The sequence below is a fragment of the Dermacentor andersoni genome, chromosome 8, assembly GCF_023375885.2.
Source record: "Dermacentor andersoni chromosome 8, qqDerAnde1_hic_scaffold, whole genome shotgun sequence".
NCBI lineage: Eukaryota > Metazoa > Arthropoda > Arachnida > Ixodida > Ixodidae > Dermacentor > Dermacentor andersoni.
Genome location: NC_092821.1, coordinates 50,388,679 through 50,532,857, shown reverse-complemented (window position 1 = coordinate 50,532,857; position 144,179 = coordinate 50,388,679). Strand labels below are relative to the sequence as shown.

Below are 144,179 nucleotides of genomic sequence, written 5' to 3'. Positions count from 1 at the left end.
CAGTGTATGCACGACCGTTTACCACCACCACACAGATGCCCAGCTGGAATGATGAACTCTACGCATGCAGCCCTAATGCCTGCTGTCGATGCCACAATGCCTAAGCGCTCCGGCAGCGGCAATTGAACGGAGGCTCGTGGGAATCCATCTTGATGCACAGCGTGGACGAAAACGAAGTGGAACACACGCAGGCTCGGCCTCACATTGTGCCTGAGTACGACATTACGTGTTTCGCTTCGACGCTGTTGTACCTAATCTCCTCAGCCTCTCAATACACTCCTTGCCACCCTACACACACGAGCGCTCAAACGCGTGGATATTGTTACAGCATTGCCGTGTCTGTACTAACGCTCCTCTAGTGTTTCTATTGCTATCGCAACAATGTAAACATTTAAAATGTACTTGCAGCAAGAAAAGCCTTTAAATTACACTAGGTGCCAAAGCACTTGGAAGTTCTAACGCGAATATCATACCATCGGAGCAGAGAAAATCTAAGCGGGATTTTGGTTGCTGCAGCACGGAATGCAACGAAAGCAAACCTGTGGAGATTTGCAAAAATAGAGTAAGAAAGAATTCAGGTGGGCCAGTGTCTGTAATTTCGAAAAAGCAGTGATTTGCAATTCGAAGCATGAGCTGGCTGCCTGAGATGAAATACACCCCGGAGAAAATATACGCTACAGGGTCAGGCATGTGTTTGCTGCAACAAAAGCCTGAGGACGGCTCAGTACAATGTAATCGAATGCTAAGATATTGTCACGTGGTAGTGAGGGTTAAGAAGGCAATGAAACTGTGATTAACGAAATGACCATTTTTTGGGCCAGCTTGTACCCTCAAAAACAAGCTACATTCAAAGAACAACGGCAGCGGCGAACACGTGCGCGTTTTATAAGAGACAGCCTTATTTTTGGCCAACAAGTAATCACGAAGCTAAGTTTTAAAGCATACCCGTGGAAATGAGTTCTACGCACCTAGCCGCACATCTCATTTAAGTTGTACGAATAGTTACGGCTGAAAAACAGCTACATATTGCGGGCCAAGCTTGAAATATGGGAGTCCATGGAAATTGTGAATATTTTGGACGCCTTTTTGGCCAGTAAAGAGCGATTTCCGATGGCACAATTGCCTCGATTGTTATAATCCCGGGAACTTAGCAAATACAGACTCAGCTTGCAGCTGTTGTAGGAGCAGCTCCTGACATCACAAAAATGTCGTTCTAATATCATGGTTTTCATAACAACGTCATGGAAAAGGATGCAAATAATATGGAAGCCTTGATTTTCGCTCCAGCAGAGCGTCAAAGCGATCGCCGAGGAGTCTGAACAATAACCGAACATCACTCACACCGCGAGGGCGAGTGAGAACGTTCGAGGCGGGTTGCGTCTTGCTTATTTTGTCACTCTTATGCTGCTGACTATGGCAATGTTCCGCCAGATGGTGTACTAAGAAATCCAAGGCTTTCAGATAACGTGTTTTGAGAGTTCCGTTGTTTTCGAAACGAAAGTTTATGGAGACATTGCTAAGAAATGTTTTCGCCTCTGCAGCTGTGTTCTCGGAAAGGCGCGTATGTGCGACTCTTCTGGTGCTTGAAACGTATAAAACATTCGGGCCAGTTTACGCAAATGAAACACACAAAAGCAACAAGATTGCCAACCGTAGCGGACCTAGTATTCGCAGAAAGGAATGCAGTTCAAGCATTTGACGGAGTACATGTGCATTATATGAAAGCAGGGGCCCTATGACGTAAAACTATTTGCATATGCTTTTATTCGAGTCTGCTGACGTCAAATTCGGCTAACCGCGGACGCAAGCATCGGGCGGGGACACGAAGGGCTGTGTAAAGAGACCGATCAAGCGCTCTCCTCATTTATAGGAAGTCACTTTGCATTAAAAACGAATGAGATTCCCTAGAATTAGGAGCCCCTCTTATCTAACTGGCTGACAAGAAGGGAGGAGCACGCTCAAGTGGAGAGCGTTTCAATGTGGCCGGGCCAGTGCACTTAAAACCGATAATGAATTGCGGAGGGTAGTGCCGCCGTCTGCAACTGGTCCGCTTGCATTTACATAGCTTGCGGTGGGTGGTCGAAACTCGTGGTGGCATGCAGCAGAAGGTTAACAATGTCGCTAAAACGCGCCCTCAGGAAAGATGAGTTGGCCGAGTGAGGTCGTACACCTGACGAAGGTGCTCGAGAGCGCTACGCGGCAACGCAAAACGTTGTATTGTACGGAAATAAACCCATGCTCTCTGGCAGGTGCGAGTAGGCATTGCCTGAGCGTTTGGTGGCAGCCATATTATATTCCTTTCGAAACGGGGCAGGCGATGGCTATTCAGAAAAAAATTCAATTTGTTCGGCCTAATGATGCACCTTTAACGCGTACACGTCCCATTGACGTGGGGAGTTTTCGTGATTTTTGGACGTCACGTGAGAGGCAGGTGAATTCGGTACAGTCCCAAAACATTTCAGCAAAAGCCAAGGGGTAATGGAGAAAAGCCGTCGAATCATAAATATCTATTCTTCTTTCGTTCGGTAGAATCATGCATAATAAGTGCTACACGTGACGTCAGATGGGGAGCGATCGTGGTTTTCGTGACGTCGCGTGACAGGCAGGCCAAGTGCGGCTGGCCCAAAAAAGTTTTCGAACAATCGCGTAGGATATTATAGCGAAGTGATACGTGAACACTCCCGTACACGCCGCCAGTCATTTCATCCCTTTTGAATGTCGCATAATTATTTGGATGAACAGTGATAGAACTCATGTCAATAAATATGGTGCGAATGCAAATATATATACGCCGGTCTATTGAATATCACGAGTATCACATGTGCGACAACAAGAAGCTTTCTTCATTGAAAAGAAAATGGTGATCCGCAAGGCTAACGTTTTTGTGCACCATCTTTTCACTTATACCATGCCATTTTAATGCTTTATTCAGCGTCTTTATATTAGTGCCAGTTTTAGTCAATAATTTCGCATCCTTATTTCGAAATGTAGGCAGATTTCTACTCTGTCTAGCTTTGTTTCAGCGCAGCGCAAGTATAACGTAGGCACCGTAGTTTAATGCCCGTAAAATTAGAATATCATCTGCTCGTTTGATCACGGAAATTTCCAGCGAGCCACCTAGCGCAGGAAAAAGATCCAATGCAGCGACCACGAGGGAAGAGCCATATAACTTGGAAAAATAGCACTAAAATGAAAAAGTCACTGACACAATAAAAATTTCTGCGTTCTGTTTTCTTTTTCGCGTCTCCCTCACCCATCTTGAGAAAATATGCAGTTTCGCGTAAGATTACATGTCCAAAAACATTGAATATATGAGTTTAAATTTTATTAGTAGGACTAATTGAGCGAGAAACTATAAAAAGAATATTCAAGTCGCTTGAAAAAAAATTATCAAGAAAAATAAATGAAGCTAGTAGTGAGTTTCCGTATGTCTTATCTAGAATAAAAGTTGTAAATAAATTTTACAGTGTGTATTTGCTTCAAAATTATTTAGGTTGTCTAACAACTGCTGGGATATTTATTTAATTTTTGATTTTTATTAAAATCATCACGCACAAGCAGTGCACCGCTGTCGAAAACCTACGTATTTTTGTGCACTAGCCAAATATTGGAGATGTCACTGCCTCTAGGCACGTTACCTGCTTTTGAAAAATGCAGCCAGATGCATTGAAAATCATCTCGCTGATTCAATTTTAATTTGTAATCCGAACGATAGCTTGGTTCCCTGAAGACAGTCTAGTGAATTCTGTAGCCGGGAGTCTCGCACCAATTAGGTAGGTCCTAATCTCTTAAACTCGACTGCAATCCAAGTATCTTTCTAACCGTTCGTCATTTTGCTTGAACTCTGTGATGTCCAGCAACTCTTGAAGTTTGCCTTTCGCCACTCCCTATCACCCCAGTATGCTTCCCGTCTTGTTAATAGACGGGCTGCTGTCAAAATCACTCCGCAACCTACATCGAACGTCGGCTTCTCTGTCTCCCGCCTGAGCGCGATAACCTCTGGGGATTCGAGGTCTTAATAACCTAGGAAGAATGTTCACCAGAGTTTTTTTTTAGTGTCGGGAACCGGCATATAAATTCCGGATGAACCCATCTTCAGATTACTATCGAAGTTATTGTGATTAGCATTCCCGCATTGTAGCGACCACGTAGTGACATGCCGTATTGACTAGGACACCTTTATTTAGAATCGGTAGTGGTATTCCTGAGATTTTCAATTGATTCGGCTAGATGCGACATACACTGTCTCCGCAGTCGGTCTGCTTTGTTATGACCATTGCTCCCCAAGGTTATCTGTCGACAAGAGTAAGAGGGCCGCACGCCGATGGCGCATGCAGTGACGACAATGCAATTGCGAAGAAAGAATGATGTTGATAGAACAACGAAGGCGTTATGAGCTCGAGTCATCAAGATATGACGATTCTGAAGCGATGGCAATAAATAAGCACGAAAAAATTACAATTCCATGATGATGGTGGCATAACAACGATTGAGTGAGGATTGCACACTTGTAACGGAATATAGGAGAATTCAAGTTGGTGGGAGATCAAGCCAGTATGACGACAATGACATGTCAGCATACTGGGTCATCATCATCATCATCACCATCATCATCATCATGCTTAGGCCCACTGCAGGGCAAAGGCCTCTCCCATACTTCTCCAACTACTCCGGTCGTGTACTGATTGTGACCATGTTGTCCCTGCAACTTCCTAATATCATCCGCCCACCTCACTTACTGCCGTACCCTGCTACGCTTCCCTTCCCTTAGAATCCAGTTCGTAACCATTAATGACCATTGGTTATCTTCCTTCCTCATTAGATGTCCTGCCCATACCCATCTCTTTTTCTAGATTTCAACTAGGATGTCATTACCTCGCGTTTGTTCCCTCACCCACTCTGCTCTTTTCTTATCCCTTAACGTTACACCTATCATTCTTCTTTCCATAGCTCGTTGCGTCGTCCTCAGTTTAAGTAGAACCCTTTTCGTAAGCCTCCAGGTTTCTGCTCCATACGTGAGTACAGCATACTGGATGGCACATCTCTAATGATGGCGATAATCTTAAAACAGTGTGGTGACGGTGGCCAGGTAACAGTGAAATGAGCAAATGTGTACGCCGATGATGGTGTGACAAGCATGTATGACGAAAATGACGGGTCGCTTGCAGTATGACGAGGATCATAGGACGAATGTGGAAGGACGATGATGGAACGACGACGATGATATCAAGCACGTGGTATGAGAACAAATGCATCAAGATGACCATATGTTAACGATGCAATAACAATGATTACATGACAACTGCGACATAATCAGGATTTTATGATGACAGTATGATTACGACTGAATGACTTCGACGAAACTGCAAAGGCGGTATGATGACGAGCATACGATGAAAATTAGGTGACGTTTCTGAAAAGATGAAGCTGGCATGACAGCATTAGGAGAAAGACATAACTAGCACTCGAGGACCATTATTGTAGGATACGGAACTGTAGGAACTACCATGACTCTGTGGACACACGTATTGGGTCAAGTGAGTCGACAATTATTCGGTCACATTGCGTAAGACACTGACAGATAGATAGATAGATAGATAGATAGATTGATAGATAGATAGATAGATAGATAGATAAATAGATAGATAGATAGACAGATAGATAGATAGATAGATAGATAGATAGATAGATAGATAGATAGATAGATAGATAGATAGATAGATAGATAGATAGATAGATAGATAGATAGATAGATAGATAGATAGATAGATAGATGAAAGTACCTCAAATTCAAAGAATGCTGGTCGCATTAAAACGGCAGGCGTACAGCAGGCACGCTTTATAAGAAGCACCGTTTTTTCCATTGCCGATAAGCGTCTCTAATATTCACTAATCTGTGCACCGTAAAGCTGCTGTGCTGTGAACCGCCTGTATCAACTTTTGCGTAAACCGACAGGTCCCAGGGACATAAAATTTGAGTAGGGCTCCTGTTTTTATAGTGTTCAGTTTTCCGAAGTTACGAATTGCATGTCCGGGACCAACTGATGCCCGGGCCCAACTGGCGCTCAGAGCGCCCAAGTGCGAGCCCGGCCTTCGGGCAGCACCGGGCCCCCGCAGTGGTCTAAATTCCGAAACGCCGCATGTGTGTTCTGGGATAAAGAACATCCACCTAAACATAGGAGGTACCTATGCAGTACTGATCTTTTAATGCGATTAGCATTCTTTGCCTACTTCTGGCGTTTTGAGCCTATCTATCGTATCTCTACACAATCTTTGGCAAATGCAATGACCGCAGTTATCTACCTGCTTGGGCGACTAGGTGTATGATCATGGTTGTGATGCCGTCATCGTCGTTCAATCACGGCAATTCGAGCTTCGTTATCTGAAACTCGTCATGACGCCATCGTCACGCCTATGACGCCAACCCAGTGGACGATGTTGTCTAATAGCCTCACTGCGTATGTGTCCGTGGAGGTGATGCCATCGTGGTCATTTCAACATCATCACGCTATTGTTCTCATGCAGGTTTCGTAATACTGTCACCGTTACGCCATTCTCGTCATACCCCGCAGGGGCGTCTGCGTCAGCAGGCGTTTGGTGTGTTGCGACACCACGTACCCGAGCACACGAGGGTTGGAACCTCCCACGTGTAGCCGTGCGCGGCTTAGCCGTGTTGGGGAAAGGGTATTCTGGGGGTTCAGCCAATGCCGGGCGTTCGGACCAGCTTTCTTAGCGTCTCGCCACTGTTGCAATGTTATCGCTTAGCTCAAGACGCGCATACATCTATTTTCAAATATCCAGAAGTGTTTTGGATACAGTGCTGCCCTTTCTAGCTCCGGTTTGTTTCTGTAGAAATCTAAGCTCATCTGCTGGTCCTCGTGATGGAAGTGAACGACCATGCACGTCTGCCGGCGACTGTGGTGTCAGGGGCGGCCGCCTACAGGAAGCGGATCGGTCTATGGAGTGACAGAGAGGACACTCATGTTTATTCTCTCCGCAGTGAGGACCATTCCGATGATGACTTCTAGCTTGCGCAGAGCCGCAGAGCGAAGAGAAGGAACACCAGGACCTCTTCATCGTCAAGCACGCAAACAGTCTGACACACGCAGGAGGAGGACACCAATACTATCATATTTGAGCCCCGACTACCCACCATATACATGAAGCTACTTAACAGGCAATCTTTGTCGATGTCACTGGAAGCCCTGGTGCCAAATGAACTATCGGACATTCGAGTGAATATCCTAGAAAATCCTTTGGTGGTTGATGACCAGCATGCAGCTACTATGACCACTCTATGCAGCGCAACGTACCTCGATGGCATTGACGTGAGCTCTCAGATCCCTCTAGGATCTGACGTAGTCACCGACTTTATCTCTGACGTATACGTCGCCATCCTTAATCATTTCTTAGAGATTCTTTTCAAGCAAGCACATGATGAGGTCATTTTTGATGTTAAGCCGCTAGGCAGTTTACGATGCCTGAAGATTGAATTCAAAGGTAAATATGTACTCTCGCATGTTAAGGTGGGACACTTCAGACATGTAGTGCAGCGTTTCATTACGAAACCTCTTCAGTGCCGTAAATGCATGGAATTGGGACACATGAGCAGCGTCTGTGAAAATCAGGCACCATGCCCCCACTGTGCCGAACCCCACGCTGGAGGTAAATGTGGCGCGACAGTAATCAAGTGTTCGAACTGCGGAGGGTCTCATGAAGCTTCACCGAACAATTGTCCACCTAATAAGAAGGAAATAGCCATCTTGAAAGAGATGGCGAGAGATCATTCATCTCATCGCGAAGCTGCCGATACAATCAGGAAGCGACGTTCCCGTCGCCGACGCTTCTCAAAGAAGGCTGTTGCCTCTGCGACGCGCATGCCACTTCCTACAACACCACCTCCTCCGCTACCGCCAAGGCCACGCACTGTGGAAAGGACCACGAAGAACAAGGCCACTGAGAAGACCACATCTGCCGAATCTTGGCCGGCATTCACCAGCACCATAACGGCAAACATTTGCTGGACAACACCCTACGTGTACTGTCAGTTATTTGTGCGATCAAGACAGGCAGTTGGCTGTAATGCTGCAATCGCTAATTAATCCTATGCGCATTATACTCAACAAGCTGCGAACACCAGCAGCTCGTAGTGCTCTGTGAATACTGGATGCACCAGATCCAATGCTTGCTAGCATTGTTTAAGCATCATGGCTCGACCAATCTTTTTCAATGGCATGCCAGAAGTCTAAGGACCAATATTGCCGACTTTCGCCAATTCATTTTTAAAAATAGCTTTCCCATACTGGCCATTTGCGGATCAAATACGTCAACTCTACTCAGACTGTCCGGTTACGAATCTTTCGTCTCGTCCACATGCGGCGCGAGCGCGAAAGTAATCATCAGCATCCGCGCGGACTTCACATATGTCGCTAACGCGGTAGAGCCTCATGACGACAACCAATATCTCTGCCTGAATCTCAAAAAGAGGGCTGTGCTATTTACACTAATTGGAGCCTACATATCCCCAGCGGGTCACTTTGACGACAAACGACTTAAGAGCTATTAGTTATGAACAATGGCCCCTTGGTTATCACTGGGAATCATAACGCGTATCACTAGTTATGGGTAAGCACTAAAATTGACTCCAGAGGCGGGAGTCTTGCCTCGTTTGCTGCCGACCATGATTTGGGCTGTGTGAATGACGGCAACCCTACAACTCAGTAGGCACGACCTATCTTAGCTGCTTGGACTTTACTTTGGTGTCACAGCGCGCTGCTTCGAGCGTCCAATGGTTTACAGGCATAGAAACACATGGAAGCGAGCATATTTCAACATACATAGAGATTAGGGGAGTTAAGCAACGTTCCTACACAGTCTTGCGCACAGTTGATTGGTCAAGGTTTAACAAGGAAAAGGATGACGCATGTCGGGAAGGCTTTTCCCACACTATCGAAGAGGCACTCACAGAGGCATTGAAAACATCCATCTGCTCGCTTACAAGGCCAGCAAGGCGAATAGTCTTGGACATTCAGCTGGAGGGGCTGCGTGCGGCACGCCTACAGGCGAAGAGAAGGTATCGGCGCGCGAAGTCCGCCTTGTATCTGACGGCTTCACGACGCATACAGAAGAAAGCCCAGCGTCGTATGGGTCAATTGGAAAACTGCGATGGAAAACTTTCTATCAGTCGCTTGATCCATGAAAATCGCTCTCACACATATGAGAACGCTTTAGAGTCTTCGCTCATTTCCGCAGCAAAGGAAGCCCTTTGCTGCTCTGGCCCTCTACCAACTCCGCTCGTAACTTGAAGTGGCTGAAGAGTTCTGTGCACGGGTTGCTGGGTCCGTGGTCATCATTACTGACGCAGCACTGAATGACATCGCTGAATGAACGTGCTAGTTCACTCGAAGAGATTGACGCCGCGTTGTCGACCTGCAGGCGTCCTTCGTCACCAGGACATGATGGCATCACGTGCCACCTTGGACATGATGCACGTGATGAGACGCTCAACTACTACAATGTGTCTTGGCAGAATGGCGCCGCTCATGAACAATGGAAATCGAGCCGCTTGATGCCATTTTGAAGCCTAGAAAGTCTCCGCTTGATCTATCATCATATCATCCGATTGCGCTTTCGAGCTGCGTCGGCAAAATGATGGAAAGAATGATTCGTGCTCGCCTCGAATGGTACCTAGTGCGATTCAACATCTATCCGGGCGCCATGACGAGCTTTCGTCGAGGTCGCTCGTCCATCGACAAAGTCACTGATATCGCTACCTGCGTTCATAATCAAAAAAGGTTCAAGCGCCTCTCAGAGGCGCTTTTTCTAGTTATAAAAGGAGCACACGACAACGTCGCCCATGAGGCCATACTGAACTTACTTGAGGCTGTGGGAGTTGGCGGCCGTGTGTATCAATGGATTCGGGACTGTTTGACTGAGAGGTGCTTTTCTTACAGACCGACGACGGCCCGACTTGGGAACACTACATCTGCCGTGGTGGGCCGCAGGGTGGAGTGTTGAGCCCTATTTTGTTCAACCTCGTCCTCGCAGGACTAGCGTAGTAATTACCGCGGACAGTTCATGTCTCAATATACGCCGGCGACATTTTGCATCTGGGCCTTTGTGGTAGCTCGCGTTCAGGTAGGAGCCAGGCTTCAGCGGGCGGCAACCATAAGGGCGCCTTATCTCCGAGAACAAGGCCTCAGTGCTTCTACTGAAAAATGCGCATTAGTTTGCTTTACGCGCAAACGAATGTCATTGTATCCTGTTTCAATCATTGGTCAAGCTATATCCTATGTTAAGACGCATCGCTTTCTGGGTGTCGTCATTTACCGCAACATCTTGTGCAGCCCTCACTGCGTCTACCTAAAGAAGTTAGTTGACATTGCTCAGGTCTTCAAATTTCTCTGCAGCAAAAACTGGGGTACACCAGTCTATTCTATATGCAACTGTACAGGGGGCTGTTTCTCAGACACCTACGTTAGAGTCTGCCTTTGTTGCCAAATACATGCAAGACGAACTTTCGCACTTTGGAGAGCATACAAGGTAGGCCTTGCCCTAGGCACGTGTTTAGGGCTGCCTTTGTGCGCCTCAACAGCAGCAACAACTGCCATCGCGGCAGAACATATTGTTACGCATGAAGAAAACGAAGACCAGTGAACGTGCTTGCGGTCCCGAGTGGAAGAAGAAAGAAGAGGACGACGCTCAGTTGATAAACCAGCTGACCGCTCTTGCGCTCACCTTCGCGACTTAAAGTAAACGGTCCCCTTCATCCGTAAGGGTTACAAACGGTCTCCTTCGCGCGCAACAAAGTGGTGGAGGTGCGGGGTACCGCTCACAACAACGGAACCATCACTGCCGCAGCTTCGTCGAAGCCGTCGACTTGCCGGCCTCCCGCCATCAGTCGTGACCATCTTCGACATGCCAGAAGAAGGAGCCACTCCGAGGGCAGCGCCTAGCAGTCCACTGCCATACTACCGAGTTCCATCCACCTTCGGAGGCAAAGCGGGGGAAGATGCCGACGAGTGGCTCGTCCACTACAAACGAGTGAGCAAATCCAACGGGTGGGATGCAACCGCTCAGCTCACCAATGTGGTGTTCTCCCTAACCGATACCGCCCTCGTGTGGTATGAGAACCACGAGGACGCGCTTACGACGTGGGAACATTTTCTTGACGAGTTAAAGGCGTGTTTTGGGGACTCAGTCGCCAAAAAGAAGCGTGCGGAGCAGACACTGTCGCAACGGGCGCAGCTACCAGGTGAGACATGCACAACATACATCGAAGAAGTGTTAAAGCTGCGCAAGGTGGTCAATGCTCGCATGTCGGAAGAAGATAAAGTTGGACATTTGCTGAAAGGAGTGGCTGAGGATGTCTACAATTTTCTAATTGGAAAGGAGAGCTTCAGTTCTGTGTCCGACGTCATTCGGCGCTGCAGAACTTTTGAAACGCTCAAGATGCGTCGGATTGCGCCAAAGTTTGGTCAGTTGGCAAACGTTACGACGGTTGCCAGTGTGGACACGAGTCCTTGCCTCGACTTTCCTTCGACCATCCGATAGATTGTCCGCGAGGAACTTTCCCGCCGCGAAGGGTTGTTGCATTCAACTGTTGACCACCATGGCGTGTACACGTCACGAGAGGCTATGACGGCGCCACATTCGGCCCCTTGGCAACCGATGGTTACCGCAGCGGCCGTGGAGTACAGCGCAGCCCCAGAGTCGAGGATGACAACACGCCCGCCGACTCCGCGCTATGACCAACGCACTCAGCGCACGCCTTCTCGACGCCCGATGTATCGTCGTGACACACGCCACGAACCAACCCACTACACGCGGGAAAATGATAATATCCGCTTCATCGACGAACGACCAAGGTTTCGACCTCTCCCGGTGTGTTATTCCTGTGGTGTCCCGGGTCATATATCGCGGTTTTGCAACCAGCGTATGACCACGTGGTATGGCCAGCCGTCAGAGTTTTCTCGGCCCTCCGAACGGCCACACGATGCCCCGTGGCCAGCACACGTATCGTCTGGCGACGAGTATTGGCCGAGCAGCTCCCGGAATCGCTCCCCAACATCTGACAGAAGTTTGACACCCCCACCGCAACGTCGTGCTCCCCGTTCTCCCTCACCGCTGCGTCGTACCGCGTCCCCTTCGTCACCGGAAAACTAGCTAGCGCGGCCGATGGAGGTGAGGTCGCTGGAGACGTGCTACTGACAGAAATACCTCCTGTGTTGATGCTGAAAAACAAAGTGCGCGTGCTTGTAGATAATGTCCCTGTGATGGCTCTGGTGGACACAGGCGCAACAATTTCGGTCATGAGTGTCTCTTTTAAACACGTGTTAGGGCGAAAGGTTTTGTTTAAATGGGACGAAGATTCAAGGTTCTGTGGAGTGAGTGGTGAGCCGTTGCGACCTATTGGTGTGTGTAGTGCTGACGTATTTTTGGGAGGCCATGTTATTACGACAGAGTTTGTAATTATTCCTCGGTCGACCCATGATGTTATTCTCGGCATGGACTTCTTGCGGGAGTGTGGTGCTACTGTCGACTGCCGCACAGGAAAAGTATTCTTAAGTGGTAGGATTCCATCAGGACTCCTGGAGAACCCTGTAGATCGCGAAACTACACTGTGTGTTTGTGGTGATACGGTCATACCTGCATCATCTACCGTTTGCGTTCCCGTTGTCTGTTGCGGCGCCGATTCCGACTGCTTTGAAGCTACCGTAGAACCGATGCACTTTAACTGTATGAAGAAGAATGTGTTGGTGCCACATTGTGTGGTGTCGATCAAAGGCGGACGCACTGGCTTATGGACCGTAAACTGTTCTAAGGAGCCCGTTATACTATCAGATGGCATGAAATTAGCATTCGCTAGGGAACACGCGTCCTTATCAGTGGCTGAACTTACAGATGTGCCGGAAGAACCTGATGGCCACAGTTCGGAAACGGCCCTTTTGTCGATGGTAAATAAATCGCTCAGCACGAGTGAACGCCGAACGTTAGTGGGTGTGCTTTCGAAGCACGTTTCGGTATTCGACTTTGCGCAGAAGGACAATATACCTGCAATCCCTGCGTCTCGAACGCGCCATACCATCAACACGGGTTCGGCAAATCCGATTAGACAAAAGCCATATCGTGTTTCACCATCAGAGCGCCAGATTATCAACGAACAAGTGCACGAAATGATGAAAAAGGGAGTCGTACAAGAGTCAGCAAGTCCGTGGGCAGCTCCAGTGATTCTTGTTAAAAAAAAAGATGGATCTTGGAGATTTTGCGTCGACTATCGCCGTTTGAATGCTGTAACAAAAAAAGGACGTGTACCCACTCCCACGTATTGATGACGCAATAGACTGCCTTCATTCCGCCTCTTACGTTTCCTCAGTAGATTTACGATCCGGCTATTGGCAAATTCCGATGCATCCTGACGACAAGGAGAAGACTGCCTTTGTAACCCCTGACGGGCTCTTCGAATTTAATGTGATGCCATTTGGATTGTGCAACGCTCCGGCAACTTTCGAGAGATTTATGGACACTGTATTGCGTGGCTTGAAGTGGAACATCTGCATGTGCTACCTCGACGACGTCGTCATCTTTGGCCGCACCTTCAGCGAACACAACTCGCGTCTGGATATTGTCCTGAACTGCATCAGAAACGCTGGTCTAGTTTTAAACTCTAAGAAATGCCACTTCGGAGACCGCCAAACCCTTGTGCTTGGGCACCTCGTCGACAAGGATGGCATCCGCCCTGATCCCCAAAAAACAGCAGCCGTTGAAGCGTTCAGTGCACCGCGCTGTGTCAAGGAGCTCCGTAGTTTTCTGGGGCTTTGTTCCTATTTCCGCCGATTTATTCCTAAATTCGCCGACGTTGCGTATCCGCTGACATGCCTGCTACGAAAGGACACCCCCTTTGAGTGGACTCCGGAGTGCGACTCTTCTTTTCGTCAGTTGAAGTTCCTGCTGACGTCATGACCGGTTCTTCAACACTTCAGTCCTTCAGCTCCGACAGAACTCCATACGGATGCCAGTGGCATAGGTATTGGTGCCGTCCTAGTTCAACGCTACGGTGACCGCGAACACGTAATCGCATATGCAAGCCGCTCATTAAGTAGGCCCGAGCAGAATTACACTGTGACGGAACAAGAATGCCTCGCGGTTATATTTGCGGTTCAGCGGTTTCGTTCTTACCTGTATGGACGCCCCTTTACAGTGGTCACCGACCACCACTCATTGTGTTGGCTTGTGAATCTTCGTGACCCTTGTGGCCGCCTTGCGCGCTGGGCGCTCCGACTGCAAGAATACAGCTTCACCGTCTCTTATAAGAGTGGTCGACGACACGCTGATGCGGACTGTCTCTCGCGTATGCCACTTAGTACTACGGACTGTGACGCCGACGACTTCGATCACCTCGTGGCTTCTGTGTCGCCGCGTTTTCCAGACGTCGACTGCTTCAAAACCGAACAGCGAAAAGACGATAAATTAACACCGCTCTTCACCGCTACGACCGCCTCGACGACAGCAAACCATTTCTTTGTACGTGATGGACTCCTCTATAAGAAGAACTTTTCCAGCACTGGCGCCCGTTTTCTCCTAGTGGTGCCGGAGAGCCTTCGCACAGCGATTCTGAGTGCTATGCACGACGACGCTACGTCTGGCCATCTAGGTTCGGCGAGGACGCTCTACCGGATTCAGGAACGCTTTTATTGGCCTGGAATGCGACAAGCTGTTGAGACGTATGTGGCCAGCTGCATGCAGTGTCAGCGCCACAAACGGCCATCTACTGCTCCAGCAGGTCTTCTGCAGCCGATCCCGCCTCCAAGCACGCTTTTCCAACAAGTGGGCATTGACTTCGTAGGCCCATTTCCAAAATCAGCCAAGGGAAACCGTTGGATAGTTGTTTGCGTCGACTACCTCACACGCTACTGCGAGACGGCGGCCGTGCCCTCCGCAACTGCCACTAACGTTTCAACATTCCTGCTGCAATATGTGATCCTGCGACATGGTCCGCCTCGCGTGATCATCAGCGACCGTGGACGACAATTCACAGCAGACGTCGTAGAGGACCTGCTTCGTTTGTGTGATTCCGACTTGCGTCACTCGACACCATACCATCCACAAACGAATGGGCTTACGGAGCGCACCAACCGAACAATTGTAAACATGCTATCTATGTACGTTTCATCCGACCACAAGAACTGGGATGACGTACTGCCTTTTATCGCGTACGCGTTCAACACCGCCAAGCACGAGACTACCGGCTATAGCCCTCTCTTCCTGCTGTACGCACGGCCACCCCGGTACACAATCGACACTGTTTTCCCCTTCTGCAGTCACGAAAATCCCACTGTCGCCGAGGCTCTCTGCCTCGCCGAAGAAGCTCGTCGTATTGCTCGTTTGCGCACTTTGGCATCGCAGGACAGATCAAAAGCACGCTACGACATTCGCCACCGTCCGGTAACCTATCGCCCTGGTGATTTAGTTTGGCTGTGGACTCCAGTACGGAAACGCGGGTTATGCCAAAAGCTTTTGGCCACCTACGATGGACCGTTTGTGATTATTAACAGACTCACGGAAGTCACGTATAACATAGCTCGCCTCACGGCGAGTGGTAGAAGAGCTGCCAAGAAACAAGTGGTCCATGTCGCCCGCTTGAAATTGTTCACGTCAAGACACATGGATTGACTCGCCCGGCGGGCTTCGTCTGCGACGAGAGGAATGTTACGCATGAAGAAAACGAAGACCAGTGAACGTGCTTGCGGTCCCGAGTGGAAGAAGAAAGAAGAGGACGACGCTCAGTTGATAAACCAGCTGACCGCTCTTGCGCTCACCTTCGCGACTTAAAGTAAACGGTCCCCTTCATCCGTAAGGGTTACAAACGGTCTCCTTCGCGCGCAACAATATGATCCAGACACATGTGTCTGTCGACTCTCTCAGAGCGCACATTCCCCATCTATCAAGGATTCCCGACCATCATTTAGCCTCCCTACAAGCCGAGAGACCCCAAGCGACCTTTTCAAAAGTTATTAGCGCTCATCAAGAGCGCATGCCGGCCCTTTTTTTTACACCGTCGGCGAAGCCTTCATCTCCCCTATGGTTCCTGCGACAGCCTCAATGAATGTTGCTATTCCCGGAATGACAAGGACCAATCAGCCATCGCCGCCCATGAAGCAACTTACGCTCCTGTTACTGCACCAGACGTATCACGACCACACACAAACACACACACACAAACACACACACACACACACACACACACACACACACACACACACATATATATATATATATATATATATATATATATATATATATATATATATATATATATATATATATATATATATATATATATATATGTATCCCAGCTCGGCAGGTTACAGATTGATTCAAATTGTCACACTTGACTGCATCTACGTCGTCAGAACTTGCAGCTTTCCACGCCGCTATGACGTACGTCACCGACGAGTCAACAGAGAAATTGGTTTTATTGTGCGATTCTAAGGCAGCTCTTCACAGTATCAAATCTGCATTACATCACAGAACTTATGAGCGGATGATATCTGACATAAGGGAAGTGCGCCACCATGCTCTGGAAAGAGGGCACAACAGTATCTTTCAATGGATTCCTGCTCGCTGTGGCATCGTCGGCAGCAACTTTGCTCACAAGGCTGCCCGGTCTACCAACGAAGATGCCCAGACGCGTCCAACCCCTTTGGCGAGGTCGGACGTTGCCAGGAAACTGCGCCTACTTGCACGCAAAAAGTCACAAGATCTCTGGAGTTATAGTGCTTTCATTTGCCGATTACACAAACTGGTCCTAACGCTACGGCTACAACTGCCATCTAGCCTTTCCCACGGCGAAACGTGCACCTTGCGGCTGGTAGTGGCGCCCACGAATGCCTACTCCTATCGTTTGGGAATGGCCGAGAGCCCGATGAGCGACTACTGTGGGTGCGAGGAAACCATCGAGCACCTATTGTGTACCTGCCCTCAATACTATGTGCCACGCCTCCCTCTGCGGGCAACTTTACGCAGACTATACACAAGACCGTTCACCGAGTCAGATACATGGATCGTGACCACGCCTGTCAATGGCCCGAAAAGCGATTCCTGCACTACTACCATACTTGAAGTGCAGCGCCTTAAGAGACCCTTTAAATTGTCCCTCCCACACGCACTGAGTACTTACTCTCTGCCTTTTTTCCTCTTTCTACTCCCCTATTCCCCACCTCCGGTGTAGGGTAGCAAACCGGGTACTCGTCTGGTGGACCTTCATGCCTTTCCTGTCCTTGCTCTCTCCCTCTCTCTCTCTATCCAGAATAATGTCACGGGCTGAACAGCAAAATATAGCTATCGAATCAGATTGCGCGTGCGAAGAATTTACTGGCGAATAGATTATCCATAACATCTTAACTCCCGGAACTAATGAACTGATCTCTTAACTCCCGAATCTGATGAACCGATCTCTTGATCCGTAGATCAGATTCCGACCAAGGACGACCTTTACGCAGCAATGGTTGTGCTTTATGCGCTAATATTTTCCAAAGAAAGTTTTCCTTACATTGAGTAAGATTGGCGGTTTACTCTTTCGGAGCTACATTTTCATTGAATGAATACCGGAAAATACTGACTTGGAAGTGGCTCGTATCGGGGGCCCTTGAAGTATGTGGAAACGTCGAAGAAAAAGCTATTCCGAATTCTTCTATTTGGTGAACGCGTGTCACCCTCCTGCCTTTCCCTCTGGCTCACAACCAGAAACAGGGCGTAATTTTTGTATGATGAGCGTCGTTAGTCCAAGCCCACGAGCTACCGTAGCTCACCAATCCTGTATCGCTCACAAAATGCTTGGATACGAAATGTCGATTATAAATCTACGCCTCATGAATGCGAAAAGTGCTGCCCTCCACCAGTGCACCTAGCTTTCTTTCATTTCGTTCTTCGTTATACACATGAGGCAAGCCACCTACAAAAGAAAGCGCAACATCATAAAGAAAAGGACAGAGAATACAAGCGAAAGAGGAAAGGAGGTTAATCATGGACGCGTCCCATTGACTATCGCACACGGCCACCGAAATAATTTAATCGTAATTTTGTGGTAAGTGCGAGACAAATGCAGCAGGCATTACGTCGCACTTCAGTGAGGTCTCGTACCAAATTACAAAGCGTTATTTAGGAGATCAATCAAGAAACCTCCTGTCTCTTCGAAGATCAAAGTGCACCCGACGTTGCGGACAGACACACACACACACACACACATGCACACAAACGCACGCACTCGCACACACATACATCATCAGGCACTGGAAGTGGTAAGGGAATACGTCTACTTAGGGCAGGTAGTCACCGCAGATCCGGATCATGAGACTGAAATAATCAGAAGAATAAGAATGTGCTGTGGTGCTTTTGGCAGGCATTCTCGGATCATTAACAGCAGTTTGCCATTATCACTCAAGAGAAAAGTGTATAACAGCTTTCTCTTACCAGTACTCACGTGCGGGGCAGAAACCTGAAGGCTTACGAAAAAGGTTCTACTTAACTTGAGGACGACGCAAAGAGCTATGGAAAGAAGAATGATGGGTGTAACGTTAAGGGATTAGAAAAGAGTAGATTGGGTGGGGGAACAAACGTGAGGGAATGACATCAAGAAAAAGTAATGGACATGGACAGGACATGTAATGAGGAGGGATGACAACCGACAGTCATTAAAAGTTAAGGACTTGAATCCAAGGGAAGGGAAGCGTAGCAGGTTGCGGCGAAAAGGTAGGTAGGGGAATAAGATTAAGAAGTTTGCAGGGACAACATGGCCAGAATTAGTACATGACCGGGGTAGTTGGAGAAGTATGGAAAAGGCCTTTGCCCTGGAGTGGGCGTACCCAGGGTGATGATATATATATATATATATATATATATATATATATATAATCATATCATAAGAAGCCAACAAACACTGACACCAAGGACAATATAGGGGAAATTATTTCTGCTTAATAAACGAAATAAAGAAACGATACATTACTGGAAATAAAAGTAGATGAAAAAACAAATTTCCGCAGGTGGGAACCGAGCCGCGAAGGTCGTGGGTTCGGTTCCCACCTGCGGCAAGTTGTTTTTTCATCCACTTTTCATCCAAGGGTCACTTCCAGTAAGTAGGTAAGAATGGGTGCCGAATGTACGACCACTTATTAATCTAAAACGAGCACTTCCTTTTATCGTATTGTTTTCCACGACATCCAAAGCTATCATCATCATCATCATCATCATCATCATCATCATCATCATCATCATCATCATCATCATCATCATCATCATCAGCCTAGTTACGCCCACTGCAGGGCAAAGGCCTCTCCCATACTTCTCCAACTACCCCGGTCATGTACTAATTGTGGCCATGTTGTCCCTGCAAACGTCTTAATGTCATCCGCCCACCTAACTTTCTGCCGCCCCCTGCTACGCTTCCCTTCCCATGGAATCCAGTCCGTAACTCTTAGTGACCATCGGTTATCTTCCCTCCTCATTACATGTCCGGCCCATGCCCATTTCTTTTTCTTGATTTCAACTAAGATGTCGTTTACCCGCGTTTGTTGCCTCACCCAATCTGCTCTTTTCTTATCCCTTAACGTTACACCCATCATTCTTCTTTCCATAGCTCGTTGCGTCGTCCTCAATTTCACCAGAACCCTTTTCGTAAGCCTCCAGGTTTCTGCCCCATATGTGAGTACTGGTAACACACAGCTGTTGTACACTTTCCTTTTGAGGGATAGTGGCAACCTGCTGTTCATGATTTGAGAATGCCTGCCAAACGCACCCCAACCCATTCTTATTCTTCTTGTTATTTCAGTCTCATGATCCGAATCCGTGGTCACTACCTGCCCTAAGTAGATGTATTCCCTTACCACTTCCTGTGCTTCGCTACCTATCGTAAACTGCTGTTCTCTTCCGAGACTGTTAAACAATACTTTAGTTTTCTGCAGATTAATTTTCAGACCCACCGTTCTGCTTTGCCTCTCCAGGTCAGTGAGCATGCATTGCAATTGGTCTCCTGAGTTACAAAGCAAGGCAATATCATCAGCGAATCGCAAGTTGCTGAGGTATTCTCCATCAACTTTTATCCCTAATTCTTTCCACTCCAGGCCTCTGAATACCTCCTGTAAACATGCTGTGAATAGCATTGGAAATATCGTATCTCCCTGTCTGACGCCTTTCTTTATAGGGATTTTGTTACTTTCTTTGTGGAGGACTACGGTGGCTGTGGAGCCGCTATAGATATCTTCCAGTATTTTTACATATGGCTCATCTACACCCTGATTCCGTAATGCCTCCATAACTGCTGAGGTTTCGACTGAATCAAACGCTTTCTCGTAATCAATGAAAGCTATATATAAGGGTTGGTTATATTCTGCACATTTCTCTATCACTTGATTGATAGTGTGAATATGGTCTATTGTTGAGTAGCCTTTACGGAATCCTGCCTGGTCCTTTGGTTGACAGAAGTCTAAGGTGTTCCTGATTCTATTTGCGATTACCTTAGTAAATACTTTGTAGGCAACGGACAGTAAGCTGATCGGTCTATAATTTTTCAAGTCTTTGGCGTCCCCTTTCTTATGGATTAGGATTATGTTAGCGTTCTTCCAAGATTCCGGTACGCTCGAGGTTATGAGGCATTGCGTATACAGGGTGGCCAGTTTCTCTAGAACAATCTGGCCACCATCCTTCAACAAATCTGCTGTTACCTGATCCTCCCCAGCTGCCTTCCCCCTTTGCATAGCTCCTAAGGCTTTCTTTACTTCTTCTGGCGTTACCTGTGGGATTTCGAATTCGTCTTGGCTATTCTCTCTTCTACTATCGTCGTGGGTGCCACTGGTACTGTATAAATCTCTATAGAACTCCTCAGCCACTTGAACTATCTCATCCATATTAGTAACGATATTGCCGGCTTTGTCTCTTAACGCACACATCTGATTCTTGCCTATTCCTAGTTTCTTCTTCACTGTTTTTAGGCTTCCTCCGTTCCTGAGAGCCTGTTCAAGTCTATCCATATTATAGTTCCTGATGTCCGCTGTCTTACGCTTGTTAATTAACTTAGAAAGTTCTGCCAGTTCTATTCTAGCTGTAGGATTAGAGGCTTTCATACATTGGCGTTTCTTGATCAGATCTTTCGTTTCCTGCGATAGCTTACTGGTTTCCTGTCTAACAGCGTTACCACCGACTTCTATTGCGCACTCCTTAATGATGCCCATGAGATTGTCGTTCATTGCTTCAACACTAAGGTCCTCTTCCTGAGTTAAAGCCGAATACCTGTTCTGTAGTTTGATCCGGAATTCCTCTAGTTTCCCTCTTACCGCTAACTCATTAATTGGCTTCTTGTGTACCAGTTTCTTTCGTTCCCTCCTCAAGTCTAGGCTAATTCGAGTTCTTACCATCCTGTGGTCACTGCAGCGTACCTTGCCGAGCACGTCTACATCTTGAATGATGCCAGGGTTCGCGCAGAGTATGAAGTCAATTTCATTTCTAGTCTCACCATTCGGGCTCCTCCACGTCCACTTTCGACTAACCCGCTTGCGGAAAAGGTATTCATTATCCGCATATCATTCTGTTCTGCAAAATCTACTAATAATTCTCCTCTGCTATTCCTAGAGCCTATGCCATATTCCCCCACTGACTTCTCTCCAGCCTGCTTCTTGCCTACCCTGGTATTGAAGTCGCCCATCAGTATAGTGTATTTTTTTTTTACTTTACCCATCGCCGATTCTACGTCTTCATAAAAGCTTTCGACTTCCTGGTCATCATGACTAGATGTAGGAGCGTAGACCTGTACAACCTTCAATTTGTACCTCTTATTAAGTTTCACAACAAGACATGCCACCCTCTCGTTAATGCTATAGAATTCCTGTATGTTACCAGCTATATTCTTATTAATCAGGAATCCGACTCCTAGTTCTCGTCTCTCCGCTAAGCCCCGGTAGCACAGGACGTGCCCGCTTCTGAGCACTGTATATGCTTCTTTTGGCCTCCTAACTTCACTGAGCCCTATTATATCCCATTTACTGCCCTCTAATTCCTCCAATAACACTGCTAGACTCGCCTCACTAGATAGCGTTCTAACGTTAAACGTTGCCAGGTTCAGATTCCAATGGCGGCCTGTCCGGAGCCAGGTATTCTTAGCACCCTCTGCAGCGTCACAGATCTGACCGCCGCCGTGGTCAGTTGCTTCGCGGCTGCTGGGGACTGAGGGCCGGGGTTCGATTGTTGTATTCATATAGGAGGTTGTGGCCAAGTACTGCACCAGGGTGGCCAATCCTGCTCTGGCGAGAGAGTGCGTTACCGGTTCTGGTCACCGGGATCAGGCCGCACTCCAGGCCTGTTTGTGCAATTTTCTCAACACACGGTTTTTTTTTTGTATTTTCCCGTGGAGAATTGCGCGGCACCGGGATTTGGATCACGGTCCTCTTGCACTGGAGACGGATACTCTACCGTCCCCGTAGGAGTTAAATTAAAAATTAATTTATAGGGTTTTACGTGACAAAACCACTTTCTGATTATGCACGCCGTAGTGGAGGACTCCGAAACTTTCGACCACCTGGGGTTCTTTAACGTGCACCTAATTCTAAGTACATGGGTGTTTTCGCAATTCGCCCCCATCGAAATGCGGCCGCCGTGGTCGGGGTCCGATCCCGCGACCTCGTGCTCAGCAGTCTAACACCATAACCACTGAGCAACCACGGCGGGTCCCGCAGGAGTTGTACGCCTCATTTAACCTACAGTGGTGCCCTATTTCATCAGTCAAGGTGGACCAATCTGAGCTCGGTTATACCGCATGGACGGCACTCGGCTAGAGAACCTGGTATTTATGACCTGCACATGTGAGGCCATACATATTTGAAGATACATATCTTTCTTTTTTTTTTAGGAGGGTTCCCGTACAGTGATAAAATAAAGAAAAAGACATTAAAAGAAAGAAAAAAAAAAGAAAGAAGAAGGGGCGAAAAAAAAGGAACATAACAGGTGATTTGAACTCGTGACCCTTCGATGTTGCCCGGAAAGATAGCTCAGTGGGTTGGTTCGTCAGGCCCCAGGCTACTTTCAAGCGCCACAGCTCCTGCTCCGAGCCTCACACTTACGTGGAAAGAGACTCATGTTGTCCGCGATAGTGGTTGGAAGGCATACTTTCTAGGAAAAATGGGCGCTCGAGGAGAAGAGCGAACTCGAGCGGCTTTAGAGGCTAGGAAAGCTGCCTTAAAATATTTAGACTTGAGGGAAAGCTTCGTTAACAAACTATAACACCCTATCAGCACTCGAATACGACGAGAGAAATTACTGAGACGTGGAAAATTCCCTTGAAAAAAAATCTGGTTTGCGAGACAAATGCTTGTATGTATTGAACCTCTTAAAAGATGAGGGGGGAAATATGCGCTCACCGAGAGGGCATCGTCAGCACGAGACCACCACAAGGCACCTTACAGAGATGTGGAGAGCTTCGCGGCCGGAACGAAGCCTCCCCTCTCCGCCGGCCAAGAGGGGAAAACGCGCTTTCCGATCGCTCAAGGTTGCGCGGACAAAGCATAACTCTAGCGTCTAGGAAAAGCTTAACCAGGTGCGATGGCGGCACGCATAGCATGGGAAGCTAGCCGCTGACGAGGGCGAAATACCTTCGTGTAATTATAATAACCCTAACAGGACTACTTTCGAAAGAAAAAAAAGGAAACGGCCAAGAGGGCTATACTACGAGAGCTATGACCGATAGTTTTCTATATATATATATATATATATATATATATATATATATATATATATATATATATATATATATATATATATATATTCATCTCATCTATGGGATCGCATGCGCGCGCTGTTGCTTTGTCTCTGCGTGTAGTAGTTAAGAGAGCCAGTTTAAGGGCGGAGAAGAAGAAAGGAAAGAAAAGCAAAAACTGCAGCGCCGTGGTTTTAAAGCGCACCCGTGGTAGAGAAACGGAATGCGATATAAGCGTGCGTAGCCATGATACGCACACGACAAACTGCCTTAAAATATTTAGACTTGAGGGAAAGCTTCGGTAACAAGCGATAGCACAGCAATCAGCACTCGAATATAATTATAACCCTAATACTAATTGTAAATATTCATCTCATCTATGGGATATCCAATGCTATAATTTGGGGTAAAAGGTCACCTGTGAATAATAACTTATTTCGGTAAAAGCGTAAACGCATGCGCTAGCGAAATTCCTACTCCCCCCTCCCCCCCGTTTCACAGTAATCACTCAATGCATATGTAGAAACTTGATGTGGGCGAGTTGGTTTTGCATACTTGAAGAAAGGCGCGCTGCGAAGACGCGGACTGCAAGAGGAACATGTAGCGCCTCGTCCATCGTACATGTTCCTCTTTTAGTACAAGTCGTCGTAGCGCTCTTTTCTTCAACAATGCATATGTAGCAGTTGTATACTGTCTTACTGTACTGATGCGAAAAACAAGGCACTCTCAAAAGAGTCAATCACGAATCCAACTCAATATTAGGTTTACTTGAGCTGCGCAAGAAATAACCCTATATATACACGTGACCCAGACAAATGTTTCTAAAACAGTAATTTCATCTAACGTGCTTTTTACGCTCAGTTTCTATTTCGCTGAGCTGGACGAGGGCATGCGTGGCACGTCCGCAGTCGGAATCTGATCTACGAAAGAGGCTCCGGTGCATCACATTTGAATGCGCCACGTTGAAGCGCTCTCGCTGGCGCTCGCGCGTGATTGAGAGTGTACGTCAGTGTTCGAGTCACGAGGGCAATCCGATAGCACAACGCTCTTTTCCTGCGGAATCAGTGGCAATGTTCTGGATATTTGAAGGACATTCAGGCGGGTCTTGAGCCTTGCGATAAATTCGGAACTGTGGTTAGGCGTTATATAAACAGAAACAAGGAAAGAAAGAAAAGGTATTGTCGTGCTGTTGCTTTCAGCATCAGCTGAAACATGGTGTGCCTGGAAGAAGGGGTCCCCAAAAAGACACAACAGCACCGAGATATCGAAAGCTCAAAAGCTGAACACTTTTCGATTACTGGCATTTCATGAACCAACGTTTCAACGAGTATTTTGCAATCCGTCCTCGAGATTATCTGGCGGAACGAATAAACGTTTATTGAACATGCTCCGGTAATAGCTATTTTCTCAACACACGGTTGTTTCTATTTTTTTCTGGCTTAGGTGTTAAATAAATATAAACAAGGAAAGAAAGAAAAGGAACTCTCGTGCTGTTGCTTTAAGCATCAGCTGAAACATGGTGCGCCTGGCAGAAGGGGTAACCCAAACGACACAACTGCACCGAAATATCGAAAGCTGAAAAGCTGGACACTTTTCGACTACTGGCATTCGCTAAAGCAACGTTTCAACGAGTATTTTGCAATCCGTCCTCTATATTACCTTGCGGAACGAATAAACATTTATTGATCAGGCTCCGGTAAGAGCTATGTGAACAAATGTTTGCCAATTATATGCTCTCTGAAAACATAACTAACGGTAAAATATTGTCGGTAAACCTACTGTGCCGTGCTTTTTGTGATGTCATCAATGTGAAGCCTACATGAGCGTGATCCTTCATTGCAGTCCTTATTCGATTTTTGTTGATGTTCTTTTTGGAAAGCAAGTAGTTTAAAATTTAATATCAACGTGGCTGCAAACGTGTGCCGCCGAAAGCACGCATCCACGCAGAAGCGATTCACAACAGAACGGTGGCAAAGATTTAGCGCTTTCATGGCTTTAAGACATTGAGCTGGCGTCGAGGCAAGGAAGACGGCGAAGCGGAACTGCTTAACAGCGTCTCATAGGGCCGTGCCGACAGTGATGGTGTCATCGTGACCAAATATGGGGCTGGTATGGAGGTCAAAGGCGATCATTTTTTAGTCGGCTTCGGTTTCAGAAACAGATAATGCTATAAACGCCATTTCATTACATTTTGTCTCGTGGATTTAAACCCGAGTTTAAATGACATTCATATCCCATTTTCTTTTCCAGTACGTTTCAGTAAGAAAATATTTTGCTCACAAGGACACCAGACATGTTTGCGCACATACGCATTGCCACGCACCCACGCCTTCACACATGCACATATTGTACGCACGTACGCACACGCAAACACACGCGTGCACAAACAAGCGCGCACGCGTAAATGGAAGTACAAACGCACCCACTCTCAACATGTGCACACGAATATATGCTTTATCTCTCTCTTTGCTGCCTCTCTATATCCTGCAGGAAAACAGACTGAATTCCACTCGCTCTGCCACTACCTTTCCAACGCGCGCTTTAATAAATCACTTTATGGTTTAAGTTTCGCGCATCTTCGAGTCAATGCGCGCTCTGCCGCGACGGTGCAATGCTATTGCTCCTGTCATGTGACTTCACCACCCATCCTTGAAGAAGACACGGCTTTTACGCAGCACAAAGTTTCCGACTAAGCGTCGTAAATTCACAGGCTTTTAAAATGGACTATCATATGCGCGCCACTTAGTTGAAACTTGTCGACATTCAGTCGATGTGTTGAAATATAAGTTTGTAAAGATTTTGCCCATTCCGTTAAGCTGTGAAATTTTTGAAAATCATTGCCGTGAAATTACACAGAGAGGCCAAAAGGCAAGAGCCATAATGTCTGTGGATGTTTAACGCTGCTGCCGACTTAGGCTCTCGCAAAGTTTATGTTCCATGACCTTTGTAGCGCAGTCAAAGCATTTTGAAATGACTACGTGTCGACAGGCTGAGAAATCAGCAGAAGGAAGTGAGCAGAAAATCCATTCCTTTAATCCTGACGCATCCAACACGGCATCTGTAGTTCGCTGAAGTGGCCTTTGTTGCTGAGTGCGATGATGAAGGTTAAGCTAAAGATATTTTCTACACTTCATGCGTGAATAAGATAAATCAAGTGAAAACATGTGAAGTATGCTTCGTAGAACGTGGAACACAAATTCTGTTTACGATGTTTTAGTCATGAGCCTAATGTTTTTACCTCTGGTATTAGATTGTTTCAGGCATGCCCAGATGTACACCATGGCTAGTAAAGATTCTCCGAAATGTTATTTCTGCCATGAGTCTGCTATTGCTGCTTGAATATTTCCCATAGCATTCTTATTGAAGGTTGAAAAGGCTTAACTAAACAACTACGACAAGGATACCAGCACCAAGTCTTTAGCTCATCACTTATTCGCCAATCAGATGAACTTCCCCAGTCGGCAAGCTGTAGTCAGGTATGTCCTATGGAAAACGGACTCACAACGATACTGAAATATACACAGTAGCAAAATATTTATTGGGACGCCTCCATCCCAACACTCATAATTTGGCGACGTGGCCGCTCATAGTTCAAAACACAGTAGATAATGTCTTTGATGGAGCAGCACCAAGGAGCAAGGCGTCGAAGACCAAGACCTCAAGTGCGCTTAGGATCATTCTTTCATGAATGCATTCTTGACGCATTCCTTACACGGACAATGGGGAAATATCCTTCAGTGGATTCGGAGTTACCGGTTCCAAGGAGCTTTTTTGGTATTTTTACTGAAAATATCCCAGCTCACAAGCGCTCGAGGTGTCTTCATATATAAAAAAGGATGCGTTATAAGTGCTGTTTCGTAAGGTATTTAAACGTATAGGCACAAAGAGAATGACATAGCTGAGTATATCCGTACACAAAGGTATTAAAACATAATATCTTGATTGGTAAACTTGATAGAAGGGTAAACATTATCTATAAAGGCGAAAGTATGGATAATACGAGCTCGAAAGAGTCATTTACTGTAATACTGGTGATATATGGAAGGACCATACATGTCAAAGAATTTGAGCTTTCCGAGTCGCTGATTAAAATGGCCTATTGCGGGAACTACAGAATGGGTACAGACAAGACAGTCATTTAGATTTTAAAGGTTCTTTTTCTAACGCAGTGAACAGATATTTCAATAGCTCAGCAGGGACATTGATGGTAAAAATTTCTATTTTGTGAGGGAGCTTGCCAATATGTACGCCGGGAATTACTATGCGATATTCGCAACCACGAAGTCATTGACGAGACTATTGTGGAACTGCTTAGAGAGATATGCTGACACAACCGAATACAAATTGTATTTCTTTGAAGGAAATGCAATGAACTGGTGGAAAGGTTTTCAACGGCTGGGGCAGGACGGCCTCCATCGCCATTGCTGGTTGTTCGTGCATTATGTTTGGGCATTGAAAGACGACTGAAAATCGGAGAATTAGGCGTCAACTTAGCTTCCATTCATATAAACCAAACGGCGCAGCAGCACAACCCTGGGATTCGCACTTCAATCGCACTTACAATTCGCACTTATAATCAAGCAATATAAGTTACTGGGTGCACATATAATTATAGGAGAAGCCAACACGAGCATCCACTCATATAGACGGCTGCAGGGGCGGAAGCTCTTGTTCGGATCCAGCACAGGTTCACCGTTTCATGACCTTGTACCGCCTGTACCTGCATTCTCAGGCTAGGCCCCGGCCTGCCAGTTAAAAATATGATTGTTTGCCTGGCCTACCCCAAGGAATTACAAATAAAACAAGGCGCAAAAAGCGTTTTCCGGAGGTAGCAAAGGTATGGCTAAAAATTTCCAGCAATATATTTTATTTAAATGTGCTGTATCCGCTTTTTGTCATAAACGCCAAGCAATCTGCACACTCCTTTCATAAAGTGGCAGTTTCGACTACATTTCATGTAATTAGAGCCATAGCAAAGTCATGCGTTGGACTCAATCCCTGAGGAAGTTGCACATTCTAACAATATGCGTAGGCGACATGGCGCCACCAACAGGCGAGTCAACTCCACTGACGCAGAAGGAACGGCGCTCTGCAAAATAGAAGGCACATCATAACGCTTGCCCGATGCGGAGCTTTGTGAACAGTTTACCGGTGCCGCGCTTCGGTCGTGCACGAAATGATTCAAAGGGGTTCAAAATCTTCTTTGGCATGGAAAAGTGGTAAAATTCCAGGTGTTCGTGAACTCTAGAATTATATATACGTTTGCCTGGTTTCCGCTCAGATCAGTGTATGCACGACCGTTTACCACCACCATACACCACCGCACAGATTCCCAGCTCGAATGATGAAGACTACGCATGCAGCCTTAATGCCAGCCGTCGATGCCAGAATGCCTTAGCGCGCCGGCAGCGGCAATTGAACGGAGGGTCGTGGGAATCCATCTTGATGCACAGCGTGGAAGAAAACGAAGTGGAACACCCGCTAGCTCGGCCTCACATTGTGCCTGAGTACGACATTACGTGTTTCGCTTCGACGCTGTTGTACCTAATCTCCTCAGCCTCTCAATACACTCCTTGCCACCCTACACACACGAGCGCTCAAACGCGTGGATATTGTTACAGCATTGCCGTGTCTGTACTAACGCTCCTCTAGTGTTTCTATTGCTATCGCAACAATGTAAACCTTGTAAAATGTGCTTGCAGCAAGAAAATCCTTTAAATTACACTAGGCGAGAAAGCACCTGGAAGTTCTAACGCGAATATCATACCTCCGGCGGAGAGAAAATGTGAGCGGTATTTTCGCTCCTGCAGCACGGAATGAAACGAAAGAAAACCTGCGGAGATATAAAAGAACATTAAGAAAGACTTCAGGAGGCCCAATGTCTGTGATTTCCAAAATGAAGTGATTTCCAAATCAAAGCATCAGCTGGCTGCCTGAGATGAAATGCACCCCAGAGAAAATACACGCTACAGGGTCAGGCATGTGTTTGTTGCAACAAAAGCCCGAGGACGGCTCAGTACATTGTAATAGAATGCTGAGATATTGTCACGTGGTAGTGACGGTTAAGAAGGCAACAAAACTGTGATTAACGAAATGAGCGTTTTATTGGCCGAATTTGTGCCCTCAAAAATAAGCTACACTCAAAGAACAACGGTAGCGGCGAACACGATCGGCGGTCGTCGAAATCTGATGAGCGGGTCAAGCGCGTCGGCTTTTATACATCAGTCGTCGAATGTTCCAGAGTCTTCGATAGGAGGGGCGTGTCTTCCACAAAGTTCTACATTATTGGCGTCGCGCACACATGCAATCAGATTACACAAGGATCGGTCACAAACAGCGGATGGAACCATCGATAACCTTCCAGAAACTTCCGATACATGCAAGCGGGTCCTGCGCTGTGCGATAACATTTGTTAGGCGGTGAAACATGTCGCCCGATAAAGACAAGTACACTTGTGGATATTCTCACTTGAGGCTAGCAAGGAGCGTGTGCCATTACGAAGCATTATCAGTGAAACAAGATGATATAATTAAATTTTCAGCTTGACCAGGAATGGGGATGAATATGAGCTATGAAACGAAGCAGGGACGACAAATGGTCAGCCAGCCTGGTCGAGCTACCCAGGCATGCTATCAATGCATTTCTCTCCAGCGTTCCTGTATACATCTTGTAGGAACTCTCCGTCACATCCTTGTCCTTACCGTGGGTGTCATTACCCTTTGCTCCTAAAATCCAGATTGAATCGTCGTGGGGGTTATTGCCGGCTGCTCTTTTTAGGAACCGATGCTTCTGCCCGACTGGGGCGTCACCAATGTCACTCTGCAAGCCTGATTATACTTTTGAATGAACCGGCGAACTCTTGGTTCTCAGTTTGTAAAAGCCTGTATTCCTTGCCTCCGCCAAACACAGCTCCCAACAACCTCGTTAACCATCGCTATCTACCACGTACCATTGCGTATGCCCTGTAATAAGTCCAGTCGTATCAGTCCCTTTCCAACTTCTTTTTTCACCAATAATCCAAACGACCTTTGTTTATCTCGACTGCTGACCGCTTGACACTTCCGGCTACTTTAAATATGAACCCTTGTGGAAGTTATATGTTACGTAATCATCTCTGGTGAACTCTTTCGCATTGCAATACGACTTACTGAGTGGTCTCCAGAATTTCGCTGCACCTTGCACATGCCTGTTCTAATTGCGAATATTTACTCTCCTCTGTTTCTGTCCTTAGACAGCCAGCTCGAGCCTCAAATAGCAAGGCACTTCCCCTCGCGTTATCCTTGAGATTTTTCATCCTAATTTCTTTTTTCTCATTCATATACCTCTCCATGGTATTTCCGTTCGCATTCTTGCAGCTACTTTGCTGCCTCTGTTTCTCTCACTTTCCTTCTGAGTACTCCTGGCTACCTACATTATCAATAACCCTGTACTTGGCTGCCAACATTCTTGTCGTCTTTCTATTTCAGGGTGCACAATTTTAGGTACAGATATTTGCGCAATTTAGCCACTGATTTATTTTCATCCATGTTCCTGGTTGTTTCTTCAAAGCTAATCTTGGTGTGCACTTCTCTGACTTTAAACGAGGCCGAACACATTTCCCTTTGCTTTACCTTGTTTGCGGTTTTGCCGTCAGTTCCCAAGGCCAACCAGCCCAAGCTTATTTGTTTAACTTCGACATTTCGAACGCTGATAATAATGACACGTGCACTTGCCTATCTTTATCGGGCGACCGCGTTTCGCCGCCTAACAAATGTAATCGCATAGCGCGGGACGCGCCTGCATGTCTCGGAAGTTTCTGGAATGTTATCTATGCTTCTATCCGCTGTCTGTTGTCGCTGAACCTTGTGTTATCTGATTTCATCGTGTGACGCGAATGGTGCAGAACTTTGTGGAGGACGCGCGGGTCCCAGCGATTAGTCTGGAACATTCGACGACTGCTGTATAAAAGCCGACGCGCTTGACCCTCTGATAAGATTTTTGACGATCGCCGAGTGTGTTCGCCGCTATCGTTGTTCTTTGAGTGTAGCCTGCGTTTGAGGGCACAAGTTCGCCCAATAAAACGCTAGTTTCTAGAATCACAGTTTTTCTTTTTTCTTCACCGTCACTACTATGTGACTATATATCCAATTTTAGGCACAGAATGGCATTTTCGTACGAGAGCGGTGACTTTATGCCTCCTTTTCATATTCTACGCACCACCGCATATTTAGTGTCCCCAAAGTCCCTTATTTTCATTATGGCTGCATTAAATTCCCTTTTATATTCAGGTTATCTTGGTGTGTGCTTGAGTCTTTCCTTTGTTTATATACACGCCGAGGGAGTTATATTGGTTGACTTGGTGTTAAATCAACACAAGCTATTTCTTCGTCCATTTATTAAAGATCATATTACCCGATTTCTCATAGTTAGGGACATCGCAAAACAGCTACTAGTGGCAGCTCCTGTATATGTGCGCGTTTTCTAAAAGACAGCCTTATTTTGGCCAAAAAGTAATCACGGAAGCTTACCCGTGGAAGCAGTTTCTACGCACCTAGCCGGACATCTCGTTAAAGTAGTACCAATAGATACGGCTGAAAAACAGCTACAAATTGCGGGCCAAGCTTGAAATGTGGGAGTCCATAGAAATATTGAATATTTTGGACGCCTTTTTGGCCAGTAAAGAGCGATATCCGATGGCAATATTGCCTCGATTGTTATATTCTCGGGAACTTAGCAAATACATACTGAGCTTGCAGCTGTTGTAGGAGCAGCTTCTGACATCCCAAAAAGTCGTTCTAATATCAGGGTTTTCATAACAACTTCATGGAAATTGATGCAAATAATACGGAAGCCTTTATTTTGGCTCCAGCAGAGCGTCAAAGCGATCACCGAGGAGTCTGAACAATAACAGAACATCGCTCACACAGCGAGGGCGAGATAGAACGTTCGAGGCGGGTTGCGCATTGCTTATTTTCTCACTTTTATGCTTCTGACTCTGGCAATGTTCCGCCAGATGGTATACTAAGAAATCCAAGGCTTTCAGATAACGTGTTTCGAAAGTTCATTTCCTTTCGAAACAAAGATTTGTGGAGACACTGCTAAGAAATGTTTTCACTGCTGCAGCTGTGTTCTCGGAAAGGCGCGTATATGCGACTCTTCTGGTGGTTGAAACGCAGAAAACATTCGTGCCAGTTTATGCAAATGACACACACAAAAGTAACAGATTTTCCAACCGTAGCGGACGTAGTATTCGCACAAAGGAATGCAGTTTAAACATTTGACGGAGTACATGTGCATTATATCAAAGCAGGGGCCCTATGACGTAAAACTAACTCCATATGTTTTTATTCGAGTCTCCTGACGTCAAATAATGTCTCTAAAGCGGGCCCTCAGGAAAGATGAGTTGACCGAGTGAGGTCGTAGACCTGCGGAAGGTGCTCGAGAGCGCTACACGACAACGCAAAATGTTTTATTGTATGGAAATAAACCCATGCTCTCCGGCAGCTGCAAGTAGGCATTGCCTGAGCGATCGGTGGCAGCCATCTCATATTCCTTTCGAAACGGGGCAGCCTGTGGCTATTCAGAAAAAAATTCAGTTTTGTTCCGCATAATGATGCATCCGTAACGCGTACACGTCGCTTTGACGCGGGGAGTTTTAGTGATTTTTTGACGCCGCGTGAGAGGCAGGTGAATTGGGTGCAGTCCCAAAACATTTCACCAATAGCCAAGGGGTAATGGAGAAAAGGCGTCGAATCATAAATAACTATTCCTCTTTCGTTCGGCACAATCATGGATAATAAGTGCTACACGTCACGTCAGATGAGGAGCGATCGTGGTTTTCGTGACTTCGCGTGACAGGCAGGCCAAGTGGGGGTGGCCCAAAAAAGTTTTCGAACAATCGCGGAGGACACTCTAGCGAAGTGATACGTGAACACTCCCGTACGCACCGCCAGCCATTTCACCTCTTTTGAATGTCGCATAATAATTTGGATGAACAGTGATAAAACTCATGTCAATAAATATGACGCGAATGCAAATATATATACGCTGGTCTATTGACTATCACGAGCACCATATATACGAACACAAGAAGCTTTCATCATTGAAAAGAAAATGGTGATCCGCAAGGCTAACGTTTTTGTGCACCATCTTTTCACTTATGCCGTGCTATTTTATTGCTTTATTCAGCGTGTTATATTAGTGCCAGTTTTTGTCAATAATTTGGCATCCTTATTCCGAAATATATGCAGATTTCTACTCTTTCTAGCTTTGTTTCAGCGCAACGCAAGTATAACGTAGGCATCATCTGCTTGTTTGATCACAGAATGTTGCAGCGAGCCACCTAGAGCAGGAAAAACGCATCTTCAGATTACTATCGAAGTTATTGCGATTAGCGTTCCCGCATTGTAGCGACCACGTAGTGACATGCCATATTGGCTAGGACACCTTTATTTAGAATCTGTAGGGGTCTTCCTGAGATTTTCAAGTGATTCAGCTAGATGCCACATACACTGTCTCCGTAGTCGGTCTGTTTTGTTATGACCATCGCTCCCCAAGGTTATCTGTCGACTATAGTAAGAGCGCCGCACGCCGAAGGCGCATGCAGTGACGACAGTGCAATTACAAAGAAAGAATGATGTTGATAGAACAAGGAAGGCGTTATGAGCTCGAGGCATGAAGATACGACGATTCTGATGTGATGGCAATAAATAAGCACGAAGAACTTACAATGCCATGATGATGTTGGCATAATAACGATTGATTGAGGATGGCACACTTGCAACGGAATATAGGAGAACACATGTTGGTGGAAGAGCAAGCCAGTATGACGACGAAGACAGGTTAGCATACTGGATCATCATCACCATCATCATAGTTAGGCCCACTGCAGGGCAAAAGCCTCTCCCATACTTCACCAACTACCCCGGTCGTGTACTAATTGCGGCCATGTTGTCCCTGCAAGCTTCTTAATCTCATCCGCCCACCTCACTTACTGCCGTCCCCTGCTCCGCTTCCCTTCCCTTGGAATACAGTTCGTAACCCTTAATGACCATTGGTTATCTTCGCTCCTCCTTACATGTCCTGCCCATACCCATCTCTTTTTCTAGATTTTAACTCGGATGTCATTAACTCGCGTTTGTTCCCTCACCCACTCCGCTCTTTTCTTATCCCTTAACGTTACACCTATCATTCTTCTTTCCATAGCTCGTTGCGTCGTCCTCAGTTTAAGTAGAACCCTTTACGTAAGCCTCCAGGTTTCTGCTCCATACGTGAGTACAGCATACTGGATGGCACTTCTCTAATGATGGCGGTCGTCTTAAAACAGTGTGGCGACGGTGGCCAGGCAACCGTGAAATGAGCAAATGTGTACGCCGATGATGGAGTGACAAGCTTGTATGACAAAAATGACGGGTCGCCTGCAGTATGACAAGAATCAAAGGACGAATGTGGAAGGACGATGATGGAACGACGACGACGGTATCAAGCACGCGGTATGAGAACAAATGGATCAAGATGACCGTATGTTCTCGATGCAATGACAATGATTGGATGACAACTGCGACATAATCACGATTTTATGACGACAGTATGTATATGACGGAACGACTTCGACGAAACCGCAAAGGCGGTATGATGACGAGCATACGATGAAAATTAGGTGACGTTTCTGAAAAGATGAAGCTGGCATGACCGCAATAGGAGAATGACATGACTAGCACTCGATGACTATAATTGTAGGATACGGAACTGTAGGAACTACCATGACCCTGTGGACACACGTTGTGACACAAGTGAGCAGACAATTATTCGGCCACATTGCGTAAGACGCAGATAGATAGATAGACAGATAGATAGAAGATAGATAGATAGATAGATAGATAGATAGATAGATAGATAGATAGATAGATAGATAGATAGATAGATAGATAGATAGATAGATAGATAGATAGATAGATAGATAGATGAAATTACCTGAAATGCAAAGAATGTTGATCGCATTAAAATGGAGGCCTACAGCAGGCAGGCTTTATAAGAAGCACCGTTTTCTCCATGGTGGATAAAGCTGCTGTGCTGTGAACCGCCTGTCCCAACTTTTTCGTCAACCGACAGGTCCCAGGGATCTAAAATTTCAGCAGGGCACCTGTTTTTAGAGTGTTCAGTTTTCTGAAGTTAGAAATTGCACGTCCGGGACCGACAGATGTACGGGCCCAACTGGCGTTCAGAGCGCCCAAGTCCGAGCCCGGCCTTCGGGCAGCACAGGGCCCCCGCAGTGGTATAAATTCCGAAACCCCGCATTTGTTTTCTGGCGTAAAGAACATCAACCTAAACTTAGGAGGTACCTATGCAGTACTGATCATTTAATGCGATTAGCGTTCTTTGCCTACTTCTGGTGTTATGACCCTATCTATCATATCTCTCCACAATCTTTGGCAAATGCAATGGCCGCAGTTGTCTACTTGCTTGGGCGACTAGGTGTATGATCATGGTCGTGATGCCGTCATGGTGGTTCAATCACCGGAATGCGAGCTTCGTTTTCTGAAACTCGTGGTGACGCCATCGTCACGCCTATGACGCCAACCCAGTGGGCGAAGTTGTCTATTAGTCTCACTACGTATGTGTCCGTGGAGGTGATGCCATCGTGGTCATTTCAACATCGTCACCCCATTGTTCTCATGCAGGTTTCGTAATACAGTCACCATTACGCCATTCTCGTCACACCCCGCAGGGGCGTCTGCGTCAGCAGGCGTTTGGTGTGTTGCGACACCACGTACCCGGCCACACGAGGGTTGGAACCTCCCACGTGTAGCCGTGCGTGGCTTAGCCCTGTTGGGGAAAGGGTATTCTGGGGGTTGAGCCAATGCCGGGCGTTCGGACCGGCTTTCTTAGCGTCTCGCCACTGTTGCAAAGTTATCGCTTAGCTCAAGACGCGCCTGCATCTATTTTCAAATATCCAGAAGTGTTTTGGATACAGCGCTGTCCTTTCTAGCTCCGGTTTGTTTCTGTGCAAATCTAAGTTCATCTGCTGGTCCTCGCTCCCTGCTCAGTCGGGATGGAAGAGAACCACCGTGCACGTCTGCCGGCGACTGTGTTGTCAGGGGCGGCCGCCCACACGAAGCGGATCGGTCAACGGAGCGACAGCGACAGCTAGGACACTCATGTTTATTCTCTCCGCAGTGAGGACCATTCCGATGATGACTTCTAGCTTGCGCAGAGCCGCAGAGCGAAGAGAAGGAACACCATGACCTCTTCATCGTCAAGCACGCAAACAGTGTGACACACGCAGAAGCAGGACACCAATACCATCGTATTTGAGCCCGGACTTCCCACCATCAACATGAAGCTACTTAATAGGCAATCTTTGTGGACATCACTGGAAGCCCTGGTGCCAAATGAAATATCGGACATTCGAGTGAATATCCTAGAAAATCTTTTGCTGGTTGATTACCAGCATGCAGCTACTATGACCCCTATACGCAGCGTAACGGACCTCGATGGCATTCAGGTGCCCTCTCACATCCCTCTAGGACCTGACGTAGTCACCGGCGTTATCTGCAACGTACACGTAGCCATCCTTAATCATATCTTAGCGATTCTTTTGAAGCGACCAAATGATGAGGTCATTGTTGATGTTAAGCCACTAGGCAGTTCACGATGCCTGAAGATTGCATTCAAAGGTAAATATGTACTCTCGCATGTTTAGGTGGGACACTTCAGACATGCAGTGCGGCCTTTCACTACGAAACCTCTTCAGCGCCGTAAATGCATGGAACTGGGACACGTGAGCAGCGTCTGTGAAAATCAGGCACCATGCCCCCACTGCGCCGAGCCCTACGCTGCAGGTAAATGTGGCGCGACAGTAACCATGTGCTCGAACTGCGGAGGGTCTCATGAAGCTTCATCGAAGAATTGTCCACCTATTAAGAAGGAAATAGCCATCTTGAAAGAGATGGCGAGAAATCATTCATCTCATCGCGAAGCTGCCGATACAGTCAGGAAGCGACGTTCCCGTCGCAAACGCTTCTATAAGAAGCCTGTTGCCTCTGCGACGCGCATGCCACTTCCTACAACACCACCTCCACCTCTACCGCCAAGGCCACCGCGAAGCGAACCGAACCGCGAAGGTTGTGGATTCGGTTCCCACCTGCGGCAAGTTTTTTTTCATCCACTTTAATTTCCATTATTTATCGTTTCTTTATTTCATTCATTAAGCAAAAATAATTTCCCCTATGTAGACCTTGCTGTCAGTCTATGTTGGCTTCTTATGACATGACTAACAAAAATCGGGCCTCTCGGTTAGCCCCCTTTCAACTCGTTTATATATATATATATATATATATATATATATATATATATATATATATATAAAGTGTGTGTTTGTGTGTGTGTGTGTGTGTGTGTGTGTGCGTGTGTGTGTGTGGGGGGGGGGGGGTGTGCTTTCCTAAGCCCCCTCTTTCTCTACCTTTCCATCATGACCAGCTTCCGAAAGAAACAGATTTGGTGGTAGCGAGGGTGAACACACTCGGTAGAGGAATGACCGCTAACCTTCCGAAGCATTCGTACACACAGTGAAGCCGCCTTCAAGCAGCACAGTTGGTATTTTGTGGTCTTAGCATACAATAGTGCTTAGGAAAACTAACGATATTTTACTCCGAGAGGGGAATTCCGTCACAGAGGCAAATAGTTGCTCACGGAGCAGAGCCTTGAGTGTGGAAGGTGGCACAGAACGTGGTATAGTTTCATCACCCGCAGAAATTGCATGCCGCGATGTTGGCATTCCTAGAAAATTGTATATGCGACGCTCGACCATATGCACGAGAGCAACATTGTTTTCCGATCGAAGAGTCCAGCTTAGGGACAGCGTGATTATGGAGATGTAGGCACGCTATTTCGCGCGGCAATTTCGGTTTGATTGGATAAATGCCTTAAGAAAAACGAGAACCAAGTGTCGGTGGAAGCTCGTGTACGCATATCCGTAAAAGAGCGAGGGACAACAAGAGTATCTATAGAGTCCGAATGGCAGGTAAATTAGCAGTTAAGGGTCAAGAGAATATAATGTGAAACTGGTTGAATTTCAGAGCAGATGTTCGATGTAGCGAGCAAATGATTGAAGTCGCCGCGTGGCATCCGTCCTTTTCGGTGTTGTAAGCAGCCGCCGTCCTTGATAATAAACATTTACTGAATACGAATCTTTAAATATTACTCATTCATCTGTTATAACTCGCGGCGTACTACTTAATGGCGGGCTCTGTGGATTACAATTGTGCTGTCGCCACCAGTTATGACCATACCGTGACTCTTGCGGTTACGGTTGCCATATTCGTGTCTTTTGTGAGTGCGGGAATACTAAAGATAAACATTTACTGATTAAGTTAGAGAACAGACAGTTAGAGCAGCGTTTCTCGTCATACATACACTCAACGCAAGCACCTCTGCAGCATGTTAGGGTGCGCATCCCTTGGCGACAGAGTTTAATGTCATCGTCATCATCATCATCATCAGCCTGGTTACGCCCACTGCAGGGCACAGGCCTCTTTTTTAACAGGGATAGGCGGATTAGTTGGTGGTAGATATTGGAATGCATCATGTAACCGCGCAAACAACAAGGGACAACGAATTAAACACACAAGACAGGCGCGGAAAGGACCGGAAGGGACTTTTGAAAGAAAAGGACCGACGAAAGGAAAGGACCGGAAGGAACCTTTGTCCCTCGCTCTTTTACCGCACCTTTCTTGTGTGTTTCCTTCTCTGTCCATTGTTGTTTGCGCAGTTACATGATGCATTCCAACAAAGGTCTCTCCCATACTTCTCCAACTACCCCGGTCATGTAGTAATTGTGGCCATGACGTCCCTGCAAACTTCTTAATCTTATCCACCCACCTAACTTTCTGCCGTCCCCTGCTACGCTTCCCTTCCCTTGGAATCCATTCCATAACTCTTAGCGACCATCGGTTATCTTCCCTCCTCATTGCGTGTCCTGCCCATGCCCATTTCTTTTTCTTGATTTCAACTAAGATATCATTAACTCGCGTTTGTCCCCTCACCCAATCTGCTCTTTTTTTACCCCTTAACGTTATACCTATCATTCTTCATTCCATAGCTCGCTGCGTCATCCTCAATATAAGTAGAACCCTTTTCGGAAGCCTCCAGGTTTCTGCCGCGTAGGATAGTACTGGTATGACCAAGCTATTATATGCCGTTTAATGTACCCGAGCGCAACATAGTAACGCGTCGGAAGACGGGGTGCCGTCTTGAGCCTCGTGCCAAACATATCAAAGCCAACACAATCTATTGGAAACCATGTTTTCGTTTCTATGCACGGAGCTTAGACACTTAAAATTCAGGAGTTTCAGTCCCCGCCTACTTCTATGGGAGCGCGTGAAACCGCAGGTGGCGGTATTGGTCAAGGTTGAGTGCGGCTCCAGCATTACGCGGCCACGTTATAAGTGCCACACTTCTTGAGATTGCGCATCCTCGATCAAAAATAAAATAAATCCCTTTAAGAAGCGTATCAGTGCGGCGTTGTATTTCGCTGTTATCGAAAAGATGTGTCTTGTTGGCGGATCCCTTGCCTTCTTTATATGAAGGAACTGGAAACCAGTCACACTTTCTACTTTACTCATTCAGTATCCTGCCGCATGCATTGGCTGTACGATGCCCTTTGGTCGATACGAATTGGCGGCGACACGAGCTCGAAATATAGTGTATTTATTCCATTTCCTAAAAAATTAAAATTTGCGTATATGAATGTCCAAGTCTGATGATGAATCTGTTGCTGTTTTACAGTTAGCACTGAGCCTTCACAGTTTAAGCCTAGAAAACAAGACATAACTACAACGGCATGTCTAATTTTTATCCGCCGTTTGAAACTTAACCGAAAAGAGTCAGTGAAAGTACATTTAAAATAAAGCTAATGTCACGATATGCACGCAGCCGCTAACCCACACACGCTCTGATGTGAGGTGCCTGCCAAAGTTAATATGTTATGTCAGCTAGCACCTGAAGCAATCTTTACTTCTATCGTTTTTGCGTTCGTTCTGCCTGTGCCTGCAGCGAAAGCAAAAAGCGAGAAGCCGGATGAATGGAAAATGGCGAGGAGTGGCGGCAGCGCCAGTAGTTGGCGCTCCCATCTACCAAATGCAGAATGCTGCAGATACATGGACTCAAATCCCAATGGTGGCGGTTGTGAGAAAAGCCTTCTGAATTCTCTGGTGATGACGAAGATGAGACTAAGGCGGCGGCCTGACGACAGCGGTTGGCGTCAGTGTAGCAGAATAGGTGTGCATGCCAGGTCACATTTTAAGCAGAAAATATATTCAGAGTACAACACTCGCATGTCAACACGACGACTGGCGACTATACGCCAACATATAAAGAAATTATTTGAGACTGCGAATTTATATACTTTAGAATGGCGAGCATTATTGGAATAGTTTCTTTCGGAGAGTGTAAACGCGGCTGTCGCGTCCACGGTAAAGTTCAATTAATCGACTTCAATCCCGTGGCCGTTGCATCGTTGCGGACTTTTGAGGGATCGTAGTTGACAAAATTGGGCACAATAAATACTGAATTCCGGCGGCCGATGAACGGCAAGAAGGCATAAGCTTTCAGAAGGCCTCAGGGAAATAAAATGAATTTTTGAGCTGAACGTTTAGGTGGCGTGCTATGGTTAAGACATCTATCAATTATCTCCCAAAATACTAACAGATGTGCACTAACTCCCTTAGAGGGGTCTGAATATGCGGATAAATAACACAGTAAGCGTAACGGGTGGACATTCCCTGAGGCCTCTGCTACTGGCTTTGGCTCTTGCCGCACCGGGCGGCATCGGCGAAACGCACCAGCCTCAAAGATGGCCACGGCATGCGGGCGTGCGTGCGTGCGTGCGTGTGTGTGAGCAGTAACGTGTCATGCATTTCGTGCAGCCGCTTGCGCCACTGTTTACATGTGCCGAAGACAGGCGCACAACGCTGTTGTTTCACTTTGTTAGCTTTATTTAAATTGATATTCGTTATGTTTCAAACTACAACATAGCGCGACCATCATGCCAACTGGTACTGAGGCAGTAAAACTATTTTTTGTGATATTGTACTCAAAAATTCGCACCAAGATAGCCTGTAAACAAACGTGTCATGTTGCTTCAATATCAGTCAGCCTTGCACGACAGCCAAGTAAACGAAAATAACGGACAAGAATTCGTTTTGTGACTTTTAATGACGCAAAGGCCAGCTATGGCCAAAGAACGCCATGACACATGATGAGGATCTGTGTAAGTAAAATATTTGATGTAATCAACTTAAGTTGCCGATGTAGATCTGTTGCGGCTTTAAGGAGGCTAAAAGAGGGTCACTGTGCACTGCGCAAAATATTGTCACGTGGTCGTGACGTCAAAGAACACAGTAGCAAAACTGTGAAAGGCAAAAACTAGTTTTTATTGGGCGAACCTGTGCCCACAAAACAGGCTACACTTAAAGCACAACGAGAGCGGCGAACACAGTCGGCGATCGTCGTAAACCTGATCAGCGGGTCAAGAGCGTCGGCTTTTATAGAGCAGTCATCGAATGTTCCAGACTAATCGTTCGGGCCCGCGTGCCTTCCACAAAGTTCTACACCATTCGCGTCAGGCGATGAAATCAGATAACACAACGTTCGGCGACAACAGATAGCCGGGTAGAAGTATCGATAACTTTCCAGAAACTTCGGATACATGCAGGCGCGTCCCGCGCTGTGCGATTACATTTGTTAGGTGGCGAAACGTGGTCGCCCGATAAAGATAAGTACACGTGTCAATACCCCCCTCTTAAAAAAAGCATCGACCCGATGCTGCATACAAACGAAATAAAGAAAAGCACTCGTAGCAAAGAAAAGAACAAAAATGACGAAGTTCGTCAGCGTCCGTAAAAGGGTTTAGGGCGCACCACGTGGACCACTTCAGATCGTGCGCGGCGCCGCTGTGAATGCGAAATGCCGTCTGGCACGACCTCATAGTCCAGAGCGCCAATACGTCGGATGACCTTGTAGGGTCCGAAATAGCGTCGGAGTAGTTTCTCACTCAGTCCTCGTCGGCGTATCGGGGTCCAGACCCAAACACGGTCGCCAGGCTGGTACTCGACGAAGCGTCGTCGGAGGTTGTAGTGTCGGCTGTCGGCCCTCTGCTGGCTCTTGATTCGCAGGCGGGCGAGCTGTCGGGCTTTTTCGGCGCGCTGGAGATAGCTAGCGACGTCAACATTCTCTTCGTCAGTTACGTGCGGCAGCATGGCGTCAAGCGTCGTCGTCGGGTTCCTGCCGTAAACCAGCTTAAACGGCGTGATCTGTGTTGTTTCTTGCACCGCCGTGTTGTACGCAAAGGTTACGTACGGCAGGACCGCGTCCCACGTCTTGTGTTCGACGTCGACGTACATTGCTAGCATGTCGGCGAGGGTCTTGCTCAGGCGCTCCGTGAGACCATTCGTCGGCGGATGGTAGGCAGTTGTCCTCCTGTGGCTTGTCTGGCTGTACTGCAGAATGGATTGGGTGAGCTCTGCTGTAAAAGCCGTTCCTCTGTCGGTGATGAGGACTTCTGGGGCACCATGTCGCAGCAGGATGTTCTCGACGAAAAACTTCGCCACTTTGGCTGCGCTGCCTTTTGGTAGGGCTTTAGTTTCAGCAAAACGGGTGAGATAGTCCATCGCCACGACGATCCACTTATTCCCGGATGTTGATATCGGAAACGGCCCCAACAAATCCATCCCAATCTGCTGGAATGGTCGGCGAGGAGGTTCGATCGGCTGTAGTAATCCTGCTGGCCTTGTCGGTGGTGTCTTGCGTCGTTGACAGTCTCGGCATGTCTTGACGTAACGGGCGACGTCGGCGGTCAGACGCGGCCAATAATACCTTTCCTGTATTCTCGACAGCGTCCGGGAGAATCCGAGGTGCCCAGCGGTTGGATCGTCGTGTAGGGCGTGCAGTATTTCTGGACGCAGCGCTGACGGTACAACAAGAAGGTAGCTGGCGCGGACTGGTGAGAAGTTCTTCTTCACAAGCAGGTTGTGTTGTAGCGTGAACGTAGACAACCCGCGCTTAAATGCCCTAGGGACAACGTGGGTGTTCCCTTCCAAATACTCGACGAGACCTTTTAGCTCCGGGTCGGCTCGTTGCTGTTTAGTGAAGTCTTCCGCGCTTATTATCCCAAGGAAGGCGTCGTCGTCCTCGTCGTCTTGCGGCGGGGAATCAATGGGGGCGCGCGATAAGCAGTCGGCGTCGGGGTGTTTTCTTCCGGACTTGTATATTACCGTGACGTCATAATCTTGTAGTCTGAGGCTTCACCGCGCCAGCCGTCCTGAAGGGTCCTTTAAGTTAGCTAGCCAACACAATGCGTGATGGTCGCTGACGACTTTGAATGGCCTGCCATAGAGGTAAGGACGGAATTTAGCTGTAGCCCAAATGATGGCGAGGCATTCCTTTTCAGTCGTAGAATAGTTGCTTTCCGCTTTTGACAGCGACCGGCTAGCATACGATATCACCCTTTCAAGTCCTTCTTTCCTCTGGACTAGGACGGCACCGAGGCTTAGGCTACTGGCGTCAGTGTGGATTTCGGTATCGGCGTCCTCGTCGAAGTGTGCAAGTACCGGCGGCGACTGCATGCGTCGTTTGAGTTCTTGAAATGCCTTGGCCTGCGGCGTTTCCCACTTGAACGCGACATCACATTTGGTTAGATGTGTTAGCGGCTCCGCGATGCGTGAAAAGTCCTTGATAAAGCGCCTATAGTAGGCACACATGCCAAGGAATCTGCGCACTGCCTTCTTGTCGGTTGGCTGCGGGAACTTTGCGATGGCAGCTGTCTTCTGTGGGTCGGGGCGTACTCCTGATTTGCTGATCACGTGGCCTAGGAACAAAAGCTCATCGTAAGCGTAACGGCACTTTTCCGGCTTCAGAGTGAGCCCTGATGACTTGATGGCTTCTAACACTGTCGCAAGCCGCCTAAGGTAATCGTCGAAATTTCCGGCGAAGACAACGACGTCATCCAGGTAAACAAGGCACGTCTGCCACTTCAGTCCGGCTAACACCGTGTCCTTGACGCGCTGAAACGTTGCAGGCGCCGAGCACAGTCCGAATGGCATGACCTTGAACTCGTAGAGGCCGTCTGGCGTGATGAAGGCAGTCTTTTCGCGATCTCTCTCGTCGACTTCTATTTGCCAGTAGCCAGACTTGAGGTCCATCGACGAGAAGTATGTAGCGTTGCAGAGCCGATCCAATGCGTCGTCTATCCGTGGAAGGGGGTACACATCCTTCTTCGTGATCTTGTTCAGTCGACGATAATCGACGCCGGAGCGTAGGGTTCCGTCCTTTTTCTTTACCAGGACTACAGGAGAGGCCCACGGGCTTTTCGACGGCTGGATGATGTCGTCGCGCAGCATTTCGTCGACTTGTTGCCTAATAGCTTCACGTTCTCGCGTCGAAACTCGGTAAGGGCTCTGGCGGAGTGGTCGAGCGCTCTCTTCGGTTATTATGCGATGCTTTGCGACTGGCGTTTGTCGAATCCTCGATGACGTCGAAAAGCAGTCTGTATTGCCGGAGAAGTCTTCTGATCTGTTGCTGCTTACTCATAGGAAGACTTGGATTCACGTCGAAGTCTGGTTCGGGGACAATGCTCATCGGGGTAGATGCGGCTGAATCCGAGAGGACAAAGGCATTGCTTGTTTCCACAATTTCCTCGATGTATGCGATTGTGGTGCCCTTGTTGATGTGCTTGAACTCTTGGCTGAAGTTGGTTAGCATAACTTCCACTTGCCCTCCGTGGAGTCGAGCGATCCCTCTTGCGACGCAAATTTCACGGTCGAGCAGTAGATGTTGGTCGCCCTCGATGACGCCTTCTACGTCAGCGAGTGTTTCTGTGCCGACGGAAATAATAATGCTGGAGCGCGGCGGGATGCTCACTTGATCTTCGAGCACACTCAAGGCGTGGTGACGCCGACAGCTCTCCGGCGGTATCGCTTGATCTTGTGACAGCGTTATCGATTTCGACTTCAGGTCGATTACTGCGCCATGTTGATTCAGGAAGTCCATGCCGAGAATTACGTCTCGTGAACACTGTTGGAGGACAACGAAGGTGGCAGGGTAAGTCCGGTCATGAACGGTAATTCTTGCCGTGCAGATTCCAGTCGGCGTAATCAGGTGTCCTCCAGCGGTCCGAATTTGAGGGCCTTCCCATGCAGTCTTAACTTTCCTCAACTGGGCGGCGATGGGTCCACTCATGACGGAGTAATCGGCTCCTGTGTCTACTAAGGCGGTGACTGCGTGGCCGTCGAGAAGAACGTCGAGGTCGGTGGTTCTCTGTCTGGCGTTACAGTTAGGTCTTGGCGTCGGATCCCGGCTGCGTCGTGTTGAACTGAAGTTGGAACGTCGCGTCGTCAAGTCGTCTTTCATCGGTGTAGTCTTGGCTTCCTGATTTCGTCGGGACGGCGGCGTGTCGTTATGTCGTCGAGGTAGTTTCGTCGGTGTCTTCGTCGGCGGCGGAGGATCTTCGTCAGTTCGACGAACAGCAACCGCACCTCCATCGGTTGCTGCTTTCATTTTTCCGGATATGGGCTCGCTGACCGGCCCCGGGCTGGGCCAGTGTATGGTCGGCGCTGCGGCGACAGGTAGCGCCCTGGTGATGGCGAACGCGACGGTCGTCGAGAGCTCCACTGAGTAGCGGCGAGGTAGTCGGCGATATCGCGAGGTCTTTCGCCAATCTGTGGTCGCGGCGCGTTAACGGCGAACCCTCGGAGTCCATTCTCCCTGTATGGGCATCGGCGGTAGATGTGCCCTGCTTCACCGCAGTGGTAGCAGAGCGGGCGGTGGTCAGGAGCGCGCCAAATGTCCGTCTTCCTCGCGTAGGTGCGCTGGGCGACGGGTGGTCGTGCTGGCGCTGGCGGCGGCGGACGACGGAACTGCGGCGTGACAGGGCCCTGGCGCGGTCGCGTAGGGGGACCTTGACGGCGTGCGACGGCGGCGTAGGTCATCGCTTGCGGCTCAGGCCTGGGCGATACAGGGGCTACTCATAGTTGTTGCTGGAGCTCCTCACGGACGGCGTCGGCAATCGAAGCCACTTGAGGCTGTGATGGTGGGAACAGCTTTTGTAGCTCCTCCCGAACGACCCCTCGGATAGTCTCGCGCTGGTCGTCGGTGGCCAGTGATTGAACTCCGGCGTAGTTTGTCGAGTTTGTGCGGCGGTCGAATTGCCGGTTTCGCATCTCGAGTGTCTTCTCGATGCTGATGGCCTCGCGAAGAAACTCGTCGACGGTCTTCGGTGGGCTTCGTACCATTCCGGCAAAAAGTTCCTCCTTCACACCACGCATCAGCAGGCGGACTTTCTTCTCCTCGGGCATGTCAGGGTCGGCTTGGCGGAAGAGACGGCTAATTTCTTCCGTGTAGATTGCGGTCGTCTCATTAGGTAGCTGCACCCGGGTCTCTAATAGCGCTTGGGCTCGTTCTCGGCGTACGACGCTTGCGAATGTCTGCAGGAAGCCGCTTCGGAAAGTTCCCAGGTCGTTAAGGTGGCTTCTCGGTTCTCGAACCACGTCCTGGCCGCGTCTTCCAAAGCGAAGAAGACATATCGCAGTTTGTCGTCGCTGTTCCAGTTGTTAAAGGTAGCGACTCTCTCGTACGTCTCAAGCCAACTTTCCGGGTCCTCGAAAGTTGAACCGCGGAACGTCGGAGGCTCCCTGGGCTGCTGCAGCACGGCGGGTAACGCTGGGGCTGCTATTGGGGTGGACGTGGTGGCCATCTTCCTAGTCGTCTCAGGCAAAAGTCCGTGCTCCGGGGGCACTCCTTGCAGCCTGCGGCTACCTCGCTGGTTCTTGGCGACGTTGGTGTCTTCCGAGTGAGGGCTTGGGTCACGGCTTTGTGGGGGCGTCCGGTACATGAACACAAAGCACCTCCACCAGATGTCACGTGGTCGTGACGTCAAAGAACACAGTAGCAAAACAGTGAAAGGCAAAAACTAGCTTTTATTGGGCGAACCTGTGCCCACAAAACAGGCTACACTTAAAGCACAACGAGAGCGGCGAACACAGTCGGCGATCGTCGTAAATCTGATCAGTGGGTCAAGAGCGTCGGCTTTTATAGAGCAGTCATCGAATGTTCCAGACTAATCGTTCGGACCCGCGTGCCTTCCACAAAGTTCTACACCATTCGCGTCAGGCGATGAAATCAGATAACATAAAGTTCGGCGACAACAGAGAGCGGATAGAAGCATCGATAACTTTTCAGAAACTTCGGATACATGCAGGCGCGTCCCCCGCTGTGCGATAACATTTGTTTAGGCGGCGAAACGTGCTCGCCCGATAAATATAAGTACACGTGTCAATATAAAAGCATCAAAATAATGAAAATAACGCAAGATAGCAAAGGCCCTAATGTTTCGCTATGAAGAAGTTATGTATTAAAGGATGCACAAGGCAGGGCTGCCTCCATAGGGCTCTTGATGTAATGCAAGAACTGAGAGGCGCGCGTTGTAAAAACTTATGCCAGTACAGGTGAATCCTCAAAGGCGAGGCTGCACTACGAATGACCCAGGCAAGTGACTCTAAAATAATAATTTCATCTAAAGTACTTTTTACGCTCAGTTTCCATTTGCCTGTACTGCACGAAGACATGGAGAAGTGCACGGATGTTGCCACCCCTTAGAAGTTAGGGAGGGTCACTTCCAGTAAGTAGGTAAGAATGGGTGCCGAATGTATGACCAGCTATTAATCGAAAACCAGCACTTCCTTTTATCGTATTGTTTTCTACGACATCCAATGCTATAATTTGGGGTAAAAGGTCACCTGTGAATAATGAAGTTTTTCGGTAAAAGCGTAAACGCGCACGCTAGCAAAATTCCTACTCCATTTCACCGTAATCACTCAATGTATATGTAGGAGCTTCATGTGGGCGAGTTGGTTTTGCGTACTTGAAGAAAAGAGCGCTACGAAGACGCGGACTGCAAGAGGAACATGTAGCGCCTCGTCCATCGTACATGTTCCTCTTTTAGTACGAGTCTTCGTAGCGCTCTTTTCTCCAACAATGCATATGTAGCAATTGTATACTGTCTTACTGTACTGATGCGAAAAACAAGGCACTCTCAAAAGAGTCAATCACGAATCCAACTCAATATTAGGTTTACTTGAGCTGCGCAAGAAATAACACTAAAAGGACAACGATGGCTGTATATACACGTGAACCAAACAAATGATTCTAAGATAGTAACTTCATCTAAAGTACTTTTTACACTCAGCTTCTATTTCGCTGAGCTGGACGAGGACATGTGTAGCACGACCGTAGTCGGAATGTCATCTACGGAAAGAGGCACCGGTGCATCACGTTTTACTGCTGCCACGTTGAAGCGCACTCGCTGGGGCTCGCGCGTGATTGAGAGTGTATGCTAGTGTACGCGTCACGAGGGCAATCCGATAACACAACGCTCTTTTCCTGCGCAATCAGTGGCAATGTTCTGGATATTTGAAGGACATTCAAGCGGGTCTTGAGGCTCGCGATAAATTCGGAACAGTGCTTAGGTGTTCATCATCATCATCATCAGCCTAGTTACGCCCACTGCAGGGCAAAGGCTTCTCCCATACTTCTCCAACTACCCCGGTCATGTACTAATTGTGGCCATGTTGTCCCTGCAAACGTCTTAATGTCATCCGCCCACCGAACTTTCTGCCGCCCCCTACTACGCTTTCCTTCCCTTGGAATCCAGTCCGTAACCCTTAATGACCATCGGTTATCTTCCCTCCTCATTACATGTCCGGCCCATGCCCATTTCTTTTTCTTGATTTCAATAAGATGTCATTTACCCGCGTTTGTTCGCTCACCCAATCTGCTCTTTTCTTATCCCTTAACGATACACCTATCATTCTTCTTTCCATGGCTCGTTGCGTCGTCCTCAATTTCAGCAGAACTCTTTTCGTAAGCCTCCAGGTTTCTGCCCCGTTGGTGAGTACTGCTAAGACACAGCTGTTATACACTTTCCTCTTGAGGGATAGTGGCAACCTGCTGTTCATGATTTGAGAATGCCTGCCAAACGCACCCCAGCCCATTCTTATTCTATAGGTTATTTCGGTCTCATGATCCGGATCCGTGGTCACTACCTGCCCTTACCTTACCACTTCCAGTGCCTCGCTACCTATCGTAAACTGCTGTTCTCTTCCGAGACTGTTAAACATTACTTTAGTTTTCTGTAGATTAATTTTCAGACCCACCTTTCTGCTTTGCCTCTCCAGGTCAGTGAGCATGCATTGCAATTGGTCTCCTGAGTTACTAAGCAAGGCAATATCATCAGCGAATCGCAAGTTGCTAAGGTATTCTCCATCAACTTTTATCCCCAATTCTTAGCACTCCAGGTTTCTGAATACCTCCTGTAAACACGCTGTGAATAGCATTGGAGATATCGTATCTCCCTGTCTGACGCCTTTCTTTATAGGGATTTTGTTGCTTTCTTTGTGGAGGATTACGGTGGCTGTGGAACCGCTATAGATAACTTCCAGTATCTTTACATATGGCTCATCTACACCCTGATTCCGTAGTGCCTCCATGACTGCTGAGGTTTCGACTGAATCAAATGCTTTTTCGTAATCAATGAAGCCTATATGTAAGGGCTGGTTATATTCCGCACATTTCTCTATCACCTGATTGATAGTGTGAATATGGTCTATTGTTGAGTAGCTTTTACGGAATCCTGCCTGGTCCTTTGGTTGACAGAAGTCTAAGGTATTCCTGATTCTATTTGCGATTACCTTAGTAAATACTTTGTAGGCAACGGACAGTAAGCTGATCGGTCTATAATTTTTCAAGTCTTTGGCGTCCCCTTTCTTATGGATTAGGATTATGTTAGCGTTCTTCCAAGATTCCGGTACGTTCGAGGACATGAGGCATTGTGTATATAGGGCGGCCAACCTTTCTAGGACAGTGTTCCCACCATCCTTCAACAAATCTGCTGTTACCTGATCCTCCCCACCTGCCTTCCCCCTTTGCATAGCTCCCAAGGCGTTCTTTACCTCTTCCGGTGTTACTTGTGGGATTTCAAGTTCCTCTAGACTATTCTCTCTCACCTTATCGTCGTGGGTGTTACTGGTGCTGTATAAATCTCTATAAAACTCTTCAGCCACTTGAACTATCTCATCCATATTAGTAACGATATTGCCGGCTTTGTCTCTTAACGCACACATCTGATTCTTGCCTATTCCTAGTTTCTTCTTTACTGCTTTTAGGCTTCCTCCGTTCCTGAGAGCTTGTTCAATTCTATCCATATTAAAGTTCCTTATGTCCGCTGTCTTACGCTTGTTGATTAACTTAGAAAGTTCTGCCAGTTCTATTCTAGCTGTAGGGTTAGAGGCTTTCATACATTGGCGTTTCTTGATCAGATCTTTCGTCTCCTGCGATAGCTTACTGGTTTCCTGTTTACCGGCGTTACCACCGACTTCTATTGCGCACTCCTTAATGATGCCCATAAGATTGTCGTTCATTGCTTCAATACTATGGTCCTCTTCCTGGGTTAAAGCCGAATACCTGTTCTGTAGCTTGATCCGGAATTCCTCTAGTTTCCCTCTTACCGCTAACTCATTGATTGGTTTCTTATGTACCTGTTGCTTCCGTTCCCTCCTCAAGTCAAGGCTAATTCGAGTTCTTACCATCCTATGGTCACTGCAGCGCACCTTGCCGAGCACGTCTACATCTTGTATGATGCCAGGGTTCGCGCAGAGTATAAAGTCGATTTCATTTCTAGTCTCACCATTCGGGCTCCTCCATGTCCACTTTCGGCTAACCCGCTTGCGGAAAAAGGTATTCATTATCCGCATATTATTCTTTTCTGCAAACTCTACTAATAATTCTCCTCTGCTATTCCTAGAGCCTATGCCATATTGCCCCACTGACTTGTCTCCGGCCTGCTTCTTGCCTACCCTGGCATTGAAATCGCCCATCAGTATACTGTATTTTGTTTTGACTTTACCCATCGCCGATTCCACGTCTTCATAGAAGCTTTCGACTTCCTGGTCATCATGACTAGATGTAGGAGCGTAGACCTGTATAACCTTCATTTTGTACCTCTTATTAAGTTTCACAACAAGACATGCCACCCTCTGGTTAATGCTATAGAATTCCTGTATGTTACCAGCTATGTTCTTATTAATCAGGAATCCAACTCCTAGTTCTCGTCTCTCTGCTAAGCCCCGGTAGCACAAGACGTGCCCGCTTTTTAGCACTGTATGTGCTTCTTTTGGCCTCCTAACTTCACTGAGCCCTATTGTATCCCATTTACTGCCCTCTAATTCCTCCAATAGCACTGCTAGACTCGCCTCACTAGATAACGTTCTAGCGTTAAACGTTGCCAGGTTCATATTCCAATGGCGGCCTGTCCGGAGCCAGGCATTCTTAGCACCCTCTGCAGCGTCGCAGGTCTGACCGCCGCCGTGGTCAGTTGCTTCGCAGCTGCTGGGGACTGAGGGCCGGGGTTTGATTGTTGTGTTCATATAGGAGGTTGTGGCCAAGTACTGCACCAGGGTGGCCAATCCTGGTCTGGTGAGAGAGTGCGTTACCGGTTCTGGTCACCGGGATCAGGCCGCACTCCAGGCCTGTTTGTGCGATTTTCTCAACACACGGTTGTTTCTATTTTTTTCTGGCTTAGGTGTTAAATAAATATAAACAAGGAAAGAAAGAAAAGGAACTCTCGTGCTGTTGCTTCAAGCATCAGCTGAAACATGGTGCGCCTGGCAGAAGGGGTAACCCAAACGACACAACTGCACCGAAATATCGAAAGCTGAAAAGCTGGACACTTTTCGACTACTGGCATTCGCTAAAGCAACGTTTCAACGAGTATTTTGCAATCCGTCCTCTATATTACCTTGCGGAACGAATAAACATTTATTGATCAGGCTCCGGTAAGAGCTATGTGAACAAATGTTTGCCAAATATATGCTCTCGGAAAACATAGCTAACGGTAAAATATTGTCGGTAAACCTAGTGTGCCGTGCTTTTTGTGATGTCATCAATGTTAAGTCTACATGAGCATGATCCTTAAATGCAGTGCTCATTCGATTTTTTTCACATTCTTTTTGGAAAGCAAGTAGTTTAAGATGTAATATCAACGTGGCAGCAAACGCCGAAAGCACGCATCCACGCAGAAGCGATTCACAATAGAACGGTGGCAAAGATTTAGCGCTTTCATGGCTTTAAGACATTGAGCTGGCGTCGAGGCAAGGAAGACGGCGAAGCGGAACTGCTTAACAGCGTCTCATAGGGCCGTGCCGACAGTGATGGTGTCATCGTGACCAAATATGGGGCTGGTACGGAGGTCAAAGGCGATCATTTTTTTAGTCGGTTTGGGTTTCAGGAACAGATAATGCTACAAATGCCCTTTCATTCGATTTTGTATCGTGGATTTAAACACGCGTTTAAATAATATTCATATCCCATTTTCTTCGCCATTACATTTCAGCCAGAAAATATTTTGCTCACAAACACACCAGACATGTTTGCGCGCATACGCATTGCCAAGCACCCACGCATTCACACATGCACATATTGCACGCACGTACGCACACGGAAACACACGCGCGCACAAACACGCGCGCACGAGTAAATGGAAGTACAAATGCACCCACTCTAAAGATGTGCACACGAATATATGCTTTATCTTTCTCGCGCTGCCTCTCTAAATCCTATGCAGGAAAAGAGACTGAATTACACTCGCTCTGCCACTACCTTTCCAACGCGCGCTCTAATAAATCACTTTGTGGTTTAAGTTTCGCGCATCTTCGAGTCAATGCGCCCTCTGCCGCGACGGTGCAATGCTATTTGCTCCTGTCATGTGACTTCACCACCCATCCATGAAGAAAACACGGCTTTTACGCAGCACAAATTTTCCGACTAAGCGTCGTAAATGCACATGCTTTCAAAATAGACTATCACATGCGCGCCACTTAGTTGAAACTTGTCGATATTCAGTCGATATGTTGAAATATAGGTTTGTAAAGATTTTGCCCATTCAGTTAAGCTGTAGCATTGCCGTTAAATTACACAGAAAGGCCATGAGGCAATGGCTATAATGTCTGTGGATGTTTAACGCTGCAGCCGACTTCGGCTCTCGCGATGTTTATTCGCAATGACCTTTGTAGCGCAGTCAAAGCGTTGTACATTGACAACGGGTAGACAGGCTGAGAAATCAGCAGAAGGAAGCGAGCACAAAATATATTCCTTTAATGGTGACGCATCCAACACGGCATCTGTAGTTCGCTGAAGTGACGTTTGTTGCTGAGTGTGATGATGAAGGTTAAGCTAAAGATATTTTCTGCACTTCATGCGTGAATAAGGTAAATGAACTGAAACACACGGGAAGTCTGCTTCGTGGCACGTGGAACGCAAATTGCGTTTGCGATGTTTTAGTCATGAACCTAATGTTTTTACAACTGGTATTAAATTGTTTCAGACATGCTCAGACGTACACCATGGTTAGTAAAGATTCTCCGAAAGTTATAGCATTCTTTTTGAAGGTTGAAAATGCTTAACTAAACAACTATGACAATGATACCAGCACCAAGTCTTTGTCTCATCACTTATTCCCCAATCAGGTGAACTTCCTCAGTCGGCAAGTGGTAGTGAGGTATGTCGTCTGGCAAAACTGACTCACAACGATACTGAAATATACGGAGTAAAAATATTTATTGGGACGCCTCCATCCCAACGCTCAAAATTTTGCCACGTGGCCGCTCATAGTTCAAAACACAGTAGATAATGTCTTTGATGAAGCAGCACCAAGGAGCAAGGCGTCGAAGACCAAGACCTCAAGTGCGCGTAGGTTGATTCTTTCATGAATGCATTCTTGACACATTCCTTACACGGACAATGGGGAAAATATCCTTCAGTGGATTCAGAGTTGCCGGTTCCAAGCAACATTTTTGTTATCTTCACTGAAAATATTCCAGCTTCCAAGAGCTCCACATGTTTTCATATATAAAAAAGGATGCGTTATAAGTGCTGTTTCGTAATGTATTCCAACGTAGAGGCCCAAATAGAGAGGCATAGCTGAGTAATTCCGTAGACAAACGTATTAAAATAAAAATCTTGATTGGTAAACGTGATAGAAGGGTAAACATTATCTATAGAAGCGAAGGTGGTAAGTTTATTACGAGCTCGTACGAGTCATTTTCTGTAACACTGGTGATATATGGAAGGACCATACATGTAAATAAATTGGAGCTGTCCGAGTCGCTGATGAAAATGGCCTACTGCGGGAACTGCAGAATTGCTACAGACAAGACAGTCTTTTAGATTTTAAGGGCTTTTTTTCTAACGCAGTGAACAGATATTTCAATAGCTCAGCACAGACATTGATGGCAAAAGATTTCTAGTTAGTGAGGGAGCTTGCCAATATGCACGCCGGGAATTACTATGCGATATTCACAACCACGAAGTCATTGACGAGGCTATTGTGGAAATGCTGAGGGAGTTATGTTGATACAACCGAATACAAATTGTATTTCTTGGCAGGAAATGCAATGAACTGGTGGAAATGTTTTCAATTGCTGGGGCAGGACTGTCTCCATCGCCATTGCTGGTTGTTCGCGCAGTATGTTTGGGCATTGAAAGACGACTGAAAATCAGCCAATTAGGCTCCAACTTAGCTTACATTCATATAAACCAAACGGCGCAGCAGCACATCCCTGGGTGGATGCATGCTGACGACATAGTGATACTAGCGGACAAAGAAAGAAATTTACAAAGTCAGCGAAATATAAGCGTTAATGCACTGACGAATATAGGCTGTGAGCTTACCACAGGAAAGATTGCTGCGCAAATTTTTGATAATTATACGATAAGCGACATGGTATCCGTTCAACAGGAATTCACGCTTACAGTCAAGCAATATAATTTACTGGGTGCACATATATTCAGAGGAAAAGCCAACTCGAGCATCCACCCATATAGACGGCTGCAGGGGCCGAAGTTCTTGTCCCGGACCCCGCACAGGTCCACCGTTCCATGACCGTGTCCCACCTGTACCTACATTCTCAGGCGAGGTTCCGTCCATCCAGTTAAATATATTATTACGATATGCTCAAGCGATGCTCAAGAAATGAGCCGCCGCGAGAACGACGACGAAGTTGGTCGGTGCGCTTGGCGCGAGCGAGTGTCAGCCTGGCTGCCTGGCTCCAGTGTAAATAGGCTGTAAATAGCCTCTTCTGTCTGTGTCTTTCCACACAGACAACCAACACAGACCCAACACTGCTGCTACGTCGACATGTGAGGGTCGACCACGTCAGACCACCACCTCTGACGACGTCACCAGTATTGTTCGCCGCGAACTCGAGGCCACCTGTTCGCCAGCTTTCTCCTCGATGCCTCCCGATCCGCCAGCAACCACCATTGCGATGATCCAGGCTGTCGTCCGACAGGAATTTCAGAACATGGGTCTGAACTCTGTGTGTTCCACGTCTCAACCCAACGTTTCCCGGTTCTCTAGCGGCCCTCTTCGTCCTCGGCAGTCTTTTTCCGCCACATCTCGCCGCAACCCGTCCGATTGGCGTACCCCTGATGACCGGCCGATCTGCTTCCACTGCTGTCGCATCGGCCACGTCGCTCGTCACTGCCGCAACCGATGGCCACCAACTCCTCGGACATACACCACCGCTTACTCCCGCACCGTTGGACCTTCCGTTCCCTATACCAGCCGCCATGAATCCACTGCCGCTGATGCTCCTGCTCCGAACCTTCGGTACAGCCGCTCGCCCTCACCTCGATGCCATCAGTCTCGTTCGCCCCAACCCCGTCGCTTCTCTTCGCCGCCTATCGCCTCCCGGATCCAGCCGGAAAACTAGGCACTGCAGCTTCTGGAGGTGATGCTGCATTATCGACCCTGCCCTCAAATCCTCTGCTCACGTTACCCACGAACCGAAACCTTCTTGACGTTGACGTTGACGGCTATCCTGTCACGGCACTCATCGATACAGGAGCACATCTTTCAATTATGAGTGCTGCCTTCCGACGACGACTCAAAAAGCTCCTCACCCCAGCGTCGGCCCGCGTCGTACGCGTTGCGGATGGCGGTACTGTGCCTATCATCGGCATATGTACAGCACGCGTAAGCATCGCCGGCCGCCACACTCCTGTCCTCTTCCCCGTAATTGCTCATTGCCCCCACGACCTCATTCTCAGCCTCGATTTTCTCTCCGCACATTCTGCTCTTATTGACTGCTCTTCCGGTACCCTTCGCCTTGAGTTGCCGATGCTCGCAGAACCTTCTGACGCACCCCACTGCCGCTTACGTCCCACCGGTTTTCTTCGCCTGCAGCCAAAGTCAATAGCCTACATTGAACTGTTGTCTTTCCCACCAGTTCCTGATGGCGAGTACCTCGTCACTCTTCTGCCCGACATTCCAATAAGGTATGACGTTACAGTGCCTCACAGTATACTTAATATTACTGGGAACCGCACTCGAATGCCTGTCTGTAACTTTGGATTGGCAAAGCAAATTCTACCGCAAGGTATTTGCCTTGCCACCGTTGATTGTCTCGACGACCAATACGTGGCAGCGTTATCGGCCGATGATTCTCGCGAGCTTAGCAGGCCCCTCGCGCCAGCCTCGGGTGCCGATCCCAATATACAGAAAATGGTTGCAACGGACCTGTCCTCGGCGCAGGCTAAAGAGCTTTACCAAGTATTATCGTCCTACCGAAATATTTTCGACATCGACGATCGCCCTTTAGGCCAGACGCTCGCGGTTAAGCATCGTATTCTTACTGGTGATGCTACGCCAATTCAGCGACGACCGTATCGAGTTTCTGCGTCGGAACGCCGAGTAATTCAAGATGAAGTCAACAAAATGCTCGATAACAACATCATTGAGCCTTCTTCGAGTCCCTGGGCGTCACCTGTGGTGTTGGTTAAGAAGAAGGACGGCACGTGGCGCTTCTGTGTATATTACCGTCACCTGAACAGCATTACAAAAAAGGACGTCTCCCCGCTCCCACGTATAGACGACGCCCTTGACTGCCTGCACGGTTCCAGCTATTTCTCGTCTATTGATCTTCGTTCGGGATACTGGCAGATTGCTGTTGACGATATGGACCGCGAAAAAACCGCGTTCATCACACCTGACGGCCTATACCAATTTAAAGTAATGCCGTTTGGATTATGCAACGCCCCTGCCACCTTCGAGCGTATGATGGACTCCTTGCTCCAAGGTTTCAAATAGTCCACATGCCTCTGCTACCTCGACCACGTCATCGTCTTCTCGCCAACGTTCGACACTCACCTTGAACGTCTCACAACTATACTTGATGTATTTCGAAAGGCGAAGCTGCAACTTAACTCGTCCAAATGTCGTTTTGGCCACTGGCAAATTACTCTTCTGGGCCATCTCGTTGATGCTTCCGGAGTACAGCCTGATCCCGACAAAACTCGCGCTGTCAGAGAGTTTCCGGTTCCGAAGACAGCCGCAGACGTTCGAAGTTTTGTAGTGCTATGCTCGTACTTTCGTCGTTTTATTCGAGATTTTGCGGCAATTGCTAGACCCCTCACTAATCTTTTGAAGAAAGGCGTACAATTCTCGTGGGGTACTGCAGAAGCCGCCGCCTTCTCTCGTCTCGTTACTCTTCTCTCCTCACCACCCATTCTCGCCCACTTCGACCCTGATGCCCCTACAGAATTGCGTACAGATGCCAGCGGTCATGGCGTAGGTGTTGTCTTAGCCCAGCGTAAGTGTGGCCAGGATCGCGTAATTGCTTATGCGAGCCGCCTCCTCACACCATCAGAGCGCAACTATTCCATTACGGAACGAGAATGCCTTGCTGTAGCCTGGGCGGTTGCGAAGTTCCGTCCTTACCTTTACGGTCGCCCTTTTTCCGTAGTAACTGAGCATCATGCTCTCTGCTGGCTCTCTTCGCTAAAAGATCCTACAGGTCGGCTTGGTCGCTGGGCTTTGAGGCTACAAAAATTTTCATATTCCGTGGTGTACAAGAGTGGCCGCCTGCAGCAAGACGCTGACAGTTTGTCGCGTTACCCTGTTGACGACTGTGACTCCTCTAATATTGCCAGTGCTTCTTGCGTATTCTCTGTATCACAGCTGCTTCATTTCGCCGACGAGCAGCGCCGTGACACCTACATCAGAGCACTCATCGACAGTTTTGAGCACTCTCCGGCCGATGCTACTCAACGCCTCTTCGTCCTCCGCGACGGTACTCTGTACCGTCGTAACCTTCATCCGGACGGCTCTGAGTTCCTACTTGTAATACCTAAACTCCTCCGCTCCATCGTTATAGAAGAGCTCCACGACGCACCAACGGCAGGACAACTCGGCGTATCTCGAACCTATGACCGTGTACGTCGCCGTTTTTTCTGGCCTGGTCTTGCCCGTTCCGTACGACGTTACGTCGCCGCTTGTGAAGTTAGCCAACGACGCAAGAAGCCTTCCGAGCTCCCCGCTGGTTACCAGCAGCCGCTCGACATTCCTGCCGAGCCCTTTCATCGTGTCGGCTTAGACCTTCTCGGCCCATTTCCGGAATCTACATCAGGAAACAAGTGGGTTGCAGTCGCGGTGGACGACGCGACCCGCTACGCCGTAACCCGTGCTCTTCCGACCAGTTGCGAACTGATGTTGCGGACTTCCTCCTACATTATATTATTTTGATGCATGGTGCTCCGCGTCAATTGCTAACAGACCGTGGCCGTACGTTTTTGGCGAAAGTCATTGACGACATCATGGGGGCCTGCTCTAATCAGCATAAATTTACTACCTCCTACCACCCTCAAACGAACGGCCTCACTGACCGTTTGAACCGCACCCTTACAGATATGCTATCCAAATACGTTTCAGACGACCACCGTGACTGGGACCTGGCTCTACCTTACATTACCTTTGCATATAACTCTTCCCGTCTCGAAACTGCTGGCTTTTCCCCGTTTTACCTCTTGTATGGCCGCGAACCAACGCTACCACTGGCCACTGTGCTTCCGTCCGCCACAGCTTCAACTAGCGCTTATGCCCGTGATGCAATCGCCCATGCTGACCACGCTCGCCAACTTGCGCGCAGTCGTCTACAAGTGTCTCAAGACAAGCAGAAGCAACGCTACGACCTCCGTCACCGTGATGTCCATTTTGTGCCCGGCAGCCTCGTGTTGCTTTGGTCACCTTCGCGTAAAGTTGACCTATGTGAAAAACTCCTTTCTTGTTACACAGGCCCATATCGCGTGCTCCGCAAAGTGACCGATGTCACCTATGAAATCGTTTTAGCCACGCCCACTACGTCCTCCGCTGTGACAACCAGGGACATCGTCCACGTCGCCCGACTCAAGCCCTACAACTCTCCACGTGCCTTGGATATTTAACAGCATCGTGACGGTGCTTTTGCCGCCGGGGATAGTATTATGATATGCTCAAGCGATGCTCAAGAAATGAGCCGCCGCGAGAACGACGACGAAGTTGGTCGGTGCGCTTGGCGCGAGCGAGTGTCAGCCTGGCTGCCTGGCTCCAGTGTAAATAGCCTGTAAATAGCCTCTTCTGTCTGTGTCTTTCCACACGCAAGAATATGACTGTGTGCCTGGCCTACCCCAAGGAATTACAAATAAAACAAGGCGAAAAAAGCCTTTTCCGGAGGTAGCAAAGGTTTGGCTAAAAATTTCCAGCCATATACTTTATGTAAATGTGCAGTATCCGCTTTTTGTCGCAAATGTCAAGCAATCTGCACACTTCTTTAATAAAGCGGCAGTTTCGACGACACTTCATGTAATTAGAGCCATAGCAAGGTCATGCGATGGACTCAATCCCTAAGGAAGTTGCACATTCTAACAATATGCGTAGACGACAAGGCGCCACCAACAGGCTAATCAACTGCACTGGCGCAGAAGGAACTGCGCGCTACAAAATAGAAGGCACATCATAACGCTTGCTCGATGCGGAGCTTTGTGAATGGGTTTACCGGTGCCGCTCTTCGGTCGTGCACAAAATGACTCAAACGGGTTCAAAATCTCCTTGGTGATGGAAAAGTGGTAAAACTCCAGGTGTTCGTGAACTCTAGAATTATATATACGTTTGCGTGGTTTCCACTCAGACCAGTCTATGCACGACCGTTTACCACCACTACACACCACCACACAGATGCCTACCTGGAATGATAAACTCTACGCATGCAGCCCTAATGCCAGCCGTCGATGCGAGAATGCCTAAGCGCTCCGGCAGCGGCAATTGAACGGAGGGTCGTGGGAATCCATCTTTATGCACAGCGTGGAAGAAAACGAAGTGGAACACCCGCTAGCTCGGCCTCAGATTGTGCCTGAGTACGAAATTACGTGATTCGCTTCGACGCTGTTGTAGCTAATCCCCTCCGCATCTCAATACACTCCTTGCCACCCTACACGCGCGAGTCGCTCAAACGCGTGGATATTGTTACAGCATGGCCGTGTCTGTACTAACGCTCCTCTTGTGTTTTTATATTGCTATCGCAACAATGTAAACCTTGTAAAATATACTTGCAGCAAGAAAAGCTTTTAAATTACACTAGGCGCCAAAGCATCTGGAAGTTCTAACGCGAGTATAATACCTCCGGCGGAGAGAAAATCTAAGCGGAATTTTGGCTGCTGCAGCACAGAATGAAAAGAAAGAAAACCTGCGGAGATTAAAAAAAACAGTAAGGAAGAATTGAGGAGGGCCAATGTCTGTGATTCCCAAAAAGCAGTGATTTGCAATTGGAAGGATAAGCTGGCTGCCTAAGATGAAATACACGCCGGAGAAAATATACGCTACAGGGTCAGGCATGTGTTTGTTGCAACAAAAGCCTGAGGACGGCTCAGTACATTGTAATAGAATGCTAAGATCACGTGGTATTGACGGTTAAGAAGGCAGCAAAGCTGTGATTAACGAAATGAGCGTTTCATTTGGTGAACTTGTGCCCTCAAAAACAAGCTACACTCAAAGAACAACGGTAGCGGCGAACACGATTGGCGGACGCCGAATTCTGATGAGCGGGTCAAGCACGTCAGTTTTTATACATCAGTCGTCGAATGTTCCAGAGTCTTCGCTGGGACCCGCGTGTCTTCCACAAAGTTCTACATTATTCGCGTCGCGCACACATGCAATCAGATTACACAATGATCGGTCACAAACGGCGGATGGATAACCATCGATAATCTTCCAGAAACCACCTTTACATGCAGGCGGGTCCTGCGCTGTGCGATAACATTTGTTAGGCGGTGAAACGTGTCGCCCGATAAAGACAAGTACACGTGTCAATATTCTCATTTGAGGCTAGCAAGGAACGTGTGCCATTACGAAGCCTTATCATTGAAGCAAGATGAAATAATTAAGTGGTCAGCTTGACCAAGAATGTGAATGAATATGAGCTATGAAACAAAGCAGGGACAAATCGTCAGCCAGCCTGGTCGAGCTACCCAGGCATGCGATCAATGCATTTCTCTCCAGCGTTCTTGTAGACATCTTGTAGGAACTCTCCGTCACATCCTTGTCCTTACCGTGTGTGTCATTACCCTTTGCTCCTAAAATCCAGATTGAATCGCCGTGGGGGTTATTGCCGACTGCTCTTTCTAGGAACCGATGCTTTTGCCCGACTGGGGCGTCACCACTGCCGCTTTGCAAACCTGCTTCTACTTTTGAATAAAGCCGGCGGACTCTTGGTTCTCAGTTTGTAAAAGCCTGTATTCCTTGCCTCCACCAAACACAGCTCCCAACAACCTCGTTAACCATCGCTATCTACCACGTACCATTGCGTATGCCCTGTAATAAGTCCAGTCGTATCAGTCCCTTTCCAACTTCTTTTTTCACCAATACCCCAAACGACCTTTGTTTAGCTCGATTGCTGACCGCTTGATACTTCCGGCTACTTTAAATCTGAGCCTTTGTGGAAGTTGTATGTTACATAATTGTCTCTCTGGTGAACTCTTTCGCATTGCAATACGACTTACTCAGTGGTCTCCAGAACTTCGCTTCACCTCACACATGCCTGTTCTAATTGCGAATATTCACTCTCCTCTGTTTCTGTCCTTAGACAGCCAGCTCGAGCTTCAAATAGCAAGGCACTTCCCCTCGCGTTATGCTTGAGATTTTTCATCCTAATTTCTTTTTTTTCTCATTCAACTAACTCTCCATGGTATTTCCGTTTGCATTCTTGCAGCTAGTTCGCTGCCTCTGTTTTTCTCACCTTCTGAATCCTCCTTCCTACCTACTGTATCAATAACCCTGTACTTGGCTGCCAACATTCTTGTCCTCTTTCTATTTCAGCGTGCACAATTTTAGGTACAGATATTTGCGCAATTTAGCCACTGATTTATTTTCATCCAAGTTCCTGATTGTTTCTTCAAAAGTAATCTTGCTCTGGACTTCCCTGACTTTCAATGAGGCCAAACACATTTCCCTTTGCTCTTAATCATTTGTGGTTTTGCCGTCATTTCCCAAGGCCAACCAGCCCAGGCATATTCGGTTAACTTCGATATTCCGAACACTGATAACACTGACACATGCACTTGCCTATCTTTCGCGGGCGACCGCGTTTCGCCGCCTAACAAATGTTATCGCACAGCGCGGGACGCGCCTGCATGTATCGGAAGTTTCTGGAATGTTATCGATGCTTCTATCCGCTGTCTGTTGTCGCCGAACCTTGTGTTATCTGATTTCCTCGCGTGAGGCGAATGGTGTACAACTTTGTGGAGGACACGCGGGTCCCAGCGATTAGTCTGGAACATTCGACGACTGCTGTATAAAAGCTGACGCGCTTGACCCTCTGATAAGATTTTTGACGATCGCCGAGTGTGTTCGTCTCTATCGTTGTTCTTTGAGTGTAGCCTGCGTTTGAGGGCCCAAGTTCGCCCAATAAAACGCTAGTTTCTAGAATCAGAGTTTTGCTTTTTTCTTCACCGTCACTACTATGTGAAAAAATATATCCAATTTTAGGCACAGAATGACATTCTCGAACGAGAGCGCTGACTTTATCACTCCTTTCCATATTCCACGCACAACCGCAAATTTAGTGTGGCCCCAAAGTCCCTTATGTTTCATTATGGCTGCATTAAATTCCCTTTTATTTTCAGGTTATCTTTGTGGGTGCTTGAGTGTTTCCTTTGTTTATATACATGCCGAGCGAGTTATATTGGTTGACATGGTGTTGAATCAACGCACGCTATTTTCGTCCATTTATTAAAGATCATATTCCCCGATTTCTCATACTTAGGGACATCGCAAAACAACTACTAGCGGCAGCTCCTGTATATGTGCGCGTTTTCTAAGAGACAGCCAACTGCCCTCTACTTCATTGTCCAGCTCACGCTGTGCATCGGCACACAGCCCGTCGGCGTCAATCGCTGTCTCACTCGCACAGTCCGAATGATTCTTAACTAAATCACCCCTCTCTTGGCTACCTAGACTGGCGTAGAGCTGCACCGATCCCTGAACAATGCAGTTGTTTTCCCTTGAGCTACGCAGCTCGCAATCCTGCGACCTGCCCTCAACTGCATCGTCCAGCTGGCACTTCTTTTCGGCACGCAGATCTGACTCGACCTGGGTTCTCGTGTGCGTCGGGTCCACAGTATGCTGTACCTCGCTAACGACCTCATTAACATTAGATGCGACGCACACTCGCGGTGACTGTGCCTATTCATTCACATCTGGCCTAGCTGTCTCTACAGTGCTCTGTTCCTCGTCGCTTTCACTACGGCCTTTAGCGGCCTCTGTTGCAACTAAGGCTTCGTTAGTTGCTAGCACTTTGAGTTCACCTATGAACGTGCTGCTAATCCCACAGGTACTACTACTTCTCTCGGCTTTCGACCGCAATCTGCTATCGACTTCCTCCCACTTTCGCTGCGTCCAGCCTACAGATTTCGCAAGCCGCTGTTGACTTCGCTCGGTTTCCTCCTCCAAACCTTGAATCTCATTGTTCAGTGCATCAATGTACTGCCTCGTAACTTTTGTTAGGCCGTCTTCCTGCGAAATACTTTTTAGTTCCTGCCTAGATTTTTCCTGTATTTGTTTAAATTCGTCCTGTTCTTGCCGAATTGCTTCCAGTTCCCATTTTTTACCTAGAATTTGTTTGCCCATTTGTTCTATGAATTTCAAATCACTGCCACTCTTCAAAATGGGCTTACGGATCTCTGATTCCGTCAAGTCCTCCTCTATGTTTACCTCGACCTCTTCATACAGCCACAACAGGTCAGCTCTCGTCAAACACAATAGGACCATGGTCGGTACGTTAAGCTCTCGCTCTGCTGTCACACAATACTTGCAGCGATATCCTCGCAAATCAGAATGTAAGTAAATGATCCCAGCGAATCAAATGCACAAACAGAGAAATTGAAGCCTGGCAAATTTTACAGCCAAAACCAAACGCTTATACAGTATACAGTCAGTTGCAAGAGGTGGTCGATCTCAAGTCACCTCCAACCTGATCGGGATACCGGTCGGTCTCCATGTCCCAAAGTGCGTGAGCTGCCGTTGCTGTCTACGAGTCGTAGGCCGATCTAGGAGCCGTAGGCCTATCTCACCGCTGCCATTAAGTTATTAGAGTTGGTGGACGATCTCGCCGCTGCCGCCAGTTGAAGGGGTTGTAGGTCGTAGAGAGGAACTTGGGAGGAACTAGGCGTACAGGCTTCATTTACAGTATTTACATTTTAAACAAGAGAGACATTCGCCAGTCGAGCGTGACTCCCAAATGGCGCCCGCAAGACGAAGCATACAGCAAACGAGCACACAGCTCACGAGCACGATCACAGAGCACACGACGAGCACATCCTAGCAGCCGATAACAGCCGCTTATAAACACTCCGTGCTCCCTAGATCCCTAGGTGAGAAAACGTTCGACCAGTCATTGTAAACGAGTCGCCTCTCTGCACGAGGGATTACACACACACACTTTTTGCGCGAGGTTCACGGTCCCCAACCGGCGTCAGACGGCCTTCGCAGAACTCGTAGCTGACCCCCGCACACGGCCGCCTGTTGCTCATTGTCTTGCGCCTCTAAATTTCAGAGCTGCCTTTCTCCTGTAGTCGCCACGAGTGTCAGCAGACTGTGACGAATCCTGGAGCCCCCGTACCGCAACGGCCCCATTTGTTAGGGAAAGCTCTTCTTGCTGCAGAGAGAGACCATGACGACCCGGCAAATCAACCAACAATACATGGGGCGCCAAACAACGTCGCCCGCCCTGCTGCCGTCACCGATTCTCCGAACGAGGCACATGGTCGGTTAGCGCTGTCGTCCTCGCTGGTTCTTCGAAGGGCGCCAGCACCGCGGGTCGATCGAAGCAGGTGCAGCGTGCTGACATAGCTTTGCAGAGCAGTACCCCTGCAGGCCGATCCTAACAGCACCTAAATCTAAGTACACGGATGTTTTCGCATTTAGCCCCCATCGAAATGCGGCCACCGTGGCCGGGATTCGATCCCGCGACCTCATGCTCAGCAGTGCACCACCATAGCCACTGAGAAACCACGGCGGGTTTTAGCAGAAATCGAGGCAGTGGTAAACTCTAGACCATTACCATATATTTCTGCTGCGGATATAGACCTTGAAGTTCTTGCACCTGCTTATGTTTAGCACTTAGACGATTTACAGCCTTTCCTGAACATGAAGTTAGTGAAGCGTTAGGGAATCACACTGGCACACTACGTCTTTGCAGAGACCGGCAACGCCAGCTAAGTGTTTTCTCGAACCACTGCTAGAAAAACTACCTGTTAGCTCTTATAGGAGCACACTTCACGAAAAACACAAAAATATAAATAAATTCAAGGCTGATGACATTGCATTTGTACGCGATGCCAAAGTGCCGATAACATTCTGGAAAATGGGAAGGATTTCTTAAATATACGAGGGCACTGACGAAAACGTCAGAGCATTCCGGATCCGGCTAGCAAACAGCTCCGAAATTGCGAGGCCGATGCAACTTCGAGGTCCGCTAGAAATACGCGAGTGCATTTGCCAGGGGGGGAGGATCTTGGAAATCGCGAGCGTCGTGGAGAAGACGGTAAAGAACTGAATGGTGGGCTGTGGGCTGTTTAGAGAAGGACTGTTTGGATGACATCGCGCTAAGCGCCAATAAAGGCTGCAGAATCAGTTTTCCCACATCGGATTTTGGTGCCGTATTCCCCACGTTGTCAACGCGGATGGATGGATGGATAAAATTTTACTGCATATTTTTAAATGTGGCTGGGCGCCTAGACGTGCGGGAGCCCCCTGGCCGACATCTATAGGCAAGCACCGTCCACCAGCCAGAGCTGGTCATCCGAGGAAGTGGCCCGAAGAACGGCCTCCCACGAGGAAAAGCAAGGGTTCGGAATAGACTCTACCGCCATGGGCTTGGGGCAGCTCCAGAAAGAGTGGAAAAGATCAGCCCGGGGCACTCGGCAGGTGGTACATTGTGGATTATGGTGACCAAGATGGTTTGAGTCATGGATCAGGGGCATCACGAGATGCGACGTAACCCTTAGCACGTTTCTGTCGAATTTAACGCTAAATGTCCACAAAATATATTTCCTCCCCATGTGTGAAGTAGCCAACCGGGCACGTCCACTGTTAACCTGTCTGCCTTTAACCCTTCCATTATTTTTATTTCTCTCTGATGTTGCCCTTTGTTTTGTTGGTGACCTGCGCCTTTTATCCTAGGCTGAAGTACGAGGTGAAAAAACTGGGCTGGCAGCCGGCAGCTTTGTCGCATTCGTGATGCGTTTATTTATAATAAACACTTCGTGTGTTACCATAAATTTCTGCGACAAAGGCGAGATCAAACCGGAGTACATGGGCTCGAATTAACGACCCTCTTCACTCACCATTTAGCCTTTTGCGTGGTTTGAACCGGAGCGAAACGCCTTCCCGAAATCAAACATTCCTAAGAATAACATTTAATTCGATGGTTGGACATGTGTCAAAGGTCTACGATACAAAACAACTTCATGTCTGTATCAGCTTGCAAAGGGAGAACTCAGAAAAAAGTTTCAAGCGGATAGGTTTTAATTTATCTTAAGGATAGCTCTATTGAATATTCTTTCCGTGTCGTGGAGTGAAAGGCGACTTAAGAAGCATTTAAATTTTCTGTATTCTGCAGACCTCCTGGTAATCTTCTTGTGGCGCTCTTTTTTAGCCTCTCAGATTAAAAGGTCACTTTTGAATACTATATTATATCAATAAAAGAGTAAACGTGCATGCAACAAAATTTTATAGTGCATTTCGTAGTAACCACTCAATTAATATGTAGGATGTTTCTACTGTCAAGTTGGAGTGATGCGAAGAACAAGGCAGTTACAAAAGGGTGAGTCACGAATCAAACTCTATATTAGGTGAGCTTGCGCTGCAAAAAAAAAAAAATGACACTCAAAACACCACGATGGGTGTGTGCAAACTCGTTCACTGTCAGAATCTGATCTGCAAATCAAGGAACAATTCGCTTCACGCGCGCATTGTGATTAGATAACGCTCTTTCGTTATTGGATCGGTGACAACTACCTGGATAATCTAAATACATGCAAGTATGCCTTGAAGAATGCAATACCTTGGAAATGTTTATGCAGGCTAAAGAAAACTAACCCAAAAGGAAAAGAAATGTGTGGCACAGTTGCATTATATGTTAGTTGTGCCATCTAAAAAAATAGCACCACAAGGGCGGCGCTTAAACGCTTTTGGCCTCGAGTTGCTGGCTATATACCTTGCTGTCAAACACTTCCACCACTGCTTCGAAGGTCGTCAGTTGATCATACTGACAGATCACAAGCGTCTAACGTACGCCTTGATTTCAAACAGCAGCTCGTACTCTCCTCGAGAGTTTTGAAATCTGGCGCCTATATCTGAGTTTACCGGTGACATTCTTCATGTCAGTGGCAAGGAAAACAGACTGGCCGACGCACTATCTCGGCTGGACATCGACTTGACCTCTAATACCAAGCTCCACGTGGATTTGACACGCTTTGCAGCAGCACAGCGTGATGACGACCATGTCCGCATGCTCCGCACCAGTGGTTCTTCACTTGTGCTTGAAGATGTTTTCATGCCTGGAAGTGACGCTCCAATTAGCTGTGATACTTCGAAGAACCGCTGTCGTCCATATGTGCCATCAGCTTTTCGCCGAACCGTCTTTGAAACCTACACTCCCTGTCAAAGCCGGGTACGAGAGCGACGCGAAGCCTATCATCCTCTAAATATGTGTGGCGCCGTATCAAAGTTGATGCTCAGAGCTGGACGGGCGGTTGTTTGAAATGCCATCAGGCTACAGTTTCGCGACATACAGTCGCCCCAATGGAAAGCTTCCGACCTCCTGATGCCAGCTTCAGTCATATCTACATAGATATTGTTGAACCTTTGCCTCCTCTGCAAGAGGAGGCAAAACACAAATATTTATGCAACACCACAAGTAGATATTACCATGCAACGACCATTTTACTCGTTGGCCCGAAGCTGTTGCGCTTACGAACATCAGCGCAGAAACAGTCGTACAAGCTGTTGTTCAATTCTGGGTAAGCCGACATGGCGTAGCCTCTACTATAACAGCTGACAGCGGTCGTCGCTTTGAGCCCACAGTTTTCCGCTAATCTCGAAAACCTTGGTTTCACACATTAAGGCAACTGCCTAAGAATTGGTGTCTAACGAAATGGTGGAGCTTTTCATCGACAGTTAATGGCTGCCCTAATGTTTTGCGGCAATACCCTGCCATGGACGGAACGACTTCCTCTTGTTCTCGGTCTCCGGTCTACAATGAAGTGCGACATGCAGTGCTCTACGGCAGAACTTCTTTTTTGGCACAACACCTGGCGTGCTCGGAGAGTTTTTTGGTACATAGTCGTCACCTGTACCCTTTGAAATCACCAACTACGCAAGCCGACTCCGAGCAATGATGGACACCATTGTCCTGCCACCTGTTCGCTCCAGGAGCAGGAACACGTTTGTAAGCACGCGCAACAGCGACTGCACACACGTTTGCATACGCTGAGGCGCAGTTCGTGTTTCGCTGCAACCGCCATATGACGGCCCGTTCAGGGTACTCCATCGTACGCGGAAACATTTTACAGTGATGATTAACGGGCGCGAGTACACCCTATTCATTGACCATTTTAAACTGGCTCATTTAGACAATGATTCGATAAGCACACACAGCCCCGCAAACGCCTTCGTACCTTTACATCGCCGTCCTAGAGTGCGTTTTGCTAAAGATACGACCATCATTTCTTCCTTTCGCACCGCTCAGCAGCCCCACAGCTTCCTCACCAGGGGAAGGGCCCTGTAGCGCCTACTACTTTTCGGCGCATCGGCTCGAAGGGCGAAGAGGACGATGAAGTCGCGCTTGCTTGCTGTACCGCGTGTTCACCGATTGCCATATGTTCGTCAGTGTCAGTTTTAATATATATATATATATATATATATATATATATATATATATATATATATATATATATATATATATATATATATATTACTATGCAGCCTCACTGAATGGGTCACTTCATTGGCGACAAAACCGTTACGCCACGGGCACATGTATCGACAAGCGGCATACAATGCACTTATGAATTTCTAGCGGGCGCGACAGCGTCTTGACATGCTTAGCGGGTTTCGATTGGGACACCTCAACATGTTGAGCCACTATTAGTAGCCATTGTGCGTGTTCGCAGAGTATTCTACAGATACTGAAGGGAAAAACCCCAAAACTAAAGAAGCTTGTACACTCGGTGTTGTGGTTTGTGTATTCTACAGGTCCACCGGTAGCCCACATTCACAAAGTCGAATTGGTGCGCAATTTTGGTGAATACATGAGAACACTATGCTGCTGCGCAGCACGCAGGAAGTTCTCTCGGAGTAGGGGCTGCATTGGACTTCACATGACATTAAAAACCAGCTGGTCAGTGTTGAAGTTGCGACTACGCTTGAAAATATCTGGTGACCGTCAATATGAGCCCCAAAAAAATGTATTGCGAGACTGTCAATCAACTGAAACGATCATTTGTCCCCAAAGCAGCTTTCGCTTTAATAAATATTGTTTTACAGCTCGGCAGAGCCACCAATGAATTGAAGCCCGCAAGCTGAGATATTAGGTAGACTTCTGTAGCCATTTTTTGAAAAGAATGGAAAGGCAGCGCACTTATGGCAAGCTAGACTCATTCATCATCTATTTCATGAGAGAAACCTGACACATATTCTTTAGCTGTGCTGGAAGGACACCACAGCACATTTTACCACAAAGGCTGCGTTTAGATGAAAAGTTACAAGTGATCCATTTCCAATGGTGCTGCGGCTTACTGTACCCTTTCAAAGCGTCCTGAATTATCTCTTTATTGTAATAGAGAAATGCACTTGAAGTTAAAATAGGCTATTTAAAAGATACTTTCCCGCAACCAATACATCAATGCATTTAGTAGAAGCGAATTTATTGGCAATGAATGGTCGCGTATGATCACATTCGCGGTTCTTTCACTCCATCTACAACTTCTTGCACTGCTTAGCGCGGCGTCCCCACAACGCAGTTCCATGGCGCGCAGTTCAATTTTGATTTCGCACGTTCACATAGACGCCACTGCTGATTTTGGCGGTTCCCTAGCTTTACCGCAGCAAGCACATGCTTCTTCTTCCTTCTTATATCTCGCTTTATGGATGCGTGTTCTAAGGCGTCCCGATCTCGCTTCGAAAAGTAACAAGCTTCCCTTTGAGTTATCATAAATGGTTTCTTTCCTGATTCCATTTTTTCCTCTTAAGCAGTTACTCATGGCAGGTTTCTTTTCCATTGCTGCCACGCATGAGATTAATTCAGCCTCTCTGACTTTCCACTTGACCTTCTTTGTTGCTGTGTTGCCCACCCTACAGGCCGCATACTTGCTAGTAAGGTCCCTAGTTCTTTTCCTCCACTGTGAATCAATGTTTTTCCTGTACAGATACCTGAACATTCTCCCAGCCCATTTACTTTCTTCCATAGTCCTCAGCCGTTCTTCATATTCAATTTTACTGCGAGCTTCTCTCACTTCAAAACTAGTCCAGCCCATATCACCCTGCACAGCTTCATTTGTAGTCTTCCCTTGAGCGCACAATGCGAGGCGACCCACTGGCCTTTGGTTCCCGTCGAGTCCTGATTGTACCCCTGATTTAAAGAAAACAAGCGCATTTCCAAAAGTAAGTCCTCGAACCATTACACCTTTCCACATACGGCGGAGGACCTTCCTACTTATTGTATCCCCATAGCGCTCTGTGCTTCATTTTCACTGCATTTCTCTTCTCCTTTACTGTTATTGTTTTTTCCTGTGTTTCCATATATCCATTGCCATCGTTTATCCATACTCCAAGGTATCTATAATCTGTTACCCGAGGTATTTCTTGGCCCTGTATCTCCACTTTCTGTTCACTGTTTTCATTGCATACCATAACACCTGATTTTCCAACACTAAATTGCAAACCTAAATTGTTGCCTTCCTCTCAAGAGATATTAGCTAGACGTTGCAAATAACTTTTCTTGCTAGGTAGCAACACAATGTCATCCGCATAACATAAGCCTGGAAGTTGCTGCTCTATTATTGTACCCGCCTGTTTGTATGAGAGATTAAACCCGATATTACTTCCTTCTAGCACCCTCTCCATCCACACCATGTACATCATAAACAGCAGCGGGGATAAAGGGCACCCCTGCCTCAGTCCCTTGTTGATATGAACTTTCTTCGCTCCTCATCCCTTCCCATTCAATGCAAACGGTATTTTCTAGGTAAATCTCACTCAAAAGCTATAGACAATCGTTATCTAAGCCTTCCCCTTCTAGAATATCCCACAAAATGTTGCGGTCTACGTTGACGTAGGCTCCTGTAATGTCTAAAAAGGCCCCATACAACGGTCTTTCTGCTTTTGATATTTCAATACACTGAGTAAGAACAAACAAGTTATCATTCAAATGCCTACCTATTCTCAAGCCATTCTGAAGATCTCCCAACATGTCATTATTCTCTGCCCATGCTTGATGCTTTAATTTGATTGCCTGCATTGCTAGCCTGTATATTACCGATGTAATTACCTTCATAAATTAAATTCATTCTACTTTGTCGCCAACTCTCTGGTATTCGTCTATCTTTTAAAGTTTTTTCCACTGCTTTCTCCAGAGCTTCCTTACTTTTTGGTCCTAGTTCATTTATCAGCCTAACGGGAACCTCGTCTAGCCCTGTGGCTGTGCGCTTAGGAATCTTCTCTTCCGCTTAGTTCCAGCTCCTATTCCACTTGGGTCTCTTTCATGCTCTTTTTTTCTTCTAATACAACTTCGTCATTGCCTTGGAAATATTCGGCTGTTATTTTTCGGATGTAGTTTATTGCCGCTTCTCCTTCCAGTCTGCTTTCATCTTCGTCTAGGATATGTTGTATTGCTGTTGACTTCCTGCTGAATAATTTTATGTGGTTCCAAAATATTGTAGGTGCGGCCTTCTTTTTCTCACGTATTTGTGACAACCAACGTTCACTTTCCCCTTTTAATTTTGCTTGCACCAGTATTTGAACCATAGACTTTTTCTCCCGGTATATTTCCCATTTACTGGTTACTTCATCCTGTGGCATCATCATCATCATCATCATCAGCCTGGTTACGCCCACTCCAGGGCAAAGGCCTCTCCCATACTTCTCCAACAACCCCGGTCATGTACTAATTGCGGCCATGCCGTCCCTGCAAACTTCTTAATCTCATCCGCCCACCTAACTTTCTGCCGCCCCCTGCTACGCTTCCCTTCCCTTGGGATCCAGTCCGTAACCCTTAATGACCATCGGTTATCTTCCCTCCTCATTACATGTCCTGCCCATGCCCATTTCTTTTTCTTGATTTCAACTAAGAAGTCATTAACTCGCGTTTGTTCCCTCACCCAATCTGCTCTTTTCTTATCCCTTAACGTTACACCTATCATTCTTCTTTCCATAGCTCGTTGCGTCGTCCTCAATTTGAGTAGAACCCTTTTCGTAAGCCTCCAGGTTTCTGCCCCGTAGGTGAGTACTGGTAAGACGCAGCTATTATACACTTTTCTCTTGAGGGATAATGGCAACCTGCTGTTCATGATCTGAGAATGCCTGCCAAACGCACTCCAGCCCATTCTTATTCTTCTGATTATTTCCGTCTCCTGATCCGGATCCGCCGTCACTACCTGCCCTAAGTAGATGTATTCCCTTACCACTTCCAGTGCCTCGCTGCCTATTGTAAATTGCTGTTCTCTTCCGAGACTGTTAAACATTACTTTAGTTTTCTGCAGATTAATTTTTAGACCCACTCTTCTGCTTTGCCTCTCCAGGTCAGTGAACATGCATTGCAATTGGTCCCCTGAGTTACTAAGCAAGGCAATATCATCAGCGAATCGCAAGTTACTAAGGTATTCTCCATTAATTTTTATCCCCAATTCTTCCCAATCCAGGTCTCTGAATACCTCCTGTAAACACGCTGTGAATAGCATTGGAGAGATCGTATCTCCCTGCCTGACGCCTTTCTTTATTGGGATTTTGTTGCTTTCTTTATGGAGGACTACGGTGGCTGTGGAGCCGCTATAGATATTTTTCAGTATTTTTACATACGGCTCGTCTACACCCTGATTCCTTAATGCCTCCATGACTGCTGAGGTTTCGACAGAATCAAACGCTTTCTCATAATCAATGAAAGCTATATATAAGGGTTGGTTATATTCCGCACATTTCTCTATCACCTGATTGATAGTGTGAATATGATCTATTGTTGAGTAGCCTTTACGGAATCCTGCCTGGTCCTTTGCTTGACAGAAGTCTAAGGTGTTCCTGATTCTATTTGCGATTACCTTAGTAAATATTTTGTAGGCAACGGACAGTAAGCTGATCGGTCTATAATTTTTCAAGTCTTTGGCGTCCCCTTTCTTATGGATTAGGATTATGTTAGCGTTCTTCCAAGATTCCGGTACGCTCGACGTCATGAGGCATTGCGTATACAGGGTGGCCAGTTTCTCTAGAACAATCTGCCCACCATCCTTCAACAAATCTGCTGTTACCTGATCCTCCCCAGCTGCCTTCCCCCTTTGCATTTCTCCCAAGGCTTTCTTTACTTCTTCCGGCGTTACCTTTGGGACTTCGAATTCCTCTAGACTATTTTCTCTTCCATTATCGTCGTGGGTGGCACTGTGGCAACTGTGCCTTTTTTGCCTGCCTGTGCTCTCGAGATGCTTTCTGTCGTTCGGCGATCGCTCCTCCTATATCGTTGTTCGACCAGCTTTTCGGTTTCTTTTTCCTTTCCAACGAACATGTTGTTTCTCTTTCCGTATTTCTGTCGTTATTACACTTAGAAGCTCACCATATTCCCACTCTTTACTTGGCCATTTGCCAAGTTCTTCCTCAATTCTAGTGACAATATTTGATATTTGTTCAGGGTTCAAATTTGGACAGGCCATTTTGCTCTCCTTTCTCTCTTTCCCAACTACATATCCCATTTTCAAAACGATGCCTTTATGGTCACTCCCTATGCTGCTAAACCCTTCCTCATTGATGATCATTTCTCTCAACTTATCATGAATTCCTTCTGTCATCAGACAGTAATCAATGGTCGATTGCCGGTTTCTCACTTCCCACGTGGTCTGTACTTCACACTTAGGCCCTGTACTCACGATCACAAGGTAATGTTGCTCACAAAGGTCTAGCATTGATTTCCCGTTATTTTCGGTATAGCCATCTAAATCCTGTATGTGGGCATGCATGTCACCTAAAAGGACAATTTCAGCACCATTCCCGAAGTCCTCAATATCAGTGTTTATGCATTCCACTAACTCTTTCTTCTTGTCTGTGCAATGTTTTCCGGTCCACAAATACGTAACACCCAGCCAAGTTTCTTTGCCACTCATTGTACCTGATAACCAAAGATGCTCTTGACATTGTGAATTTACTCTTTTCCATTTGGCTCCCTAATGGATGAACGTTCCGACTCCCCCTCCCTTTCTTTCCGGCTTAGTTCTGTTGAACCCTTCCCAAACATAATTCTCAATAACTGGCGGCTCTTCTGAGTCTCTAAGGTGCGTTTCTGCAACCGCATACACCCCTATTTGTTCTCTATGTAACTGCTCCTCAATCTCTGCCCACTTTTCCTTTCTTCTGCCGCCCTGCATGTTCATGTAGCCTATTGCATAACGAGCTCTTTTTCTTGCTTTTCTCCTTTTTCTGTTATCGACAGCGATGCTCTTCTGATGTTCCCCTAGGGGACCTTCTTCATTACTATCTACTCTGACCTCCTGAGCACCCGCGGGCCCCCTAAAAAACAACAGCGTGACCACCAAGTCGCCAGCGCACTTCTCGGGTTAGCCTGCGGCACCGCCATCTCTCGGCCGCCCTTGTAAATAACTTCATCTCTGCGGGCGCGTTCAGAACACTAGCGAAATGGTATAACCTCTATAGAAGCATTGCCGATTCTGGGCTCCGACACGGGCGGCGCTGCTGGCTGTTCTTATTATCGGGCAGAGAGTCGATACCGACTTGACGCCGGCCACTGCCACCACGAGAAAGCTGTCGCGGAACTCCCAGGTACAGCTGCGCAGTAAAGCTAATGCACGTGCACAAATAGGGATTCCTAATTGTCTGCTGGGAGGGAAGCGGGGTGGATATAGATTTTGTTGTAAATACGCCTCTTGTCGACGATGGTTTACAATGCTATCACGCAAAAGCAAATGTTGCATATTAAAAAAGTCCCAAATAGAGTTTATAAATATTGCTTTTTATTTTTTGTCATCAAGTGTTTCAATAACCATAAAACAAGGTTACACGGAAGAGGCATCTTTATTCAGTCACTTCCCTTTCTTGTCACTTCACACACATTTTCGTTATAATGTGCCATGTGCGTCAGAACCTTTATTGCTTGTAAAATGCTTGAAACTTCTTGCTTTCCAGCAGCCGATATAGAGTCCGGAATGTACACATTGAGCATGTTCGTTGCAGACACCCAACTCGCATGTGTAATTCGCCTTTACTTTAATTAAATGAGCTGCTTCGTGGCTCGTGTTCTGTAAATAAGTGAACGATTAGCCAACTTGATTTAGGAAGCTCTGGAACTCATTCTTAAGAGAGGCAACTTATCAATAAAGAAATACTGTATTCCTAATTTTAAGGTATGTCGCCACCATCGAGAAAAAAATTTGAAATTTTAGTCACAACGCTGCCGTTTCATGTTTTCTTGTAACGCATATGTAGTTAGAACCTGTCAGGTGATTGTATTATGAAAAATTGGAAATATTTTATAATAATGAAGATTTACCAAAATATGGCTGTCGCGCCAACCGTCATCACAGTGATATGCTATGTACGAAACAAATGCTACTTATTCAGACTGGGATACATAGTGCAACAAAATATGACACACGGACAAGCAGAACACAGGACGAGCGCTTGTCCCTGTGTCATATTTTGTTGCGCTATGTATCTCAGTCTGAATGTATCCCACCAACACGCCCAAACTTCTTCTCTGCTAAAATGCTACTTAGCAGGTACGTAATGGTAAAATAATCTTGCAACCAGCCACTACGATAGCCATATCTTGGAGCAAAAGCGGGCTATCATCAAAAAGCTGAAAAGTGTGACTCGTGGCAGATTTCTTTCCGAAACAACTGCCATCTGCCAACAACTGCCACCTGCCACCTGCCAACTGCCAACCGTTATACATTAAACCGTGCCACTTCATTGCACGGCTTAATGTATGAAGAAACAGCACACAACATTTCATGCTAAAATATTTATTACAATAAAATTATCACTTCCCGCGTAATTATAAAATGCACGGAGTAACATTTCGAGAAAAAGGAGTTTGAACAGAAGAAAATGTCTATATATTAAAAGCCCTCTAGTAAAAGATTTTAAATGATTAGAAAAGAGCAAGTGCCGCAAAATGCTTCTTATAGCTTTTATAACGTACCAAAAGAGGTTAACGTTGCGCAATATTCTAAGCAAACAATATCTCTGATGAAATCGCTCAAGTTGTGAAATAAAGAAACTTCTATTCGGTTTCAGATTCGAAAATTAGGTGTTCGAAAAATATTTATCGCATTTCAACGGCCTAAGGGTGAAACATTTCTTCTTGCAAAAGTTCTTTTATAAACAGAGTTAGCATAGTAAATGGCACAAAATGGATTTTATTTTCATAAAAACCGTTTTTGAAAGTGACATATAAAGAGTGCCAGCCTGACGTTCATTTACAGTAGCATTCTCATGCCTCTGAATATTGCTAATATGCTGAAACTGAAGTATTCCGTGAACATACGTATGACGTCGCGATATGCCTAAAACATAAACAAACGAACACATATTCATAAAGCAAAGAGTATCCCATAATTCTACATATATTTTTCCTTTCATATGATCTGAAAATTGTAGCAGTGCCGCAGAATACGCTGCACAATTTCAAAGCGGTAACTGCGATGCACTTTTTGGTTATCTTCTCGTTTTTTTTTTTCACAATGACAGTCGCTGTGGTAGCCATGCTCCGGGGCCTGTTCTGTCGTAAGCATAACTTCGCCCAATAAACTGTCTTTAAGATTGTTGCAGACGTAGGGTCCCTTTCTGCCTGCTTGAGTGCCAGCCAGCTCGCCGTCACCAACGTGACATTAAGTGGAGGTGCTTATGCCTTTGACACCCCCACTAAGCCGCGACACTATCCCAAGTGCCTCTGCAGCTGGCGACACGACAGACTGCTCCAGAGAACGCAAGGAAGAAACCCAGAGCCGCCACCGAGAACGGAGCCAACCGGCTGAATTTGGACCACAACCTGCCACTGGTCGCCGTGTGTAGCTGCAAGTACTCTAACTGCAGCTGCGCCGTTCGTCGCCCAGCAGCCGCGAGCAGCTCTGCTTCTGAGTGGTCTGCCTTACGAAGATGTACAAGATTGGCTCGAGCGTTACGAGCGAGTTGCCACCTTCAACAAGTGGTACGACGAAGGCAAACTTGGGAACGTCTTCTTCCTCTGAGACTCCGCTGGAAACGGGTTCGAGAACCAGGAGCTGTCATTGACAACGTGGCATTCTTTAAGAGCAAGTTATCTGCAACTTTCGCAAGTATTATGCGTAGAGCGTGAGCTGAGACCTTGCTTCGAATTCGCCAGCAGCACCCAAACGAGTCCGTAACCGTCTTTGCGGAAGAAATGCAATAGCTATTCCGCCACGCGCAGGCGCGCATGAATAAAGACAAGAAGCTTCAATAACTTATGAGGACCGTCAAGGAGCAAGTTGTCCTCGATCTCATTCGCAACCCGCCGAAGACCGTCGGGGAGTGGGTAAGTAAAGCCGCCACGATCGAGAAGACGCTCGAGCTTCGCGCAGAGCAGCGCGACCGACACGTGCTCGCTCCTCCGTCTGACAGCGATAATCCCGAAAGCTGCGCAACTGCGCAACTGCGCAACTGCGAAAGCTGCGCAACTGGATGCACAGTCACAAATTTTCTCGCTCGCCGAATTCGTGTGCAACGAGGTACAGCTAGCCCTGGGCAAAGTTGATCCCACCGAGCCAGCACCAGTTCTATCGTAGCCTTGCCAGGAGCCGCGGGTTTCAAATTACGCCGCGCTCTATAAAGGCATGCGAGGCCTGTCAGCTTGGGATGGGAAACCCTGACGACACCACTTCGCAGCCAACCCAAACCCCCCCCGCCACGCCTGCAGCACGTCAGTTCAAATAAGTTCCTGCAAGCAACGCCGAGGAAGGCTGAAGCCTGGAGAACTCCAGATTGATGACAGCTGTGTTTTCAAAGCGGTGAAGCCGGCTACCTCATTCGAGAGGACCCCCCCTCTCAGGTGAGTCTCCGTGCGTCCATCAACGTCCCACGAGCCTTTCCTGCCCAGCAGCCTTGAGAAACTGAGGCCAACCTTGCGGCCGAAGATGCCGCAAGGACTGCCTTGGGAACGACTGAAGATGCCACTCCACGTCACTTCTGGTCCCCGTCGCCCTACCAACGCCGCTCGTCATCGCCGTACCAAGGGTATGAGAGGAGGAAGTCACGCACTCTTCGTAGAGGAAAGAAAAGCCAGCGACGTCGGGAGGTGACGCCGCTCTCGAGCGAAGACCGGAGAGCCCTCTCACGACCACGACGCAATACGACGCTACGACGACGCGACCTAATGATACGCGACTTCGAATCCACCAACAAAACACGAAGCCGCGTCCCAACACAACCACTGCAACAGCACCTTGACAGCAGGCTTCCACTCGACGCAGCCGTTACCGTACGAAGCGACAGACCGCACAGTCGGTGACCAACCGACATTGAAGCCGGACGCCAAGTGTCCACAAGCAAGTTAGCCGAGACGGACGTCCACTGGTTGCGCTCGTCGACACCGGGATTGACTACTCTGTCTTTAGTGCATGATTTGTGGCCTAACTTCGTTGTCAATTTTTCATCCAAATTCGACGAGCACCCTCACAGGATGCAGACTGTGCTAGAGGCGTTAAGGCGTCAGGACTCACTCTGAAGCCATGATGTTGACAAGATGTGTTTATTGAGGGATGGCTCGAAGGCCTATAATGGGGAATAGGAAGAGGAGGGGGGCTCTGATGCCATAAAAAATGCCATTTCGCCTATGAACGGCTCCTCTTCCTCGGCTACGTAGTTTCCCATAATCGAAAATCTCCCAACGCCCAGTGACAAGAAAGTTGTCCGTAGGTTCTTGGAGCTCTGTGCGTACTACAGGGGTTTTGTCTGAGATTTCTCACGAATCGTCGCGCTTCTCACTCGCCTTATAAAAGCACAACTTGGTGCGCTACTCTACGAGGTTGTGCCAGATTGAGTGACAGAGTGACAACGACGTCGCGAGCCATCTGAAATGTTCCACGTCGTGCGCCTCAAGAAGTGTTGTGAGCGTTGGCGCACTAACGGAAATTTGCCATTTTTCATGTTTTATGGGATGCTTACGAGTTTCTTGCCTTGTTGCCATTCTTCTTCGGCATCCGCGCGATGCTTTCTCACTCAGGGGGGGGGGGGGGGGCTATACCACGTGTGTTATTTCTGCTTTACCGTTCAGGCGTGTTATCACTTTTCTGTGTGTGAGCAGTGACGCGCGCGGCATCGCTGGACGCGTCTGAATATTCCGCGACACAAGGTATAAATAAGGTGCCATCGCTTCCGTTGGTTCATCAGTACAACAAAGACCATACGCGGTCGCTGTTTTCAACGTCGCCAGGTTGTTGGATCGCTTGTTTTTGGGCAACAGTTGTCTCAATAAATTTGCTTTAAATTTATTGCCAATGTAGTGTCACGTTTTGTCTGCCTGCGTGCCAGTGAGCTCGCCATCAGCTACGTGATAATGCAATGGAAAGAGCTGCCTTGCGATGGTGCTAAAATTATCTGAAATCATGTTAAGCATTATTTTAAGTGGCATTATATTGGTGCGAGTTATTTTGTGTGTGTCACTTTATCATCACATCGTGTTAGATAGACTTTCCCTGTACAGAATATGTCAATTCATGGCTATGTTTTCTATAATTGCTAGTTTTTCGGTATTTGCACTACTATACCCCCATTCCTGTACATGTGTGTGTGTGTGGGGGAGGGGGGGCAGGAGCAATATGCATCTGTGTACCGCGAACTGCGTTATGCGTCTGGGCGACAGAACACTCGAATGCCTTGCCACTTGAAAGGGCGAAGGCATTGGTTTAGGCGTTGGTCGTGGCGAGCTGCTTTTCCTGCGTGGAGCCAATACAGTGTGCATCAGCATTAGGGAGGAGGACAAAGGCAGTGAGCAGCGTTATTTCTTCCGAGTAACACGTGGCACCGCTGGTATCGCGGCGTACGGACGCGTAACTCTGTCGCTGAACTCATATTCCGCGCGTTTTCCTTAGAGCACCGACACAACACTACCGCGATATATAGCATACCGAAGGAAACTAAATTGGATGTTTTAAAATGCAATTATTATTTTCCTGCCTAATTCGTGCTCCTTTCAGTATTGAATAGCTTGTTGATTATTCTCATTTAGTTATCCGTGCTTAAACTGTGAAAATTGAGGTTAGAAATGACGTACTTAGTACGGTACAGCACTGGTGGCCCGATATTATTCCTTGCACCCTCGTATGCTCTAGATTTTATTCTTAGGAACTTGGCTAACGTTAGTTAGGACAGCCAGTATAGTCACACATATTTACGCACACATACTCACACATATAGCCATATATATTAAGACAAGACTGTCTGACTATACGTGACGCTGGTTCAGTTTCGCCTAGCACTACGTCAATTCTGAATATGTTTTTTTTTTGTCATTTAGAAGCGACACAATCCCCGCCTAGACACTCAGCTACCCGAGTTGGCGGTGAACAGGTTCATTGAAGTGCCTCAAATCACAAGTGGCCCATGCCCAATGGCCCAAGCTTTGTGCGTGGGAAGTCTTTTTTTTTAAGGGCAAAAGCCTTTCTAGGCGCGTGGTGAAGTTTGTGTCAGCAGACCTTCCGCCGAAGTGTCCGCCGAAGCGTCATCACGCCATATAAAGACAAATTAAAGACAGATTAAAGAATAAAAACTGATTGATGGTGTCAGTTTTTGAATGATAACGTTATGATAGAGAAAGTAGTGAGTAATAATGAATACTAATGGCTTGTAACGACTACTAATGACTCCGAAATGACCGATTTGACTAAAGACGGCTTGAACTGACCACAATTGATTAGAAAGGACTTGAAATGTCTAGTATAGAGTAATGATGACTAAAATGACAACTATTGACTTGTAATAACTACTAAGACTCCCAACTGAACAATTTGTCTAACGACGGCTTGTAATGACGACAATTGATTACAAATGACAACACATGCTTACTAGTGAGCAGTAATTACTAATAATAACTGAAATGACTTATAATGACTAGTAATGTCTGTGAAATTACCAGTATGTCTGACGTCGAATTGTAACAACTAGAATTGATTAAAACGACCAAAATTTTTAGCAATGACCAGTAATGACTAATAATGACTGAAATGACTTGTAAGGACTACTAATTACTAGGATATGACCAACATGTCTAACGATGGCTTGTACTGACCACAATTGACTACAAATAACTAAAAATGCTTAGCAGTGAGTAGTAATGACTAAAAGAAGAAAAAGAGAAGAGGCAAACAGAAAGAGAGAGAAAGAAAAGGATCAATAGAAAGTCGGGGAGGTTAACCAGACATAGTTCCAGTTTGTTACCCTGCACGTAGGGAAGGGTTAAGAAAGATAAAAAGAGAAAGAGAGTGGAAGGGGGAGATAGAGAGAAAGAGAGACGAGCACGAACAAACCGCGTACACTATAAAGCGGTAGGGGGCGGCGTTCTTAAAATCTATCGTGAAGTGCCCGCAGACCGCAGGAAGCTTAATACTATGCCTTCAGCATGGATGCTGTTTGGGAGCACTGACCTAAAGCTTTGAGTTCTGAGTGTGGACGATTGCCCAACTGGTCCAATACTCTGCTAAGCACTTGTCTCTGGGCATTATATCGCGGGCAGACACAGATAATATGTGCGAGCGTATCATCGCTGTTGCATGTGTTGCACGTGGGGCTGTTGGCCCTTTCAATAAGGAAAGCATTATCATCATCATCAGCTTGACTACGCCCACAGCAGGGCAAACGCCTCACCCATAGTTCTCCAACTACAGCGGTCATGTGCTAATTGTTGTCATGATGTCCCTGCAAATTTCTTAATTTCATCCGTCCACCTAACTTTCCACCTCCTATTGCTACGCCTCTATTCTCTTGGAATCCAGTCAGTAACCCTTTATGACCACCGGTTATCTTCCCTCCTCATTACATGACCTGCCCATGCCCATTTCTTTTTCTTGATTTCAACTAAGATGTCATTACCTCGCGTTTGTTCCCTCCCCCAATCTGCTCTTTTCTTATCCCTTAAGTTACACCCATCATTCTTCTTTCCATAGCTCGTTGCCTCGTCCTCAATTTAAGTAGAACCCTTTTTCTAAGCCACCAGTTTTCTGCCCTGTAGGTGAGTACTGGTAAGACACAGCTGTTATACACTTTTCTCTTCAGGGATAATGGCAACCTGCTGTTCATGATCTGAGAATGCCTACGAAGCGCACCCCAGCCCATTCTTATTCTTCTGATTATTTCAGTCTCATGATCCGGATCCGCAGTCCTTACCTGCCCTAAGTAGATGTATTCCCTTACCACTTCCAGTGTCTCGCTAGCTGTCGTAAACTGGTGTTCTCCTCCGAGACTGTTAAACATTACTTTAGTTTTCTGCAGATTAATTTTTAGACCCGCCCTTCTGCTTTGCCTGTCCGGGTCAGTGAGCCTGCATTGCAATTGGTCCCCTGAGTTACTAAGCAAGGCAATATCATCAGCGAATCGCAAGTTACTAATGTATTGTTCATTAAGTTTTATTCCTAATTCTTCCCAACCCAGGTCTCTAAATATCCCCTGTAAACACTGTGGATAGCATTGGAGAGATCGTATCTCCCTGCCTGACGCGCTTCTTTATTGGCAATTTGTTGCTTTCTTGATGGAGAACTACGGCGGCTGTGGAGCCGCTATAGATATCTTTCGGTAAATTTACATACGGCTCGTCTGCACCATGACTCCGTAATGCCTGCATGCCTGCTGAGGTTTCCACTGAATCAAACGCTTTCTCGTAATCAACGAAAGCTATATATAAGGGTCTGTTATATTCCGCACATGTCTTTATCACCTGAGTCATAGTGTGAATATGGTCTATTGTTGAGTAGCCTTTACGAAATCCCGCCTGGTCCTTTGGTTGAAAGAAGTATAAGGTGTTCCTGATTCTATTTGCAATTACCTTAGTAAATACTTTGTAGGCAAGGGACAGTAAGCTGATCCGTCTATAATTTTGCAAGTCTTAGCGTCCCCTTTCTTATGGATTAGAATTATGTTAGCGTTCTTCCAAGATTCCGGTACACTCGAGGTCATGAGCCATTGCTTATACAGGATGGCCAGTTTTATATAACAATCTGCTCACCATCCTTGAACAAATCAGCTGTAACCTGATCCTCCTAAGCTGCCTTCCCCCTTTTCATGCTCCCAAGGCTTTGTTTACTCCTTCCGGCGTTACTTGTGGTTTGTCCACTTCCTCTAGACTATTCCCTGTTCCATTATCTTCGTGGGTGCCACTGGTACTGCATAAGTCTCTATACAACTATTAGCCACTGGCACTATCTTATCCATATTAGTAATGATATTGCGGGCTTTGTCTCTTAACGGATACATCCGATTCTTGCCTATTCCTAGTTTATTCTTCATTGCTTTTAGGCTTCCTCGGTTCCTGAGAGCATGCTCAATTCTATCCATATTATACTTCATTTGTCCGCTATGTTACGCTTGTTGATTAACTTCGCGAATTCTGCCAGTTCTATTCTAGCTGTAGGGTTGGAAGCTTTCATACATTGACGTTGCTTAATCAGATCTTTCGTCTCCTGCGATAGCTTACCGGTATGCTGTCGAACGAATTCACCACCGACCTCTATTGCACACTCTTTAATGATGCCCATAAAATTGTCGCTCATTGCTTCAACACTAATGTCCTCTTCCTGAATTAAAGCCGAATACCTGTTCTCTAGCTCGATCAGGAATTCCTCTGTTTTCCATCTTACCGCTAACTCATTGATGGGCTTCCTATATACCAGTTTCTTCCGTTCCTTCCTCCTCCTCCTCCTCATCATCATCAGCCTGGTTACGTCCACTCCAGGGCAAAGGCTTCTCTTTATACTTCTCCAACTACCCCGGTCATGTACTAATTGCGGCCATGTCTTCCCTGCAATCTTCTTAATCTCATCCGCCAACCTAACTCTCTACCGCCCCCTGCTACGCTTCTCTTCCCTTGGAATCCAGTCCGTAACCCTTAACGACCATAGGTTATCTTCCCTCCGTATTACATGTCCGGCCCATGCCTATTTATTTTTCTTGATTTCAACTAAGATGTGATTAGCTCGTGTTTGTACCCTCAGCCAATCTCTCCTCGTTCCATCCTCAGGTCTAGGCTAATTCCATATCGTGGCACCCTATGCCAGGGTTACCGCAGAGTTTTAGGGCTATTTCATTTCTAGTCTCGCCGTTCGGACTCCTCCACGTCTACTTTCGGTTATCCCGCTTGCGGAAGAAGGTATTCATTATCCGCAAATATTTCCGTTCTGCAAACTCTACTAATAACTCTCCTTTGCTATTCCTATAACCTATGCCATATGCCCTCACTGACTTGTCTCCAGCCTGCTTTTTTCCTACCCTGGCATAGAAGTCGCCCATTAGTATAGTGTGTTTTGTTTCGACTTTACCCATCGCCCATTCTACGTCTTCATAGAAGCTTTCGACTTCATGGTCATCATGACTGAATGTAACGGCGTAGACCTGTACGACCGTCAATTTGTACCTCTTATTAAGTTTCACAAGACCTGCCACCCTCTCGTTATTACTAAAGAATTCCTGCATTTTACCAGCTATATCCTTATGAATCAGGAATCCGACTCCTAGTTCTCGTCTCTCCGCTAATACCCGGTGGCACAGGACCTTCACGCTTTTTAGCACTTCATATGCTTTTTTGTCCTCCTAACCTCACTGAGCCCTATTATATCCCATTTACTGCCCGCTAATGCCTCCAATAGCACTTCTAGATTCGCCTCACTAGATAACGTGCTAGCGTTAAACGTTTCCAGGTTCAGATTCCAATAGCGGCCTGTCCGGACCCAGATAATCTTAGCACCATCAGCTACGGCACAGGTCTGACAGCCGCCGTGGTCAGTTGCTTTGCAGCTGCTGGGGACTGAGGGCCGGAGTTTGTTGGTTGTATTTGTATAGAAGGTTGTTGCCTAGTACTGGACGAGGGTGGCCAATCCTATGCATGCCTAGCCACAGACGGTACAGCATGATCTGTTCACGTCGTGGTAACCCATGCAGTATGTGCATCCGCATGTCCGGAGACAATGAACACAAACGACACATGGTAAAAGCATTCGAGTCCCATAGGGACAAAGTACATTCTCGGGACATCAATCGTAGCCCAGCCGCAGCGTATGTTCGCAAAAGCGGAGTCAAGACATGTTGGCCACTTTGATGGGCAGATCGGGCGGCTTCGTCGGCATGGTCATTCCTTCTGAAGTCGCGATGTCCTGGAAGCCATAAAAAGATTATGTTGTGTCCCTTGTCATGGCTGTGATGATATATCTGTCGAATATCTGAGGCCAGTTGTTCGTTGGGTCTGTGGCGCATTGGGCTTTGTGTGCACTGAAGGGCTTTCTTGGAGTAACTAATGACTGTGCATTGCTGTAGTGGTTCGGGATTAACGAAACAAAGTGCAGCACGGAGTGCTGCAAGTTCTGCACCCGTTGATGTAGTGACGCATGAAGCTTTTAATTAGATTTCTCGAAATTTTGCCGGGATGATGATGGCAGCAGCAGAGCGGTTGAGTTTTACCGAACCTTCAGTGTAAACATGTTGCCGGAATCTGTGCACGTTGTGAATGGGTTCCAAAGGTGCTTGCTTGGAAGCTCGCAATGGCGCTCCAGCTTTCTTTCCAATGCCTGGAATTGGAAACTGCACTTGCGGCAGGTGTAGACACCACAATGGGTCCGATAATCGTATAGCAGGCGTAAATTCTGATGGCAATACAATACTTTTGGCAAAAGTTTATTGCGGCCTCTTTGCTGGCAAGTAAGCAAAATGGTTTGAGGGAATCCGACTTAGGTGTCGGGTGTGTGCTCTCTGGACTTCTGTATCAATGTAGACTGTCAAAGGAGCATCTCTGGCGATGGCCACTGTCGCAATTGATAACGTAGTTTTTGGGAGACCGAGACAAGTTTGGAGTGCTTGTGCTTGTAGACTCAAGAGTTTGCGGATATTTGTGCTAGAAGTATTTCGTAGCACGGGTAAGCTGCACCACAGAAAGCCAAAGAACAATGCTTTGTATAGCTGCAGCATTGATGGTACTGTTGCGTCCCAGGAATTCACGCTGAGAAACCCAGGAAAGTCCGCAATGGCGGCAAAACGCTTTGTCATGTACGAGACGTGAGGGCTCCAAGACAAGTATATATAAATGATAACGCCAAGAAATCAGTGTGTGCGCCTGCATCGTACAATTTGGTCATTAATCCGCAAAGCATACGGGGCCATCGCTTTACCAGTAAAAGCAACGAGTGCACATTTCTCAGGTGAAAGTTCCAGGCATTCCCTTCTTAGGTATGTTGGCACAGCCGTTGAAGTTTTCTGAAGTCGCGGGCGGACATGTACGCATGTCACGCCTGAAGCCCATATGCAAATGTCGTCTGCGTATACGGAGACCTGAACGGTTTGCGGGAACGAATCATTGAGACCAACGAGCAACGAAGTTTGCGGCAACAAATCAGCGAGACCAACAAGCACCAGGTTGAAAAGGGTAGGGCTGAGTACTCCGCCTTGCGGTACACCACGACTGGTATAGCAAGACGGTTGTTGGTTCGTCCTGAGTCAAAATAAAGAAAGATCTTCCATTCCAATAGCTGCTTATTCAGCGATAGGCGTGGCCACCAATCCCTACAGCTTCTAAAGTATCCAGAATTGCATAATTATGTAGACTCTCGTACGCACGTTTAACATCAAGGAATAAGGCCGCAGTGACTCGTTGTAGATGCTACGGGTGCTGTAAATATGTTACAAGGTCAATGACACTATCTATTGACGAGCGTCAGCATCGAAAACCAATCATTACCTCTCGATAGACGTTGTAAAATTCTAAGTATCGTTATAACCTAGTAGGGCTCATTCTCTCCATTACTTTGCCGACACAGCTGGCCAATGCTCTTGGAAGGTAAGATGGCAATTCCAATGAAGATTTGCCAGACGTGAAGAGTGGGAAGAGGTGGCTGTATTTCCACGTGGTAGGAACCAGGCCATCATGCCATGATGCGTTGGAAAGGCCAAGAAGTGCATCTCTGGCCTGTTCCCCAAAGTTCGCAAGCGCAGAGTACGTGATGTCATCGGGTGCTGGTGATTAAGACCGCCTGCACCCAGCACGCGCGGCTTCCAGTTCTTCGATGGAGAAAGGAGCGTCCATGCGAACATCTCGGTAGCAAGGGGCGACCATAGGAATAGGTGCGCAAGGTTAATAGGTGAACGCCGGATCCGCGATCCTCGTGCAGTAATCTTCAGCACGTCGACTTCTCGGCGTTGTTGATGGAGGGCTAGAGATTTAAATGGCCGGCGCTGTTGAGGAGCTGTTCGAAGTCCGCCAACAGTTCTCCAGACAACCGACAGAGATTTAAGCGGATCGAGAGACTCACAAAAGGATTTACAGCAATAATTTTTCAGTATAGCAAGGCGACGCTAAATTTACTTTTGGATGCGTCTGGCCTCTCTAAGTTCGTAAGCCGATTTAGTCTGTCTGTACCGTCACTGTGCTCACCAACGGATTGTACGGAGGCTCTGTATTTCCGCATCAACATCTGAGTAGTTAACCAGTGGCCGAAATGAACGCGTAGCATTCTGCATAGCCTTGGCGATCTGAATTTCTTGTGTAGCTGAAAAGCCTTCGTGGTATGTGACTTCCATAAGTGATATAAGCACGGGCCAATCTATTGTTTGTTTAAAATTTGATTGAACGGATCGCGTTAAGCCTTTTATCTTCAGGTAGGTGGGAATGTGGTCGTTTCCGTGGGTTTCTACGTCCGCGAATCAATGGAAGCAGCGAGTGAGGCATCGCGAGGCGAAACCTAAGTCTGAACAACTACTGTACGTCCGGCCCTGCATAAACGCGAGACTGTCATGGTTTAGACAGCAAAGTTTATTGTCGCAGGCAAAGGAAACGAGGTTTCTTTATTGAAAGTTACCTTGGTGCTTCCCAGAAGTGAATGATGTACGTTAAAGTCCCCAACAACAATCCATGAACCAGTAGTCATCTCTATATTGTAACTCAGTCTCTCTGTCGATGCTACTTGATGGAGAAAGGTAAGCGTCCACTAGAGTAAACAGAAGTTTGCGTTTTGTCACGGTCACAAAGACATACTGATTACTGTCATGTGGCCGCACTCGATGAACAACGTAAGTCAGGTCACACCGTATGGGTATGATCACCTTGCTAATGTCATCACAAAATGATGGCACATAAGTTTCATTGCCTGAGATTCGGACGAGTTTCTGTAGGTTCGGTTCACAGACGACAATAATGGGAAATCGATTGGTGAAAATGTGATGGCGAAAATCAGCAATACGAGATTTCAGTCCACGGGTATTCCATTGCATAATATACGCTTCCTTGACTTGTCTGAAGAAGGCTGACGCGTTAGAGCCATTGTACTTGTTGCTCGAGGTTCGCAAGAACCGGATCCAGACACTCCAGCACTTGCAGTGCGCCCAGAGCAGATGGCGTCTGCATGTCATTTATAGACACGTCAATGACTTCCATTAGAGACTTGATTACAGGGATTACTTGGTGTCTTGACCTCGCATGCAATTTGTGTCGTCATTGGTGCGTTGGTAGTCCACCGTCAATCTTCGTACTGCTGGAGCACTTAATGTCGGAAGTGCAGGCCAGGCCTTCGCAGTAGACTTATTCAATGCGTCACCAGATACCACGTTTTTAGAGTGGGTGAGCGCCTTGGGACCACCACCTGCAGGAACTGGCGTCTTTCTCACGACAGTCTCAGTATTTCTAGTAGACGAAGATTGTCTGCGGTGGGCGCGACGCCGTCGCACTTCGGTGGCGGCCTCTCGGGGCATTGAGTTGTCTCTCCCCATTTGTTTTAGGACTTTCAGGCTCGTCTTGTGTCTCGGGCAGTCTTTCGGCGATGCTTCATGGGAACCAGAGCAATTGCCACACTTGATATCAGTCGCACGGCAAGCATCAGCGCTGTGCTGTTCAGAGCATTTTGGCCATACGGTGGAATATTGCATATGCCGCCGACATGTGCAGTCTTCAAGCTATTGCGGCACTGAAGTGGTCTTGGAACGAACGGTCGTATTGGATGACGAAAAAGTCCAACTTTCTCGTGTGACGGCAAGCTTCCTTCTTTGAAGTTTATCTTCACACAAGGTGATTCTCCTAGGCGACGTATTACAATAACTGTTACATTTGCTGTGGCGGGTTTACCCAAAATAGGGAGATCGTCGTCATGGATTGACTCATCGACATCATAAATCACACCTGATGAAGTATCGCTGTCCTGTGGTATTATGATGCGAATATTTACCTTGCCCAGCATTTTGACTGTATTCAAGATATCCAGCGCTGCTCTGTTCTTGAAATCGACCACGAGAATGTTCTTATGGGTCTTAATTCTCATATCCGTAATCTCATTCAGAACAAGAGCCTCCAGTGTGACAGATATGGCGTGCCTGTTTCACCAGTTCAGGTCGTCGGTTGGTATCTCGGGCAAGAAGAGGTAGGTATGAGCCGTGTCATTGTCATTGCCATCGCCGTCGTCCTTGTCGAAGACGAGAAAGCAGTGATAATTCTCCTTTTTCATTTTTGCCTAACAACTGTAAAGTAATCACCGCCATCTGACAGATCTTCTGAAGCAGAGTAATACAGCACGATGTCCTCGCTACCTGTGTCGCTAATGAGGTGATTGCGCTTCCTCGGAGCGCTTGACGCTGTGATGTCTGTCTCCTGCGGACGTCTAGCTGACTCCGCTTCCATCGCCGAAAGTGTCGAGAGCAGCGCCTCCCGAAAACAAGTAAAAATACTGGTAAAATGAGAGTAGTGCAAAACAGGGTGCCGCACAGGAGTCACTTCTTGCTCTTCCCCTGTGGCTAGACAGGAAAACAGAAAGAGGCGAATGATAAGAGGAGGAAGAGTTTACCTCCTGAGAAATCTCAAGGGACACGGTACCTTTGTTTTGATTGAGGGAAGCCAAACAATTGTACGGGACAAGGCGAGGAGAGGGTGACTTGCATGGCAATGGTGCAAGCATAATATGTATGTCAACGTCCAGTGGCGCTTTGGGCTACGCGTGGTTTGGCGGCACGAGCACGCCTGTCTACGGTCGCAATAATGCACTGGATGAATCACTGAGCTTGCGTTTCAGGGAAATGTGGTGCCGCCTATCGCGTGATCACAATAAGGCCAAGTGGGGGGTGTCAAGGTGTAGATATTACGGCACTGAGGTACCCTAGGTGTAGCGGGGTGGCGAGACTACGTGGCACGACAAGGCAGGAAAGTAGGGTAGGATCTGAAGGCGAGGAGCACAGAGGATTTGGTCTGTGCTCCATTGGATGCCCAGAAGACGTGCACCAGCTTTAGACATTAAGCCGCAGCCTTAGGAGCCCCATGCTAAAGTACGAACTCAGACTAATTGTCCCGTAGGCTGCTGCTTTTGCCGTTTCTGCCTTCTCCCCTGCACCTATGCTCTGACAATGGCGCCACTTCAACGTTACTCTATCGTGTCATGAGGCTGTCCGGACCGTCTTCTTTCTTTTCTTGGACTTTTTCCGGTGGCATTGCATGATCGTACTCGTGCCCTAGTCATCCTCGTTGTCGTCTTCGCCCTCCCTTTCCAACGCAGTGCGTGCACACCATGACAGGGATGAGGTCGTAATGGTGTCAGCGTCGAAATTCGTGGCTCCTCAAGAGCTATCAAAGCAGAAAGCTGGGCTAGTTGGTGTGTCATGACTATTCAAAAGATTCAATTAGCGCTCGTCCTGTCGTATTCTCTGTCGTTGTCCCTGCTACTTTGCGCTATTCTTTTGAATAATCCTCAAGAGCATGTCGAATAATCCTCGGAGCATGACCTTTGCGCACGACCTTGTAATGGCTGCTGGTAACAAGGCGGACATGCAGACGAATCGGAGGCTCGCTCAGTGAACGCCAGTTGACAAGTAGATACAGACATGCCCGCTGGCGTGCGGCGGGGTAGGTTGCTGAGGGTCTGAGATGTCACTGATATCGCGGGCCGTCGGCGCTAACGAGAAAGTCGTGGTGTGGACCGGAATTTCGGATGCGCCCCTACGCGGCACAAGAAAGTTCGGGGGCTCTGTGACAGCGTAGTCGGTGCAGGAGAGGCAAAGGCCAGAAAACTTCTGAGTGGCACGGCTGCTGGTAGACGGGCTGGCAGCCGAACGAAGGTCGTCTGCCTCCGCGCGGTGGTAAGGAACTTTAAGAGTTGTGGTTGGTGCTGTGTCTGAGGCGGTTCATGCCGAAGTAATTGGTCGAGGCATGTCTGGTAACTGATGTCGAGCTCTAAGTGCCAGATGAACTGGACTACGTATACTACAGTACACTAGCACCGCAGAGCGCACATACTTGTAGGGCTGTGTGCTGGTAAACGGAACGAAAAAAATGGAATAAAGTTCATCCGGGTGGCCGTTAGAACTTCGAGCTTCACAGTTTGTGCCGTAACGTCCTTCATAGTTTTATAGTAACAGATGTGCAGCAGTTAGTGTCGAGGTGAAGTGAAACAATGGACTCCCTTGTAGCGTAGTCAATAAATTCTTAGTTTTCATATGACAGCACTAGTATGGCATCATTAGGCACGGTGAATTGTAAGACGCGGGATGAATGTTGACCGTCTGCAGTTCCTGAACGCACACGGAGTGCACCGGTCCACAAGGATTCTTTCATTCCGATCCCATCCGAATGCAGCTGGCGCCGTCGTGACCAAACCAGCGATATAGAACTCAGCAGGGCAGTGCCATAGGCACTGGAAAAGCGTGGCGGATGGCGTAGTTTTCTGTAACACTGCTTTGTTATAGCGGTATGCCTTATTTGACGCATTCATAAACTCTCGAAGGAGCCTTGAGCCCATGTCCGGCTTGTTTGACTGTTTCGTAAATATAGAGTCAGCGCAACGGACACCTGATTTAACGAACGTGCAGTTGCCGTTTATTCCGGTCATTCTGCTTTTTGATCAGGAAAATAACAATCGCAGCGTGCTACAAGCAGCCTCCGCCCTAATCACGAGAAAGTTGATTACAATGTACAAATTGGTCTTTCTAGAATTACCTATCATCACATTCGAACGCCTCCCCCCTACTTCCCCTGACAGACACCTAATTAGGTGAAAGTTACCCGTGTCACACGCACTGTGGGAACGTTTGTCATTGGAAGCATCTTGAACCACGCAGTACAAGCTAGACACTTTCCAAACGCAAACCTTCACTATGACACACATCACTTTCGCCACGTCACTGTCGTGGCGGCGTCGCCTTTTCATTGCTGTCACCGCTATCTCACTGTCGTTGCAACGATGCCGTGGTCATGGTCATGTACCTGTGGCCTTCATCCTCATTATTGCTTCGTTTGTGGTAATGCATTCTAGGCATAGAACGAAAGGTCACGCCGCGCGGTTATGGTCTCGTAGTCGCCGTGATCTTTGTAGTCATTCCCCTGTGAAGATTATGTAGCCGTTATTATCTGGTGGCCTATCATCTTTTTGTGATCATCTCTGGCATGATGCCAGCGTCATTGTCGTCATTGTGCTGCTGTGGTACCTTTGTTCGCTCACCCATGATCGCGTCACATACACGATGCCGACAGGTACATATTTCAACATCGATAACATGGTGCGGAGCAAAATGTTACGTGGCCATCTAGGCAGGCTAGGTAGATAGCCGAAAAAAAAAGGACTGAGTACAAGAATACTTTCGGTCTGTACATCACATAAACAATAAAAAACGTTAACATTAAAAGGTGAACGGGGATGTGTTAGCGGCATTTTGAAGCTAAAAATCAATTCAATTGAAAGAAACCATCGCCTAGGTAAAAGGATTGAAGGTAGGAAGCCTCCCATAATCATGAGGGTGGCTGATTTCAGAGGCAAACCTAAAATATTGCGTCATTGTTCTATGCTTTAGGGTACGAATATAAGCATCAGTGAGGATTATTCGAAAAGCTTTGTCACCCGCCGTGGTTGCTCAGTGGCTATGGTGTTAGGCTGCTGAGCACGAGGTCGCGGGATCGAATCCCGGCCGCGGCGGCCGCATTTCGATGGGGGCGAAATGCGAAAACACCCGTGTACTTAGATTTAGGTGCACGTTAAAGAACCCCAGGTGGTCGAAATTCCCGGAGTCCTCCACTACGGCGTGCCTCATAATCAGAAAGTGGTTTTGGCACGTAAAACCCCATATTTAAATTTTTTTTTGAAAAGGTTTGTTGAAGTACGTAAATGTCTATGGCTTTATACACAGGAGGAAAGGGCAAAGGGAGCAAAAGTTAAACTACTATATGACAAAATCAAGGTCAATAACGTCCTTTATGCATGGAATGAAATCACTAAAGAGCGCTATGAGTGTCAAGCACGCCCTCATGATGGCCCTGCTTGAATTTGGGAAAGCGATTCCTTCAGGATATTGAATGTGAATGCAAGAAGCATACTAAATAAGGTCGAGGATATTGTCACGTGGTGGTGACGTTGAATAACACAGTAGCAATACTGTGAACGACAAAACTGACTTTTATTGGGCGAACCTGTGCCCACAAAACAGGCTACACTTATAGCGCAACGATAGCGGCGAACACGCTCGGCGATCGTAGAAAATCTGATCAGCGGGTCAAGCGCGTCCGCTTTTATACAGCAGTCATCGAATGTTCCAGACTAATCGTTCGGACCCGCGTGCCTTCCACAAAGTTCTACACCATTCGCGTCAGGTGATGAAATCAGATAACATAAGGTTCGGCGACAACAGACAGCGGATAGAAGCATCGATAACTTTCCAGAAACTTCGGATACATGCAGGCGCGTCCCAGGCTGTGCGATTACATTTGTTAGGCGGCGAAACGTGGTTGCCCGATAAAGATAAGTACACGTGTCGATACCCCCCTCTTAAAAAGCATCGTCCCGATGCTACAAATATAAGAGAGCGAAACACAAAAGGACACTTAATAAACATAAGTAACAAAACAACGAAAATAAACAAAGTCCAAAGGTCAGTTACGCGAAGCCCCAAAGTTCATTAACGCTGGTAGTACGGCTTGAGTCGCACAACGTGGACTATTTCAGGTCGTGAGCGGCGCCGCTGTGATAGCGAAATGCTGTCTGGCACGACCTCATAGTCCAGCGCGTCAATACGTCGGATGATCTTGTACGGTCCGAAATAGCGACGCAAAAGCTTCTCGCTCAGTCCTCGTCGGCGTATAGGGGTCCATACCCAAACACGGTCGCCGGGCTGGTACTCGACGAAGCGTCGTCGGAGGTTGTAGTGTCGGCTGTCGGTCCTCTGCTGGTTCTTGATCCGCAGGCGGGCGAGCTGTCGGGCTTCTTCGGCGCGCTGGAGATAGGTAGCGACGTCAAGATTCTCCTCGTCAGAGACGTGCGGCAGCATGGCGTCGAGCGTCGTCGTCGGGTTCCTGCCGTACACTAGCTTGAATGGCGTGATCTGTGTTGTTTCTTGCACCGCCGTGTTGTAAGCGAATGTTACGTACGGCAGGACCGCATCCCAGGTCTTGTGTTCGACGTCGACGTACATTGCTAGCATGTCGGCGAGGGTTTTATTCAGGCGCTCCGTAAGACCATTCGTCTGCGGATGGTAGGCAGTTGTCCTCCTGTGACTTGTCTGGCTTTATTGCAGAATGGCTTGCATGAGCTCTGCTGTAAAAGCCGTTCCTCTGTCGGTGATGAGGCCTTCTTGAGCACCATGTCGCAGCAGGATGTTCTCGACGAAAAATTTCGCCACTTCGGCTGCGCTACCTTTCGGCAGTGCTTTAGTTTCAGCAAAGCGGGTGAGGTAGTCCGTCGCTACGACGATCCACTTATTTTCGGTTGTTGACGTCGGAAAGGGTCCCAGCAAGTCCATCCCGATCTGCTGGAATGGTCGGCAAGGAGGCTCGATTGGCTGTAGTAATCCGACTGGCCTTGTCGTTGGTGTCTTGCGTCGCTGACAGTCTCGGCACGTTCTGACATAACGGGCGACGTCGGCGGTCAGGCGCGGCCAATAATACTTTTCTTGTATCCTCGATAGTGTCCGGGAAAATCCGAGGTGTCCAGCGGTCGGATCGTCATGTAGGGCGCGCAGTACTTCTGCACGCAGCGCCGACGGAACAACAAGAAGGTAGTTGGCGCGGATTGGTCAGAATTTCTTCTTCACGAGTAGATTGTTTTCAAGCGTGAAGGAAGATAATCCGCGCTTAAATGCCCTGGGGACAACGTCGGTGTGCCCTCCCAAATATTCGACGAGGCCTTTTAGCTCCGAGTCTGCCCGTTGCTGTTCAGCGAAGTCTTCCGCGCTTATCATTCCAAGGAATGCGTCGTCATTCTCGAAGCTATGATTTTAGAGCATGATCCAGATATTACAATGATTAATGAGACATGGCTTCATAGATATATACTAGATAGCGAGGTAACTCCAAAGTCTTATGTAATGGTAAGGAAGGACCGGGATGGTAGTGGTGGTGGAGCTGCGTTAATGATTCGCGATAACATTGACTTTATTATACTTCCTGTCCCCGCTGACATTTAGGCAGTTTGGATTAAGATAATTTGTACGAATCGTTCAGTCCACATAGGCGGTATATATAGGCCACCAAATTCACCAGTCCAGGTTCTTTCTTCTCTCCGCCGCTTTGTGGAGTACAATATGCAACAAGGAGACAATATCATACTTTTGGGTGATTTCGACCTACCTGGAATAAACTGGAATGCTTACTCTCCTGGAGATAGAGAAATTTTGAATTGCAATGAGCTTCTTGATTTTGTTTTTTGTTTTGGTTTAAACGAAGTGGTGACCGACTATACTAGAATCAATGCTCGTTCTTCGTCTATCCTTGATCTTGTTTTCGTGTCTAATCACCTGTTGCCTTTACAAATAGACTGTGAGACCAGTGAAGGCATCTCTGACCATAAACTTGTAGTACTGTCTTTGAGCCTTTCCGCCAATACTGTACATCATCCCCGCAAAAATGTCGTGTTAAAATTTGCTAGAGCTGATGATGTTGGGGTTCTAGAATTGCTAGCGGACTCTTATGAGAGATTCTCTGAACTTTATATGCATAATCAGGGTCCTGATTGTCTCTGGGAGTACTTTTCTGATTTGGTCATGTCTTCTATAAAACTGTATATACCTAAGCGTATAAAAAAAGCTAGCAATAGAAGCCCTTGGATAACTAGAGAAATAATACACTTAAAGAGGCTAATAAAACGAAAACGTAAGAATTATAAAAAGAATCCTAGCACTCAGACTCGTTCCACCATTCAATGCATTGGAAGGAATCTTAAGATACTTATGAAAGAATCCAAACAAAGGTTCTTTGGTATCACAATCATAAAATTTCTAAAGGAAGCACCGGGTAAATTTTGGAGATATATAAATCCATCATCGAATGCTCGCTCAACGACACAATCTAATGAGCATCCTTCTTCCGAGAGTTTCAATGATTATTTCGCATCTGTGTTCACAGAAGATAACGGGATTATGCCGAGTATTGAAACTCCATCTGACAGGCCGCCTATTGCTGACGTCGAAATTTCTGAACAAGGTGTGCTCAACGTTTTGCTTCGTTTGATTATAAAGAAAAACCCTGGACCCGATGGCATTCCTAACGAGTTTCGTTATCGACACGCCGAATGGAATTCTAAATATTTGCATTTATTTTTCGGTCTTCACTTTATAGCGGTTTTTTACCAAAGGTGTGGAAGCAAGCTAAAGTGATTCCTGTCCTCAAAAGCGCCGGTGCTGACAATTTAGCAAATTATCGCCCTATATCAATTACTAATACCTGTTCAAAGTTGCTTGAACACATCATCTCGAAACATCTGTTAAATTATATTAATGAATATAACTCGTTATCTATCAATCAACATGGCTTTCGTCAAGGCCTATCCACAACATCTCAGCTCATCGAATTAGCCCATGATCTTTCAGAAACTATTAACTTTCGGGGACAGCCGGATATGATCTTCAGGGACTTTGCGAAGGCATTTGATAAAGTGTCTCACCATAAACTACTAAGAAAAATTAATGTTATGTTCAAAAATGCTGCTATTACACAATGGTTCTCATCCTATTTTCTTTCTCGCGAGCAATGTGTGGAAATTAGTGGTACAAGGTCTCAGATTTCATGTGTAAAGTCGGGAGTTCCGCAAAGCAGTGTTTTGGGCTCCCTTTTATTCCTCTTGTTTATATATGACCTCCCAAATAATATAGACGTCTCCATCAGGCTCTTTGCAGATGACTGCATTATATACAATAATATTGTACAGTAGGAGACCAGGCTAAATTACAAGCAAATTTACAGAAGATAAAGAAATGGTGTGATAAATGGCAAATGGTGCTAAATCCGTTAAAAGCTGTAGTTATGACAGTCTCTAGAACGTTAAATTTCTTAAACTATTATTTTATTAATTATCATGAACTTATAAGAGTTGATCAGCATAAGTATCTTGGCATGATTTTCACAAGTGATCTTCGCTGGAACCACCATATAGATTATGTGTGTGCCAAGGCGAACAAGTCACTCTGGTGTCTCAGGCGCAATTTACCGTTCGCAACTCAAGAAACAAAACTTCTAGCTTATAAAACAATAATTAGACCTATAATTGAATATGCTAATGTTGTCTGGGACCCTTACACTGCTATAAATATATCAAAAATCGAACAAATACAGCGTCTGGCAGTCAGATTCATATTCAATAAATATAGGCGGACGGACTCCCCTTCTCAACTTTGTGTACAGGCAGACCTACCGACACAACAGGCTAGATCTAAATATGAAAGGCTTAAATATATTTACCTAATAATTCATCATCATGTTCATATTAGGTATACAGACTTTTTTGAAATTATTTCTGGTGAAACCACTAGACATCGTCATCCAATGTTTATTCGTCCCCCTGTTATACATGCCAACTGTTTCAAATATAGCTTTTTTCCAAGAGCTATCCAAGAATGGAACTCCCTGTCTGAAGAAGCCGTTTTATCCTCATCAATTGATTTCTTCGCAAAGCACATTGGGAATACCCTAGTTTGTAAGTAATATACTTTACTTCGTGTCTTTGTTATCATCAGTGGTTTATGCTGTTAGCTCTTGGTGTTATTAATTTTAATTTATTGTCCCTTTTTGTGTTTCAATGTACAATTTTGCATGTACAAAATATGTGCTTTATAATTGTTCGTATTCCTCTCCTGCTATAGCCCTGTGTAAGGGCTGGCAGTATCTGTAAATAAATAAATAAATAACCGATTGTGTGTAGGATAGTTGGTTCTTGAACATGGAAGCCATGTTGTGGCGCATGCTTTTAACCAAAGAAAGGGGAAGACAAACACATCAGACACGCAAGATGACGCGCAAACTAACAACTACTAGTTATATCCAAGGAAGGAAGGAAGGAAAAAGTAGAGAAGGAAAGGCAGGGAGGTTAACCAGTTTAGCGTAACCGGCTTGCTACCCTACACATGGGAGAGGGATGGGGGCGATGAAAGATGGGGAAGGGGGAGAGAGAGAGAGAGCACATAGCACAGCACACAAACATCGTCCGGTAGAGTCCATCAATCTGGCATTGTACGTGATAACACTGTCAGAGCCGCTTGTCCAATCCCGTCTCTTTCAAAAACTGAAGTAGTCCCTTCGTCGCCTTCACCTGCAATGTCTTCTGTCGGCGGGATGTGAAAATCGTGTCGAGGGACAATGGTCTAGTGTCAAGGTGCGCGAGAACGGATGCCAGGGACTGTCGCTGAACATTATATTCAGGACAGTCGCACAGAATGTGTTGCAGCGTCTCCTCGCAAAGACAGGCATTGCAGAGAGCGTTGTCGGCCATTCCAATGCGGAATGAGTAAGATTTCGTGAAAGCCACCCCTAACCATAAGCGATAAAGCAGAGTCGCCTCGCTTCGGCGGAGTCCAGTTGGCATATAGAGATGCATCAAAGAGGGCAGGTGGTATTGACGGTTGCTCTGGTTGGTCTGGCTGTTTGGTGTGCACCATGAAGAGAGCGTCATCTCCTGTGCAAGCACTCGAAGTCTGCTAGCAGCGTCGGATCGTGAAAGTGGTATGGCCTCTTCTTGTGCGTCTTCAAGAGCTGCCCGAGCGGCATTATCGGCGTCTTCGTTTCCAGTGACGCCGCAGTGACTTGGCAGCCACTGAAACGTCACGTGGTGTCCTTTCTCCTGTGATGTATGGAGTAGGCATCTAATATCGAATACGAGCTGTTCGAATGGCCTGCGACGCAGAGCTGATAGTACAGATTGTAGGGCTGCCTTTGAGTCGCTGAAAATGGACCATTGTCGAGGTGGCTCCCGACTGACGAAACGGAGTGCAGCGCGAAGAGCAGCTAGTTCAGCAGATGTCGATGTTGTCGGGTGGTCAGTCCTAAAGTTGATGGTAATAGCTTTTGATGGGACAACCACAGCACCGGACGAACACTGGATGTTTGTGGAACCATCAGTATAAATGTGTTCACTGTCCGCGTACCTCTCGTGCAGAAGAAGCAGATACAGTTGTTTGAGGACAGGCGACGACAGTTCAGACTTTTTTCCGATTCCTGGTACACTGAGATGTACTGTGGGGCTGATAAGACACCAAGGGGGTATCGATGGTTTATATGCAGCGGTGAAGCCCGAGGGAAGTTTGTCGTTGTACTTGTTGATAGTTTTAGAGAATGATGATTGGTGCCTGTCTGAAGGTAGTGCTGCAAGGTGGTGATAGGGGGCACGTGCAAAATGTCTGATGTGCGTTATCAGGGCTTCCACCGTAATGTGAGTTCGCATTGGATGGTCCCGAGCAATCGCAAGAGTCGTCTCTGTTGACGTACATCTGGGCAAACCAAGGCAGACTCTGAGTGCTTGAGCTTGTACTGCCTGCAGAACACGAATATTTGTCTTGCAGGTGTTGTTGAGTACAGGTAGACTGTATCTTAAAAAACCGAGAAAGAGAGCTCTGTAGAGTTTAGGCATTGCGTCTACTGACATCCCCCACGTCTTCCCTGTCAAGTATTTGAACAACTGGGAAGTAGCTGTCAGGCGCCGTTTCATGTAGGCCACGTGTGGGCTCCAACAGAGGTCTCGGTCAATAATGACGCCAAGGAATCTGTGGTTTCGGACATAGGAAATGGTCCGCCCATTGATTGAGATGACATAAGGCGTCATCGGTTTCCGAGTAAATGCGACTAGTGCGCATTTTTCAGGTGAAATGCTGAGACCCTGTTTACACAAGTAGTTCGCTGTCAAAGTGGCCGCTCTTTGAAGTCGCGCACGTATCTGAGGACGTGTGACTGCCGAAGTCCAGACACAGATGTCGTCAGCGTATGTTGAAATCTTGATGGTAGTTGGCAAGCATTCAGCACGTCCAACAAGAGCGAGGTTATATCCAAAAGGCAAGATATTTGCACCTGCCTAAAAATAACAGACAAGATTAAGGCGAAAACACGCATCTTCCACTACAATGATGGCCGCTTACTGGTTTGTCCATGTAGTTTCAGCAGTTACATTTCCCGGTCAATTAGTGCCACCATTATGTCTTTATACGTCAGTTTAGTGGTTTCTAGCCCCTGTACGTGTCGGATACACCAGAAAAAACAAAGCCTTTCTTTTCACAGAAATAAAGCTCTGTGGTAATATTCATGCGCTTCATTTCATGTGATTTAGTTATTTAAAGACACCATAGTATATCTTCTCGTAGTAACGATACTGAACGAACTATCCACTCCACAGCATAACATCAAGTAACACGACCTTCGATTCCTTGGGCAACGTGAAGAAGACTTACACTAGTTACACAGCTTTTTTTACTTATTTGCTTGCATAGCTTATACTTACACAGCTTACAGTATTTCCAAAGATTTTTTTGAACCTGCAACACCAGAAGAAGTATACTCAACCTTAAGTCCTTAAAGAAGAGCACATCGCGCGATATAGAGGATTGCAGACTAAACCCATTAAATGTGTGCTAATGTCTTGTTGCATGTGCTTATCACATTTTTAACCTTTGCTCATTAAACTGCGTTTTGCCTGATAAAATGCAACATGTGAAAGTGATTGTTTTATTTAAGTCCGGAAACAAAAGCGAGTTAACAAATTATACGCCAATATCTATACTTCCTGTAATTTCGAAGGGTCTGGAAAAGATCATTTGCGAGAGAATTACGTCATTTTGTGATAAACATAGCATCCTATAAGATATGCAGTTTGATTTCCGGTATAGAATGTCGACAGGGCTTACCTTGCTGATGCAAAAAGAAATAATTTTATATAACTTTGAGAACAGAATGTTAACTCTAGGTTTATTCGTTGATTTTTCCAAGGCATTCGATTCGATTAAGTATGAAATCCTATTTACAAACTTAAGCCATTATGTCTTTCCCGAGATTCTCCTTAAACATCTGAAATCATATCTTGAGCACAGAAAGCAGTGCGTCGCAATTGGATCACAACTTTCATCAGCAAGGGAATTAACACAAGGCGTTCCCCAAGGAAGTGTACTTGACCAATTTTATTTAATATTTATAATAATGCCATAAACAGCATTAAGAAAAAATGAGACATTCACCTAATCGTATCAACTGCAAATTTCACCAATATCAGTGAACATGCACAATTCATTGTCTATGTGGATGATACTACCATTTTTTACGGATCACTTGATATTGCGCAACTTACAGATATGGCAAATAAAATTTTAGCCTATTACAAAAGTGGAGTAATCTAAACTCATAAGCAATTAATGCCAATAAGGCTATGTTGTTGACGTCGCCACAAAAGCAGGTAAACTGCAATACTGTTCTTTACCTCGGCACAGAAAGGGTAGAATTAGTTGATAATGTGAAAACGTTAGGTGTAAATTTTAACAAACATTTAATTTGGGATGCACACGTTGAGCGTATTATATCCACTTTGGCGAGAGCATGTGAAATAATCTGTCAATTACGACACATACTGTCCTCTAAGGTAAAACTGATGTTTTTTAAGAGTATTTCCTTTCACATGCTAGTGTTGCATCTGGGTCGCAAGCCCCAAGGGTAGCGTTGGCCTGGTGGCCTGGGGAAGCATCCAGCTGGAAGCAACAGGTGGAAGCATACGAAGGTCCTGGCAAAGAATGAGTCGACTGCTAACAGAACAACTTGTTTATTCTAGCATCGCAAAAGAGCGGCCGGTCAGGTCGACCGAAGTGGAGAAACGGGAGACCACGTTACTCGACTGAATAAATCGAAGCTTCTCTCTTGGCGTCCGGGGGCAGCTGCTTTTATACTGTCGGAGTCGAGGGCAAGAAGGAACAGCTCGGAAGAGGCGCACGTGACGGTGGCGCACGGACACGTTGTGACAAGAAGTGACAAGTATCCGCCGGGACAGCGCCGGTCAGACCTCCTCGCTTCACATTTGGGGAGCTCCTCTCCCTGGCTGCCGCGCTTTGACAAGCGTGGGCACTGCACACACACACACATACGAAGACACGTGGCATTGAAACATGCCTGAAAGCGCTTAGCAGGAGGTGTTGGAGCAGCGCTGAACTGGCCAAAATGTCCGCCGCTGTGAACGAAGCCCCGGCGTCCGTTGCATCCGTGCCGGCTACACCGCACGTCGGAGGCGAAACGTAACAGACCGCCCCGCCGGGAGAAGGAGATCCCGATGGTCAGGGGACTGCATCCGCTGTCCGGAGGGATGTCGCTCGATGATGCTCATAACCGAAGTCGGTTGTCCCTCGGCGTTTCTTGAGCGCAGCGCACCGAGAAGGCCTCGTTCTCACGTTCAGGTTTACACAGGACACTGCAAAGTGACTTCGGAAGAGTTGCCTTTTTTTTCTCGTTCCCAGCAAGCGTTAGAACTACGCCGAAACTCAACCGCTCAGTCAGCAAGCACGACACAACCCTCACTAAGCCATGCCAGGCTCTTTCCCCTTTTATACTACTGCCTAGTTCCTTACAGTAGTCTAGCAGCACTCAGAACGCGTCCACAAATTGGAAAATTGCACTAGAAAGCACGTCATGACTTTGAAACACTAAACAAAAGCAATATGTTAGAAATCCTGCCTGAGGAAGAAAAACATCAGTAACAAACAACTTTCAGGCTGATTCCTACGTTAGGGGCCTCGACTTAACCTATCGGCGTTACCGTTGAGACTCCCCTTTTTGTAACGCACCTCAAAGGAATATTATTGCAAAGCGAGGCTCCAGCGCAGGAGGCGGCCATTTCGTAAGAGATGGTCTGCAGCCATTGGAGAGGGCAGTGATCCGCCTCAATGATAAACCTCGAGCCGGCTAGGTAGCATGACAATTTCTGAACGGTCCACACGAGACACGCACACTCTTCCTCGGTGGCGCTGTACGCCTGCTCACGACTGGTCAGCTTACGACTAGCATAAAGGACGGGGTGTTCCACTTCTCCATTTTCCCGTTGGCACAGTAAAACGCCCATGCCTCGCTCACTAGCATCGCGCTGAACAACGAACCCTTTTGTGTAGTCTGGCGATCGTAGCACAGGCTGGCTCGTTAGGGCGCTCTTTAGGGCGCTAAAAGCTCTTTCCCTTGTCTCGTCCCAGACGACTGTTTGGGGCTCTGTTTTTCTTAGAGCATCCGTCACGGGAGCGGCGATATCAGAGTACCTGGGGATGTACATCTGATAGTAGCCGGCGACACCTAAGAACGACCGAATATTGGTCTTCGTGCGCGGTTGCGGGAAGTCTCGCAAAGCGGCCACCTTTATTTCAGAGGGGCGGCGACGACCCCGTCCAATCACGTGACCGAGGTAGAGAACCTCGGCCTCTGCTAACTGGCACTTGGGAGCCTTGACTGTCAAGCCCGCTTCGCGCAGGCGGGTTAGCACTGCCCGCAAGTGTGCCATATGCTCAGACCAGGATGCGAAGAATATTGCTACGTCGTCTAAATACGGTAAAGCGAATTCTTCCTGTCTCCGCAACCCTTTGTCCATGAGGCTTGAAAAGCAGTATGGCGCGTTCTTCAAACCAAAACTCAAAACTTTAGGACGGAATCTTCCCATCGGTGAAATGAACGCCGCATACCTACTAGCCTCTTCTGTAAGTGGAACCTGCCAATAACCCCTGCTTCTCGCACGTTCGCTCAAAGTTAACCAGGAACAAACCAATGTCCTCTTCAAGCTTAAACGGCCGCATCAGGTCAGTCATTTTGAACGAAACTCGTTCTCCTGCACCGTGTGCCTGACTTCCATTACGAGCGCGTTCAATCTGTACCTCGAGACGCTTCATTTCCAAAGCGTGTTGATGGTCGCGCTCCTCTTTCTCTTTCTGTTTTTGTTTGCTCTTTACGTTCGTGCTCCTCTCTTTTTGCCGTCTCCCTCTCCTCAATGGTCTCAAGGCATTCCGACAGCTCCTCATCCTCAGCTTCTAACACAAGAATAGCCCTTAGCAGTTCTGGTTTTCTGAGTTTGTTTGAGGCATCCAGACCCAACTCTCATGCCAGCTCCAGCAATTTCGGTTTGCGCAACGACTTCAACTCCATGGCTGCTCTGAATGCTGCTTTCTCTACCGCCTACTATTGTCTTGCCGCAAACTAACCCGGCAGCAACGACAACCACAATTACCAGCTCTGTTTCTGACACTAACAAAAGCCTGGCAAAACTCAGAAGGAGAAAGTCCTGCACTCACCAAACCTCGCAGCCAAGAACTCAGCGCAGTCGTTCCGCTGCAGGCAACCAGTCATCACACAGGGCTCGCTGCACCGCTCCCGGATGGTCGTTGAGCTGCTCAGCATACAGTCGACCGCACATCTTCGCTGCTGGCCTCCGTTGTCGCGATCCCACCGCTGGCAGCCAGTTGTTCCAAATGGGTCGCAAGCCCCAAGGGTAGCGTTGGCATGGCGGCCTGGGGCACAGCTGGAAGCATCTGAAGGTCCTGGCAAAGGATGAGTCGACTGCTAACCGAACAACTTGGTTATTCTGGCATCGCAACAGAGCGGCCGGTCAAGTCGACCGAAGTGGGGAAACGGGAGACCACGTTACTCGACTGAATAAATCGAAGATTCTCTCTTGGCGTCCGGGGGCCGCTGCTTTTATACTCTCGGAGTCGAGGGCAAGAAGGAACGGCTCGGAAGAGGCGCAAGTGACGGCGGCGCACGGAGACGTTGTGACAAGAAGTGACAAGTATCCGCAGGGCCAGCGCCGGTCAGACATCCGCGCTTCACAGTTGGGGAGCTCCTCTCCCCGGGTGCCGCGCTTTGACAAGCGTGGGCACCAACATGCAAACACACACGCACACACACACGCACACACACACACACACGAAGACACGTGGCATTGAAACATGCCTGGACGCGCTTAGCAGGAGGTGTTGGGGCAACGCTGAACTGGTCAAAATGTCCGCCGCTGGGAACGAATCCCCGGCGTCCGTTGCATCCGAGCCGGCTATACCGCACGTCGGAGGCGAAACGTAACACAAGCTATTGTAAACTAGTGTAGGGTACGACATCGCAAGCAAACGTACAAAGCTTAAATACATTGCAAAAGGAAAGTCCGACATGTTTCTAACGCACTGTTTGATGCGTATACACTGGAGATATTTGTGGCTCTTAATGTGCTCCCTATTGAATATTTTTATGGATATAACATAGTCCTAAAAATTTAAAAAAATATTTTTGGTTTAACAAAAAGGCTTTCATAAATTTGTGCAAATTAGTCAATTCAAAGGAAGCGTTATATGAATTCAGAAAACAGAGCCAGAGGATGTTACCTTTCACAAGAACTAATTACGGTTTTAGGCGATTGGCAGTACCAGGTGTCGAGAATATTCAACGTGATATATGTGCCTCCCATGCCTAACTAAACGACATTACGAGAAAGGCACTGACATTAAATTTAATTAATAAATGTGAAATTTCATAATTTTTTTACCATGTTCCAAATCTTTCGCTTTTCCATCGTTCCACATTCCTTTTTTATGTTCCGCTGAACATTGATGTGACATTGACATAATTTTTTGTATTATTTGTAACGCGAATTTTTCAGGAATTTCTTATCATTTGTGCATGACTTTCCCCCCTTTTTTGGATACAGATGTATGTCTTCATGTACCGATGCAAATATATATAGATGTTGGGTTAGTATATATATATATATATATATATATATATATATATATATATGTGTGTGTGTGTGTGTGTGTGCGTTAATATGGATGTATGTATAATACGACTTCGTTTTGTACATGTGTAACACACTCTATTTGCGAATATGCTGCAACTATTTGTCGGAGAACGGTGACAGGAACCTCGTCAAGCTGCGATTGTGCAGCTTTTTGTTCCTGCCCTTGCATTCTCTTTTGCTGCATAAAGGAAAATGCGAAATAAAGTTGAAATTTGACAGTTAAGTTAGTCATAGTTTGGTGCAAACGAAAATTCACTCGTTTATGGGTCATGCGCTTTGGATCTTTTAGGGATAAATTGCTCATATGCGGGAAATGTTTGCGGCGCGCACGAGAGTTTTTTAATTTTAGCAGGATGCGGCAGTGACAGATATTGCGCATATTAAAAATCACTAATTTACCCAGCTAAAACAAGACTTCGAAGGCTACAAGAAATATCAGGTATGCTATCTATCAATTGATTGTTAAACTAAAATGTTTTACGATAATCCGTTTGTTCACTTTCTTGCATTTAATGAACTAATAGTACGAATAAATACTAAGTGCTATTTATATCCATAGTTAGTCATAAGAGGAAAGGCACTCTCGCTGCAAATACAACTAAAAGTAGTAGAATTCAACTCACAATGCACTCCTGCTTGCTTGTGATATGTACGTACGTTTTATCGTTCTTACACTCAAATTTGCAGCTTATCATAATCTGAATGAAATAAAACATATCTTATATAGGGTAACAGCGAATCGTTCAAAACAGAAAATACATATTTGGGATTGTTCACATGCATTTCCAAAACACACTCGAAAGAAAAACACAATTTCGACCTAATTGCGATGATTACAAGTTTTGCACTTTGCAGCAAATCGTTGTTTTAAGCTATACTAAAGCTCTCTCGAATAGCGTCACGCAAAGGTTTCACTGGCAGAACCCTAACGTAAGCATTTTACGCCATTGGAAAACATTATAATAGCAGACATCTTTGTAGACGACCCCAGGGGCCGTGTACTGGCGCATCCTGCCCAGTCACTGTGGGTTCTTGAAGGAGCAGGCGAAGACGTAGGCATGATGAAGAAATGACTGGGGTATACAAAAGAGACAAACTGCTTCAGCACTGTCCCTTTGATTTGTTCCTTCAGTTCCCGTTGCGGCAAATGGCCGCCACATGCAGCTGTCCCCAGCTTTGCAACTACTTAATTTGCCTGTGTGCTTTAGGAATAGACGCTTCGAATAGCACTTCACGTGTTTACGACTGACATTAAACTAAATATTACTGAAATGTTGTGGAACTTGACTGTGCATTTAAGCGTGACAGTTAACAGACAAGCTGGTAAAATACTGGCTGGCCTGCAGGCAGAAATGTGGGCGCGCTTTGAACGGTTAATTCCAGCGATATATTGGTGTCATAACCATACACAACTTCGCGATGGCGATAGAAACGTGCGTGCGCGGCGGTACTCTTGTCATGTTTAGACGCTTTCATGTAATAGTTATTTACACGTGCATCATCGAATCTTCATGAAGTATTTGCGGTAACCACTGAATGACAGAACATGGCAAAATGCGTCAGCCATGCCGCGATCTCATAAATTAGTCTGGCTGCTCATTCTAAACAAGACGAGTCATGACTGATGAGTTTTCGTGAGCCGTACTTGTAGGACTGCAATTTTCAGGAAAAGACAGGAAAAGCACACGGAACTATCTCGGCTCAAATTCCGCTAGCTCATGCATAAGGCAACCTAGTAAAGCCTACTTTGGCTGTGTATTTGACTCTTTCGACCAATTGCATCGCTAACATAGTCGCGCAACGTGATTTGCGCCAAACGCAAGGCGTTCAATTGTTTACATATAGTGAAAGAGCGGAAGATTCGACCTATTTTCTTGACACTTTGCCACGATTTATTTTAAGCTCGTATCGAGTGTGGCGATTTTTGTTGAGCGTGCAGAACATCGTTTCACGAAAAAGGCAATTGCAAATGCAACGGATGGTTGCGGCCTCATCACGCAATATTGCTCCAATGACTTCAAAAAGAAAAAAAAGAATAATGCATATTTTTTTTCTGGTCACGAGGAAACGCGCAACAGTAGGTGTTAAAATAAAAAAAAAATGTCCTACGCCAGTAACGTGGCGACTCTATCAAGTGAGTCCCGTGGAGCATTAAATGTTTTACAAAGGCGCGAGAACAAACCCCGCCTCTCCTCTCCCCCAAGTCACGTTAGAAATATTCAGAGATCCTAAAAGACGCACACACGAAAACAAGCCATATCTATGTTGAGCTTGACATATATTTCAGAGAAAAATATCAACTGCTTCTTACAGCTTATATGAAGAACGTGTAGGTAACCACATTTATCTGAATGCTTGCGTTTCTACAGATAGAGACAAATTTCTTGCCATTCTAACGCTGGGCAGACACGGGAGGTTTCAAGCTAAAAAGGCGAACTCAATGTCGCTGAAGCAGTCCCTGGGGTGACAACCTATAAAAGCTGTCATTTTGCTTTAGGACTAGGTTTCAAAAAGTACGCATTCAGCCTATGCGAATCGCACTCCGCACACTCGGTGGACTAATTTGTTACTGTCGGCTTTCAGGGCATCAAAGAGCTTATCCATGCAGCCAGAAAACTGTGCTGCGCACATCGTGGTGTGCAGGCCTTCTTCAGCATATCCTAAGGCAACAATGTGAACGATTACAGATGCATTTGGGATCTATGTTGATCACGTCATACGCATGTCCTGAAATTAACTCGGTTGAATGATTTTCGCACAACTTTTCTGACATTATATGTCGACAACCTTATCTACTTAATGAACCATTGCATCTGAATAAAATATTTTTCGTTTACTACAGCCATTTGTCTCTTTATATAGCTAACTAAATTTTGTACATTGAGTTGACCGTAACTTCTTTTCATTATTTAACATTTTTAACCCCCTCAAGCAACACTCCAGCTGAGAGCCTGTGAGGACTTTCATTAAACAGATAACTGAAATACAGGTCCAAATAGTTGTGTTGTATAATAGAGCTCGGTAATATACGGCTATTCCTGGGTCTCATCGCCCATGGGCAGTGCATGCATCTGGAGTTTGTATTGTTTTGGAAAAAAAGGAGATGAAACAAAAAATTGATATATCAGTGTCTGAACACGCATGACATCAGTCAGAAAAGTGCATGTTCATGCCCTAACTTACATGTATGGTATAAGAAGTGTGCTTCAGTTACAAATAGAATTTCTTACGTGATTGTTGACACAATATATAAATGTAGCGTTTATTACGATTACTAATGCGACCGCATTTACCATATACGGAAGCCCTATTCATGAGTTTACTATTCCAAAGACGTAATTCCTGACATGTATATATTTTTATTACCTTTGTGCTGTATATTAGACGAGGTATTCACTTAATATAATTTAATTTAAGGTAATACTGCATTGCGTGTTCAAACAAATTGGTTAGTATGTTCATAAAGGCACGCACCTTTCCTGCATTTGTCATCAGGCCACGGCGTATGCAGTGGTTTACAACTCCTGATGCTGAGAAAGAAAAGAAATAATAGGATTGAACCATTGAGGCCCACCTTTGCAGCGGTACTACTAAATTGACCAGAATTCTAAGTGTTGAAACTGGTAAATACTTATTAATGAATATTGACACAGAATGTATTGATTCTAATTTAGTGAGAAGTTGGGCGATTAGTGTAACTTCATTTCGCAACAGTTAGAAAAGACAACCCAGGGAAAGAAGGCCATGGTACAAGTGTTTGTTTCTTGACCTCTTCGTCTGTGTTAGTTTTCCATCTGCGCTGAACGAAATAGAATTGGTAGCACATACAAAGAATATTGCACGCTCTTTCTGGCCAACTGAAGTATTGAAGCTGTGCTTAAGTGCTATATTAAATAAATATTTTTTCATGTTATCTCCTTGGAATTTCGGCTACAGAAACGATCATTTTTCGTGCGAACAATTCCTAAAGAAAGCTTGTCGTTTTCCGACCGTGAAGGCCACCTTGACGAGTCTGACTTTTCTTTCTCAAGTATTTGCGCTCACGCAATATGGTGAACTGAATAAGACTAGTGCTTACGGAATGATTAATTTTAAGAAGTGGAGCCGTTTTATAAAAATAAAATATTGTAAATAGGCATATAACAAAATGTAGCGATATTTATTACCAAAACGAGAAATCTGAAACATCGTTGCAGGACGGCGAAGGTGCTGAAGAAAGATAAAACTAAAAAAAGCCTCCTGTGTACCTTGCTGTTCCAGGAATAGTGAAGAAAGCTAGCCTGACCACCGCCGCTCTCAAGTAGATCACATTGCATTGTTCATACGCTAACCGAATCCATGTTTACACGGATGGTTCCGTCTCGGAAAATTCTACGGGCGCCGTTGTTCTACCATCACAATCGGTCGTCATCAAGTTTAAGACTTCACACGTAACGACATCTACAGGTTCTGAACTGGTCGCTTTTCCCGCTGCTGTCGAATATATTGAAAAAGAACCACCCAACAAATAGGCAATATTTTGTGACTCGAAAGCAGCCCTCCAGAGCTTGCGAAGTTTACGACGAGACAATTATGAATAGCTGGTGTCACAAATCAACGAAACCAGCCATTGCGCTTCTGAACGAGGACATGATATCATATTTCAGTGACTGCCGGGACATTGTGGCATCGTTGGTAATCACCTCGCCGATGACGCTGCCCGACATGCCCAGGCTGGCTCACCGACACTCCTTATACCTTTATCGAGAGTCGACGCTGCAAGACAGCATCGCGGTCTCGCTCGTACCATTACGTTAAGTTACTGGCATACACTACAGAACTCTAAGTGTGGTTTATACAGCCTCGACCCATCACTGCAACTTAAATTACCAGCGAACCTTCCACGACGTGACGCAACACTGCTGTGTCAGCTGTGGGTAGGAGTAGGATTCACCAACTCCTGCAGCTATTGTATTGGAATGGCGGATTCAGCAATGCGCGCTAAGTGCAAGTAGGAATATACCATCAGTCACCTTCTGTGCCGCTGTTCTTGCTTCGATAATCAACGTGAGACTTTCCAGTGTGCCTTGAATAGAGTGGATGACAGGCCATTTACGGAAGCGAAGATCTTAGGAGCCTGGCCTCACAGTTCATTAGCCCCGAGAGCAGTTCGAGCGCTTTTTCACTACCTGAAGGCAACAGGCATGAGTACGCGACTATAGACATCCTACACCTAAGTTCTCTCTCTCTCTCTTTCACTCTTATATCCTCCCCACGTATAGGGTAGCAAACAGGACTCAGTCTGGTTAATCTCCCTGCCTTTCCTTCTTCCCTTCGTCTTTCTCTCTCCAACACTATACACTAGTTCACTTTCGCTGCCGGTGAAGTCGAACATGCGTTGGCCCGCGGTGCACCGTTGAAGTACGCTCCACCGTACAAGTTCACTGAAGCCGGACGATATTCCGTCCAGCGGGAACCAATTTTGAAGTCCGGTGGTGAAGATGAGGCTTGGAGACTAGACAAAGTCGCTCCATTGTTCACTAGCTTGAGTGCCTTAATAACATCGAGTCCCAGAAATGATGAACCGCGTTCATTGACAAAGAAGTTCACCACAGCAGATTTATCTTGGAACTTGGCGGTTGTGGAGAAAGATCCCAAATTCCTCACCACTTTTTCCGAGTAGTGCTGGATGATTAAATGCGATTGAAGGAGGCGGATATCTGAAAAGTACCTCTTGTAGTCCTGAACATTCATGAGTCAGACGACTGCCCCTGTGTCGATGATAAAGGGAGAAATTACGTTGTTAACCTGTGCGGCAACGCGCATAAGCGATAGGGCGCCGACAGCGTCTTCAATATGTAGAATGGTCGCTGTCCTTCTAGTAGTATTCGCTTGCGAATCCAGCTCGTTGTCTGGTCCCCACGCACTTTCCGACTAACAGCACATTTGTAAGAAATGTCCCTTCTTTCCACATGTGTGGCAGAGCTTGTGGCGGACAGGAAAACTCGGAAAACTTGCCCAGTGCTGCGGCGAGCCGCAGCGGAAGCAGCCGCCGGGCCGAGCCGACCGCGCGGAGACAGAGGAAGTGCCCGGTGGCCTCCAGCCCTGACACGGAGGCCCACCTTCTCGCTTTCGGGGACCGCCATGTAGGCGCGGTCGGGAGGGAGCGTTGGTCCGTTGGCCACCATCTCGACTGGAACCTGGGCGGGGAGGGTAACCGCCATCCTGGAAAGCAGTCGGGAAGGGAAGGTAACAGCCATCTGGAATGTCCCGAGCAAGAGGAGGCTGATCGCGGCCGCCATATTGTGGCTGACGACGCTGTGAAACGGCGTCTACTACCCCGTCCCCAAATGTTACATCCTCGTCACAGAAATTTTATGGCGACGTGGCCGGCCTTAAACGATACGCCAGGCACGTTGGACGCTCCGGGACGGCGGCCTCAAGAAAGAGGCACGGAGGCGCAGACGGGGACCGAGGCAGAGCATGCGTTTATTGTCATGGCGGTGCCTTAAATAGGCTTCGTCTCGATACATCAGCGCCCCCTGAGGGCGAGCCAGTTATGTTTTGAAACTGAAACCGCCGATATAACCGAAGTCACTTGCCAACACTAATGGAAGCGGCACCGTTCGAGCGACGATCTTCATCATCTGCGATCTCCCCTCCTATTAACTGTGTGGTGCGGTGCCGTGTGTTCGTTGTATGGTGGAATGGCCGCGAGCGGGCGGCTTCTTCTTCCGGTGAACTGCTGCATGCACTCGTTACAACGAGGTAGCGGAGGAAGACCGGACGAGCTTCGCCTCCGAGAATGGTTTAGGGCCTTCTGGTTCCTGCAAGACCTCGACTGCTCGGAGGCTCCATAACCCGGTCTGCCGCATCTTTGCGAAGCGCACGTCCGGGGAGCCAGCCACGTTTAGGGCTTTCGGGTTCGTGCAAGACCTTGGTGAATCATGATTCGGACGTTGCCTGCTTTGTCTATCCTCGTTCGGTGCAGCAGTATGCAAGGTTTTTCCCCTTGTGGGGGTGTGGTGCCGTCGCGGCCAGCTGCCGTGGACCAGTGCCATCATCGCCTTCGCAGAGGGAGGGGCGCTATAGGAGCTCCGGCATCGGGGCCAGCAGTCGAAGAAGTGGAGGACAAAGTGACTCGTGAGCGCGAGTAGTGGTTTGAGGATCGGCTGGCCGCTCTTGAGTGCGGCTGGCCAGGACTGGAGCCTGCTGGCGTTCCCTAAATACATACATACATACATACATACATACATACATACATACATACATACATACATACATACATACATACATACATACATACATACATACATACATACATACATACATACATACACACACACACACACACGTACAAACGCAGACATATTCAGACCTGTCGAAAACTGCCTAAAGTTTCCTAGAAATGCTGAAATGCTAATAGCATTAAGAACGCGAGTAAAAAAAACATGTTTGCGCCTGCGTTGCAGACGTCTAGAATATCCGCAAGGATTCATGCAGTTTCTGAATTGTCACGGTAACGAATGGGATCCATTATGACATTTTCGCTCGATGACCAGACGATTGTCTTGAAACTGCCTCGGGCAACTGATGAGCACCGTGTCATCGCTAGGACAGAACTTCTCCAAGAATAGTATAATTGGCTGTACAACGTAGTAGTCAGGCGGTCTACACACGGCTATCCAGTTCGGCTATCATATTTTTCAGCAAGCTTTCCATTGAGTCTCGCAGAAAATTAACACGATCATCACAAGGGAACACGGTGAATGGCGAAAGACAGTGCACGCCCAACTTGCTCGCTGCGTTTTTTTTTAATTTGTAAGGTCATTTGCCGTGTAAAAGCGAGTGAGCGAATCGCACTCTTCAGAGTACCGAAAAAGTTGTCAAAGTGGTACAATTTCGGAGGCAGTTGGGTTGAGCAGAAGTATGGTTTCAATACCATACAACTGTCGTCGTTAATGTAGAAAGATGCATGGTGAGTAGCCCGTCGTTTCCTCAGTAGTGGTATTGTATGCGTATGTAAAAATTGGAAGGACGTCGTCCCGCTTGGAATGATCTGATGCGAGGAACATATTTAGCATGCCACCGGGACTGCCGATGAATCGTTGCGCAAGGTGCTAAATCTGAGTTATACGCCATAGTTGTGCGGTGAATAGAATGTCATGCTATGACACGTTGGAGCACATTGGACATTGGACAAGACACGCATTGATCAAAAAGGTGTTTCAAAGCAAGCGTACCTTTGTCAGATGTCCGCTTGTCATCCTGACTGCGAACACTTATAGCAGTTGACAGAGTAGCAGCCATGAACGCCAATGTCGTAACCAGGGATAGATTGTAGTTCATATTTGAACTTTCAATATCTTGCTACTCTGTTGTGTAAAATAAAAGAGTATTCTTCTTAGTGTACACACTTCCACTAACACCAAGCGTATCGTCTTTCTTAGCTATAGGCTTTCCTAAAAAACAAACAAATGCCGTCATATGTACGTCTATCCTTGAGATATATTAAGTTGAGGTTATCCACAGCTACACGTGTCTTTAACTAACAGACTAGCAATAGGACAGACATTTAAAAAGCGACAAAAATGTCTTGCTTTAACTAATGTACATCGTACAACCTTGTATTACTTTTCATTTTGCCACTTAGCCGCACTGCATTTACGGAAGGTAAGTATACCATTTTTTAAATGAACTTGTCAAACACGGCGTTGGCATTCCGGTAGTCGTTTAAAGAGTTATTCTTATTCCTATTTACAGAATGTTTTTGCAGACTCCAGGCGAGAACAAATGATGCGTCTAAAGGTGAAAAACTTCGGGGCACCTGAATAAAATCAGGCTATTTGCTATCAAGAATTCTGCGAAAGAATCTGCAATGATGACGCATGCGTTGATACGTTCGGTTAGATTTTTCAATCAGCCACGATACCCCGCAACTATATAGCACCCTCTGTACAAGAAGTAATATTTCCTATGTGTGATAGCGTTTCCTTGCAGGCGATGACGTGTGTCGCCTTGTCTGTGAACTAGCCAAACGTGTGCTCCTGTCCACACAATTTGCCATAGTAAAGTGTTTGCTAGTAGATAAAAAACATCGCCCATGTAACGTACACATTATAGTATCATGACCGAAACTCGACACGCTGCGTGTATTCTGTGCCACTTTGAACTTGCCTGGGAAAGCTCCAGTGCCGTTGAACTCAGTAAAATATTAGATAACAGCTAAAAACTACAATTAACGAGACTAACAATCGCAACTTCAACTACCATTTTAGGAAAGGCAAATCTTACGCAACGACGTGTCCTGCACTCAGGATTACTTTATAACTGAGCTTCTTCAGTCCGCAAGTAATCGGTATTGATGCTGCAAGGCACATACGCCAAGCTGTTCTCAAGACTTTGGGATACCTCTGATTTCTGATATTAAAACTGAGAATTAAACATCGTAACAATATGGTAAAAACTGCAAGAGTGTTTTGAAGCCCGATCTCGTACAAACAACTTTAATCTGAACATCGCGAATGTCACTAGAAATAATCTTTCCACAGAAACCTCACCCTGTGCCACTGTTTCCGGGTGCTAAATAATATGGGCTCAGAAAGGTCACAAAATAAGTGTGCCTGCCAATAAAGATTCGCATGGATGAATCGAAATATTGACACGTACATTCAGTCCATTTGCATGTGTTTTGCAGTTACAGTTTGCGGGAGTTTTATTTTGCGCGCCGGGGAGGATTTATTTTTTTAGGGTACCCTCAAGGCCCGAGCGAATTAGAGACAGGAGTGGTAAAACGGGAAGCATAAGAATGAAATACGGGAAATAAGCAATGCAGCTTATTAATAATTCCTAGTTTTTCAATGTTGATGTCTTGCCTAATTGCTTGCAAGTACGACAAATAATGTGAACAAAATAGCACTTTGATCATTCATATAAATACAATGTTAGCTCGTGTCGTCCTTAGTCGTTTGCAAGCAAACGAAATAACATGTTAATAATTCCTAATTATACAATGTTAGCTTATGCCTTACGAAAGAGTTTGTTATAGACAATAAAGATAATTTCGCGGAGAAGGTGGTGCTATTGCCATGGTGATCTGGGAAAAAAACAGTAACTGAATGTGTTAGTGCTGCCTGTTCGAAATCCGACGTTATCGCGATGATCGAGTCGGCTAGACAGGTTATGAAGGTGAAAAATGAAGTTACTTTGAGAGGAAGAATGGTAATAACTCTTGTGAAACAGTTTCAAACGTGGTATTATTCTACAAGATACAAGTGATCGAAGAGATAGATTGCCTTTAATTGATGTTATGCTAGTGGTACGGCTGTAATTGGAAAATATAAATTGGACTGAATTATTTTGAACAAGCTCAAGTGAAAAAATAACGTTTTCGTGTTACGGGTCCCACACAGTTGCAGTGCATTCGAATTTAGGACACACTAATGACTGGTAAAGCAGTAATTTTAATGATAATGTTGCTTTTCAATACTGATGACGTTAATAAGCAAGCATGCTATTAGCGTTCCCTATTATTTACTCAGAGGGAAGGTTCCAGGTTCAATTTGCTGTTATATGAACTCCTAAGTATTTGTACGAGTTAAAGGGTTCTAGAGGAATTTTATTCAGATTAGCAGGGAGGAAAACGAGGACGACGAAGAAGACGTTATGCTGGATTGGAGCTGTTCTGCTGGGTGGCCGGCTTTTACTTGTCGTGCTAGTACCATGAAAAAACTGGTGGAAGGACAATCTTCTGTACTAATCTGACCCCCACAGGCGTCAAGGTCCCGCCACCATTTCAACAATTGCGGAGGAAAACTGGGAACAGTGCCACAGCCCCCACTTGCAAGGACTACCTCCTGAAAGTGGCCCATTGAGCCTGTTAAGGATGTTTACCACAGAACTACTTCAGACGCAAAAGAGCGACACAGGCAAATCCACTTCTACCACGAGTGTTGTGTACGCAGTGCGCGTTCCGAAGACATTTCATGGTGATGGGGTCGAGGGCGTAGAGGATTGGCTTCAACACTTCCACTGAGTCGTCGCAGTCGTTAGGAAAGTGCACTACGTGTACTTTGCCCTTGAAGAGTACAATCGCACGCGGTTCGAGAATTATGAGGGCTCCATCACTCAGCTCATCAGCTCCGAGACATATAGAGCAGCCCCGAAAGGAAAGGCCGAGCAGATTCTGCAGAGCCGGGTTCGGAAACCAAATGAAAGAGTGACCGTGTTTGTCGAGGACATGTTGCGCTTGTTGTGACATGCTCACCAAGGTATGGCCGAGAAAACGAAACTTTGTCTTCAATGCAAAGGGCGAAAGAACAACATTTCGCTGCATTCATGCGCAAGCTTCCAGCTAGCATCGCTGAGTTTAAAACTGAAATAAGGTCAATGGAGCGAGCGCTGCAGCACCCCGAAGGCGATGTCCTACCATTCTTGGCAGCAATAGCGACATTTAAACAAGCGCTAAACCTCTCTTCTGCAAATTGCCGGCTTCATCCGGAGCATACCAGAGCAAGCCGACCATTTCCAATGATGGCATTAACTCACTGGGAAAAGCCTGCTATCTGCTGCGCCATCATCATGTTCAACCAGGACGCGTGTTAAGCCAGCGCCGAAAGAAGCGACGCCCGGCACTGGACGCTACCGAGTATGAGAATAGCCCCGAAGGCGATGTCCTATGATTCTTGGCAGCAGTAGCGGCGTGTCCACAAGCGCTAAACCTCTGTTCTGCAAATTGCAGGCATCTACGGAGCATCGTTGAAGCACTATGGAATACGAAAGCAAGCCGCTGATTTCCAATGACGGTATCACAGGACTGGGAAAAGACTGCTATCTGCTGCACTATCGTCATTGCCCAACCGGGACACGTGTTAAGACAGCACCAACAGAAGCGACGCCTGGCATTGGACGCTACCTTGTAAAAGAAGAGCCCCGAAGGCGACGTCCTATCATTCTTGGTAGCAGTAGCAGCGTGTCATCATCGTCATCATCATTATCATCATCATCAGTCTGGCTGCGCCCACTGCAGGGCAAAGGCCTCTCCAATACTTCTTCAACTACCCCGGTCACGTACTAATTGTGGCCATGTTGTCCCTGCAAACTTCTTAAGCTCATCCGTCCACCCTAACTTTCTGCCGCCCCCTGCTCCGCTTCCTTTCCCTTGGAATCCAGTCCGTAGCCCTTAATGACCATCTGTTACCTTCCCTCCTCATTACATCTCCTGCCCATGCCCATTTCTTTTCCTTGATTTCAAGTAAGATGTCGTTAACTCGCGCTTGTTCCCTCACCCGATCTGCTCTTTTCTTATGTCTTAACGTTACACCTATCATTCTTCTGTCCATAGCTCCTTGCGTCGTCCTCGATTTAAGTAGAACCCTTTTCGTAATCCTCAAGGTTTCTGCCCCGTCCGTGAGTACTGGTAAGACACAGCTGCTATACACTTTTCTCTTGAGGGGTAATGGCAACCTGCTGTTCATGATCTGAGAATGCCTGCCAAACGCACCCCAGCCCATTCTTATTCTTTTGGTTATTTTATTCCCATGATCCGGATCCGCGGTCACTACCTGTCCCAAGTAGATGTATTTCCTTACCACTTCCAGTGCCTCGCTACCTATCGTAAACTACTGTTCTTTTCCGAGACTGTTAAACATTACTTTATTTTTCTTCAGATTAATTTCTACACCCACCCTTCTGCTTTGGCTCTCCAGGTCAGTGAGCATGCATTGCAGTTAGTCCCCTGAGTTACTAAGCAAGGCAATATCAGCGAATCGCAAGTTACTTAGGTATTCTCCATTCACTCTTATCCCCAATCCTTCCCTATCCAGGTCTCTGAATGCCTCCTGTAAATACGCTGTGAATAGTATTGGAGAGATCGTATCTCCCCGCCTTTCTTTCTTTATTGGGATTTTGTGGCTTTCTTTATGGAGGACTACAGTGGCTGTGGAGCCGCTATAGATATCTTTCAGTATTTTTACATACGGCTCGTCTACACCCTGATTACGCAATGCCTCCATGACTGCTGAGGTTTCGACTGAATCAAACGCTTTCTCGTAATCAATGAAAGCTATATATAAGGGTTGGCTATATTCCGCACATTTCTCTATCACCTGGTTGATAGTGTGAATATGGTCTAATGTTAAGTAGCCTTTACGGAATCCTGCCTGGTCCTTTGGTTGACAGAAGTATAAGGTGTTCCTGATTCTATTTGTGATTACCTCAGCAAATACTTTGTAGGCAACGGACAGTGAGCTGATTGGTCTATAATTTCTCAAGTATTTGGCGTCCCCTTTCTTATGCATTAGGATTATGCTAGCGTTCTTCCAAGATTCCGGTACGCTCGAAATCATGAGGCATTGCCTATACAGGGTGGCCAGTTTTTCTAGAACAATCTGCTTACCATCCTTCAACAAATCTGCTGTTACCTGATCCGCCCCAGCTGCCTTACCCCTTTGCATAGCTCCCAAGGCTTTCTTTACTTCTTCGGGCGTTACTTGGGGGATTCGAAATTCCTATGGACTATTCTCTGTTCCATTGTCGTCGTGGGTGCCACTGGTATTGTATAAATCTCGATAGAACTCCTCAGCCACTTGAGTTATCTCTTCCTTGTTAGTAATGATATTGCCGGCTTTGTCTCTTAACCGTGTTGGCGTGTCGACAAGCGGTAAACCTCTCTTCTGCAAATTGCAGGCGTCTACGGAACATCGTTGAAGCACTACGGGATACCAGAGCAAGCCGCCGACTTCCTATGATGGTATCATCGGACTGGGAAAAGCCTGCTGTCTGCTGCACTATCATCATGTTCAGCCGGGACACGTGTTCAGCCACCAGCGACAGAGGCGACGCCCAGCATTGGGCGCTACCGAGTATAAGAGTCCCGAATGCGATGTCCTATCATTCTTGGCAGCAGTAGCGGCGTGTCGACAAGCGCTAAACCACTGTTCTGCAAACCCGCCGTGTTTTCTCAGTGGCTATGGTGTTAGGCTGCTGAGCACGAGGTCGCGGGATCGAATCCCGGTCACGGCAGCCGCATTTCGATTGGGGCGAAATGCGAAAACACTCGTGTACTTAGATTTAGGTGCACGTTACAGAACCCCAGGTGGTCGAAATTTCCGGAGTCTTCCGCTAAGGCGTGCCTCATAATCAGAAAGTGGTTTTGGCACGTAAAACCCCATAATTTTTTTTCTGTTCTGCAAATTGCAGGTAAGTTGGAACCAGTTTTCTCTAGGTTGTACTTTGTTGCCTCTTGTTCTTATCGTCAATGCTGCAGCCATTGCTGTATTTGTGTTTTTCTTTCTGTGGATGTGTTTTCCTTGCAAACATGCCACTTTCAGACGACGATGCATGTGCGGTTTGTAAAGAAAGTTGTGAAAAAGGGCTGGTGTGCGGAGAATTTTCCTTCATGTACCATTTCAGTGTCTGCTAAGGGATAGCAGGATCAACCTACAAATCAAAAAGCGAAGTATGGCGGACGGGTTGGCATTGCCAAACATGTAGGATAGCAAAGCCGAGAGGTAGCCAAAGCAGCACAACGAAAAATAACAAGATGCAGACCTAGCGACTGTGCTTCAAGGTATTCATGCAAAACTGGAAAACCACATGACACGAAAGCACACAGTAGAAAAAGTTCAACAGGCATTGGAAGGGATGTTAGAGAAATATGACGAAGTTCTTGTACATACGCGCAATCATGACAATGAAATACCGCATCCAAAAAAAGTGAATTCAATTAGTTGAATCCCAAGACCGCGAAATTGAAAAACGACGAATAACTGAAGATCTAAACAATCTTGTGTGGCAAAGCAAGAAACTGAATCTCGAGTTTCATGGCATACCCTTCAGTGAAAACTAAGACTCAATGTCAAAAATTTATGAAGTCGGAGCGGAGCTTCACATTCCAGAAATAACTCAATGCGACATTGTAGCTTTTCACAGGCTTGCAGCACCTAAAGATAAGGTACCTGGTATCATAGCACATTTTGCAAGACAGTATTTGAAGGCTCAGTTTTTAATAAGAAAAAAACAACTCAACCAGTCAGAAATGTGCTTCTACATTCAGGAAAACTTGACCTTACAAAGCAGGGTGTTACTTGAGGTAACGTGGCAATAGGTTAAAGTGCACGATTTCAAATACACCTGGCATCGGAACGGCAAAGTTTTTGGCCGCCTGATTGATGGAACAACAGTACATCATGTAAGATGAAAGGAAGACATAGCCAAGATTTAATAGACTTAGGTTTCTTATTTTCCTTCTTATGGCATTAATATTCCTTAATATTATATCCGAGTTTAAAGATGTTTGTGGTCTGGAGTATGCCAGTTCACTTAAGCTGTTTCACCTCAATGCCTAGTCAGCTAAGAACAAATCCGCTCAGTTCAACATGTGCTTCTGCAACCTTGATTTTGCTTTTGACATCATTATGCTTATGGAGACGTGGTACACAGAAGAAGCTAATGCATTATGCTTACCCTTTTACAACTATTTTTTGAAGCAAACTACCTCACGTGCAGGAGGCGTGGCAATGATTGGGAAGAAACATCTTGTCGGCGACCAAGTGCCGAATTACTCTTGCGTGCAGGAAGAGTATGAAATCCTGTGTTTGGCTGTCGACAAAAAAATGTAGGCCTAGCATACCGGCCTCCGAGCAGGAATGCGCAAAACTTTTTGGTACTCCTAGATTCTTTGTTGACTTTTACAAATGAAAATAAGCTATCTGTGATCATCGGCGGCGATTTTAACATTAATATACTTGGAGATCTACCCGCAAAACGGGTAATTGAACTAATTAAAGCCTATGGATGTATGAATGCCATTAATAAGCCTACTATAAGTATTCCCATATCTTCTTCGCTGCTTGATACGTTTATAACCAACTTGCATGCATCTAATATGAAGGCTGGAATAATTTACACGCATATAAGTGATCACTTCTCTATGTATTTGTGCTTGGATAAACAGATGCGTAAAACGACACCCACACAGCAATACTTTCACGAATTTTCATTAACGAATATGGGCATATTCAAATTAAAAGTTTCTTGGGTAGACTGGCGAATTGTGCTGAACGAGACAGATGCTGAAAGTGCATTTAATATAATTTTGAGTCTGGATATATATATATATATATATATATATATATATATATATATGTATATATATATAAATGTTTTTCCAAGAAAGTCTTTTCGAAGCCAAAGAACATACGTAAGCCGTGAATTGCAAAAGAACTTCTCAGACAGATTGACATTACAGGCAAACTGTATGCAATATTCATGGCCACACGGGACCCAGATATGTTAAAAACCTTTAAAGTGTTCCGCAGTAAATTAACGAAGGAGATTAGAGCTGCTAGAAATGTTTACATTTGAAATTTTTTTCAGAGTTCTGCAAGAAGAACAAACGAAATATAGGACAAGCTAAATACATTTCTAAATCGCCACACGAACTTTAGCTTTGTTACAAAGATTGAGCGTAACAATGAAGAGATCACAGGCGCTCGACTAGCGGATGGATTTGATAAATACTTTGTTGAACTTAAAGCAGAACGTCCGACTTAAGGGGCCCTCGGTTACATCAGAACGAAAAACCAGGAATTCCTTTTTTTAGTCCTGTAATAGAGCCTGATGTTCTTTCGGCGTTCCGAGGAATAAATAACAGTAAAAGCAGCGATGCAGACGATATAAAAGTTGCACCTGTCAAACATGTAACTGAACTAATTTCACCATGCCTAACGCATATTTAATCTGTATTTTTTACTAGTAGTGTTTCCAAAGCGATCGCAGGTTGCTAGGGTGGCAGTGCTCTATAAAAAGGCGATAAGAATGACATTGGAAACTACGGACCCGTGTCCACACTCCCTATTTTCTCTAAAAGGCTGGAAAAGGTATTTTACGGCCAAATAATGAATTTCTGCGATAAATACAGTGTGCTCTCCCAGTCACAATTTGGCTTCCATAAGCACAGGTCGACGGAACAGGCTTTACTGGAGCAGGAACAATAAAGTTTAAACGCCTTTGAACAAAAAGAAGTAGCCTTGGGTGTTTTTCTAGACTTCACAAAAGCGTTTAATTTTCTTAAACATTCGATCTTACTAAAAAAAATTAGATACATATGGAATCCGCGGTAATGCACTAGCACTTTTAGCATCATATTTAGAAAATCGACAACAATGTGTCTACCACCCCAATGGTTTCTCTTCAGACAAAAAAGAAAAAAAAAACGATAACATCAGGAGTACCTCGGGGAAGTATCTTTGGACCACGTTTATTTAATTATATTTGAATGACATTACATGTATTAATCCGAACATGAAACATATAATTTATGCCGATGACACGACTATGCTTTTCTCTGCTGCATGTCCGAATGACCTAATTTCTGAAGCAAACAGCTCACTATCGCGTTTGCATGAGTGGTCAAGTGCTAATGCATTAGAAATAAACACGGCCAAGACGAAAGCCATACTTTTCCGTCCAAGAAGTAAGAGTGTTTTTATATATACAGATCTTTTTTTAGGTGATTCAAACATAGAAATACTCCGCGCATTCAAAACTCTTGGCGTTGTGTTCAATGAGAACTCAACGTGGGAAGACCACGTGGAACATGTTTCTAAGACTTCAAGTGTCGTAGTAGTTACGTACATTAATAAAGAGATGCTGCCTATACATGTCGAGGTTATTTTTTTACAATACATTATTTCACTGTCACATTAGTTATGCCCATTTAGCTTGGGGAACTACGACTGGTACAAATTTACGTAAAATTATTACAACGCAGAAAAAAAATGTTGCGACATGTTCTCGGTGTTCCTGAAGATCACCATCTGTGCCTTTGTTCTAAAAGTTGGAAATTAGGAAAATTACTCGCATGTATCCATACCGGTTGTGTCTGACATATAAAAAGGATGTATAAGAAAGCACAACCTTTCTCTCAGCTTTCGCTTCTTTGTCAAAGAAGAATCCTTTATTTGATGCAGGTAGTAGGGAAATTTGGAATGTAAAGACGTCTAGAGATACCTATGGATACCAAATGATGAAAAGAAAACTGCCAGAATTATTGAATTTTTGTCACAGCCAGCTGAAAATACACCAAAACAGCAACTAACATTGTCTTTTTCTGCCTTAGGTGTATTTCCCTGAACATTGTTCTGGTTTGTGTAATTTGGTATGCACATCATAGATTTCTGCACGTCATTCACGTGTTTCCTGAACTCTCTTTCTGTTTCTTTTTATTGTGAAAATTAGTGACGAATGTTCGTGATATACCACTATGGAGATGTTAACGAGCCGTTGTTGTGTGTATGGGTGTTTACATTTGTCTTCCAGCAGTGTCCTGCAAATATAAAGCCATTATTACAGTTGCATGTTCACACGTTTGGGAAAGTGCATAAGTCCCACAGAGATGCTTGTAGTGATAGGTATTTTTGTATAATCAAAAATGCGTTTTCATTTCTTGTCGGTAGCTGAAGTGTCTGCCTTTACGGAATGTGTTGTTCTTTCTTTGGGGGGGGGGGGGGGGGGGGCAGGAACTAGTCCAGCTGTCTGTTTCAGCTTTTCCCCCTTACCTGCCCCATCACGTTGATGGAAAAATAAGCCATTATAATATTAATACGTGTTGTTTCTTGAACTGTAGTAATTAAAAAAAAATGTAAAAATGTGGACAGCCTAATTTAAATATCACTTTCTGACATCACTACATCCTAATTTGTTATTCCAAGTTCAACATCCCTAATCAGATTTGGTGGAGTGGTTCCTTTGCAATACGATTACGGATTTCCCATGTATTTAAATAGCAGCACCAAAGCTAAAAACTGTCCCTTAAGTTGTAATTAGAATATATTTTCTGGTAGGATACGTTTGTAAAGCTGCTACCAAGCGGAGAAGAAAAAGGGCGAAGGCAGGGATGATTTTCAGGCTTGTGTCTTGTTGGCTAAAGATGACTAAATGCCTGCTTCTGGCATTCTATAACTGTTAGATTATCTAATTTAGAAAATGCTACCTCAGTGTGCACCGAAAAAATTGCAATACGTTATGTTTCTAGGTGCAATAAAACGTTGTGTTCTCTAATGATTCCTAATATACGGCTGGAATACTATGAAATCAGCGTGTTGATAAAATTACATAAACAGGCCTGTAGTGTGGCCTGATCCCGGTAACCAGAACCGGTAACGCACTCCCTCACCAGTGCAGGATTGGCCACCCTAGTGCAGTACTTGGCCACAACCTCCTATATGAATACAACAATCAAACCTCGGCCCTCAGTCCCCATCGGCTGCAAAGCAACTGACCATGGCGGGGGTCAGACCTGTGACGCAGCAGAGTGTGCTAAGGATACCTGGATCCGAACAGGCCGCAATCGGGATCGGAACCTGGCAATGTTTAAGGCTAGAACGTTATCTAGTGAGGCGAGAATAGCAGGGCTATTGGAGGAATTAGAGGGCAGTAAATGGGATATAATAGCACTCAGTGAATTTAGGACAAAAGAAGCGCATACAGTGCTAAAAAGCGGGCACGTCCTCTGCTACCGGGGCATAGCGGGGAGACGAGAACTAGGAGTCAGATTCCTGATTCATAAGGATATAGCTGATAAGATACAGGAATTCTATAGCAATAACGAGAGGGTGGCAGGTCTTGTAAAACTTAATAAGAGGTACGAATTGAAGGTCGTACAGGTCTACGCCCTTACATCCAGTCATGATGACCAGGTAGTCGAAAGGTTCTATGAAGACGTAAAATCCGCGATGGGTAAAGTCGAAACAAAATCCACTATACTGATGGGCGACCTCAATGCGAGGGTAGGCAAGAAGCAGGCTGGAGACAAGTCAGTGGGGCAATATGGCATAGGCACTAGGCATGGCAGGGGAGAGTTATCAGTAGAGTTTGCAGAACAGAATGATTTGCGGATGATGAATACCTTCTTCAGCAAGTGTGATAGCCGAAAGACGTCGAGGAGCCCGAATGGCGAGACTAGGAATGAAATAGACCTTATACTCTGCGCTAACCCTGACATCATACAAGATGTGGACGTGCACGGCAAGGTGCGCTGCAGTGACCACAGGATGGTAAGAACTCGAATTAGCCTAGACCTGAGGAGGGAACGGAAGAAACTGGTACAGAAGAAGCGGATCAATGAGTTAGCGGTAAGAGGGAAAATAGTGTAATTCCAGATCAAGCTACACAATAGGTATTCGGCTTTAACTCAGGAAGACAACCTTAGTGTTGAAGCAATGAACGACAGTCTTTTGGGCATCATTAAGGAGTGTGCAATAGGAGCCGGTGGTAACTCCGTTAGACAGCATACCAGTAAACTATCACAGGAGACGAAAGACCTGACCAAGAAACGCGAATTTGTGAAAGCCCCTAACCCTACATTTAAAATAGAACTGGCAGAACTTTCCAAGTTAATGACAAGCGGTAGACAGCTGCCATAAGGAAGTATGTGTATAGAATTGAACATTCTCTCAGGAACGGAGGAAGCCTAAAAGCACTGAAGAAGGAACTAGGAAAAGGCATGAATCAGATGTATGCGCTAAGAGACAAAGCCGGCAATATCATTACTCATATGGATGAGATAGTTCAAGTGGCTGAGGAGTTCTGTAGAGATTTATACAGTACCAGTGGCACCCGTGACTATAATGGAAGAGAGAATAGTTTAGAGGAATTTGAAATCCCACAAGTAACGCCAGAAGAAGTAAAGAAAGCCTTGGGAGCTATGCAAAGGGGAAAAGCAGCTGGGGAGGATCAGGTAACAGCAGATTTGTTGAAGGATCGTGGGCCGATTGTTCTAGAAACACTGGTCACCCTGTATACGCAATGCCTCATGACCTCGAGCGCACCGGACTCTTGGAAGAAAGCTAACATAATCCTAATCCATAATAAATAGGACGCCAAAGACTTGAAAAATTAGACCGATCAGCTTTCTGTCGGTTGCCTACAAGGTATTTGCTATGGCGATCGCAAATAGAATCAGGAACACCTTAGACTTCTGTCAACCAAAGGACCACGCAGGATTCAGCCAATGCTACTGAACAATAGACCATATTCACACTAACAATGAGGTGATAGAGAAATGTGCGGAATATAACCAACCCTTAAATATAGCTTTCATTGATTACGAGAAAGCGTTAGATTCAGTCGAAACCTCAGCAGTCATGGAGGCATTACGGAATCAGGATGTAGACGAGCCGTATATAAAAGTACTGAAAAATATCTATAGCGGCTCCACAGCCACCGTAGTCCTCCATAAAGAAGGCAACAAAATCCCAATAAAGAAAGGCGTCAGACAGGGAGATACGATCTATCAAATGCCATTCACAGCGTGTTTACAGGAGGTATTCAGAGACCTGGGTTGGGAAGAATTGGGGATAAGAGTTAATGAAGAATACCTTGGTAACTTGCGATTCGCTGATGGTATTGCCTTGCTTAGTAACTCAGGGGACCTGTTGCAATGCATACTGACTGACCTGGAGAGGCAAAGCAGAAGGATGGGTCTAAAATTATGCTATAAAAAACTAAAGTGATGTTTAACAGTCTCGGAAGAGCACAGCACTTTACAATAGGTAGCGAGGCACTGGAAGTGGTAAGGGAATACGTCTACTTAGGGCAGTTAGTGACCGCGGATCCGGATCATGTGAGTGAAATAATCAGAAGAATATGATTAGGCTGGGGTGCGTTTGGCAAGCATTCTCAGATCATGAACACCAGGTTGCCATTATCCCTCAGGAGAAAAGTGGGTGTGTCTTACCAGTACTCACGTACGGGGCAGAAAGCTGGTGGCTTAAGAAAATGGTTCTACTTAAATTGAGGAGGACGCAACAATCTATGGAAAGAAGAATGATGGGTGTAACGTTGACGGATAAGAAGAGACCAGATTGGGTGAGGGAACAAACGCGAGTTAATGACATCTTAGTTGAAATGAAGAAAACGATTTGGGCAGTACATGTAATGAGAAGGGAAGATAACCGATGGGCATTAAGGGTTACGGACTGTATTCAAAGGGAAGGGAAGCGTTGCAGGGGGCGGCGGAAAGTTAGGTGGGTGGATGTGGTTAAGAAGTTTGTAGGGACAACATGGTCACAATTAGTACATGACCGGGGTAGTTGGAGAACTATGGGAGAGGCCTTTGCTCTGCAGTGGGCGTAAGCAGGCTGATGCTGGTGCTACTGCTGATGATGATGAAAATCAATATTCACTAAATATAGAGAACCTCATAATTACCTGTGTGAATGCTGAGTTGGTGTTGTAGGGAAGCAATTTCTAATTTCTTTCGCTACGCTGGTGTTATCAGCATCTGCCTGTTGTACGGCTATCTATTCATGTGCTAATTTGAACTGAAACTTACACATTATCCAAAACATGCCACAATAATTTCTAGTTCGAAAAGATAAGGAACACGACTGTAGTACAACGAAAGGTGAAATGTGGCAAGTGCTAAAGGCAAGTTGCAATTCCGAAGTCCTTTGAATTATTATGAATCCCTCTATATTAATTTGTTTATTCGCGATTCAAGTAAGTTAGGCTTGAAGTTTGTGAGGAGAACACCATAATGCCATTAAGTAAATTCTTGAGCGTTCATCTGTTCATTGATCACTGATGTATCTATAGAGAATAAAAAATAGTGGTGTAGATATAAATATAACCCTCACTGACTGTGACGCCGTAACTAGTTGGCGTAAGCAATGGCTCATGACAATAAACGCTAACCAATGCACGTTTTTGTGGTTCTCACTGAATACTCTAACTTTATTGTTTATACTTGATTTATACGTGAGCTGCAGCGATCGCGGATGCATAATCCAGTGACCAACCATGTTGCTATGGCATTCTCTTGCCATATTCATGCTTGAGCATCATGACACGACGACGGCTGTGTGACGCAGACAACTAACGAAACTGGAATTACAAAGGCGGCATGACGACAATTAGATGAAGACAATTATATGCCCATTCCTGGACGTTCAGAAACGACGAAAGCGTGACAACTCCAAGATGAGGATGATTGCTTGAAGATGACTGTATGATGAAGATGGCGTGACTACGACGGCATGACGAGGATAGCGTGGTGACGAAGACAAGGCAACGGATGCATGATAGCGAATCTCTGATGATGACGCCATGACAGCGATGGCATGACATTGGTGGCATAATCACAGTTGAAGGACAACATCATAATTACGATAAAATCTCGATGACTTATTCACGTCGATAGCATGATGAAGGTAGTAGACGTCGTCGGCAGGACGACAATAAATCAGGACAACTGTGTGACAACGTGGCATAGCGAGTGTTGTATTACGATGTCAGAATGGCCGCGATAAAATAAACGCAACGACATCATGACCATCGTATGAAGGCGGATGCATCACGACGACTGTATGACTACAACAACGAAGGTAGCATGAATAAGTATGAGGACCAGCGGATGACAACGAGCGTATGACGGCAATGGCGTAACGCTGACTGTTTCAAGAGGCCTGTTTGACGATGATGAGGTGACAACGACGTCATGGCGTGTGGTAGGTCCCGAAGCACAAATGACAATGTTGTAATGACCACGACGGCATCACCACGGACACATGCCTCGAAAAACTATTACACAACTTGGCCCACTGGTTGGCGTCGAAAGCATGATGACGACGGTATGAAGAGAGCCAGGTAACGAAGCTTGAATGCCGACGAATAAACGACCATGACGGCATCACGACCATAGTTATGTACCTAGTAGCCAAAGCTGGTAGACCACTTCGGCCATTGTGTTGGCGAGAAAGCATGAACAAATACGATAGATAGGCTCAAATCACCAGAACTATGTAAAGAATGCTAATCACATTAAAAGGTGAGTACTGCATAGGTGCGTCATAAGGTCAGATTGGTGTTTTTTGCATGAGGAAACAATAGCGGCCTTTCAGAATTTCGGGAACTGCACGAGCTCAGTCCGGCCCGATGGCCGGGCTTGGGCCGGGCTTTGGGTGCTGTGGGCTCTAGTTGGGCCTGTGCCTCAGTCGGGCCCCGACATGCTACTTGCAACTTCGCAAAACTGAGCATTATAAAAACAGCAGCCCTATGCAAATTTTCGGTCATTGGTGTCTGTCGGTTTACGGGAAATTCGACGAAAGCTGGCCACGACACAGTAGCGATACGCTGCACAGATTAGTGTATATTAGCTGCGGTCTTTGGCGATGGACAAAACGGTACGTGATCAAGCGCACCCGCTGTGCCTCCTGGCTTTTAATGCAACCAGCATTTTTTGTCTATTTCAGGTACTTTTGTCCGTCCGTCCGTCCGTCCGTCCGTCCGTCTGTGCGTCTGTCCGTCTGTCTGTCCGTCTGTCCGTCTGTCCGTCTGTCCGCCTGCCCGTCTGTCTGTCTGTCTGTCTGTCTGTCTGTCTGTCTGTCTGTCTGTCTGTCTGTCTCTCTGTCTGTCTGTCTGTCTGTCTGTCTGTCGCGATGCCACCTAATTGTTTTCTACTCACTTAAGGCATTACCTATGTCCTCGGGGTCATGGTTATTCCATCAGCGTTATAGTCATGGTCATTCCGTGTTAGTCATGTTAGTCAGTCAGTCAAAAAAACTTGTGGAATAATTCGGACACCCTTGAGTGCGCAGAGGATGTGCTATGCGAAACTCCTGGGGCACTATACCGTAAAGCTATTGCAAGCTTGTCTACTACAATTCTGCAATCAGCCCTATGCGATTGGTAGAAAACTTTTTGGACCACCCCACTTCGCCTGTCTGCCACGCGACGTCACGAAAACCACGAAAGCTCCCCATCTAATATTACGTGTACACAATGATTATGCATAAATGCACCGAATAAAAGAAAAAAAATATTTCTGATCACGCGCCTTCGCGCCCTTAGCCCTCTGCTATTGGTTGAAAGGTTTCGGGTGCACCCCCATCGCGTGTCCGTCACGTGACGTCACAAAACCGCGAAAACTCACCGCGCCAGAGTGACTTGTAGGCTTTAAAGATGCATTATTATGCCGTACAAAAGTGTTTTTTAATAGCCGGAAATAGTTCTCTTCCGAAAGAAATAGAAGATGGGTTCCCGCCGATCGCTCAGGCACTGGCTATTAGCACCTACGAGAGAGCATGGATTTATTTGCGCATGATCAATTTTTTCGCACGGCCGTATAACGTTATCGTGCCTTTTCGGTGCGTATACGACATCGCTTCGCCAACTATTCTCTGCTGAGGATCCGTTTTAGCGGTATTCTTAACGTTCAGTTGCATGCCGCCACGATTTTCGAACAGCCGCCGCAAGCTAAGGGAAAGCGGACTAATCGCAGACGCCGCCACCCCCCTCTCCTCATCCCGTTATCTATTTTCACTGCACTTTCTCGGGCCTATCGAAATCCACTCCACTCGAGCATGCTTCTCGCCTGTTGTTTCCCGATCAGATAAGAAAAAACCACTGAATGTAGGCAATTGTATTCGCTTCGAAAGCAAACAAAACTGACGTTCTATAAACGAGGAGAGCGTTTGAGTGGGATGTTCAGACAACGCTGCGGGTCACCGCCCGACGCTTGCGTTGGCAGTTACGCAAGGTTGACCTCAGTAGATAGGAATAAAAGCATATGAGAATAGTTTTACGTTATAGGGCCCCTGCTTTGATAGAATGCGCATGTACTCCGTCAAAGACTCGAGCATTACCACTCTTCCTCTGCTGTTGGGTCCTTAGTGGTGCCGGGCCGGCGCTTCTACCACCGGGGGTCATGCTACGTGCTGCTCTAAGACGATGATGTAGACCCTTGGACTTAGTGAGATGCACCCATAAGGGTTAACTGCTTATCTGATGACGGCGACGTGCCTTGCTTGATGTTGGCTGGCTTACATGTTGGCCACCGCTTGCTTCCTTTGTACTTACACTCTGTAAATAGTTCACCTACTTCGCTTTCACGTAACACTATAATTGCTTAATGGCGGTTCTTCTCGAAACATTTGCAGTCACAGCATTTTTTTTTCATTTTCTTGCATGTAATGGCCGGGAAAGGCCCCATTGCTAGAAGTTGCTGTATAAAACAACGTCGTTATAGTTAGTAGGATCACAATAGTTGTAAACGCACACTTCAAAATGTACATGCGGTGTAACTCCGCTCAATAAACGCTATTCTAACTGACAAAAACACGTCAGCATGTGAAATATCGTTACCGAGCTGTGTAAGGAAGAAGAATGACACTGGAAAGTTTTATCGCCCTCGCATGTCGTGGAGCCAGAAGAAGTTCGGCACGCTAGAAAGTGCTGTCGCCATAGTGTGTCACGCGGCCAGTTCACCAATCTAGCTGAGCTATCGTTGTTGACGCTATGTTTCTGGCTTCCGCTTGACGAGCCCAATAAATCTCGTGACATTTGGTGGAGGTGCCCGGGTATGTCCTGAAGCCTTTAACTTCGAAGCCGGACTCAGCCATTCATTCCCGTTATGGCCGAAGACGCGTCACCGCATCCAACGGCCATAATGCCTGTCGTGGCCTGCTCGGGTGCATTGCATCAGCGCAACCCTGCCATTGTAAGTGGGATCGGAGATCACGACGTTGAGGACTAGCTCCTCTTCTATAAAAAGGTGTGCAACCACAAGTGGGACGATGCGACGAAACTGAAGAACGCCAAATTCTATCTGAGCGACGTTGCAAAATTGTGGTACTGCAACCACGAACCTGACTTATCGACTTGGGTGGCATTCAAGACTAACTTCACATTAATGTTTGGGTGGCCTGCAGTCCGCAAGCTTCGCGCCGTGTAGCAGTTGCAAGAACGAGCGCAGCAGAGCGGTGAGATATTCACTAGTTACATCGATGATGTCATGGATCTCTGCAAGCCTGTCGATGCGACAATGTCACAAAGCGAAAAGATCATTCATATTTTAAAGGGGGTTGACGACGATGCCTGTCAGATGCAGTTGGTAACGAACCCCAGCACTATGTCTGAAGAAGTGACCCTCAACCAGAGCTATGATGAGTTGCGCATGCAGTGGGTCGCCACGTGCAATTTTTTCGTAGGCTGTCTCTGGCTCGACGGTTGCCACTGATGACTCTTCGCTGATGGTGTATATTGAACAGTTTGTTCGTGAAGAGGTGGCCCACCAACTTTCATTGGTGCCTCTGACACAAGACACGCCCTCCTCTCCGTGGACGCCCAGGCTGCACCACGTCATCGAGAATCAAGTGGCTAAGTGCATTCCCCAAGCCTTTCACAACACTCCTGTTGCTGCGTCACTCAGCTATGCGCAGGTCGCCCGCTTTTTCGCAACGCCGACCCATATCTCGTTCCATGCACCAACGCTTACATCACCGTCTCTCGTCCAGTTAGTGCCAAAATATCCCCGCGTGCAAAACCCATGACGCACAGTAGACAACCGGCCGATTTGTTACTCACGCGGAATTGCCGGCCACGTGTCGCGTTTCTGTCGGGGCCGGGTGCTCAGCGCGGACATCACCGTCTCTCGTCCAGTTTGTGCCACAGTATCCCCACCTGCATAACCCATGGCGCACAACAGACAACCGGCCGATTTGTTACTCCTGCGGAATCGCTGTCCACGTGGCACGTTTCTGCAGGCGCTGGATGCCACCTGCTGCTCGCTTCTGGCAACAGACTTTCAACTACCCGTCAAGAGAATTCAACACCTTGCTTCACCGGATCCGGCTTTCGATTCTATGAGCTGTTATATTTCAATGCGGCGATGAGCATTACTTGAGTGTTTCAAAACAGGCAAACTCCATTCATCTGCACCTATCCGGAAGTCAAGGCAGTCCTATCGCCAATTGTTGGCAGGTGAACAAAAGAGCTCACTTTGAGGCGACCACAACTGCCGTCCTCCGTGGAGGCGGCGTTTACCACGAAGACCTCTCTACCTGAACCTGACCCTGACAATCTGAACTAATTGATGAAAGGGGCCAACGTTGAAGGCCCCTTTCATCGTGAGAATAGCATCGACTTGGGTTTCCCAGATAACCACACAGTTGCACCATATGCGGGGGCAAAGGTACAACATAGGAGGTGGTCCGGCGGAACAGTGCGACATCATGGGGGCGGGGATATTGTGACTGATTCAACAATTGTGATTGGCGGAGATACAGTCATCAGATTCCCTAGTCTAGTATCCTAGGGAAGACGATCTGTTTTAAAAAGCGGACACTTTTGGTGCAGAGGTGGGCTGACGTGTTCTGATGTATGCTCCTACATGGAGTAGGCTTCCTAAACTAGAGCCAGTGTAAGTAATGTAGAATAAACACTTTTTTTTTGTTCACTCCTAGCACTGGACGTAGTCGTGACTGGTCATTGGGCTCGCTGGATTCCTGACCGAAGCGCCACCTCGAGCAGCAACAGAGCACATCGAACGAATCCGCTTTCGCGAGTCGTAGATCGCCCTCCCCCCACTGCCGCTCCATTTCGCCCATGAGGTGTCGGCCTAGTACTCGTCCACAGGAATACTAGTCACGGCATTTCGGGAGGCGAGAACTTCGTGCCCTGCGAAATCTTCAAGGCCTCAGATTTCCCCTTGTAACATGATTGATGGGATCCTGGAAGGAGTACAGGCACTAGTACTTGTAAATAAGGGAGCCGCCATTTCATTCCTTCATGCGTTCGCAGCCCGATTCGTCATTAAAGAGTACCTTTATCTTATTGAATTTTTCGATCTCCCCTCTTGTTCTCACGACATGATCTCGGGATTGAATTTTCTTTCAAGACATCATGCCGTCATTGACTACGTCCCTGCCGAGGTTGCGCTTCTTCCTCTTTGTGACACGCTATATGAAGAGCTGCAGCCTCCGGCCAAATTTGTTGTCACAGAAGACATCGACATGCCTCCGTGGTTGTCTGTGATCGTCCAATTGTCGTGCGACTACAATGATTCGAAGCAAAACTATCGATCAAATTCTAAGATTTCTATGGGTGCGGTAACGGAAGAGCTGTATGACAAACTTAAAAACACTGCCTCCATATGGCTCATGCATTTGAAACATTCCCCACGCGCAATACTTTTGAGCACTTGTTAAGGAATTCTTTACAAATGCTAATTCATCCATGCACATGAAACTTTTTGAACATTAAAGTTAACATTTCTTCCCCCTCCCTTATTACTAAATTTGATCTTGGAGACCATCATAGCAATCCGGGAGAGTGGGTTAAAGTCTGTGCTACTTGTAAAATGCACTTATGATTTATACTAGTGCTTCCACACGTACTTTATTGCAAATGTCGATATTTAGTCCACACACTTCGAACTTTACATACTTATACATGCATACCTTTACATTTACATACGTTTACATGCATGAGCCATTATTTTTAATAAATTGCACAAACTACTTTGCTTATTTCACCGCGGTAACTGGAAAAACCTATTATATATGTGTGCCTCATCGGAAGCTTGAAAGTAGGAAGAAAGCAAGTATTAAGTAATTATTTGCAACGCAAGAGTTACACAAAAATAGAAAAAACAGTGGTAATATAGTATTTTGCCAAGTGAACTCATGAAGACTGTATGAGTGCAGCAAGAAAGGTGCCACTCACCGTCGTCTTACAGTGCCGAGATCTCGGCATACGTGCAACCTCCACGTAAAAACACCACCGTCAGCTTGGGCTCCTCTGAGCTCGACGAATGCAGTGAGCTCACTGATCCACCTGCGTGGGATGCAAGCGCAATGAGGTAATTAGCAGACCATGCCGGGGAAGCTGCCCAATTAATGCGGTCATAGAAGTCTCCCTGCACATGTCTCACATTGCAGTTGCTCTTGATCCGCAACGTTTTCTCCGGAATAGCTAGTCCATATTTCAGAACTACAACATGGGGACATAAGGCTAGGTCGAATCGTGTATTACTTGTGGACCTTTGTGCTTCCAGTATGCGACATACTATGCTTTCACAAGTTCAGATGATGCATTGTGTCCGCTCACCGAAGAAATGTGTTGCTCCATTCTTTAGGTGGTTAACAGGATCAGATCTATAACACCTTCCATGTAATAATTACACCACATCTTGCAACATAAAAGCTACGACACTTGCAGTACATTCGGCTGCCCCCTACTGCACTCCGACTCGGATTGCGGAGCACACTCTTCATCATTCAGAGAAAGTGTAAACAAGCCCAACGTGCAGCTGCTCGCATAGAGCAATCGGAGGCCAGAGAAATAAACATGTCAGCACGTCTTCTGTTGTAAACAAACAAGGGCGCTGCTGCCGAGGCATGCAACTGCGGCTGACGTCACGTCAACAACAGCAGCTGCAGGAGCCACGTAAAGGGAACTCCGCCAGATCTTTGTCGCGCTTCCAGGTTGAAACCGAGAGCACCTCCGAACGCTTTGAGCTTTAGCGTGGCACTCTCAAACAACTAGGCGCATGTAGTGCGCGCTGTACAAATACTATGGCGCGCTTGAAAATGACCAGCCAGATGTACCATAAGTGTGACGTAGAGTACACGAAGCATATATCTATTGTTCATATGTGACGCGCTATTTTCCGACCGTACATGTGAGCCATGAGAGAGCCCTCCGTAGTGTTACGTGAAGAATGGAGTACAGACATACATACAACTGATGAGCATGTGCCCCGTTGCTCAGAAGAATAGCGTCGCTTGTAAAAAGAAGCATGCGACATGCTTTGTCACGTGCATAACAGAATGCTCTACTATGCTTGATATGTTATATTAGACGTACCAGGAGGTACATCAGTACAAAAATAAAGGGAGCGCAAGGCTACAGGTGCGGACACTACCAAACACACAGCATCTCAAAAGCACTTTAAATGATGGCGTTGAACACAGACCTTTGGAAGGACATGTGTAGTGGGAAAATATGGGGTGGAATAAAATCTAGTTGACATATAAGATGCGCACAAAAAAAAGCGGACAATTGCGTGAGTGCTCCTTCTGTGTCAGAACCATGGAAAAGTAGATTGTGTGATGCATCGTGAGAGAAGTCTTGGGTTCATATTGCGTGTTTTTGCCGTATACCATTTGCATTATTCTAATTTCATAAAATTAATTTATGTCCAGCACTATGAATCCGCCCCCTCCTCCGGTTGATTACTGTCATCCATAAGCACAGGGCCACTGGCATACATTGCTGCACAAGATCTTATGTTGTGCAACGTTACAACAGTCTATTTCAAGTCCCATACTATGGTTAACCATGTAAACATGTTTCGCATTTTTATGGTCCTCAAAATCCCCCTCTTTTAAATAATGCAGCTCATACCACTTTACATCGTATATATAGCGTGGTACCAGACATGATGCCGTGTTTTACAACTCTTGTTTATTCTCCCGTAGAAATCAATATAAGTACGTATATGGATACGGGTTCAGCCGCAGATCTGCAAGACAATATACAGGGTATAATGTGGCTGCTGGTAAATCCTACAGACAAGCCAGATAGCAGGCGTGCTTTCACCGGATGGGACAGCGACGAGGGCAATGTGGACGAGGACACACGGACCAAAGAAACAAGGCACAGAAGAAAAAAAGAGCACGTCTCCCACAGCAGCAGCACTGTATAAGTCACATGGTACAAGGTGTTCTGCAGCACCTGTGTATACGCGAGAATCGCCTGGCTGACAGAGAGGCCTCCATTCATGGCGTCCAAGATTCGGCCTTTTTTGTAGGCTTTGAAAATTGTCCTTTCGGTTATAGTGCGGATATTTGCGACACCAGCGACTAATGCCCTAAAGAGTCTATGCTATATTTGTGAGTGATTGGAATCAGTTGATAGATTAATTGTCAGAGCTCAACATCTCAAAGCAATAGCAGAAGGGATATGAGAGGTGCGGTGGTGGGCACATTAATTTCACAAGCTGTTCTTTTTCAAAGCAGCACTAAAGAAATATGCTCAACCAGTGTAATCTGATGAAGAATGAAAACGCTTATTTGCAATAAATTCGCATTAAGCGGTACATCACTAGAAAATGAAGTCCAAACTTTCATTTTCGAAAATTTTATTTCAGTGCCGGTACATCCGTGTAACGTCACAGATTTCAAGGTATCTTGCCATATATGAGTCATGGCACAGTGAAGGTTCTTAAAATTTGTTCTAGTATTCACTCTTTGTCCCTCTAAGAATACAGCGTAGTATAACTTTACTGACAGAGTATTAACTAGGCTTAAGCAGACGCTGTCGATATCCATGACTTCAGAGTGAGCTAGTGTGGAAATTCACCACCCATCCTTTGCTTTCCAGAATTTCCTGATTCAATAAGCTCCCTCTCACGGTGCTATTTAGAGTATTTCAGAAGGGCAATAGTTTAGCTATGCCCTTAACACAGAACCAATGCTCGCCATACGATCATTTTCCCATTTCCACCCACGGCAATGTGGTTGGTACTAATTAAACCTGTCAACTTATTATCAACAGCAGAACACCACACCCACTAATCCACTATCATGGCTGCAGTATACTTATGCAGATACCATAAATAGAATGACATGAATGAGTTCGCCGTGGTAGCTTAGTGGCCCTGGCGCAGAACCCCTGAGCTTGCAGTTGCAGGTTCTATCCCTGCCATGGTGGCCACATTCTAATGCGGGCAAAATGAAAACACTTTCATGTACCCAGATATAGGGGCACTTTAAAGCAACTAAGCCACTCTGAAATAATCCAGAATATCCCACTACAGTGTGCTGCTTAATCGCATATTGTGGTTATGGCACATAATATTCCAGACTAGTTTTTTAGAATTAATGTCACGAAGATATTATAGCGGCAGCAACTCGGCAGACATCAATGTATAGGAGCGTGTGTCAAGTATGCACGCCAGGGCATACGTACAGCCGGGAAGGCGCTGCTGCAGGTCAGTGAGTGTTGGCCCAGGCAACAGTGTCAGGGCCTCCGAGATGCCACTCCTGCCACGCAGTGCCAGCAACTGGGCCAGCCGCAAGCTCCACGGTGCATAGCCACATTACACATATGACAATGACAGGGCACTGGGAATGTGCTCGCTGACATCGCCAGTCAGCCTCTACAGCCTGTGAAGCAGAAAGTTTACCTAGGTCAGCTAATCACAGGGAACGCTGATCATGAGAAGGAAATTTATTGAAGAATAAAAATGGTGCACATCGCATACGGCAGACATTGTCAGCACCTGACTGGAAGCTTACCACTATCATTGAAAAGGATGGTGCACAATCAGTGCATTTTACCGGTGATGACATGTGAGGCAGCGAGTTGTAGATTGACAAAGAAACTTGAGACCAAGTTAAGGACCGCGCAAAGAGCGATGGAACGAAGAGTGGCAGGCATAACGTTAAGAGACAGAAAGAGAACGGTTTGGATCAGAGAGCAAACCGGTATAGACGATATTCTAGTTGAGATTAAGAGAAACAAAATAAAGCTGGGTAGGTCATGTAATGCGCAGGTTGGATAACCGATGGATCATTAGGGTTACAGAATGGATACCAAGAGAAGAGAAACGTAGTCGAGGACGGCAGAAGACTAGGTGGAGCGATGAAATTAGGAAGTTCGCAGTCGTTAGTTTGAATCGGTTGGCGCAGGACAGGGGTAATTGGAGATCGCAGGGGGAGGCCTTCGTCCCGCTGTGAAAATAAAATAGGCTGATGCTGCTGCTGCTGATGGTAATGATGATGATGACGACGACTCCTACAAATGCTTCAACTGTATTCCTTTGTGCGAATACAACGTTTGTGACTGTTGCTAATTTTGCTACTTTTGTGTCTTTTATTTGCGCACACTGACCCGAACGTTTTATACGTTTCGAGCAGTAGAAGAGTCGCACAAACACGCCTTTCCGATGACAAAGCTGCAGAGGCAAAAAGAGTTCTCAATATTATCTCCTATCAGTCTTTGTCTCGAAGAGAAACGAACTTTCAAAACAGGTTATCATATTCATTGTCAAGAATATGTTATGCCGAACGTCAAAACATGTTTTGAAACAGAGTCGCATGTTCACGAAAGCAGCCAGTTTTCTTTAGTGAAAATGGTGACAATGATGGAAAGCTAAATGACCTGGATTTCTTACTATAACATCTGGAGGAAGATTGCCAGAATAAGCAGCGAAGAAGCGACAAAATTAGCAGGGCGCAACCCACTTTGGGCGTGATAACTAACGCTAGTTGTGTGAGTGATGTTCTGTCATTGATCAGAGCGCTCGGCTATCGCTTTGACGCTATGCTGGAGCCAAAATCAAGATTTACATATTATTCGCATCAATTTCACTTACCTTGTTTTGAAAACTCGGATATTGGAACGACTTCTTTGTCATTTCAAGAGCTGCTCCTACAACAGCTGCAATTTGCTTAATTCCCGGAAATATACCAATTGATGCAATACTTCCGTGGAAATCAACTTTTCACTGGTCAAAAAGGCGTCCAAAATATTCAACATTTCCATACACTCCCATACTTCTAGCTTCGCTCGCCATTTGTAGCGGGTTTTCAGCCACAACTAATGGTACCACTTGCATGAGGTGTCGGGCTCGGCGCGTAGAACTTATTTACAGGAATCGAGGCTATCCCGTATAATACGCGCATGTATGCAGGGTCGGCAGCTAGAGGCTGTTTTTCGATGTCCCTAAGTATAAGAAATTGGGTAATATTGTTACGCGAACGAAGGATTAAGGACTGGAGACTATTTACAATGTATATTTACAAAGAATAATGGAGCGTCGGTCAATTCAGACGATAGCTCAAGAATCCTTGAGTGAGGAAAGCCAGCAGAGCGCGTGGTGGTCCGTGATTACAGAGAAGTGCGTGGCATGCAAGTACGGGCGGAATTTTGAAACCGCCCGGACTAACATGGCTCTGATACCGTGACCACTGGGATCGGTACGCAACTCTGTAGGAGAGGAAGGGTCAAAGTGGGGCAGTATAGCTAGCGTGGTGCGAATTGTAGTGAGCTGGGCAAACGCGGCAGTTTGAGCGGGGTCCCACGTAAAAGGCACGTCGTTCTTCAGAAGACCAGTGAGCGGTCGGGCAATCGCTGCGCGGACTTTAACGAAGTGCCGCCAGTAGGAGCAGAGTTCTACAAAATTTTGGACGTGTTTGACAGACTGAGCCACAGGAAGAGGCGTGACAGCACGAATTTTCTTCGGGTCTGGTTGAATACCGGAAGCGTCGACGAGGTGGCCGTCAACCGGAGTGACACTTCGAGGAGTTTCGTGGGAGCCCAGCCTCGAGGAAGACTTAAAGAACAGCTGATAAGCGCTCAAGGTGTTTCTCAAATGTAGGCAAAAATATGAGAACGGTCGTCTAGGTAGCAGTGGTATGTTGACCATTTGAACCCTTGAAGCAAAGATTCCATCGTACGTTTGAACGTTGCTGTGGCGTTGCATAGACCGAATGGCATAACATTGAATCGAACGCGGTCTTCTCTTGGTCCTTTTCATCCACAGAAATGTGCCAATAACTAGACCGGAGGTCTATTGATAAAAAGTATTTGGCACCATGGAGACAATCGAGGGCGTCGTCAATGCGAGGCAAGGGGTAGGCGTCTTTCCAGGTAAGGTGGTTTAGATGACGATAATCTACGCAGAAACTCAATGTGCCATCTTTATCTTTAACAGGTACCACGAGCGGCGCCGAAGGGCTCGACGAAGGGTTAACAATACCTTTGACAAGGATCTTGTTCACTTCATCTTGAATAACCTTACGCTCTGAAGCAGAAACTCGATATGGCCGGCGATGAATAAGATTGACATCACCAGTATTTATGTGATGTTTACAGTTGAAGTCTGGCCCAATTGTCGATTGTGCAGGTCGAAGATTTCGTGGTAGGAAACCAAAAGGCGACAGAAAGCTGATGCTTGTTCAGGAAATAGGTCCGCAGCAATCATGGGAAGAAATGGTGCGCCAGGGCCTGTGGACATGGTGAGGAATCTGAGCAGACGTGTACTGAAAACGTCATGACGTGGTCATCTATAGCACGCAGCGTTGCAACCGATATGCTTTGGAGTAGAACTTCCTTTGTCAGACGAAAACTGAGGACGGGGAGGCATGCCCGGTTATCGGCGGCGGTCACGACGGAGTGGCGCACAGTGATATTGCGCATAAAAAGGACATCAGTAAAAGGTGTGGTGACGTAATCACCATCGGGCACACGAAACGATGATAGCAAATCATTGAAAGTCAAGACTTTAGACGGCAGGCAGACGAAGGCAGTCGTACTAAAGTTGTTCGACAGTTCGGCAGGAATACGCGTGAGTAGAGAAATTTCGAGGCAAAGTGTACCGGCAGAACAGTCGATCAAAGCTGAATGCACCCTAAGAAAGTCGAGTCCGAGAATTAGGTCATGGAAAATATAGGTCAGCACTGTAAAAAGAACAGGAACGTGGCATCGGCGATACTGATACGACAAGTACACATTCCAGTGAGGTCAACAGTGCTACCATCGGCCACGCGTATGGATCGAGTAGTAGGAGGCGTGAGAGTCTTCCTCAGTCGACGATGGAGGTTCCAACTCAGTTGGGGACTCAGTTGTGGTTGTGGACACCTGAGCTACAGTGTCTATTAACGCCGTCAGAAGTACACCCTCGACGTGAACATCAAGTACGTTCTGGTTCGTTGGGAGCGTCAATGGAGGATTTCAAAACGACGAAGATAATGAATTACTACCCCAAGGAGCTGCATGGTCTAGTTTTCCATCCGGCAGGGTCCATAATTGGTCGGCGTGGCTGGGGCGATGGGGACCGACGGCGCTGAGGTGACGGTGA

At 46.5% G+C, this 144,179-nt stretch overlaps 1 long non-coding RNA gene across 2 annotated transcripts; it reads right to left on the bottom strand.

The window, feature by feature from the left end:
- Positions 1 to 76,332: 76,332 nt before the first annotated feature.
- Positions 76,333 to 137,621, bottom strand: LOC129383556 (uncharacterized). 2 transcript variants are annotated; one of them, XR_011889816.1, is made up of 7 exons: positions 137,420 to 137,621; positions 137,036 to 137,146; positions 115,774 to 115,905; positions 111,026 to 111,081; positions 108,175 to 108,249; positions 102,260 to 102,293; positions 76,333 to 76,639 (listed from the first exon to the last, which is right to left on the bottom strand). It is a non-coding gene; the product is annotated as an uncharacterized lncRNA (long non-coding RNA). The 2 variants fall into 2 exon arrangements; XR_011889815.1 differs by lacking the exon at positions 102,260 to 102,293 and having other exon boundaries at positions 137,420 to 137,616.
- Positions 137,622 to 144,179: the final 6,558 nt, after the last annotated feature.